The sequence below is a fragment of the Sciurus vulgaris genome (assembly GCF_902686455.1).
Source record: "Sciurus vulgaris genome assembly, chromosome: 16".
NCBI classification, from domain to species: Eukaryota; Metazoa; Chordata; class Mammalia; order Rodentia; family Sciuridae; genus Sciurus; species Sciurus vulgaris.
This window is the reverse complement of record NC_136477.1, coordinates 1,057,389-1,194,472: the sequence shown is the minus strand read 5'-3', so window position 1 is coordinate 1,194,472 and position 137,084 is coordinate 1,057,389. Positions and strand designations below refer to the sequence as shown.

The 137,084-nt window shown below is 60.6% G+C and overlaps 4 protein-coding genes across 10 annotated transcripts; all 4 read left to right on the top strand.

Annotated features, from left to right (window-relative positions):
- Window positions 1-66,234: 66,234 nt before the first annotated feature.
- On the top strand, window positions 66,235-97,534 carry TCF3 (transcription factor 3). Of its 5 annotated transcripts, none has more exons than XM_079114839.1 (19): window positions 66,235-66,498; window positions 68,351-68,505; window positions 71,707-71,779; window positions 83,843-83,916; window positions 84,128-84,206; window positions 85,837-85,904; window positions 86,900-87,032; window positions 88,136-88,185; window positions 89,257-89,359; window positions 89,424-89,584; window positions 89,667-89,799; window positions 90,063-90,121; window positions 90,199-90,277; window positions 91,117-91,190; window positions 91,354-91,509; window positions 91,584-91,707; window positions 93,365-93,500; window positions 93,636-93,871; window positions 97,261-97,534. In XM_079114839.1, exons 2-19 carry the CDS (start codon window positions 68,434-68,436, stop codon window positions 97,401-97,403), a joined length of 1,953 nt encoding a protein of 650 aa, XP_078970965.1. In that variant the 5' UTR covers window positions 66,235-66,498; window positions 68,351-68,433; the 3' UTR covers window positions 97,404-97,534. The 5 variants fall into 5 exon arrangements, with proteins under 5 accessions (XP_078970965.1, XP_078970962.1, XP_078970961.1 ...); XM_079114836.1 differs by lacking the exon at window positions 93,636-93,871 and adding an exon at window positions 96,768-96,991 and having other exon boundaries at window positions 66,376-66,498; XM_079114835.1 differs by lacking the exon at window positions 93,636-93,871 and adding an exon at window positions 96,765-96,991 and having other exon boundaries at window positions 66,376-66,498.
- Window positions 97,535-101,747: 4,213 nt separating this feature from the next.
- Window positions 101,748-105,703, top strand: UQCR11 (ubiquinol-cytochrome c reductase, complex III subunit XI). Its single transcript, XM_079114909.1, has 3 exons — window positions 101,748-101,912; window positions 104,802-104,950; window positions 105,449-105,703. Exons 1-2 carry the CDS (start codon window positions 101,863-101,865, stop codon window positions 104,920-104,922), a joined length of 171 nt encoding a protein of 56 aa, XP_078971035.1. The 5' UTR covers window positions 101,748-101,862; the 3' UTR covers window positions 104,923-104,950; window positions 105,449-105,703.
- A 3,077-nt stretch (window positions 105,704-108,780) lies between these two features.
- MBD3 (methyl-CpG binding domain protein 3) lies at window positions 108,781-117,224 on the top strand. 3 transcript variants are annotated; one of them, XM_079114876.1, is made up of 7 exons: window positions 108,781-109,043; window positions 113,410-113,569; window positions 113,770-113,907; window positions 114,906-114,996; window positions 115,377-115,554; window positions 116,206-116,403; window positions 116,619-117,224. In XM_079114876.1, the coding sequence occupies exons 1-6, from the start codon at window positions 108,934-108,936 to the stop codon at window positions 116,396-116,398; spliced, it is 870 nt and encodes a 289-aa protein (XP_078971002.1). In that variant the 5' UTR covers window positions 108,781-108,933; the 3' UTR covers window positions 116,399-116,403; window positions 116,619-117,224. The 3 variants fall into 3 exon arrangements, with proteins under 3 accessions (XP_078971002.1, XP_078971003.1, XP_078971004.1); XM_079114877.1 differs by having other exon boundaries at window positions 108,782-108,947; XM_079114878.1 differs by lacking the exon at window positions 108,781-109,043 and adding an exon at window positions 112,580-113,190.
- A 6,409-nt stretch (window positions 117,225-123,633) lies between these two features.
- Window positions 123,634-133,786, top strand: LOC306646279 (RNA-binding protein MEX3D-like). The gene is made up of 2 exons (XM_079114840.1): window positions 123,634-124,495; window positions 132,163-133,786. The coding sequence occupies exons 1-2, from the start codon at window positions 123,928-123,930 to the stop codon at window positions 133,533-133,535; spliced, it is 1,941 nt and encodes a 646-aa protein (XP_078970966.1). The 5' UTR covers window positions 123,634-123,927; the 3' UTR covers window positions 133,536-133,786.
- Window positions 133,787-137,084: the final 3,298 nt, after the last annotated feature.

Here is a 137,084-nt window from a genome sequence, read left to right as displayed (position 1 = left end):
GTGCACAGAGACTCTCTTTTGTACCAGACCAGAATCCTGTTGTTGGACTTTCAGATTATGTCCAGGCTTCTGCTGGAGATGTGCATGTGCTGGACACATCCTCTGTGTGGATACCCATAGCATCTATGTGCATATGCCAGTGAGATAAAGTCCTAGCCGTGCAGACACCGGGGCCATGGGAATTGGCTTACCTGTTTTTTTGGGGGTGTACTGGGGATGGAACTCAGGGCCCCATCCATGCTGGACAAGTGTTCTAATGCTAAGCTTATCCCCATACTTATATTTCTTTTCTTGGTATTGAGATGGCCTGGCTAAGTTGCTCGGGCTGGCCTTCAGCTTGCAATCCTCCTGCCTCAGCTCCTGGGCAGCGGGGCACACAGGCATGCCCTGGCTTCCTTTGCCATTTGCTGAGTGCCTGCTGCATGCTGGGCCTGGCTGGACAGACTGGAGACACAGTGGGCTTCATACATTGGTGCCTTCGCCAGGTACACATTGTGAATCTTGTTAGTTGTTGGCGTATTGGTTTCCTGAAGGATCCAGTTGAATTGATCCAGTCCCAAGTGTATAACGGTAACCGTGAGTGTGTGTGTGTTTGTGTGTGTGTGCTGATCTTGGGCAGTGAGGGGTTCTGGTGCCCCTCTCCTGCAACGCTGATGGAGATGGGGCAGGGGCACCTCAGCTCAGGTCCCTGGAGAGGTGGGCGGAGTGATAAGCAAACATGTCAATCATTCGATCCGTCGAACTGGGTTAATAAAGCTGCCAGATGGAGAGCTGGCTTCGGAAATCCATACACTCGGCCATGTCCAATGGGGACATTGTGCCAGGACCCAGCTGACACCCATCAGGGCCCGTGCTTAGATAGGGCAGGGGCAGGACGTGAGGGGACCTGTTGTCTGGGCCTCAGTTTCTGCGTCTGCCTAGGACGCTTCCTTCTGCACTGCCAGGCCCATGTGTGCCGGTGCTGGGCTGATACCCTGAGGCACAGCTAGGATGACTGCTCCTCCCGTTCCTTTGCCCTCTCCCAGGCCCTCGGGACCAAGTGATGCTCAAGATGGACGGGCGTCTGCCTTCCCAGAGCTGTCCCAGGAGGCCGGCATTCAGAAAGCAACTGCCTCTGCAGAATCAGCAGCACATTCTCCCAGGGTCGGCATCAGGGCTGGACCCGGGCTGGTGAATCCTGCAAGGCTCCCAAAGGGGGTGGGAGTTGCTGCAGATGGGAGCACAGGTATGCAAGGCACACTCACAGCATCTCACACTCAATGCACAGACATGCACACGCCCACACCCATGTATGCCCGCTCACTCACACACTCCCTCACAAACTCACTTATTTGCACACACGCATGTGCACATCAGCATGCTCATGTAACCAGTCACACCTGCACATCACATGCACATGCATGCTCACAAACAAACACATACACACAGGCCTGCACTCGTGCATATGCACTCACAACTCACATGCACAAACATGTGTGCATGCACTGAGTCACACACACAGGAGCCTACTCTCACACATGCACCTGCACTCTGACACACTCATCTGCACACGGATACACAGGATCACAGGCTCAGTTCCCTGACACACCCATACAGGCACTCTCTTTAGGGCTGTTGGTCAGTCATGCGCACATTAAAAACCCAAGCAGCCATTTTCAAAATAGCTCATCCTTTGATAAAACCCAGCTTTTTCATCTTGCACACAAACCTGCCAGCCTTCACCTCCTCCCCCTCCCCACTCAATAACCAGGTTAAAATAAAAATTGAATTCCAGCATCTGCTTTCAAAAATAACCCCGCACAATCCGGTCAATGCAGCTTTCCTAGCTGTCAGGAATTAGAAACGCAAAGGCTTCAGAAGGAGACCTGAGACACCAGGCACAGTGTGATGAAAAAAAAAAAAAGTAAGATAAATGCAGATATGAGGGGGTCTCAGGGAGACTGATGCGTGGGCCTGAGGCCGGGAGGCCTGAGCACCTGGACCTCAGCTGGGCCAGAAGGATGTGGCAGCAACTGGCTGTTTTGACCCTTTTTATTTCCTTCATGATAGCTGCAGAATTGCAAGGACATTTTCCTCCTCTGCAGGCCCCACCGATTTGGGCAGGGTGGGATTGAGATCGTTCATAGAAGTCTCTTGGCACTGGACTTGGTGTGGCCTGCACAGTGAAGCTAGAATGCATGCTAACTGTTAAAAATCATGCATTTACTTCACATTGTTCAATCTTGGTTTTCACCCTCAGAGAAGGAAGAGATAGTTATTTGGGGTTCCACCTGGGGAACCTCAGCATTTGATAAACAACCTTCATGCATAAAGTAAAGCCTCCTTTTTTGCCATTTGTTCATTTTAATAAAGCCAGTGCCTTGTTGGGGGCTTTGGGGCGTGAGTTTTTGTAAATTGGAAAATCTAGGGCACCACACACGCACACACCCTTCAAAATACCCAGTGGCCCTTCCGAGGTCTGTAGCCTTGGGTTGGGGCCTCTCTCAACCTCTGTGAAGTGGGGTGTTACCGAGCACGGAGATCTCGGCCTTTTAGTTACTCTGCGTTCTTATTTTTAAAAATGTTCCTTCTCGGAGGGTTGCGGGTTACAGGCAGGGAGTCCGTGGGTCCTGTAATGCTGCTTTTTTGGGGTGTGGTTGTCAGTCTGGTGTGGCAGGGAGGATGTGAAGTCCCGGCCACACTCTCTGGGTGCTACACTTCCTGGCACGGGCCCCATTCTACCCTGCCAATCCCCTGTGACTTCGGCCACCCCCTGAGCCCTTCTGGTCCTGGTTTTCCACCCACAGAATGGCGCCCAGCCCACCCAGGGAGCTGGTCAGGTGAGCCAGCAGATGGGCTGGGGGTCCTTGCTGCCTCCCCATCCCGCCCCGCTCTTTCAATCGCCTGCTCCGCAGGAAGCCGTGCGTCCCCGAGATAAGAAACGGGTCAATAAACTTTTTCCAAGATGGTCCAGCTCTCTCCATCCTCCTTGGCCCGCTCTCCGCCCGAGGCCCTCTCCCCGAGTTGGGAAAGGTCAGATGGGAGGCGGCATCGACCAGCGCCCCGCAGCCAGGCCCCCGGCCACGCCGCGGCCGCGCTGACCAACTGACCACGCGCGGCCCGGGCGCCGGGCGCGCCGCCGGCCAATGGAGTACGCTGAGCCACGGTTGCCGGGCAACCCGGCGGGAGGAGGGGCGGGGCCGGGCGGCGAAGGATGCGGGAGCGCAGCCGATCAATCCGGAGCCCGCACGCATGCGCAGCCCGGCGGCCGGGAGGGATGCTACAGCCGGCGCCCAGTGGCCATCGATCGCCTCGGCCCGAGGCGCTTAATAAGCTCGGAGAAGGGCTTCGGGGAGGGGCGCAGGCGCTCCCGCTCCCCGCCACCCCTTTCCATAATAATAATGGCAACAACAGCAACTGTAGCCAACTGGAACCCGGCAGCGCTTCCTTCCTGCGGACCGTTATGTGGAGGGCCCCTGACATCCCGAGGAGGGGGTCAGTTAGGGACGGCCTCATCCTGGAGGTGGGCGCGGGGGCCACGTCGCTGGGTTTGGAGTCCTGGAGCAGATGGGCTAAGCCCTCAACCTCACCTGCAGGCCCCTGTGTCGCGGGCTGTCCTGGGTCCTTCTCAGGTGGAGGCCCTGAGCCCCGAAGAAGGGACCCAGGCACGCAGGCGGACGGAGCAGGGCGCTCCTCCTGCTCCTCCTTCCCTGTGCCCCTCCTCTACCCGTCCTCCCCGCCCTCCTCTCCCTCTTTCTTCCCTCCGTCTGCTCTGTTCTTGATCCCCCCCGCCCCCGAATCAGATTCTTCACAACATTCAGCATCGGCTTGAGGTAGACCTGGTGCCTAGTGCTTCACACATTCGTTCGTTGATTCTTCCAAGTCTTGAGAACTGGAAATGCATCCCATTTTACACAGGAGGCACTGGGGAGAGGCCAGCGAGCCTGGGGGGAGAGGCCCTTCCTCCTTCCTCCCCACCCTCCTCTCTGCTCTTTGCCTTTTCCTCCCGACACATCTTACTAAATCTTTCCTTTCTCCACCTCCCCCTTTCCTTCTCCCTTGTTTGGCTTTAAAGCCAAGAGGTTTTTCCAGGAACGGCATAAAAAAGGAAGTCCTTAAGCCAGGCTCAGGGGCACATATCTGTTGTCCCAACTACTTGGGAGGCTGAGACAGGAGGTTCATCTGAGCCTAGGAATTTACCGCCAGTCTGGGTGACATAGTGAGACATAGTGGCAAGACCCTGTCTCAAAAATCAAACAAACAAACACTTAACACAGTTGATCGCGCTCATCCAGCCACATGGGTGGAGGCTGAGGCCGGGATGGTGGGGATGGGCTCCTGCCTTGGGGCTCCCTGAAGCCAGACCCCAGCATCCTCCAACCCTGGCCTACCAACTGCCTGGCTTTGAGCTGCTGACATACCTTTCTGAGCCACCACTGGCTCTTCATCTTGAAAAACAGGGTGGTAAGCCCTGTTGAGTGGGGTCTTGGGGAGGTGTGCACACAGTGGGTCCAGAGGAAGCCTCAGCTTCCCAGCACCTGATCCTCCTGCCCTTTCCTGCTTCCCAGGGTGGGTGTAGAGTTTGATTTCTGGAGCTGCCATAGCAGAGAACCACAGATAGGACCACACAAAGCCCAGAGATGTGTTCTCTGACAGTCCTGGAGGCCTGATGCTGGATGTGGAGATGCAGGCAGAGTCGGCTCCTTCTGAAAGCTCTAGCAGAGGGTTCTCCCTGCCTCCCCCAGCTTCTGCGAGGGCTCCCAGCCTCACACCTTGTCTCTACCTCCACCTTCACGTGACTTCTGCCCCCTCTGTCTTTCCAATTCTCTTCTGTTTACAAGGGAGCAGGTCACTGGATTTAGGGATGCAGTTCATCTTAACTAGATCACACCCACCAAGACTATTCATGTTCTGAGAGACCCGGTGGGCATGCCTTCTTTGGGGACATGAGTCACCCATTACGGCCCGGGGAGAGGAGAGAACACAAGGGTGGCCTTCTTTAGAATCTCAGAATGCTGCCTGCTGTAGCTAGCCCAGGAAAATGCCAACAGAGGTGTGAGGCCTTTAAAACCCACTGGGTAGAGGTTCCACCCAAAGGGGCCTGTGAGACCTTTAACTGTCATCCGCTCTGTGTGTTCCACATGATCACATGGGCACCGTCCCATATCATTAACATTTCTCCTCCTGCAGCTGCCTTTAATAATCACGCAGCATTCTACCCAAAGAAGAGACAACAGCTGTTTATCAATCCCCCTCACCTGGGCAGCAAGGCTAGTCCTGTTACATTTTGTTCTGGCACATTTGCAAGGATAACATGCCGAAGCAGGTTGGGACGAGAAGGTAGGTAGTGCAGACCCCACCCCTGCATGCCTACAACTGAAGAAAGGGAGTCAACCTTGCAGAAGCCCAGGCACACTAGTGACCAGGTGGGCGAAATTCACACAGTATGAGATCGGCCACTTCAAATGCCAGTTCAGTGGCAATTAGTGCACTCACAGCGTTGTGAGGCTGCTGCCTTGATCCAGGCCAGAATCCCCATCGCCCACAGCAGCCCCCGCCCCCCCACCCCGCACCCAAGAGCCACGTCCCGTCTCTGGACCCCCCTGCCCCAGGCTCTCCTGTCACTGGTCACACGCTGTGGCCTTGCGTGTTGGGTCTCATGAGCACAGGTCCTTGGGTCTGTTCACGCTGCAGAGGGTGTCAGAGCCACATGCTTTTCATAAAAATTACTTAAAGCATTGTGGTAAAGTATACCTAACACAAAGTTGATCATATTAAACACCTTTGTGTGTCTGTGGGCGCTGCTGGGAATTGAACCCAGGGCCTTGCACGTGCTAAGCAAGCGCTGTGCCACCCAGCCAAGCCCAGCCCTATCACTGGTTTTTACATGCTCAGCCCAGGCATGGAGCAGTCACAGGCTGAGCAGCTGTCCCACCGCCATCTGGAACTTTGTCATCTTCCCAAATTGAAGCTCTGCCCCATTCCACACTGACTTGCAGTGTCTCCCCAGCCCCAGCTCCCATCATGCTACTTCCTGTCTCTGAATCTGACGACTATAGAGACCTCCTGTGAGGGGGTCCTGCGGCCTGCATCCTTGACTCATTTTATTGACATAAACGTTCTCAAGATCCATCAGAACTTTACTCCTTTTCATGGTTGCATAATATTCTGTCCAATGAAAGGACCACACTGTGTATTCATTCATCTGTGGATGGACACTTGGGTTATTTCCACCTTTGGCTCTTGTGAACCCTGCTGCTGTGAACATGGGTACATCTCAATCCTTTTTTTTTGGGGGGGGGTGCTGAGAATTGAGCCCAGGGGTGCTTAACCACTGAACCACATCTCCAGCCCTTTTTGTCTTCATTTATTTATTATTTTATTTTTGAGACAGGATTTTGCTGATTTGTTTAGGGCCTCACTAAATTGCTGAGGCTGGCCTCAATTTTGTGATCCTTCTGCCTCAGCCTCCCAAATCTCTGAGATTACAGGTGTGTGCCACGATTCATCTCAGCGTCTGTTGACCTTGTTGATTTCTTCAGGCAATAAATAGGCCCTACATGGGGGAAGCACCCCATCCCCCTCACACAGTGATGAAGGGGGTGTCCAGAGAGCTGCAACTGGAGTGCCAGGGGTGGGGCAGGACTCACTGGCTCTGCAGCACAGGCCAAGTCGGCTCTGGACAGGTGAGTTTTCCTCTGAGCTTTGGGCTTCCAATTCATGAGCCAGGTGGTTGTGACAATTAGACAAGACTGTTCAGAGTTTCTGGAACTTAGGCATGACTCCAGGATTCCCAGGACACACAGCAAGCCAGGCTGACTCTCTGGGACGTGTGGGCAGCAGACGTGGGGTGCAGGGCAGAGGGAGGCTTGGGAGCCTGCCTAGGAGGACCCTGGGGGCGGGCATGGAGAAAGCAGGTGGGCAGGCTTCTTGCATGGGGAACTTGAGGAACTGCCTGGGCTAAAGCAGGCCAGAGCAGCAGTGTGGGTCTGCGCCTGAGCAGCATGCAGCTAGACCTGCAGTGGGACAGGTCATGGGGTGGGTGGAACACCAAGTTTGGATCAGCCATGGGGAGGCTCTGGGAGACTTAGGGCAGGGTAGGCAAGGTCAGCTTGTGTGATAGATGTGAAGGAACCCTGGGGAGCCAGCGGGGTTAGGGGAGAAGGGCAGCTGGGGAACCCTGAAGGTCACGACCTGGGGGTGTGGAAGAATGGCCCCAGGCCAGCTCTGGGGCAGGAGGCTAATCGACTCATGCCGCTGCCCTTCTCCAAGTGCTCCCTGGCGCGGTGCCCACTTCAGGAGTCGTAGAAAGTTCGTCCCCTGCCAGCCCCAGGCTCTGCCACCCCCGGGCCGCTTCCGATCGCCAGGCCTTTGCACACAGTTTCCTCCGCCTGGAAACCTCTCCCAGCCTGGAAGGATGGGCGGAAAGGCAGGAGGACAGGCAGAGGGGTCGCGGATGCCAACAGTTCCTGACAGGTGCCTGTTATAAATCTCAGGTAGGGCAACTGAGGCCCTAAGAGAGGCGAGGAAATGAACTCAAGTTCACACAGCGCCCCGTGGACCAGCCGGATTTTTGTCTTGATTCGGCTTCGACCAAAATAGCTGGAAGGTTTTTGAAGTCCCAGGGCCACACTGCACCCGGGAGGGCCAAGCAGAGAGCAGCTGGCATCCCGGGGCGCCCCGGGCGCCAGAGCCCGCCTGCGCACGCGCAGTGGGGACGCGCTTCCCCGGCCGGCGTGCGGGCGGGTGGAGGCGGGTGCGCGGGTCCCGCGCGGCCTGCGCGGAGCCGGTCCTCTCGCCCCGCCTCCCTCCAGCCCGCTGCGGCGGCCGCACCGATCAGCAGCCGGCGATCGATGGCGTATTGAGCACTTTTCAAGCTCCGGTGATTTTTGTGGATTCAGTGTAAACCGCAGCCTGCGCCCCCGCTCCCATCGACCCGGCGAGGCCCCCTCCCCACGATCCGGCGCTGACAGCTCCTGCTGCCGGCTCTGGGCCCTGGCACCTCGTGCAGGTGGCCCCCTCTCCTCCAGCAACCCGCGGAGGGAAGCGGGTGGGCAGGGGCGGCTGAGCGACTGAGAGGAGAGATGGGGGCTGGGCCCGGGATTGCAGAGCGCACCGACCTGCACGATGGAAGGGTGGGGGCTCCGGGGCTGGAGGGTCCCTCAGGAGGGAGGACAGGCTGGCCCCCCACTCCCCACCGACTCAGGGCTTGCTTCCTCCGGGGAATTCGGCTCTGCACCTGCCAGGCATCCGGCTGATCCCGGATCCCAGTCCAGGCTCCTGCTACTAGTGAGACCCTCTGATCTGCTCCAGGTCCACCTGCAGGACTAGGTGACCTCCCCCTGAGCCTACAGCCACCAGAACACTGGGAAGGGGCAGCGTGCACTCACCCTGTGTCCACCCACCCTAGGCTCTCATCGCCACTCACCCACCGACCCACAACCAGCCCCCATCAACCCGCCCACAACCCCGTCAATAAGCCGACGTTCATCAGCATACCCATTTATCCGATCATCTGTCCATCCCTCCATTCAGCCTTCCAGCCACCCACCAATCCATCCTGCCTTTCATTCATCCATCTGTCCATCCATGCCCTCATTGATCCATTCATTCATTTTCCTTTCCATCCATCCATTCATTTACCCATCCTTCTAGCCATCTCTCCCTCCATCAACTCATGTATCTATCCATTTTCACAAATATCTCACAACTATTCATTCACTTGTTCACTCGCCCACCTAGCCAGCAACCCATGCATTCATCAAATCGTCCATTCATCTACGCATGCACTTATCAATCTTCCCCGCACCTACCATTCCTCTTGCCATCCACCATCCACCTGTCCACACAGCTATGTCCCCACCTAATTGCACATTCATCTGCACATCCACCCATCCATCCATCTACCCATCCATCCACCCATCCACCATCCACCATCTTTATTTATCATCTCATTCATCCAATCATTCACCCATTTCTGTGGTCACTTCTGGGTCATCCTGATGCTGTGCTCTGGTGACAAAGGTGAGTCAGACCCGGTCGCTGACTTTGTGAGTTCCCAGATCAAAGACTTTCCCTTCCCATAAGTGACCAGATTTGGCCCAGACAGGGGCTGACATGAAGTGCCACCTCCTTGGAGGGAAGCTCCATCTTGCAGAAGAGCAAACCAAAGCCCACATGTCAGGGAGGCAGGGGCCAGGACACCTGGCCCTGCAGCCTGCTGTCGCTTCCATGGTGGGCTCAGCTAGACTCCTGTGGGCCACGGCATGAGCGTTTGCCTTGGGTGAGGCCTGCCCCTACTCCATCCCCCTGACTGCCTGTCCCCCCGGACTGCCTTCTGTCTCCTGCGGCTGGATCACACTCTCAGCCAAGAGTCACTGAGCACTTGTGCCTGGTGTTGGAAACGCAGCAGGGAAGCAGCGGCCCCACAGGGAGCTTATGTTCCAGTGGGGAGTCGGGAAAAGCAGCCCTGGACAAAGGGATGGAATCATTAGCTGCGAGGCGACTCCAAAGCGAGGTTGAGCCCCTGCTCCTGGCCCAGTCCTCCCGTGGGTACCGCAGGCCCCAGACCCAGGGCAGCCAGCAGGGGAGAAGCCGCCATGCCGCAGAGCGAGGAGGAGACAGAAGCTCTGAAATCCCCGTTCATAATTAATAAATGAAGAATATGGTTGTTAATCGATGGAGCTGTGAAGAGAATATCGATTCCAACCTTGCGCTATTTTTTTTGTGCCGCTTAGATTTTTACACCTCATTTAGAACAAGGCTTCCCCGGGGAACTCTTAGAACCAAAAGATATTTGCAAGACTCCATCCAGTGGGGTGGGGAGCGTCCGCGGCCGGCCAGCAAGGGGCTGGGAGCCGCCGCGGAGGGAGCCACCCCAGTGTTGTCCATAGTCCCAGCACATTGAATGTGCCATCGAGGACCCATTACTGCCAGCACTGGGGAAGGGCACAGGCAGCTCGCGGGAGGCCGGGGGAAGGTTGGGGCTGGAGCTGAACCCTGTTACTGGTTTTCATTTCATTAACGATGCCTGTCTGGGGGAAATCCTAGCAACGAAGGTCATCAGCCCCAACAGAAAGCGCCATCCCACTGCCCAGAACCCCCTCGGGGACCTCGGGCTTGCCACCGCAAGGTGCGTGTGTGGCACCTGCCCTGCCAACTGTGGCCACCGGCACAGGAAGGCCGCCCACAATGAGCCAAGCAGCGCCAGGGCCGGGAACCCTGGGGAACGGCCGAGGAGTGTGATGGAGAGGACGTGAGGCTGGAGGTCTCGTTTCTGAAAAACCAAACAGCAGGCGGTTCTCGTTTTCGATCCTCCATCACTTTGGTGGGGTAATTTTGGGCCCACTGAAAAGTGCCGCCCACACAGCCCCTGCCCATTCCCATCAGCTCCCTTGTCCACCCGCCACAAGCTGCACACAGTCCACCCTCCAGGCTGCGCATCCCGAGTGGGACGTGGCGTCACACCTTCTGGGGTCCCCGTGACCCTGCGCCTCCCGGGGGTCTTTTCTGTTTGGAATCTTCAAACCGTATCAGAGCCTTCCCTGTGGATCATCCCTTCCTTCCCTTCCCTTCCCTGGGGATTGGACCCAGGGCTCCACCCCAAGCCAGGTCCCCAGCGCTTTTTATTTATTTTTTATTTTGAGGCAGGGTCTCCCTGAGTTGCTGGAGGCCTTGCTAAATTGCTGAGGCTGGCTCTGAACTAGAGACCCTCCTGCCTCAGTCTTCTAAGTTGCTAGGATGACAGGTGTGGCCACCATACTGGCTCCCTCCTTTTAGATGGAAGTAAAATTCATGTGATTATAAAATCAAACTTTTTTAAAAAACTATTTTTGTGGTTGTAGATGGGCACAACACCTTGTTTTATTATTTATTTATTTTTGTGTGGCACTAGGATCAAACCCAGTGCCTCACACAGGCTAGCTAAGTGCTCCACCACTGGCCACAACCCCAGCCATAAAATCAAACATTTAAAGTGGAAAGTTTAATGGTCTTTGGTAGATTCACAGACTCAACAGCCATGACCTCTAGCTAGTTCCAGAACATTCCATCACCCAGAAGGAAGCCCAGCCCATAAGCAGCCCTCAGCCCTCCCAACCTTGTACCCACGGGCCCACGCCACCTCTGGATCCTGTCCTGGATGTCTCCTGCCTCACACTGGGGCCTGTGTGTCTGGTTCTCACTGAACACAGTGTCCCCTCCCTCCCGGGGTGGCTGCATGGTGCTCTGCACTGGCCATGCATGGACTAGAGGCCTGATTCCCTCATTTCTCAAAGGGGCTGGGCAAGGACTAGCCACCCAGCATCAGGGCCCTGTTTCTGCCTCCAGGCTACTGTGAGGTGCGGGTGTGGACAGGGTTCTGTGAGGTGCGGGTGTGGACAGGGTTCTGTGAGGTGCGGGTGTGGACAGGCTTCTGCGTGGGCTTCTGGGCTCCGTCCAGGAGTGGGACTGCAGGATTGGGAGGACACAGCGCTGACCTCCACACGCAGCCTCCCCCGTGCTGCCAGGGCTTGGCCCTAGCCCTGTGGTGTCACAGCTGGACCAGGGCAGGGCACACGCTGCCTCCCCAGGTCCAGCCCAGGTTCACAGCCAGCCTGGGACCGAGGGTGGACCGGCTGACCCACACGGCCACTTGAGAAGCAGCCCTGGCCGCCTGACCCTGGCCTCCGGGAGGGCAGCTGGTGCTGCACCCAGGCAGAGACGCCCGCGTCTGTCCCAGCGTGGGCCCACCCTGCCCTCGGGTTCCGCTGGCCTCCGAGCTGAGCACCTTGGCCCCTCCCAAGCCCTCGGGAGCTCCGCATCCTCACTGCTGCCCGGCCCCGGAGGCTTCTCCTGGAAGCAGCTGGTGGGCTGGTGCTCTCTGCCCTCCCTGCTGTGGATCCCGGGCCATCTTTTGCTTTCTCTTGCTCTTGGGCTGCACGTGGGTTGAGGCACCCCCCCGAAGGCAGCTGACAGAGCAGCCCAGGATCTCCAGCAGCTTCCGGGAGCCCAGGGTGTGCCGGGCGCACTGCCGAGAGTCCCTCCTCCCACCAGACCGGTCTGCCCCAAGGCCTGGCCCACCTTGCTTGCTGCCCCTGGGAGCCTGGTTCTGGCCCAGCGGAGCTCCGGCAGGTCGGGCCCATGGGGCGGGGCTTGGAGCAGCCTTCTGTCCGGGATGGGCCGGGGCTGCTGCCTGTGGGCTTCCCCATGTCCTGCGATGGAATCTCGGAGCTGGACTGTCCCCAAAGGCCCATGTGCTAAGGGCTTGGTCACCAGCCGGTGGCTGCTGGGAGTTGTGGCGTCCGTAAGAGGAGGAGCCTGGTGGGAGGCCTCAAGCCCCTGGGGGCCTGGATGGGAGCTGTGGGACCCCAGTCTCTTCCTCTCTCTCTTTCAGGTCCCCACCCAAGGGAAGTGTCCCCACAGGCCAAAGCTCCTGGACCTGGCTCACCTGAGGTTGGCGATTTGCTGTCTGACTGACGGGAACTTGTCCAGGCAACTAGGGGGACTCAGCTTCCTCATCCCACACCTGGGACGAGGGGCTGGCCCCCAGCAGGCCACACCTGTGCCCTGCAGTGTGGGCTTCGCCTGAGACTCACTTCTAACACAGCAAGGTGGTGGGACTTCACAGACACCAAGTTCCTACTGATGGACTCCTAGTGATTCCTGAGGGAGCACACCAGGTGGGCCTGGCCTCATCAGGCGAGGGGAAGCAACTGGGCTCTCCCTGCCCTCCTTCCATGTCTGAAGAAGCTGCCAAGGGATCTGTAGCTGCAGGGAGATGGATCCTGCCCCCACCCCATGAGAGAGAAGAGCTCCCCAGACTCCAGGAGCCAACAAGCCCTGCCGACACTCAGGCACACTCTGTGAGACCCTCAGCCGAGAACTCGGTCCAGCTGAGCCCCCAGTTCTGTTGCTGGACGTGGAACCCAGGGCCTCAGCACTGAGCACAGGCTCCACCCCGAGCCACAGTTGAACGTGGACCAGCAGAGACTCTAAGGTGACACCTGGGCGGGCTGGGGGCTCCACAGAGAGCACTTGCCCAGCTCCAGGGCCACGGCCCACGGCAGCATGGCAGAAAAATAATCAAGAACAGAGGGCAGCACTCAGACCGTGGCCACTTGTTACTCAGTGTGGGTGACAAGTACACATGGCCGGGTGATGTCCAGGTGCCTGGTGGGGTCAAGGGCTCCAGGAACTGGCTGGCGTGCAGCCACCAACTGACGTCCCCAGGGCCAGAGGGAGCTGTGTGGCCACCCAGGGGCACAGTGCACCCCAACACAGTGAGGAGCTGCAGAGGCCGGGAGGGCAGGGCACCTGGCGACCGAGGAGAGGTGACCGACTGGGCACTGCGATCACTTCCAGGCCAGGGAAGGCACCTCGGGGAGATCTCCTCGGAGGCGCGGAGGCTTCGGGCCGCGGGCGTTCTCTGGGGAGAGAAAGCTTGCAGGAAATGCACTCGTTCTGTTTTTAAAACGCGTATTTTTGGTTGCAGGTGACGCGATACCTTTATTTTACTTTTACACAGTGCTGAGGATGGAACCCAGGTCCGCGCCTGTGCTGGGCAGGCACCGAAGCTGGAGCGGCGGCCGCAGCCCCCTTTATTCTCAGGGTGACCAGCGGCGGCAGCAGCGGGAAGAGGCCTGTCCGGCGCGGGGCCAGCGGCGCCCACGCTGCCTGATCCCACCCTGCAGCGCCGCCGGCAGGAGCTGCCCGCTCCACGGTTCCCTAGGTGGTCCTGGCCCCAGCGGGACGTGCGTTCTGCCGCAATCAGGAAAGTTCCACTCCCTCTGTGAAAAGAGATCACACCTGATCTCAACCCAAAGGCCGAGAAGCGGCCTGGGGAAATTGTTTGGATGGAGATAAAGCTGCGTGGGTGGACCCGGAAACGGGCGCTGCCACCCGGGCTCTTCCCGCGCCTGGACGCGCCCCGGCTGGGCTCCCGCCCGTCCTTGGAGGCCGCTTCCTCCTCCCTCGTTTGGGAACTTTCCAGCCGCGCCCCCGCTGGGCCACCCCGCGCGTGTCCTCTGCGGACTGGCACCCTGACCGCCAGAGCGCGGGCTCCTCCTGGCCTCGCCGGCGTCTCCACGACCCAGGGTGGCGCCCTGCGGAGGCGGCCGCTGTGTCCGCGCGGGGATTCCCACTGACCCGGTGCAGGACCGCGTCCCCGGCGCCCGCCGGCCTTGCGTTGGTGTCTGTGGCTGGCCGGCCCCTGGGGGCACCTGGTTTCTTTCTGCCGCTCAGCTCGGTGCTCAGCGACTGTGGCGCAAGGTTCTGGCGCCGATCTGCCTCATCCCTTGAAGGCACAGGGGGTCACCGGCGGCCGAAAGGGACAGGATGGGCGGAGGCACACAGCGGCCCGGCTGGCCTGATCCCACCTGGCCAGGGCCCACCGCCCATATCCTCTCCGGTGGGCAAGGAACCCAGGCCAAGGGGGTGAGCGCCCGGGGATTTCCAACATGGACCACGTTCGCCACCCTGGAGTGGCTTCACTTTGGTGGCTTATTTCCTTCAAAACCCCGGGGTTTCCCTGGATGACGGGAGACTGTACTTTCGCCTCCTTTAATGGTGGACGGCTGAGGGACTCTATTTTTTCTTGCACCACACCCGGCAACCACCACATCTGCCTAGTTCCAGAGCTTCCACTCCTCTGGAAGGAAGCCTGCCCCAGGAGCTCCCACAGTCCACGCCCTCTCTGGACCCTGCTGACACTGGTCGCACCTTGCGGCCTGTGTTCTGGCTCTCCCTGAGCACCAGGTCCTCAGGTCCATCCACGCCACTGCCCTGGCCAGGGACACTCCAGGTGGATGGGCACGCTCTGTGTCCCTGCATCCATGGACGTGTTCTGGTTATTGGGATGGAGTGCAGTGGTCTGGGCGCACAGGACCTGCCCTCGCCCCCTCTCAAGGGCCTGGGTGTGGACTCTGGCACCATCTAAGGGCAAGGCCCCCGTGGTTGTCCCAAGGGCCCTGCTGCTTTGGGTCAGTTGTGGTGAACTGTTTTCCTGGAGGGTCATCCATGAGACCCTGGCTCCCAGGCCTCCTTGGTCTGCACCGTTTCTGGGCCTCCCTTCCACCTCTGTGTCCGTCTTGCTCCTTACTCTGGCTGGTTTGTCTACTTCAGAGTGTTTACTTTTATTTTTTTTAAAGAAGCAGTGGTGGGTTTTATTTATTAAATCAGCTGTTTTCCTCTTTTCTAAGCCATTAATTTTGGCATAACAGCATTCAGGTAGTAGCATGGGTATTTCTGGCAACCTTTAGCTAGGTTTATTGTGAGAATTGGGATCAGAGAACAAAGATTTTTTTAAAAAGTTTTCAGTTTGGTTGAAGAAATACATCGTCCCCAGGATGATGGCACCAACAGGGACTTTAAAACTGCAAGCATGCTTATCTCATTATGTGCGGTCGTAAAAAACGGTTCAGCCGTGCCACATGGAACGCAGCAACGAGACCCCCGACTTGTCCCTCCCCCCAGGAACCCAGGATACCAGGACCTTCAGTGGGCTGGGCCTGTGCAAGAGTGTGCGTCTAGGCTGGGCACAGTGGCCTGCCTGTCATGCCAGGGACCCAAGAGGCCGAGGCAGGAAGATGTAAGGTCCAGGCCAGCCTGGACAGCTTAGTGAGACCATCTCAAAACAAAATAAAAAAGGGATGGGTATAGCTGCCTGGTAAAGTGTCCCTGGGTTCAATCTGCAGTGCAAAACCAAGACGAGACAAAATTAGTGTTCATCTACTGATTGATGAGCAGAGGAATGGATGGAGGAAGGGAGGGATGTGTGGATGTGTAGAAGGATGGATGGAAATGTGGGTGGACAGACAGGCGGATGGATGGATGGATGGTGGATATGTGGATGGACACACAAGTAGATGGAAGGATGGATGGATGGATGGATGGATGGATGCTCTCTGACCTTATGATTTTCCTAAAACATTACACCTTGGTGTTCAGATGGGGCAAGTCCATTATACTTGCCTTGTTAATGGCTGCAGAGTGCTCCCCATCAGGATAGACTCTTGAGTAGTTTATAATCCCCTCTGGATAGATATTTAGCTAGCTCTGGTTCCTCACAACCACAGAACCCACAATGAGGGAATTCCCACAAGAGGAATAACTGATAGTATGATGAATTTGACCTCATGGAATAGAACCACACGGGAACCATGTGGCAGAATTCTTCTCATGTGATAACACCCAACAAGAGTGATGCACTTGCTACCCCCATGAAGCTTCGGGCATGAGATTGGCAGGTTTCACAGTGCGTAAATCCTACTTTGGCTTTTAAAAATGTTTGTACCGTAGCTTTCTGTTACTATAACAAATACCTGAGATGATCAGTTTATAAACAGGAAAGGTTGATTTTGACCCATGGTTTCGGAGGTCTCAGTCTGTGACCAAGCTCACCTTGCTTTGGGCCTGTGGTGGCTACCATGCTGTTCAGCTCGTGGCCAGGAATGAAGAGGGATCATGCGTGCACTTCCTGTGCACACCCCTGGGCCTGAGCCCTCCAGCCAGGCCCACCTTCCGAGGGCTCCACCTCCCCTGCAGCCCAGGGGACCAGGCTCTGAACATGTGGGCCTTGGGGACCTTCCAAACCCAGACCAGGGCAGTGGTAAAGTCCACCTCACCGTGTCCACGTGTGCTGCTCAGGGGCCTGGGGCAGTCGCAGGGCCGAGTGGCTGTCCCCACCACCCTCTTCAGAATGTCCTTGTCTCCACAGGCCAAAACTCTGCCCAGTCGACTGTCCGCACCAGCCTGCTCCCAGCATGCTGCTTCCTGCTGGGGCCAGGGTAGGCGACCACTCAGTCCTGTCCATGCTGGGAAGGGGGCTCCCAGGACGCTTCCTTGGGGACATCCCAGGTGCTACTTTGAGGTCTGTAAAGGACAGGAAGAGACAGAGTCAGAGAGAGAGGAAACTTAAGGGGAGGCCCAGGAAGACCTGCGCAGGGCACCTGAGGCCAGCGAGGAAGGGGTGGTAGAGGGAAGGACGTCGCATGGGGAGAGAGTGCAGAGGCGAGGCAGAGGGGGACAGAGGCACCAGACTCACCCATCTGGACCCAGGGCCAACCTGTCCTCGCTGGCTTCACCCACTGAAGGGAAACCCCAGCTGCAACCCCCTCCGCTCTCTGGCCAGGACCAGCAGTCTGGGGCACCTTCCCTCCAGATGTCACCGTCACCAGGACCTGTCAGGCCCCTGCTCTTCAGTCAGACTGACGCTGTCCTGCCTCTGCTTCTGGGGGGGCCTTGCTGCCTTGCTGGGCTGCCCTGGGTGCATCTCCACCTCTCTGATCAACCAAAAGGTGTCCTGGAGCACCCTCCTACCCCAGAGCCTGGGGCTGCCGCCGGGCTCCCTGACCTGCCGCCCGGGCTGCCATGGGCCTGGGCAAAGCCATGGTGTCCTGTCAAACAGCCGTGTCCCTGCCATGTGGTGACAGTGCGTCTGGAGCCCAGGCACTGCTGTGGCCGTGAGGACCTGGGTCAGGCCACTCCTGTCCCCTGCCCCACACTGGACCCAAGGAGGTTCCCAGACGGTGGAGATGAAGACCACCGGCCACTCTGAGCCCGCGAAGCCCTGGGGCTGGGAGCTGGCCCGGCACCAGCCCCACCTGCCAAGGTGCCGGAGATGCTGTTCGCAGCCTCAGAAAGGTGCTGCAGGACAGGAGCCACCAGACCTGGCCTGACCGTGTGCCCAGGCCTGGCGTGGCCGCCCCAGGTGGAAGGTCTCCACAGGCAGCAGGACCACTGGACCCTTGGGGACGGCTCCAGCTGTCATGGGCGCAGACGAGCTCAGACTCGCGAGCTGGCTGGGCCCTGTTGTCACGGGCCGAGGCCACCTGGAGCTCAGCTGGAGCTCTGGCCCCGCTCATCACTCCTGCACCGGCAGAGGGAAGCAGCCCTGCACGGACCGGCAGCCACGTCCTGATGCAGAGGCAGGCAGGACCCCCCGGGGGTGACAGCGCGTGGCCCACCCAGGAGAGAGCCCGCGACCCGGCCCGAGGAGGCCTGGGGCCTCCCTCGGGACAGGGGTTCTCCTCGTCCAGCCAGCCCGCGTCCTGGGCACCGCACCCAGCCCCCATGGAGCCTGAGGCCTGCCGTCCTCTCCACAAGTGCGTAAAAGTCCTCAGGCTCTGTCCCGAGACCCCGATGGTAAACCCGCAGGTCCCCTGGACGCTGGCTGGCTGGCAGGCAAATGGCATCCACGGGGAGGCCGTCCCCGCGCCCCTCCCCCACCCCCTGGCCTCCACCAGCCTCTTCCCCGATCGATTTTATGAAGGCAGCTCGGGGTTCGTCAATGCTTCCGCCACTGCTTTATATGCCCCTGTTTAAAAATTCTTAATTAAGCAGGTTTTTTCTGTTTACACTTGAACTAATTACACGTTTAAAACCAACAATAAAACATTAGGCCCAGGCTATTAAGTCTGCGGTGCGGGCCTGCGGCGCGGCCCGACGGGGCAATTCAGGAACTGGGCCCTTCCACGGGAGATAGGATCGCCAGGCGGCAGGCGGGTGCCTGGCTTCGCTCAAGAGGGTCCTGGGCCTTATCCATCTTCCTGGAGGGTGGGGTGGGGGACAGCAGGCAGCCGGATGGGCCCCGCTTCCGCCACCGGGGCAGCGGATGGAGCTATTGATCGACCCGCCCATGCCGCGGCCCATCTTCTGGGGCATCCTCAGCAGGCCGGGACTGTGCCAGGGAGGGCGCAGGGTGGACTGGAGGGAGCTGAGGGCGGGAGGATGGAGGCCCAGTCGCCGGGCACCAGGCAGCGGCCCCCCGCCAGTGCCTTTCCGGCAGGTTGGTGGCCCCGCTCCAGGAAGCATTTGGGGGGCAAGGCTGGGTGCTGCCAGCGCTCTGAGCAGGATGGGGCCCTGGGCGTCCAGAGCAACACAGGGTGGCCGAGGCTCCTGCTCTGTGGTCCAGCCCATGCCAGCGCCATTCCCACTGTCCAGGCCCCTCTGCCGGTCACTTACAGCCACCCCAAGCACTCCAGCGAGCCATCAGCAATGGCCTGCCTGTGGGCGACTTGGTCTGGAGCAACATCTGCCCACATGCACCTTAGCTGACCCCAGGCCCAGCTCCACGGCCACCCAGGAGGGCTCCCAAGCCTGATTCAGCCTCCCATGCACTGGGGGACCTTCGGGACATCCAGGGCAAGTCACTGAGTGAGTGTGAGCAAGCCGGGTCTCTGTGGAGACTGCCAGCAGGGTCCGAGAGCCCCTTGCACTGTTCCAGGCCTCTGCCTGCCAGCCGGGTGGCCCAGGGTGCTCCGCCTGTACCCCCCTCAACACCAGCCCCGCGTCCCTCCCCAGCCAGAGAGACCCCCTTGGCCCATGATCAGTCCCTCCAGCATCCTGAGTCCTTGCCCCAGGGACCCTGGAATATGTCCCCCCACAGCACCGCAGGGAATATCTGTGTCCAGCACTCTGTCCCCCAACCCTGGGGTTCCCTGAGAGCCAAATCCAAGTCCACTTTTAGAGTCGACTTCGGTTGGTCAGCACCCTCATCCTGTGGGGAAGTCTCCAAGCCATGTCTTGTTCTGTGCCCCACCCAAGTAAGTCACACGGCACCTTCCAGGGACCGTCTCCGCCTCGCCGGATGGTCCACGGGGAGGACCTGACGTGCCCTCCTAGGCTCGGACAACTTGAGTGAGCCCAGCACCGGTACACAATTGGCATCCAATAAGCGCAGCAGACAGCAGCTGCCCGCGTCTTCTCTCTGTGCCCAGGACCAGCTTCCTGCACAGCTTCTCTTCACTCTAACTTCTTGAAACAGATAATCATTGGAACAGCCACTTGTTCCGTTTGGTACGTCAGCCTCTGAAAGCTGAGCTTCCATCACAACCGTCTCCAGCGTCCAGTACACAGACCCAGCAGGGCGACCCTCAGAGCTGGCCGCAGGAGGAGGGCACGGGACCCCTGGCTCCCAGGTGTGGAACAAGCACGGTTCCAGGGGCCCGCGTGTGCACCGGGGTGGTGGTGCCAGCCTGTGTCCCCACCTCCCAGCGCTGCCCAGGAGCAGGAGGGCACGCTCCAGGCCAGCCACGCCACTTGGCGAGCCCGTCTCAAAAGAAAACAGGAGAAGGCTCAGTGGTGGGGCCCGGACTCCACCCCCGGTGCCACAGCAAAGCCAAGCGGGCTCACCATGAAGCAAGCTTCTGGCCTCGCAGGAGGCCCTGCCTCCACGGGCCCAGCCTGCAGTTCCATGTCATTCCAAGTAAGGGAAGAGTCAGACTCACACCAGGAGCTGGATCTGAGCCTCCCTGCCCGTCCCGCTGGCAGAGCGTCGCACAGTACTGCCGGGGTGCTTCCTAGGCTGCCGGGGCTGCCGGAACACTGCGCACAGCACAGCTCCTGCCCATTCCACCTTCCTTTGATGGAGTCAGGGCCTTTTGCGTACTGGACTGCTGAGCGTGCCAGCTGGCTTCCTGCCCCATGCACACAGGTGCCCTCAGGCCTGGCACCTAGCACTTGGCCTGGGTCCGGTTGGACCCGCAGGTGGTACTCTGGAGCTCTGCTCATGGGCACAGTGAGAGCCCAGGCAGACGGCACGGGGACACGGGCAGAGGCGCTGTCTGCACCACCCTATGCACAGGCTGCTCCCTTGTCCCATCGGACTTCACCGACACCAAGAAGGAAGCTGGCGGGGGCACCCAGGCCACAGCCTGGGCTGCACACCCGAAGCTGGCCCCCCAGAAGGCTGGTACACAGCAGGTGCTCAGTAAATGCTTGCTTAGTCGGTTGCTTAGAAGTTGGAGGCTCAGCAGGAACAGTCTCCAGCTCCCAGCAGAGTCAGGGTTGAGGGAGGTTGAACAGCAGGGCCTCAGGGGCTCAGAACAGTGACCCCCCCAAAAGCCGTCCACCACAATTCTGGTCCTGGACCTGTGAACATCACTTTATATGGCCAAGGAGACTCTGCAGGTGGGATCAGAGGAGGCCCTGAGCTGGGGTCACTCTGGTCACCGCAGGGTTCTCATGAGAGGAGGCAGGAAGTCCAGAGTCAAAGAGTCTGGAAGAGGCTGTGCTGCTGGTTCTGGAGCTGGCGGAGGGGATGCAGACTCTCCCTGGGCCTTGGAGGTCAGCCTGCTGCCCCTGGGTTTGGCCCAGGGGGCCTGGGTCAGATTCGAACTCCAGACCCATGGGCAGATAAACCACAGGCTATGGTCATCTGTAACAGCAGCTGCAGGAACATGCAAACCCACCCCCAAACTGGGGGAGGGACCCTCTGGCCTTCTTCAAATTGACCTTTTGAATGAAGGTTCTGCCACTTCCTACAGAGAAGAGGGACCCTGGTCTGACCCTGCCTGTCCATTTGTCATGTGGCAAAACCGAGGCACGACAGGGCAGAGGTATAATGGTCTGGAGGAGCCGGGCCAGGCCCCTCACCACAGCCCTGTGTCTGCCCGGCCCCTTCTCCAGGGTGGACATTCACCCCCAGCGGACGCAGGTGGAGGCCAGGCTGCAGAGGAGTGGGCGGCTGCTCCAGGGCGTGCGGCAGGCCTGTCCTCAGCAGCTGGGTCCGGGCAGGCCTGCCACGCAGCCAGATGGCCTCCAACAAGGTGGCTCAGTGGTGGGGCCAGGCTGCGTCCCCAGTGCCACAAGGCCCAAGCCCCCGGTTGCCCCCTTTGGCCACAGGCCCTGGGACAGCGCCCTTGCGGTGGACCCGCCAGTCCCCTGGCCCCTCCGCACCTTGCTCTTCAGAGGTCCTGGGCTGTTTCCTGCCGCGGCAGCCACGTCTGGGTCGGCAGGTCCTGCACTTCCCTTTCTTCAAGTCTCCTTAGTTAACACCCTCTCTGTAGGTGTGAGCCTAGGAGGCTGGTGGTAGCAATCGGAGCCGGTCACCTGCAGACTTGCTGGGGATGCCCAGGGGCGGGGTCGTGCCTGGAGGTTGGGCACATGTGAATCCTGGGGGTTCTGCTGGGCTGGGAAGGCACCACGGGGTGTCGAGGGGTCCCCACCCACAGGCTAAAGTCCCCTCAGGACCTGCCTGGCAATAGGGCACAGCAGCAGTGGACTTTGCTCCAAGCAGTGGACTTTGCTCCAAGCGCAAGGTCCACAGTCTGCTCCTCACATGACTGGCCGGCCGGAGGCTCTGCAGACTCTCAGCCCCCATTGCTGCCTGCAGGGGTCCCGAACCCTGCTTCCTCCTCATGGGCACAGGTAAGGGGCCCAGGAGAGTGGACGCCTGCTGAGGACAAGTCTTCCTGAGGGACAGGGCAGTTGGCCCGTCTGCCGCGTGGTGTGGACACCCCTGCCTGGGTCATTGAGACCAAACCTCAGGGCACCTCCCCCAGGGCTGCCAGCTGAGATTCCCTGGGTCCTCCGGTCACTGAGGCCAATTCCTGGGGGCCCTGGGAGATGTCCACTTTGGAGAGGCCCCCCCTGGGTCTGGCATGACTCTCAGGCCTGAGCCACAGAGAGGACAGGTGTCAGGTCACAGTGCTATCCCCTCCAGTGTGGCAAGGGATCTGTGCAGGACAGCAGGCAGCCTGACAGGAGGGCGCAGAGTATGTCCCAATTACCCAGGAAGATCAAGAGCAAGTTGTGGCCTCCAGCCAGGGCCAGCTGAGGACGGATCACAGAGGCTCCTGGGGGCCCTGGGGGCCTGGGCCTGGGGTTGGGGAAATTCTGGGCTGGGGCAGCTGCCCCCGGACTCCTGCTGGGCGTCTTCCTGAGCGGGCGCACTTCTGGGAAGGACGAGGAACCCCCCAGGGGCCAGGCTTCTGAGAGCAGCTCCACCTCTTCTCAGCCTTCCCGACCTGGACCTGCGGGCCGCCACACGTGGAGCCTCCCCACCCGGGCTCTGCCGCCACCCTGGGGGTGCGCGAGGATGGAGTGGGCCTGGCCGGGAGGAGGGTCTCCCCAGTCAGGAGGTCCAAACTCAGCATGGAGGGCATGCCGGTCCTGTGGCCAGTGCAGAGCCGGGGAAACCAAGGCCAGGTGTGGAGAGCTACTGCCCCCGCAGCCACGTGGGGCACATGTCTGTGCCTGCCTCCCTCCGGCCCTGGCAGGGACTCAGAAGGAGGCTCGCCAGCCCTCCCGCCGGAGCCAAGGGTCCCACCAGGAGGACAGCATCACACAGGGTCGCCCAGGCCAGTGGCCCCAGGGGAAATTGAGGCTCCAAGAAGTCCAATGGTCTGGCAGGCAGGGACTCCAATGCAGGTCCAGCGGCCTCTGGGAGTCCAGAGGTCCAGGCTTGGCCTCCCCCACCGTCCGTTTCCAAACACCTCTGAGGAATCTTTCTCAAGCTCCTGAGAGCAAAGCCAAGGGACCAGGACACGGGGGTCCAGATCCACTCCTCCTGGTCAGGCCTTGGCCTCCTCCCTGTGCCTGGCCCTGGTCACACCCAGCAGGCAACTGTGCTCTGCACCACGGCCCAGTAGGGAGCCAGAGGCCCAGAGCTAGAGGAGTCATCTGGGTCCAGTGAAGGCCTGGCGGCTCCCTGCCCCTCCGCACCTGCCCTGCGCTGAGCCCCCAGCCAATGTCTCTGTCCAGTTCTGTCCCAACCCAACCTGGCACCCAGAGTGGCCCTCGCAGGGGAATTTGCACCGGCAGCCCCTGCCTTAGAGCCCCTCAGAAGCTCTCTGGTGTGGCCACTGGAAGTGCCCACACACAGGAGGGTGCACTAGGCCAGCGGGGGCGGGGCAACCAGAGCCTGCCTGGCGTCTGGCCAGCCTGCCACACAAACTGCCGTCCAAGCTGCACCAGGACCAGAGGAGGGGGTCCTTTCTGACTTTCCATTTCCCCACCTGCCCCTCGGTCTGGGGTGCAGCTCAGTGGTAGAGCCCTTGCCTGTCGTGTGTGAGGCCCTGGGTTGGATCCCCAGCACCGTAAAAAAGTTAAATAAAAAACGAGATGAAATCACCTCTGGGCACTAATGTGGCCATGTGCACCCCTGTGCCCATTCCTGGTTCCCTCCAGCCTCCATCCTGGGGTCCCGGGGGCATCAGAAGGGTCTGGTCCAAAGGCACCTGCCCCATTGCCACCCTGGCTGCAGGAAGCCCTGAGGGCCCATCTCCTCAGTGAAATCCCTGCCCTGGCCAGCACCCCCCTGGCCTCTGCCCCCTCTCCTGGCCCTGCCCTCCCAGTGCCTGCCAAGCCTGCCTCTGTGCTGCTGCCTCAGGGCCTTTGCACAGCGGCCCCGCGGCCTTCTTGTCTCTGCCTCCTCCAGCCTCCGTGTGACACCGGAGCAGAGTCCACTTTACAGATGAGGAACCTGAGGCCCTGCGAGGGGCTGGCTGTGCAAAGACCCCTCCATTGGGCCGCCTTCCTCTGTCAGGCTGTAGGAGGAGAAGCTGGGAGCCATCATCAGCCAGCATCCTGATGAACGAGCCCAAAAGTTCCTCACAGGGCCATGGCATGGCGGGCGGCTCACCGTCAGTGTCAGCGGAGCGGCTGCGGACACCCAGGTCAAGCCGTGTGGGCAGCACACTCGTTACACCCAGTCGGGAGCCAGGGGAGTTTGGGGTCCTGCACCGCTGTGAGCACACCGCAGTTCCCGGCCACTCCAGGCCGGGAGGCCCCAGATCTGGGGTGACGTCCCCAGTGCATGGTCAGTGTTGGTCACCCACCACCCAGCCAGCGTCCCCGGCCCTGACAGCTCCAACAGTCCCCCAGTGCAGGAAGGGCCAGGGCCAGATGGGAGGTGGCTGTGTGTGGCACACACCAAAACCCCAGTCAGCCGGTTGCGTGCCACATGCACCCTGCACAGGGGACACACTGCTGGCATCACACGTGTCTCTGCAAACCAGGCCCCGCTCCATGAAGGGGACACCTGAAGCGTGAGCACAGACGGGCACACAGCAGGCACTCAATCAATGCTCGCTGGGTCCTTGCTCCTGCTGACACAGAGTAAGTGGCCTTTCCTGAGGACAGGAGGGGCAGCTCCACCCCATGCTGGACACTCTCAGTGGCTCCTGGGCCTTCCCTGGGGCCCAGGATGCTTCAGCCTAAGCTGGCCCCACCGGTTGCACAGCCTGGCTCTGCTCCCTCTGTGCCGTGCTGGGCGCTGAACGCAGGGCAGGGTACCAGTGGGCCTCTCCAGGGTGCTTCTGGTCCTGGGGCAGGGCCTCCCTGCGCTACCCGGCTGGCCTGGAACCACGCCTGGCACCAGCCCCCAGCACTCTGGCCCCCCGTCCAAGTCCAGCTCAGTTCCCTGGGGCTTCGGGCCCCCAGGGAGGAGCCGGCACAGAGGGGCATCTATCTGGCTGAGAGGACAGTCCAGCAGCAGTAGGTCTCTCCGTTCCATCACCACTGTGACCAGGGCTGCTGGGCAAACTCACACTGCTGAGACTCAGTTTCCCCACCTTTCAAATAGTCCGGCAGAGGCTGGGCTGGAGCCAGGACCGGGACTGCTGGCCGACCTCCCCAGGCCTCGGGAAGCACCTGTCCAGTGGCCTAGCTGAAGCGCCACCCAGGTCAGTCCCAGCTGGGGCCCCTCTGCAGACCAGAGGTCTGACCCTGACTCCACATGTGCCCACTGTTGGCCTCTGGCAGCTGGCCAGACCTCTCTGAACCACAGTCTTCTCTTCTGTATTATGGGGACGATGACGGCAGGGATGCCAACCCCCAGGGCCCCTCTGAAGACATTGGCGGTCACTACTGTGATGCTCACGGCTTCATGGACACTGCCCCCAAGAACGGGGAGCTTGTGGAGGCTCTGGGGGGAAGGGGCGGGAACAAGCCCAGCCCCACTGGGCAGGGGCGAGGGAGGGGCAGCAAGGCTCGTGCGGGAGGCCCTGCCCTCCTTCCAGCTGGATTGGAGGCCAGCGAGCTCCTGGCTTGAGATGTGTCTAAGCCGCAGAATCCACAGAAGGACGGGGAGACCTGCGAGGGCTTCACTTTTTTTCTGTAGCTCAGACTTTCCTGCCCCGTGTCTCTGTCTGGGGTCCCCAAAAGCAGAGGCCAGGAGGCTTGGTGAGGGTGGGCGAGGGAGGGGCATGAGCTGGTCACTGAGCTGTGGGTCCCGGCATCATCCCCTTGGGGACCTCCCAGGGCCCCCTGGGAAGGCTGCAGAGCCTCCTTCCCCCTTCAGGGAGGGAGGCCCCCCACCTCCAGTGCCATCAGAAAGACGGGCACAGAGGTGGCACCGTGGAGCGGCCCTAGAACTTGAGGGGCCGGCACAGTGCCCGCTGCAGAGGGGCAGGGGCCGCCTCGTCCTCCCTCTGGGACATGCTGAGGTGCAGCTGGAGAGGCAGCAGATGCACAGCTAATCAAGGAGCCACCAGGACGACCTTAGGAGCCATGGCTCAGAGGGAAACCAAGCAGGGTCCAGGGACAGAGAGGTGACAGCCCGGGCTCAGGAATCAGCAGGAGACAGGCCAGACTTCAGGGACCTGAGCCGAGGAACAGCGGAGGGCAGGCGTCCAGCAGGAGGGCACCTGGGGCAAAGGCCTCAGGGTGTGCGCAGCAGGCAGGGTCAGGAGCGAGAGGGTCCAGAGGGTGAGGGCAGCGGTCAGCGGCAGCCAGAGGAGTCTGGACTTCCCCTGCAGGGCACTGGGGAGCCACAAGCAGCTCTGGCGCTGTGGTCTGGGTCGTGTTCTTAAAGGTGCCCGTGGACAAACCCACCAGGCAGCAAAGCAGGGAAGGCGTCCATGGAGGGCATAGAGCAGCCTCCGTGCAGGTGGCCTGGCTGCCTGGGCCTCCAGGAGCCAGGCGGAGGGAAGGGGCAGGTCCCCTCCAGCCTCCTCTCCGCCCTGCCCGCAGAGCATGAGTGAGACCCGACCCCGGGGACATTCCTGAGGCCCCAGGCCCGAGTCAAGCCCATCCCTGCGCCTGGCCCCACCACACGGGCCTCCCTCTCAGCCGACATCTTCATTACAGAACCGAGTTGTTTAAATAAATGAATTAATATTGACGAACCATCAGCGACCTAATAAATGATTAGTTAAGGCGCACATACATCACGCCGTGGGGAGGCCCGGAGCCCTTAATTACTGCTGCAGAGGGGCCAGTGGGCCACGGCCACTGCCCTGCACCCCTCGGTCTGCACCCCTTCCTGGCCACCGGCACCCTGGGCCTGGGCCTCCCCTCTCTCTGCCCTGCCAGCTTAGCCCCAACCCACCATCCTGTGGTCCTCCTGGCCTCCCCTTGTTCCCTCGACCCTCCTCTTGGAGCGGCCACCACGATGGCTGGCACTTGGCTCAGTGGCTGGCCCAGCCTGCGTGAGGCCTAGGTTCATCTCAGCACCTTCCCCACGAGGAAGGACTTGGTTTTCATCCCTCCCTGACTCTGCAGCCTTCTCTGGCTCCCAGGGCACTTTAGAGAAATTACCCGACTTTTCCCAGGGCCCAGCAGGCCCCGGGTGGCCCAGTCTGGCAGCTTGGTGCCTCCTCCCTCCTTCCCAGGTGCTGCTTCCTGTGCAGGGCCTCCCTGCTTCCCCTGCTAGGAACACCTCTCCTCTCTGGTCACGATTCAAGGGCCATCTCCTCCAGGAAGCCCATCGTGACCCCAGGCCTGCTGGGGTCTTCAGGAGCCTGGTTGCAGGGCCTGGCATGGTCACCCTGGTCCTGCACCGAGGTGGCTGTCCCTCAGTGTGCGGGAAGATAAAGAAAAGCTGCCTCGGGCCCAGGACTCTGCCGCCTGCGGGCCTGCCTGGCTGCCGGAGGAGGCCACCTGGGCAGGCACCTGCCCTGCTTGTCCTTGGCGACCCCCGTGATGGACTGGGTGAGGCCGAGCCCCGGATGCCCCCGGCCTCACGCCCTGCAGAGACGCCTCCCACTTCTGCTTCCCACCCCCCTGGTCCCCTGTGGGGACCACGGCAGCCCTGTGGCATATGCACGCCGGGCAGCAGGAGGGGCGCCAGAGGCCTCTGGCCCTCCTCCTCCTGTTTGCCAGAGGGGTGGGATGTCAGGGCTCCCCACTCCTTCCCAGCCCCTCCACCCCAAGGCCCTACAGTGGGTGACACTGTCCAGAGAGGGCAGCAGACCGGACAGGGCCACACAGTCCAGCACCTGCAGAATCCATCCTGGGGCCGCAGGGAGGGGGTCTGTGAGTGTCCCACATCTCTGTGGCTCTGAGGCATGGCACTCCCACAGGGCTGGGGAGGGCACCAGTCATGGCTGAGGCCAAGATGGCCCAGGCAGGGGACACAGAAGAGATGGAGGGGGCTGGGGAGAGACCCCCGGGGAGTCAGAGAGGGAGAGAGGCAGGGGCTGGGAGAGACAGACGCAGGGCAGTGGAGAGGGACAGTGGGCGGCTTGCGCCACCAACCCGGGGCCCCAGGACTGTGGGAGGACAGTGCCCCCTCTGCTGGCCTCCCAAGCCTGGGCCTCAACCACAGATGGTCCCAGGCCGTCTATCCCATTTGCAGCTGCCCTCCTCAACTCCCCATTTATTACGCTCCTGCTGTGTGCAGGGTCTTTCCAGCCTCCTGGGGGTGGGCCTAGACATGGACAAGCAACCCCCAAAGAAGGACTGATCAGCCTGGGGATGCTGTGGGGTGGGGGTGCCCCCGAGAAGTGGCCAAAGGTGGCCCTAGGTGGTTGTGGCCCAAACCAGCCTGCACCCGGCTTCCACCTGGGACCTGGAGGTTGAGTCTCCGCCTCCAGCTCCCGCAGAAGCTCTGCAGCCCCGGGAGGCCTCAGGTCCCTCCCGAGTCCGCGCCAGCCTTCCCTCATCCAGAGCCCTGGAAACAGTGCCCGCGCCTCCCCTAGGAGGTGCCCGGGTCTGACCCTGATGGCTCTGGAAAGCCCCAGACCAGCCTCTCCCAGCCTGAGCCTCAGCCCCCAGTGTCCTGGGTTAGTGTGTTGCTGCCCTGTGGGGCTGCCGAGCAGAGGCAGGGAGGCTGGAGCGTACAGCCGGCACTTAATAGACGTTATGAATGATTATGGGCTAGAGATCTGTGGGAAGAGGGGCTGGCAGGGTATCAGGAGCCAGAGGGAGCCCTGTCTGAGCCGTTCGATTTGCTCCTGGAGACGTGACGGTCAAACACCGTCATTCAGTGGATAGTTGGGGAGCATTGGTTTCTGGGCCCCGGGGTGGGCCCTGGGGTGGGTGTGGCAGGTGGGGATCAGCTCTACTGCACCCTGTGTGGACAGGTGAGGATGCATGGGGGCCAGGACTGGGCATACCAGGGTGCCTAATGAATGTCAGCAGCTGCACGGGCCCATATGCAGTGCCAGGCCTGGGGGCGCTGGAGGGGGGACTAGTCCTGTGGCTGCCAGGGCACCTCGCCAGTGGCAGTGACCTCTGAAACCTGTGGTGGAGGTGCCTGCCGCCGCATGGCCCTGTGGCCACCTCCGTCCCCTCAGGGTGACCCCACTAGGAGACTGCCGAGAACTGGCGCAGCCTGCCTGGCCTGGCTCAGCCTGCTGCTTCTGTGAGCTCGGGCCTCGGTTTCCCCATCTGTATAGTGGATGAAGTCCCCCTACACCAAGGATTCTGGGAAGGTCACAGGACCTGTGGGAAAGGGCTTCGCCGTCCAGGAGGTGCAGAGCAGGAGTCTGCGCCCGGCAGGCTCCACACAACCACGCGCTCCGCAGACACGCCACGCAGAGCCTCATTGTCCAAGCCCACAAGATGGCCCGGATTTGCTCAGGGAGCCTGGGCCAGGGCTGCCCCCAGGAGGTGCCCCAGGCGGCCTGCCCTGCATTTACAAGAAACTGGTGCTGGTTTCCCCAGCCACTGTTCCCAGCCCCATAATCTAATCGTGTTTCCAAGGTTACGATCAATAACCCCGCAGCATCACCAAAATGAGGTTCTTAAAGGGGCAGTAGCCTGCCCAGTCTCCTGCAGGCTCCCAGGGCCCAGGACAGACGTCCAGCTGCTGGTCTTCCACCTGCTAGCTGGGTACCTCTGGGCCACAGGCTGACCTCTCTGCGTTGTGGGTGCCCCTCATGGAAAATGCAGGGTGTGCATCCCCCATTGCCCAGATGGAGAAACTGAGGCTCTGAAAAGAGAGACAGCCTGTCTCTCTATCAGTCTGCTCTGCAGATGGCCTTCCCGTGCTGCTCCTAGCACCCGCATTGTCCCCTTGTAGACTGCCTCCCTACGCCACCCGGGCTACCTGTCCCAGGATCTATACAAATGCATTTAGTAATCAATATCCTCCCCAGGTTGGTCATTGACTGGCAGGGCCTCTGGTGGCCCCAGCATGGCCAGGCTGCCCTTCATGGGCTCTTGGCCTGCACTTGGAAAAGGAGGAGGCCAGCAACCTCTTTGAGGCCCTGTCTCCTGCATGCTAGGTGCTCTCCTGCTGCTCTGCCTCAGAGGGACCAACCCAAAGCAGAGACCGAGGATGCTCCTCTCCTGACTATAGCCATTACGGTGCAATCTGCAAAGATAGAGGCAGAGGACTACTAGGGGGATGCAATGAAGGAGACAGCCAGACCCAGGAATGGAGGACGACTGGAGGACCCTCTGGAGTCACCTAGAAGCAGGGCTGGAGGACTGCTGGAGGATCCTCTGGAGTCATCTAGAAGCAGGGTTGGAGGACTGCTAGAGGACTCTCTGGAGTCATCTAGAAGCAGGGTTGGAGGACTGCTGGAGGACTCTTTGGAGTCACCTAGAAGCAGGGATGGAGGACTGCTGGGGACACAATGGAGTCAACTAGAAGCAGGGATGGGGGACTGCTGGAGGACTCTCTGGAGTCACCTAGAAGCAGGAATGGAGGACTGCTGGAGGACCCTCTGGAGTCACCTAGAAGCAGGGATGGAGGACTGCTGGGGACACAAAGGAATCAACTAGAAGCAGGGATGGGGGACTGCTGGAGGACTCTTTGGAGTCACCTAGAAGCAGGGATGGAGGACTTCTGGGGACACAATGGAGTCATCTAGAAGCAGGGATGGAGGACTGCTGGAGGACCCTCTGGAGTCATCTAGAAGCAGGAATGGAGGACTGCTGGAGGACCCTCTGGAGTCACCTAGAAGCAGGGATGGAGGACTGCTGGGGACACAAAGGAGTCAACTAGAAGCAGGGATGGAGGACTGCTGGAGGACCCTCTGGAGTCATCTAGAAGCAGGATGGAGGACTGCTGGAGGACTCTCTGGAGTCATCTAGAAGCAGGGATGGAGGACTGCTGGGGATGCTCTGGAGTCATCTAGAAGCAGGAATGGAGGACTGCTGGAGGACCCTCTGGAGTCACCTAGAAGCAGAGATGGAGGACGGCTGGGGATACAATGGAGTCAACGAGAAGCAGGGATGGAGGACCGCTGGAGGACTCTCTGGAGTCATCTAGAAGCAGGGGTGGAGGACTTCTGGAGGACTCTCTGGAGTCACCTAGAAGCAGGGATGGAGGACTGCTGGAGGATCCTCTGGAGTCATCTAGAAGCAGGAATGGAGGACTGCTGGAGGACTCTCTGGAGTCATCTAGAAGCAGGGATGGAGGACTGCTGGGGATGCTCTGGAGTCATCTAGAAGCAGGATGGAGGACTGCTGGAGGACCCTCTGGAGTCATCTAGAAGCAGGATGGAGGACTGCTGGAGGACTCTCTGGAGTCATCTAGAAGCAGGATGGAGGACTGCTGGAGGACTCTCTGGAGTCACCTAGAAGCAGGATGGAGGACTGCTGGAGGACTCTCTGGAGTCATCTAGAAGCAGGAATGGAGGACTGCTGGAGGACCCTCTGGAGTCACCTAGAAGCAGAGATGGAGGACGGCTGGGGATACAATGGAGTCAATGAGAAGCAGGGATGGAGGACCGCTGGAGGACTCTCTGGAGTCATCTAGAAGCAGGGGTGGAGGACTTCTGGAGGACTCTCTGGAGTCACCTAGAAGCAGGGATGGAGGACTGCTGGGGACACAATAGAGTCAACGAGAAGCAGGGATGGAGGACTGCTGGGGACCCTCTGGAGTCATCTAGAAGCAGGGATGGAGGACTGCTGGAGGACCCTCTGGAGTCATCTAGAAGCAGGGATGAAGGACTTCTGGAGGACTCTCTGGATTCATCTAGATGCAGGGATGGAGAACCTTTGCAGCTGAAGTCCAGTGCCAGCTCCTCCCTGGGTCGGGCGAATAGTCTGCCGCCCTTGCTTTCCCCTCTATATGGGGATGAGGGCAGACCCTCCTCCCCAGCCAGCTGGGTCCTTGTCCACACTTGGAGTGGCCCTGCCTGGTCTTAAAGTCTCAAGGTCAGTAAGATTATGGCCCAGTGAATGGTCACTCTGTCACCCTGGGCTCACCTGGCCTCTGACTCTTCTGAACTACTCAGGGACGGCTCACCCTCTGGTGAAAGAGCCCTGTCTGCTGGAAGTTCCCTCCCAGAAACCCAGGCCTGACCCCACTTCCTCATCACCTTCCGGGTCCAGGGTCAGGGCTGCAGGGGTGAGAGGAGATCGATGGAGAGGCTGACCCCATGGCCACTGTTGCCAAGGAGATGGTCCATGGGGGCTGGGGAAGGCCAGGACCAAAGGAGGAGGGGGAGAGGGAGGAAGATCTGACAGCAAGTCCCAGTCCTCACTTCGAAAGCCATGCTGACTGCCACCAGGCTGGGGCCTGGGAACCAGCATCCACGCACCCCCGGAGGTCCCACCTGGAGCGGCCATGACAGGTGTCTGCCTGTAGACTTGGCTGGAAGTCCAGGGGCAGCAGCCACCGGCAGCCGTCCAGGAGGCTGGGACTGGAGCTGGGCTGTGGAGCTGGCACTCTCTCTCCATAGCAGCTTGTGGCCCATTGGCCCCCAGTGGACCGAGAAGGTCCTGGAAAGGGAGCCAAAGGCTCAGGGTCCTGCAGAGTGGGGGGAAGTTCCCAGGCGGAGAGAAGGGGTCTGGAGGAGGGAGGCAGCCCCTCATCTGGCTCTGAGTGGAGAGGAGGGGGCGGGGTGTTAGAGCGTCCCCCTGACAGGATCTGCCATGGCAGGGACTGGCCCTCTGGCTGGGTTGTCAGGGTCTGGTGAGGGTGTCCTCAACTTACAGGAGCTGCTGGGCACACCCTCAGTCAGTCAGGCACCCCAGCTGTTCCTGAGGGACCAGACCTTGGGAAGCAGTGAACCCCAACACAGCCCTGCCTTTGAAGAGCACCAAGCCACAAGAAAACATCTGAGACCTGAGCTGGGAGCTGCGCTTGTGGGCAGAGGTGACCTGCACCTGGGCCCTGCCCGGGTGCACGACGGGGGCGGGCTTGGGGCCGGGGGTGAGGCAGGAGCGTGTCTCCGAGGGCCATGCTGTGGCTGAGCAAGCCCATGTGGACACACATCTGTGTGAGTGTTCCCAGCCATGCACTGGGGCCTGGCAGAGTGGGCACATGCAGGCACGCCTTGCCCCTGGAGCCTAAGTCAGCATGCCAGCACATGGCACCAGGATGTCCAGGACACAAGCACGCACCGGCACCCCAGGTCACACATGGAAACACGTGCGGGCAATGTGCCAACACCCCATGCACTCGCAGACATTATGCACTCGCAAACACGCACACACTCCTCAATGAGCCTGAACGTGCAAGTGTGTGTGAATGTGTGCAAATGTGGCTGATTTGCATGGACGCCCGGAGCAGGAAAAGGAGCTGACAGTACAAGGGGCTGCACGCGTGAGCTCACCAGCACATGCATGTGAGCACACACGCCTGAGTGCTCACGCCTGCTGGAATGCTCAGGAGCATGGTGGACTTGCTGGTGGACAGCACATGTGCGTGCTGAATGGGCGTGAGCATCGTGTGCAAAGCACCACAGCACGTGTGCGCGCACCTAAGCGCCCGCCAGGTGCACAGGTGCGAGCGGCCCGACATGCAAGCGTGTCCCACAGGCGCGTGTACACCACAGGCCGCCACTGGCGCTTCAGGTTTCTGGGCGCCGCGCGCCCCCTGTTGGACACTGACCCCACTGCAGGCGCATCCCTGCAACCGTGGCGCTGGGTCCTCCTGCAATGGAAGATTAGTGTGGCGTCACCGAGTGGGTGAGAGTGGACAGGTCTGGGTCAAGACCAGGACTCAAGGGGTCACGGGAGGGCATCCCGGGTAGGACCTCGGTTTTCTTTCTCAAACTCCAGCCCTCTCCATCCCGCCTCCCACTGGCAGCCAGTTCGCATCCCCCCCACCAGGGGTGAGGCCGAGGCTTTCCTGAGCCCCGCTTCCCCACACCCCAGGAAAGCAGCGGATTCACCGCCAGGAGCCAGCGGGTAGTGGCCTGGGCTCCAGTGCACCCCTCCAGCGGAGCCCCAGCACGCCCCACCCCAATCCTGGCGCATTAGGAGGGCAGAGATCTAGGGAACCAGTGTGACCCTAAGAAGCTGACCTCCGTGCTTTGCCTCATTTTTTCAGGCACCACAAGTGGCCCATAAACTGATTCAAGTCCCACTGGAGCAAGATAGAGTGAACAAACACAGCAGCCCCGCAAGGTCTGGGAGGGCCTCCTGGAGCCTGGAGCAACCAGGAGTAAGGCCAGGTCTGCAAGCATGTGCAAAGGTCCAGGGGCAACCCCTTGGAGGCAGGCATTGAAAGGCCCCCTATGAGGCCCAGCTAGTTTGGAGGTTGGGCTGCTGAGGGCCCAGTTTTTATCCCCATGGCAGGAGGCGGGGAGGATGACTGAGTTGGGGGTCTATGTGTGGGATAAAATCCTAGAGTTTTAACACAGAACAATGTGGAACTCTCAGGACAGAGCCCCCTGGAAGAAGATCCCAGAATTCCACTTCCCCTGGCTGATGCCAAGGTGGAGGCCCCAAACTCAAGGGTGTCAGGGACACCATCACCCCCAGGACCCCTAGGGTCACTGTGACTGCCAGGGCAGGGTGGCTCCAGGGACAAAGACCTTGTACCCCAGGATGATCCCCCAGGCCAGGTGAAGAAGGCCTGCTCCCCCTCCTCCTCTCCCCCATCCTCTGTAGTTTCTGAGCTTCTGCGCCTTTAAAATAAGGCAGCAAAATTAGCAGCTCTGCTACCATTAATATGCAAAAATGCAAATCAGGAGGTGATTAAGCTGCAGCCTCCAGGATGTTGCTAGGAAGGACTCCATTGTCAGAGGTTTGGGGATTGAAGAGTTGGGGGGGATGAAGATCCAGTGCTCCGCAGGTCCCACCCAGCCAGTCACCCCCCTTCTCCAGGGCTGGGCACTGGGTCCTTCAGGGGGACATGGGCCCAGGCAACCGCTGAGACCTGGGCGGGGTGGGTGGGACCAGGAACTTGCAAACTTGCAGAAGTGGCCCCCGTCTCAGGGCCTTTGCACTGTCCACACCTCCAACCAGGATCGTTCCTGGCCTCCCTGTCCCTCTCTGGCCACTGTCCTGATCAGTGGCAGCTTTGGATGTCAGGAGGTGACCTCTTCATGGCTGCTCCTTCTCCAATGGCCAGGAGTTCCAGGAGACACACCCTCTTCCCCTGGAGCACCCCCACCATGTTCTGCAGTCCGGACCCCAAACCCCAGTAGGTGGGGAACAGGCTCACGAGGAGGCTCCTGGGAGTACCTCCCAGCCACTCCCTGCGAGGCAGAGGCACAGTGGGGCCCTGAGGCAGGGACTGCACAGCTGGTGGGCAGAGGAGGCCAGCATGGGAGGGGAGGGAGGGAGATGGACGCAAGTAGAGAGGGGCCAAGAGACGGGAAGAGACCGAGGAGGTGGGAGAGAGGTGGGAGACAGACGGGGGGCAGCGCCCAGCCCCTCCCTGGAGGCTCCGTCTGGCCCCCTGCCAGCCGCCAGCTGCCATCTCCCCTCAGCTCCTTCCCTCCTGGGGATGGTGGGGTGGGGGTGGGGAGCCCCAGCTGCCACTGCCACACAGGCTGGCCCTCTGGCCGCCCACCAGCTGCCCGGGGACCCTGTGGTGCTCTGGGTCCAGGAAATACCTTTGCAAGTCCTTCCGCGGGTCCTTCCGTGGGACCTCAGCCTCTCCTCTGGGCCTCAGTTTCCTGGCCTGTGAAGTGGGGACCCTCACCCTCTGCCTGTTCACCCACTGAGGGCCAGGCTGGACATGAACCTGCGGAGCCAGCAGGCAGAAACGTGGCTCTGGGTGTGGCTAGGCGCAGGGTACCACAAACTGGCACGTGAAGGACAGGGCTTGCCAGTGCCGAGGGGCGAGGAGCCCCAAGGACAGAGGGACAGGAGAGCAGGCCACGAGAACAGCCTTCCAGGGCCTGGACAATGCCCACCTGCCTCTCCGGGGATCCTTCCTCTCCCCACGGCCGGCCCTGACATCAATTCTACCTCCCTGAGTGGGTCACCCACAGGGCCCAGGTCACTGGCAGCACCAGCACAGACATACCAGATTTTGCTGCCTGGGTGTGACTGGCTTGCTCCCTGCTCCCCACACTCACCCAGGGCCCTGCCTGGCACAGGCAGGCACCCACACAGAGCCACACGCCAGCCCTTTTTACTTAATGTTGAGACAGGGTCTCACCAAGTTGCCCAGGCCGGCCCTGGCTGGCGGCCCGCCTGCCTCCACCCTGGTCTGGGGGCTGGGGTGCAAGCCGCTTGCTGTTCTCTGTGCACGTTCTGCAGGTACAGGCACAGGGCAGCCTGGACCAGGTGCCCTGCCCTGCCTTGGGTCCGGCTGGGGCTGGGAAGGCCCTGCCCACCCAGACGGCGGACTCCAAGAAGGCAGGCCTGGGTAGCCGGAGCCAAGGACCCGGGGGGGGGGCGGGGGGCCCTCTGAGGCCAGGCCTCTTCACCAGCTTCCTGCAAGCAGGGAGACAGGGACCAAGAGGCAGAGGGCGACTCCCTGGGTCCCATGACCAGCTCCTTTGGGCAGCACTAGGGGCTGTCCCTGCCTTTTAGAAGGGGCAGCCCCTCCTCGCTCCCCCAGCACCTGCCAGGGGCCTGAGGCCAAGCTTCAGGGCTCCATGCCTCAGTGGCCAGGAGCCCCCTCCTCCCTGGGTCACCCTCCTCCCTGGGTCCCCCTCCCCCCTGGGTCACCCTCCCCCCTGGATCCACCCTCCTCCCTGGGGCCCCTCCTCCCTGGGTCACCCTCCTCCCTGGGTCCCCCTACCACCTGGGTCCCCCTCCCCCCAGGTCCCCTCCTCCCTGCTTCCCCTCCTCCCTGAGTTTGCCTCCTCTCTGGTCCCCCCTCCCCACTGGGTCCCCTCCTCCCTGGTGCCCCTCCTCCCTGCTCCCCCTCCTCCCTGGGTCACCCTCCTCCCTGGGCCACGTCACTTTTGCTGTTCTGGCTTCTTCCTCTATATGTAAGAAAAGAATCAGAAAGGGTAGTGTAGAAATGGAAATGCTGGCGGCCCTGATCTGACCACTGTGCACTGGTATCGGTATCAGATGACCACACCGTACCCCATAAACGTGTGCGATTACATGTTGATTTAAAAAAACACAAAACAAGGCGAAAAAGAAAGAGAAAAGGAGAAGAAATGACGGCCACACGCAGTGGCCACTCCAGTCATCCCAGCGACTCCGGAGGCGGAGGCAGGAGGAGCACAGGGTCCAGGCTGGCCTGAGCAACTCATCGAGATCCGTCACATGATAAAACATAACGAGGGCTGGGTGTGGGACTCTGGCTAAGTGCCCCCGGGTTCAGCCCCCAGTGCCATAAAAAGAAGACAGGAAACAACAGTTCGTGACTGCATCACGTTGGCGTGACGTCTGGATCCCTCCTCAGGTGCCCTCTGGCAGTGCTGGGGACAGGACGGGACAGGCTTCACGCACGCTGGGTGGGCACTAACCACTGGGCGGCCCCAGCCCTCCTGGATTTAAAGGAAGTCAAGACCACTCTCTGAAGCCCCTGCTCGTCCCAGGCCTGCCCTTGGCAGGTGGGAACCGGGAAGTGACCCCAGGGGCTTCTCCTGGTCCTCAGCGCTTACTCAGGATGGGCCTGGTGGGGCCTCCCCGAGGCCAGGGAAGCGTGCCAACCGGAGAATCCGACTTTACTTCTACATTTATCTATCTGCTCACTCACTGGGGACGGATCGCCCCGCCTTGCCCGTGCGTGCCGGGCCACTGCTCTACCGACCAGCTGCGCCCCCAGCCCCAAACGTTAATTCAGAGCACACTGAAACACGGGAGGCGGTAAAGTCTGACAGAGGGTCTCAGCGAATCCCGCTTCTCAGGGAAAAACATCACGTAGGAATCGAAAGTCGCCCGTAGCCGCCGAGCCCTGGGCCACTTCCGTCTGCACTGCTTCAGTGTCTGCTTTTTTCCTTTACAAAGCTTTCCCCCGAATGGTGTGGCCGCCACCTAGCCCCTAGTCCTGCAGCTGCACCCGCTGCTCCCAGGCTCGGCTGCCCGCGGGACGCTGTTCTATCTGGTCCTCCCAGGAGCTCGCACACACCTTTTATTTCATTTTATTTTTTTGTCTTTACTTTTTTTTTTGCAGGACCGGGGATAGAACTTGGGGTCTCACTCGTGCTACACAAGCACTCTACCACCGAGCTGAGCCCCCAGCCTTTTTTATTTTACTCTGAGAGAAAGTCTAGCTAAGTGGCTCAGGCTGGCCTGGAATTTCGGCCCTTTGGCCTCAGCCTCAGTCTCTGTGATAACAGGTGTGGCCACTGTATCAGCAAGGTGTCATCTGCTTTGTTGTGATTGGCACTCCCCACTGACTCCCCCACACTGCCTTTGCCAATCTTTGATGATTTTGACAACTATAAAGACAAAAAGTGCCTTTCTGTTGCACATTCCTTTGTATTCCTTTCACTATGAGTGACTTTAGATTTCTTTTTCTGTTTCTTTTTCTGCTTATCTAGCAGCCATTTCTATTACTTTTTGTGGCAGGAGAGATTCAGCCCAGGGGTACTCTGCCACTGAGCTATCCCCAGACCTTCTTTACCTTCTTTGAGACAGGATCTCACTAAGTTGCCCGGGCTGATCTGGAACTTGTGATTCTCCTGCCTCAACTTCCCATGTAGCTGGGATGACAGGTATGTGCCGCCACACCCAGCTTCTATTACTTCTTGTATGAATTAATTGTTCATTCCTTTGCCCAGTGCTCTGGTTTTTTTTTCTTATTGAATTGCAGGAACTCTTTGTATATGAAGGACACAAATTCTTTGTTTGTTACGATGTTGCAAATATTTTCCTCCAGCTATCACATGTCACCTAGCTTCATATTCAAGCCTGTTACAATCCAGTACTGTCTAATGTTTATGTAGTCATATTCAAAGGTTGTTCTTTCATCCTTTTGAGCTTTGTGCCTTTTCTAGCACCAAGAGGACAGGAAGTGGTGGTGCTCCCCACTCCCTGCCTTTGCAGAGACTCTTGATCCCAGGAGTCTGGGAACTGGGCTGAGTCCAGGTACTCCCCACCCACCTGGTGCTGGGAGGACAGACCAGGTGGGGCCTCTCTGGGACACCAGGGGAGCTGTTGCTTTGGAAACTCCCAGCCACACAAGGACAAGTAGAGGTCAGGCCTGAGATCCTCAGAGCTGGCCAGTACCCCCAAATGGGGAAGCAGGCCCACCTCCTTCCTAAGCCTCTTGAACACTTACTTTTGCAACTTCTTTCTTTTTCTCCACACCCCCTGGGGTAGCCCAGGCAAGAGGAATCACGCGTGGCCCATGCAGCCTCTTGGGACCTCAGTTTCCTCCTCTGTGATGTGGGCCCAACCACGACCCCTACTCAGTGGGCTGCGGGAGGGTCTGGGGCAGCGTGGAGCATGAGGACTTCCTGGTGGAGCAGGCTCACCCCAGGCACCCCTTTTCTATAAGCCAGTCATCAACACCCACCTGGGGCCTGGCAGGGGAGTGGTCCCAGGCACAAAGCCTGCCTGGCTTCGTCGCCGGGTTGTGTGGCTTTGGCCACATGGCCTCATGCCCGTGCCTCAGTTTACCCTGCCTGAGGCCTAGGACAGTCCCGACACCAGCAGGCCCAGCCCGGCTCACATAGCCAGCATATGGTGGAGCCGGATCGGAAGCAGACCCAGGGGCGGCGCCCACACTCAGCGCGAGCCAGGAAATCCGAGCGTCTATCCACCATGTGCAAAGGACAAGTCTCGGAGCCCCTTCACCCGGGGCCTCTGCTCTGGTACCAGAGACCCCAAACCCCACAGGGCACAATTGAGAGGTGTTGAAGTGGGGGCGGGGACCAGGGAGGCTTCAGGGAGGTGGTGGCACTTGAGCTGAGGCCCAGAGGACTAGGAAAGGGTACCCAGGAGCAAGGAGGGGAAGGCTGGCTGCAGGAGGCCAAGGCTGGCCTCTGGCGGAACTCGGGGCAGGGAAGGGCGAGCTGGCAGGCGCCAGTGTCACAGGACCCCCCTGCACCGCCCGCCTCCACAGACCCCGCCGGGAGGGCCGCGATTCCGCTTCACCGCCTGGCTCCCCTGCCAGCCCCACCTCACAGCCCTGGACTCTTGCAGCCCCGAGTCCCCTGCCTTGATCCAGCCCAAGGCCTGTGGTTCCTGAGTCCCGCTGCCTCCAGGGAGGCTCCAATCTGTACAACGGGCTTCTCCTTGTCTTCTGGCCCCACTGCCAGGACCCCGGACGCTCCTGCACCCCAGGGAGACCTGTTCCCTACTGGCTCCCTAATGAAGCCCACGCCCTCAGCATGGGGAGGCCCTGAGGACTTCTGAAACCTGGCCATAGCCGGGAGGGCGCCCGCTAAGGAGCTGGGAGGTCAGAGGAGCTGAGGCGGGAGCCTGGCCCATCCCTTGGCCAGGGGCTCTTGAGGCTCAGCCTCTGAGCAGTGGGGGAGAAGGAGGCTCCCCTTCCAGCCCAGAGCGGGTGGGGCAGTCCCCCTCTCGCCACCATGTGCCATCAGCAGGGCCGCCTGGTGTGGGCTCGTGGGAGGGACCTGTGGGCTTCCCTGTTCCTGCCCCCTAGGGGTAAATGGGCCAGAGGGTGCCTGGTGGGAGCTGAGGCAGGGGTGCCCCATTTGCACAGGCCGCCCGGAATGTGGTGCGACAGGACCCAGGGGCCCTGAGTCAAGAGCCAAGGGCACCTGGCCAGGAGAGGGTGGGGCACCGTGGTAGGTGTGACAGCCTCGGTGGCAGGGTGTGGGGACCTCTGGGGGACAGCGGGCTGGGCTACATCCAGGACCACGCTGAACCTGGGTGGGGCTCTTCACCTTGAGGGGCTCAGCGGGGTTGGGGTTTAGTCCGAAGTCAGGGACAAGTCCAGGATCAGACAAGAGCTGGGCTCAGCTTGGGGCCAGGCCCAGTCAGGGCTGGGGCTCAGCAGGACCCTCCACCTCGCTGGCTCCACCCACGCAGCCTGGACAAGGACTCTTGCCGGCCCCTCTCTGCGCACTAGCCCCAGCCGCTGCTCCTCAGTCCCCCTGAGCCTCTGCTTTCTCTCCCTTTCCCTTCCCATGGGGCAGCCACGGGGTCTTGGCACAGGACCAAGCAGGCAACCCCGTCCTCTGCCCCACCCGAGGCTCCAGAGGTGTCCTGTGAAGACGCCTCTGCTTCCTGCAGGGCCCAGGTCCTGCCCTCGTGCCCCAGCCCCATGTCCAGCCCCACCTAGGCCCCCGCCTCTGCCCCTGCGCCCTGCTGTCTGGGGGCACCCTCTGCTCTCTCCTGACCCACATGCTGTGCCACAGCCCAGGAGTCTCGGCCTGGCCCACGCCAGTGGGGCTGCAGTGCCACGAGATGTGCGCAGCCTGCCGGGGCCCCTGCAGCAGGGGCTGTCAGCTTCAGCCACCTGCCTGGCCTGCCTGGCCCGCTGCACCCGGAACAGGTCTGTGTGGAGGGCGCAGGGCGGAGGGCAGTGGTCAGATTCCCATGGCACCCTCCCTCCTGGCGGCACCGTGGCTGGGAGTGCCAGGGAGCAGGAGCGGCTGCTGGAGTGGGGAGCAGGCCTGGGGTACCTCATGCCCCCCGCCTTCAGCTCCCATCTGCTTTTGTGTTTTTGAGGGGACACTGGGAAGGGAGCCAGGGGCCTCACACACCCTAGACAGGTGCTCCACCACTGACCTACACCTGTCCACCTTATGCTGAAGGTGACCAGTCTCCTCCCTCCGCTGGCCCACCACCCTGTGTCCCAGGAGGCTCCTGTCCAGACCTGACCAACGGGCCTGGGGAAACTGCTCCCATAAGCCAGTGGGGAGAATGAGTCCCAGCCCAGTGACCAAAGCCCAGGCCGGGCGGGGCAATCTCGGTGGGCCTGGACTTGGTCTTGGGATTGGCCCCTCCACAGGACTCTGAGTGGAGCAAGAAGCCCCCCACCTTGGGGTGGGCCCCAGCCCTGCGAGCCCCGGCTCCTGAGTGACCAAGTGGGGTTGCTGTGAGCCGGGTGCTGGCGGCCCTCCTCCCTGCGGCAGGGATGTTGAACGGGTGGTGAAGCTCGAGGGGGTCTGGGCTGTTCAGCCACAGGGAGCTCAGAGAGACCTGCTTTGGAGATAAAGGGAAAAGCAAGTCACACCCGGACCCCACCCCTGCCAGCACCCAGCCAGTATACCTGCCCTCCAGAAGCTTCCACCACCCTGCAGCTGTTGTCTCCCCTGCTCTTCCTGGGGGGAGTTCATCCCTGACTTTCCCCCAGAACTGGGCCGAGGTGAGGTGTCGGGCCTCAGGCCTTGTGCCCAGTAGGTGTGGCTGGAGTGGTGGGGCCAGGGGCAGGTGGAGAGGCTTTCCTGAGGGAGCCGAGAACAAAGGCCGCAGTCACGCAGTCAGGCGGGTGGGGCAAGTGGGCTGTGGGCTGCCCTCGAGGGGCCCTGTCCCAGTGCCAGGACCCTGCAGGATGCACCCTGGCCTAGGGCTGGGCAGAGGTGGCAACCAAGTGAGGCCCCCCACGGCTGTTCCGCCCTGTGACTCAGCCCCAAGACGGCCTCCTGGGAAAGACAATGGTGGCTTGTGGGTTCTGGGACAGCGTCCTAGCAGGTGTGAGCCCCAGGCTGCTAGGGCCCAGCCGGCCCAGTGGGCGCTCTCTGAGCCTGTCTCCTCATCTGTGTAGTGAAATGGTCACCTGGACAGGAGGACGTGGTAGCCAACACGAGGGAGAGTTGCACTTGGGACGACTGGGGGAGGGGTCGCTGATCACTCTCCTCGCCTTAGACAGGGACTGGACAGTCACTGGTGTCCCAATACCCAGCACTGGTGGGTCTGGCACACTGCACTCAGGGATGGGATGGTTTCTCCCTGGCCCTGGATGAAAATGAAGGGCTGCTCTAGGAACGCTGGCCCCAACTCTGTGGTCCATCCCCAAGCATGGGTGGGGTGATGGGTTAACCCCCAATGAGAGGCTGGGGGTCCCCAGAGGTCACAGTTCCAGCCTTCAAGAAACCCCCAGTGCCAGGACTGGCCAGATGCCATCGGACCCGTGGTGCAAGGGCTGGCCACAGGACAGGCGGGGGGCTGAGGGGCAGGGCGAGTCGGATCTGCTGGGTGCAGCTTCCCTCCAGTCAGTCCTTCAGGGCTGCAGGCAAGAGCTGTTGGCATCTTCCGTGTGCATGTCTGCAGCCTCCGTTCCAGATGCGGAAACTGAGTCCCAGAAGGTATCAAGAACCTGACTGAGGTCTCAGTGCAGGGGAATATGCCTAGGAGTGCACCCCCGACCCATCCTCCTCTCCGCAGATCACATATGCGCGGCTCTGGACTGGAAGGGGTCAGACTGAGGAGGAGCCCAGCTAGCATGTAGCTTTATTAGACACCCCTGTGCCTCAGCCTCCGCCACCACCCACTTTTCGTTTTTCCTTTCAGCTGCACTCCCTGCAGCACTGAACTGTGAACTGGGGGCTACAGACCATGTAGGAAGAGGGTTCCGGGCGCTTTATAAAGCCAAGTGAAGGGAGTGTGATTTCTCTCTGGGGTCCCAGGAGTCTTAGAAGATTGAGTTCCCATTCATTATTGTTGTGTGATTCTGCAGGGCCCATGGTCCTCAAAGGCTGAAGAGCCGTTGGCATGAGGGGAACATTTGACCAAAGAACTGAGCTGAGGATAACAAAGCCACATGCAGACTTGGTTCTATTCAAACTCAAGTACAAAATCCATTTTACAAATGAAGAAATGGGGACACAGGTAGGCGAAAGCACAGCACGGGTTTCACTTGGAGCTCTCTGATTCGGAAACAATGCAAGGCTTGATTTCTCCGCCAGTAAAATGGACACGTTACCTCCTAGCCTTGCATGCCCACTCTCAACATACAGCACACGGATCCACTCCTAGAAACTCAGATACAACCAAGCTGACGCGTGCATGCGGGCGGCCACACCAACCTTAAAATAAAATCTCAATATCCACCCCCACCGCTTCTCGCTGCCCCCTCGCTCGGAAGGTCCCGCCTCCACCGTGGGGCGGGAACGGACTGAAGCGGGTCTACTTCACGAATGGCTGGAAGTCCGCCAAGCAGGATTTTACGGCCTCCTATTGGTACTGGAGCTCTAATTTCTTTCAATCTCACGGGACTTCCGCTGCGTCACTACATACGCTCACCTCGTGTGCACCTCCGCATAGGAAGATAGTTCCAGGCTGTCCCCTGTGCCTTGGCCGACAGATCTCCCCCGGGAGCACTCACTCCCACACACCAGGATCAGCGGAACTTCAGGGTTCTCCTGAGGAAGCTTGGGAGGTCGAGGCGCGGGGTCGAGGCCGCGCGGCCGTGGCGGAGGGTTCCGCGGCATGCCGTCGGGCGGGGCGCGGGGGGCGGGATCCTGCGGAGGCGGGGCTGGCACGGGGCGGGGCCGACGCGGGCGGCGCGGGGCGGGGGGCGGAACATGTCTCCCGCCGCAGGAAGATGAGGCAGCGGCTGCCGCCGCGGGCGTAGCGGGCCGGAGCGGAGCCGGACCCGACGCGGGCGGCGCGCACCGCGGGCACCGCACGCCGCTGCCCCAGCGCCCCGGCCCGCCTCGCGGGGCGGGCAACCCGGCGGGGGAGGGGCCGCCCACGCGCGCCGCCGCCGCCCACGCGCGACCCTCGGGGGCCCGGCCGCGACGGCCCCCTTTGTCCGGGGGGGGCCGTTCATGCCGTCGCCCCCCGCGCGCCGCGTGTCCGGCCGCGCCGACCAGGTAAACGCTGGGGGACCCGGGGAGGGGCGCAGGGCCACGGGGCCGCGCTGGGACCCCCGGCGCTTTGTGCGAAGTTGGACCGCGGGCTTCGCGGGGGGCGCGAGGTGCTGGGCGCGGGCGCCGTGGGGTGCGCGCCCTCCGGGCGGCCGGGAGTGGCCGGGCGGCCGGGCGGCATTGTTCTCCAACTTTGCGCGCCGGAGGGGGCGACGGACGTGGAGGGGCCCGCGCCGTCCTCCGCCGCCCGCACTTGGGAACTTTTGCGCAGCCCCCGTCCGGCGCGCGGGGGCGCCAGCGGGGTCGCCCAACTTGCGGCGGGGCCCCGGGCCCTGCGCGGTGGTCCCAGGGCACCCCCTCCTCAGGGAGGGGCCCGGCCGGGACTGGAGTTTGGAGGGGAGCGAGGGAGGGAGGAGAGTCCTTTTGTCTGCGCGGGGAAGGTGCCGCCGCGCGCACGCAGCTCAGGGCGAAGGGCCGGGGCCGGGCGCGAACATCTGCTCCGCGTTAATGCGGGGCGAGGCAGCGGTCGGGGTCGGGAGCACGGCGGTGGCGCGGCGAGCTTCAAAGGGCTCCCGGGCCGCACCGGCCTGCCCGGGAAAGGGGGGCTCCGGCCTCCTCCCCTCCGCTCGAAAATACGTATCAGGTTGCTTCCTTCCCCCCGACTGGTTTCGGACATCCAGGTCTGTTGCCAGGCCCCCAAAGTCCTCTGACACCCCAGAAATCTTTCTATTTTAAAGCTCGTTTCAGCCCTCCCCAAGTTGGCCTGAAAATGGGTTTCAGCTACCCCACAAAAAAGTGCGGTTTCGTACAACTCAGAGTCAGTTTCACACGCCCTCCAAAAAGGAAAAAAAAAGCCGCGGGGGAGGGGGTGCGCTGGGGCGTCCGTTTCACACCCAGTGTCTGAGTTGGCAAACAAGAGGGGGGTTCCTCCGCTTCTCAGGTCGGGTCTCCCTCGACCTCGGAACCCCTTCCCCTCCCCCGTCTCCGCGGTTTCTCCTTGGCCGCCCCCGCCCGGGGAACCCTGGAAAAAGTTCTTTGGGAGGGAGGTCCTGCACTGCCCCCTTTCCGGGGGTGGGAGGGGACCTGGCAGGTGGATCCCCCATCCCCCATCCCAGGATGGAGTCCCCGGGGACCTTGCGGGGAATCCCAGGTCTTGAGGACCCTCACCCCAGGGGGGGGAGGTAAGGGATGTTTTCTGAGTTGCTTAAAAATAATTCCCGGATACATCGTGACAATAAAGCTTCGTGTGATTTTTTTTTTTTTTCTTTTATCTGAATTCGGTTGAGGTTTGGTGGGAGGGGCGGGCAGGCGGAGGTTAAGGGTGGCGGGAAGTTTTGGGTCACCTGTGTCAGGCCTCCTGATCTCTCTTCTCCCAATTAAATCGAGAAGCGGAGGCGGGCTTCGTGGCTTTGTGACTTGGGATTTGTTTCGCTTTGTGTTTAGGGGTGACCAAGCCTTCAGCATGCTATGGACAGGTGCTGGGGGAGGGGTCCACCAAATTTCTTTTGGGGCGGGTCCTGGGCCGCACCCTCCCCCTAGGGGCGGGGCTGGCGGGGCAGCTGGAGGTGGTTGGAAATGAGAGACCCTGGGCTCCTCTGCATTTAAAGCATGCAACCCGATTCCCTGTGTTCTCGGGGTTGATGAAATTTACATTTATAACCTCCCTAATCTTTCAGTCTCCCTATGGGGCTCTGGGGAGGGGTCTGCAGAGGACCCGAACCCCAGGATCCCAGCTTCCCTGCCCCCACCCCCAGGGTCAGGAAGGGACTCAGCTTTCTGTCTCCACCTGTCACTTGGGCTGTGGTCACTGAAAACCCTTCTCTCCCTTTCCCTGTTCGTCCTTGTGTGTCAGTCTGTCCCTACAGCCCACTGTGGCAGGGCCATCCTCTAGGCTGGAGGGCTTTCCTGGTTCTTGTGCCTGCCCTGCTGCTGGAGAATGAGCCAGTCGCAGAGGATGGCCCCTGTGGGCACGACAAGGAGCTCAGTGACCTTCTGGACTTCAGCATGGTGAGCCAGGCTCCTCTCCCACCCACCTCTTCCCCTGGGAGTGGGCTGTGACTTTTAAGGGGAAGACATGTCCTGCCCGAGTACCCCTCTAGAAGTACTGGGCCTCTGGCTTGTTTGGGAGTTTACCCCAGTGGGACTGGGCTCGGGTACCCTTGGGGCAAGCCAGCACCCCGTGGCACTGTGTGCAATACCAGGGTTCTGTTCAGGTGGGGAATGGATATCGCCTGCCACCTTACAGATGGAGAAACAGGTCCAGAGAGAGGGGGGACGCCAGAGTCCCCAGCTCCTCCATGGGGACTGAGGCCCCAGTCTGGCTGGGTGAGCTTTCAGCGACCTTGATCTGTAAAGCCAGGGAGCAGGGTCGTGCACTTCCTTGTGGAGCAGGAAATGAGAGGCGGTCCCTGGTGCTGAGGACCCTCAGGGAAGGGTGGCACTTCAAGCTTGCACAGGGGTCCCTGTCCCGCATGTGCTAAGGACACAGCTGGTACATACTCCATGGCCTGCGAGCTCCATGTAAGCAGAGGGCACTGCCAGCCTGAGTTGGTCCAGCTGCAGGGGAGAAGGCCAGCCCATAGGGAGGGCAGGGCAGTCCATGAGCTTCCTGAGAGGTCTGCTTGATTCTTGAGTGCCCATTCTCCAGCTGTGCAGGTGGAGGCTCAGAGTGTGCTGGCGTCCAAAGGTTTCTTAGCTCAGGTCCAGTGAGGCTAGAGCCCAGAGTCCCCTTGGGTGGTGATGGAAAGGCCTAGGGCCCTCATTTTGGGTGTCAAGGGGGTGGTCAGCATTTCCCCCCCAAAAATCTGAGAACCATGTTTTGTTCTCCCAACTTGCATGTGGACGGTTCCTTAGAGTCCAGCCTTCATCCCCCAGGAGCGCTGTTCTGGTCTGAAACAGTGGGGAGGGTGATTTCAGTCTGAACCAGTCCCTCCCTACACAAGGCCAGGCCATTGAGGTTGGTCAAGAACAGAAGTCTCCAAACTGAAATGGCACCAGCCACTTTGGAGACAACCGCCAGACTGGGCGACTGGCTCCGGAAGGGCCATGCCAGTATTTTTAAGCACCATCTGATTTTTACCTCCTCAGTCGGGTAACCAGAGGTTCAGTTTGCTTGTTTTGTGTTAAACTGACAGGTCACAGGCTATTGGGCTGGAACAGACAGTGTAGTGGGGTGCCAGACTGCAGCCCTGCAGGACGGGCTGTTCCTCTCCCCTGAGCCACAGGACCGCGGGTCTCCCCAGCCCAGGTCAAAACGAGCAGCCCTTTGCACAGATGAGGAAACAGCCTGAGGGGTCGGGGACTGACCCCTCTGAGTACCCCACCTGGACCTTCACCAGAGGTGGCTTTTGACACTCTTGGTGTTACCGGGAGGGCCTGTATGGCAGGTCAGGGGGCAGAGGCAGTGCCCTGTTACTGCCCAGGTCCCTTCCTAACGTGGTCCTTGTGCCACGTGTCCCAGGGATGTGAGGTGAGCTTGTTTCTTTGAACAAGGACTTTCAGGCTGAGACGAACAGACCTTGAGGGGAGTCCTCCTTGAGCTAGGTTCCCATGAGGTGGGAAAGGCAGTGGCAGAATAAGTAGGAAGAGGAAAGCGGCGCCCTCAGGGTCCCCTGGATCTGAACCTGGACTTAAACTTCCGTGGTCAGAAGAGCGAGCGAGAGGCATTAAGGACCTGGGAGCCTGGACTCGTGCCGCCCCCTGTGTGGGTCCAGGATGGCCCTGAAACCTGGGGGTGCTTCCAGGGTGAACAGTGGGGGACTGTCCCACTGCCAGTAAGCAGCATCCCCAGTGGTGTAGGCAGCGCCCTCTGCAGTGCACAGAGCCCGCATGTGGTGCCAACATCCCCCTGGGCCAAGCCCTGAGCCCTCCTCACAGCAGGCAGCTGGCTGCAGGGTGCGGGTGGCTCTGGGTTCATCATGAGGCCTGTGGAACCCGGGAGACCTGGGCCGGTGACCCCCCGTTCTGCATCTGTAGGCCCCTGCATCCTGGGAGGTGAAACAGGCGGAATCAAGCCTGCTTCCCCAGGGCCTGGGCGCGACCTGCCTGAAGCAGGCCTCAGGCACCCCATGGGAGAGCGGGGCCCTGGGGAGGCTGGGCCAGTTTCCACTGGTGCATGAGCACCACTGAGTCTGCAGAGGAGGGGAGAACCCCTTTGAGGACCCCTGCAGCCTGGACACCCCTCCCCGGGAGCCTGGACAAAGGCAGCGTGGGCTAAGCTCTCCTGTAAAGTGAGGTAGTGAGACTGAACCTGGCTTCCTGGGACCCTGAACCCTGGCAGGGGTGCTGTGCAGGCACCTCCTGGCTGGCCAGGGAGGGTTTGGGGATTGGGGTTGGCATTTCCCAGAAGTCCCCTTGGGACAGGGCAGTTAAATTTTTTCTGTGACAAAGGTGATTGTTGATGTTCAGTCTTCCTGGTTGAAGCTGCTAAGCCGTCTAGTTCTTAGGGACTGAGCATCCTGAGTACTTGCAGAGGGTGACCATCCCACACTCTGGTGTCTAGAGGATCCATCATGGTGTTGCCCCTCTGAGCCTATGTCTCCCCTCTAACAGGCCCACCCCTTCCCCTGAGAGGGTGACATGGGAGCACAGACCCCACATGGGGGATGCTTCACCTGTTTGCCTCCTTGGTATGGTTCCTGAACGTGTGTCTGGCCTGTTGGGGGGCCTCAGCCCACGGCGCTGCTGCTTGGACCTCTGGGTTCCAGCTCGAAGTGGGTTCTTGTTCCTCTACCTGTCGGATGTGAACACCTGTCTCACTTTTCTAAGCAGGGATAGAAAGAAAACTTTGTATCGCTCAGAACTGATATGTTGTATCCACTGCTTAAGCTAGTCGGGGCTGAGGAGGGGCCGCTGAACCCAGGACCTGGGTGGTGCCGGCCAAGTGCTCCACCGAGCCTCACCCTCAGCTCTGGGGTCCCAGTGTCCGGGGTGCCCTTGCCGGGTTGGGTGGGGCCTAGCAACTGGCTGTTTCTCTGCTTCTTGCCCTGGGCAGTAGGTTTCTGGGTTGAAACCTTGTAGTAGCCTTGGGGACTACGGGCTTCAGAGCCCGTGGGTCTTGGAAGGGTGAGACATGCCCGAGCAGAACTTGGTCCCACTGTGCCTGAGCTGTCTTTGCAAGTCCCTGGGAGGAAACCAGAACTGTGGGTGGAATTTGCTGGCCACCCTGATTCACTGCTCTCTCTTTCTCTCTCTCTGTCCTTGCAGATGTTCCCACTGCCTGTGGCCAATGGGAAGGGCCGGCCTGCCTCTCTGACGGGAGCCCAGTTCACAAGTTCAGGTAGGACCCAGGTTTCCTCTGTGGCACGCGTACCTGGAGAAGTGAATGGGGGAGGGTCTGCTGTGGGCAGCAGGTCTCCTGGGGGGCACTGGGGCTGGGCCCACACTTGCGGGCACAGGGCTGTGAACTCAGGAGCACCCTGAGAATCGCTGCTCTCACTCTAACCATCTGACCAGGGCCTGGTCGGAGGCCAGTGGTCCACCCCATGGACAGCCTAGCATCCCCTCGTCCCATCCGGGGTGGAATGGAATGGGGTTTGCTCTTAGGACCAGGGCTGGGTTCACCCAGGGTGGTCAAGGCTGTGTCATGCATTCCGTCCTCAAATCCCACCACCTCCTGAGCTTGCCAGCCAGAGCCGCCCCGGAATCCACCCGTCTTCGTTCAGGGAGGTGCTTCTCACACTGTCCAGCCCGAGGGTCTGGCACCTCCTGAGCACTTGAGCATTCACATCTAAGAACCCCAGGCAGGCCTGTGCGCCTGGTCACCCTGACAAGCTCTTTGCCTGCAGTGGGCAAGGTGGACAGGAGAGGAGGCGTGACCAGGTTGGGCTGGGGAGATGTGTACTGGTATCAGTCACAGCTCTGCCACTCGGAGCCTGTTTGCTCTCTGACGGGCCCAGGCCCTCCCAGGGTGGGTGGGAGCACAGGCACCCTGCCTTGCTCTCCTCCCATGTCCAGGGAGATGGGCAGGAGCTGAGGGGCAGTCAGGAACCCCTTGCAAGGGGTGCTTCCACCTGAGGCCACGTGTGGGCCCTGAGGCAGGACCTGTGGCAGAGGGGAACCAGCAGGGCCAGGGCAGTTGTGTAGGTCTTGCCTGTGAGGGTGGCGGGCGGGGGTGCTGAGTGCCTCGGGCAGGTGTGGGGGACTTGCACGTGTGTCCTTAGTGCGCTCAGGCTTCAGCACTGTGGCGTCTCGTGGTCACTTTGTTTTCTTGGTTTGGTTTGGTTTTTGCCCAGAGGTTGAACTGGGGGCACTCAACCACTGAGCCATATCCCCAGTTCTTTTTTAAATTTATTATTTTGAGGCAGGTTCTCTTGTGGTTGCATAGGGTCTTGCTAAGTTGCCCAGGCTGGCCTTGAACTTGTGATCCTCCTACATCAGCCTCCTGAGTTTCTGGAATACAGGGGTGTGCCACTGTGCCTGGCTGCTTGGTGGATCTGCCTGTCCGCCTTGGGTCTTGGAGTCCTTTCTGGTCTCTGGGACGGGTGGGAATTTCTGCCTGGTGTTTTGGGGTGACCTCAGCTTGGTCTGGGGTGGGGGTGGAGGCTGGTGCCACTGCACTGCTGCTTTCTGGCTTCCTCCCATCTGGGGAAATGGTCCAAGGCTTCCCTGGTGCTCCCTGAGGCTTGGAGATCCAATGGACTTCCATTGCCCCGGAAGCAGCCCCCAGGAACCAGAGGGGCCTGAGGTTCCTGGTTGGGGCAGAAGGTCAGGCCCAGGGGCTGCCGCACAGCACCTGTCCCCTTCACCCACCCTCTTTCTGCCCCAGGCTCACAGCCGTGCCTGGCATGTCGATGAAGTGAGACACATCTTATTCTCTGTCCACTGACCCTCCCAGTTCTTCTGCAGACCCTCTGGCCAAGGCCAGCAACCAGGAGTGGCCGGACCTTTGTGGGTTCCTGGGCTCCAGAACTTTCTTCAGGGACACCTCTCCTTGGACATCTGGTCTGTCTAGAACAAGAGCCCTGTGTCCTGTCCTCTGGCCCTGCCCTGTTGACTTCTTGTCTTGTCCCCTCCTGTATCAGGACTGGGTTTTGGGGCTTGATGAGGCCAGCAGGTGCTACCTGTCCCAGGATCTATACAAATGCATTTAGTAATCAATATCCTCCCAGGTTGGTCATTGACTGGCAGGGCCTCTGGTGGCCCCAGCATGGCCAGGCTGCCCTTCATGGGCTCTTGGCCTGCACTTGGAAAGGAGGAGGCCAGCAACCTCTTTGAGGCCCTGTCTCCTGCATGCTAGGTGCTCTCCTGCTGCTCTGCCTCAGAGGGACCAACCCAAAGCAGAGACCGAGGATGCTCCTCTCCTGACTATAGCCATACGGTGCAATCTGCAAAGATAGAGGCAGAGGACTACTAGGGGGATGCAATGAAGGAGACAGCCAGACCCAGGAATGGAGGACGACTGGAGGACCCTCTGGAGTCACCTAGAGCAGGGCTGGAGGACTGCTGGAGGATCCTCTGGAGTCATCTAGAAGCAGGGGTGGAGGACTGCTAGAGGACTCTCTGGAGTCATCTAGAAGCAGGGTTGGAGGACTGCTGGAGGACTCTTTGGAGTCACCTAGAAGCAGGGATGGAGGACTGCTGGGGACATAATGGAGTCAACTAGAAGCAGGGATGGGGACTGCTGGAGGACTCTCTGGAGTCACCTAGAAGCAGGAATGGAGGACTGCTGGAGGACCCTCTGGAGTCACCTAGAAGCAGGGATGGAGGACTGCTGGGGACACAAAGGAGTCAACTAGAAGCAGGGGGGGGACTGCTGGAGGACTCTTTGGAGTCACCTAGAAGCAGGGATGGGGGACTGCTGGGGACACAATGGAGTCATCTAGAAGCAGGGATGGAGGACTGCTGGGGACCCTCTGGAGTCATCTAGAAGCAGGAATGGAGGACTGCTGGAGGACCCTCTGGAGTCACCTAGAAGCAGGGATGGAGGACTGCTGGGGACACAAAGGAGTCAACTAGAAGCAGGGATGGAGGACTGCTGGAGGACCCTCTGGAGTCATCTAGAAGCAGGATGGAGGACTGCTGGAGGACTCTCTGGAGTCATCTAGAAGCAGGGATGGAGGACTGCTGGGGATGCTCTGGAGTCATCTAGAAGCAGGAATGGAGGACTGCTGGAGGACCCTCTGGAGTCACCTAGAAGCAGAGATGGAGGACGGCTGGGGATACAATGGAGTCAACGAGAAGCAGGGATGGAGGACCGCTGGAGGACTCTCTGGAGTCATCTAGAAGCAGGGGTGGAGGACTTCTGGAGGACTCTCTGGAGTCACCTAGAAGCAGGGATGGAGGACTGCTGGAGGATCCTCTGGAGTCATCTAGAAGCAGGAATGGAGGACTGCTGGAGGACTCTCTGGAGTCATCTAGAAGCAGGGATGGAGGACTGCTGGGGATGCTCTGGAGTCATCTAGAAGCAGGATGGAGGACTGCTGGAGGACCCTCTGGAGTCATCTAGAAGCAGGATGGAGGACTGCTGGAGGACTCTCTGGAGTCATCTAGAAGCAGGATGGAGGACTGCTGGAGGACTCTCTGGAGTCACCTAGAAGCAGGATGGAGGACTGCTGGAGGACTCTCTGGAGTCATCTAGAAGCAGGAATGGAGGACTGCTGGAGGACCCTCTGGAGTCACCTAGAAGCAGAGATGGAGGACGGCTGGGGATACAATGGAGTCAATGAGAAGCAGGGATGGAGGACCGCTGGAGGACTCTCTGGAGTCATCTAGAAGCAGGGGTGGAGGACTTCTGGAGGACTCTCTGGAGTCACCTAGAAGCAGGGATGGAGGACTGCTGGGGACACAATAGAGTCAACGAGAAGCAGGGATGGAGGACTGCTGGGGACCCTCTGGAGTCATCTAGAAGCAGGGATGGAGGACTGCTGGAGGACCCTCTGGAGTCATCTAGAAGCAGGGATGAAGGACTTCTGGAGGACTCTCTGGATTCATCTAGATGCAGGGATGGAGAACCTTTGCAGCTGAAAGTCCAGTGCAGCTCCTCCTGGGTCGGGGCGAATAGTCTGCCGCCCTTGCTTTCCCCTCTAATGGGGATGAGGGGGCAGACCCTCCTCCCCAGCCAGCTGGGTCCTTGTCCACACTTGGAGGGGCCCTTGCCTGGTCTTAAAAGTCTCAAGGTCAGTAAGATTATGGCCCAGTGAATGGTCACTCTGTCACCCTGGGCTCACCTGGCCCTGACTCTTCTGAACTACTCAGGGACGGCTCACCCTCTGGTGAAAGAGCCCTGTCTGCTGGAAGTTCCCTCCCAGAAACCCAGGCCTGACCCCACTTCTCATCACTTCCGGGTCCAGGGTCGGCTGCAGGGGTGGAGAGGAGATCGATGGAGAGGCTGACCCCATGGCCACTGTTGCCAAGGAGATGGTCCATGGGGGCTGGGGAAGGCCAGGACCAAAGGATGAGGGGGGAGAGGGAGGAAGATCTGACAGCAAGTCCCAGTCCTCACTTCGAAAGCCATGCTGACTGCCACCAGGCTGGGCCTGGGAACCAGGCATCCACGCAACCCCCGGAGGTCCCACCTGGAGCGGCCATTGACAGGTGTCTGCCTGTAGACTTGGCTGGAAGTCCAGGGGCAGCAAGCCAACCTGGCAGCCGTCCAGGAGGCTGGGACTGGAGCTGGCTGTGGAGCTGGCACTCTCTCTCCATAGCAGCTTGTGGCCCATTGGCCCCAGTGGACCGAGAAGGTCCTGGAAAGGGAGCCAAGGCTCAGGGTCCTGCAGAGTGGGGGGAAGTTCCCAGGCGGAGGGGGGAGAAGGGGTCTGGAGGAGGGAGGCAGCCCCTCATCTGGCTCCTGAGTGGAGAGGAGGGGGCGGGGTGGTTAGAGCGTCCCCTGACAGGATCTGCCAGGCAGGGACTGGCCCTCTGGCTGGGTTGTCAGGGTCTGGTGAGGGTGTCCTCAATCTTAAAGGAGCTGCTGGGCACACCCTCAGTCAGTCAGGCACCCCGAGCTGTTCCTGAGGGACCAGACCTTGGGAAGCACAGTGAACCCCAACACAGCCCTGCCTTTGAAGAGCACCACGCCACAAGAAAACATCTGAGACCTGAGCTGGGAGCTGCGCTTGTGGGCAGAGGGGACCTGCACCTGGGGCCCTGCCCGGGTGCACGACGGGGGCGGGCTTGGGGCCGGGGGTGAGGCAGGAGCGTGTCTCCGAGGGCCATGCTTTGGCTGAGCAAGCCCATGTGGACACACATCTGTGGTGAGTGTTCCCAGCCATGCACTGGGCCTGGCAGAGTGGGGCAAATGCAGGCACGCCTTGCCCCTGGAGCCTAAGTCAAGCATTGCCAGCACATGGCACCAGGATGTCCAGGACACAAGCACGCACAGGCACCCCAGGTCACACATGGAAACACGTGCGGGCAATGTGCCAAACACCCCATGCACTCGCAGACATTATGCACTCGCAAACACCGCACAACCACTCCTCAATGAGCCTGAACGTGCAAGTGTGTGTGAATGTGTGCAAATGTGGGCTGATTTGCATGGACGCCCGGAGCAGGAAAAGGAGCTGACAGTACAAGGGGCCTGCACGCGTGAGCTCACCAGCACATGCATGTGAGCACACACTCCTTGAGTGCTCACGCCTGCTGGGAATGCTCAGGAGCATGGTGGACTTGCTGGTGGACAGCACATGTGCGTGCTGAATGGGCGTGAGCATCGTTGGTGCAAAGCAACCACAGCACGTAAGTGCTGCGCACCTAAGCGCCCGCCAGGTGCACAGGTCTGCGGAGCGGCCCGACCATGCAAGCGTGTCCCACAGGCGCGTGTTACACCAACAGGCCGCCACTGGCGCTTTCAGGGTTTTCTTGGGCGCCGCGCGCAACCCCTGTTGGACAACTGACCCCAACTGCAAGGCGCATCCCCTGCAACCGTGGCGCTGGGTCCTCCTGAAATGGAAGGATTAGTGTGGCGTCACCGAGTGGGTGATGAGTGGACAGTGTCTGGGTCAAGACCAGGACTCAAGGGGTCACGGGAGGGCATCCCGGGTAGGACCTCGGTTTTCTTTCTCAAACTCCAGCCCTCTCATCCCGCCTCCCACTGGCAGCCAGTTCGCATCCCCCCCACCAGGGTGAGGCCGAGGCTTTCCTGAGCCCCGCTTCCCCACACCCCAGGAAAGCAGCGGATTCACCGCCAGGAGCCAGCGGGTAGTGGCCTGGGCTCCAGTGCACCCTCCAGCGGAGCCCCAGCACGCCCCACCCCAATCCTGGCGCATTAGAGGGCAGAGATCTAGGAACCAGTGTGACCCTAAGAAGCGGACCTCCGTGCTTTGCCTCATTTTTTTCAGGCACCACAAGTGGCCCATAATAACTGATTCAAGTCCACACTGGAGAGCAAGATAGAGTGAAACAAACACAGCAGCCCCGCAGGTACTGGGAGGGCCTCCTGAGCCTGGAGCAACCAGGAGTAAGGCCAGGTTGCAAGCATGTGCAAAGTGTCCAGGGGCAACCCTTGGAGGCAGGCATTGAAAGGCCCCCTATGAGGCCCAGCTAGTTTGGAGGTTGGGCTGCTGAGGGCCCCAGTTTTTATCCCATGGCAGGAGGCGGGGAGGATGACTGAGTTGGGGGTCTATGTGTGGATAAAATCCTAGAGTTTTAACACAGAACAATGTGGAACTCTCAGGACAGAGCCCCCCTGGAAGAAGATCCCAGAATTCCACTTCCCCTGGCTGATGCCAAGGTGGAGGCCCCCAAACTCAAGTGTGTCAGGGACACCATCACCCCAGGACCCCTAGGGTCACTGTGACTGCCAGGGCAGGGTGGCTCCAGGGACAAAGACCTTGTACCCCAGGATGATCCCCCAGGCCAGGTGAAGAAGGCCTGCTCCCCCTCCTCCTCTCCCCCATCCTCTGTAGTTTCTGAGCTTCTGCGCCTTTAAAATAAGGCAGCAAATTAGCAGCTCTGCTACCATTAATATGCAAAAATGCAAATCAGGAGGTGATTAAGCTGCAGCCTCCGGATGTTGCTAGGAAGGACTCCATTGTCAGAGGTTTGGGGATTGAAGAGTTGGGGGGATGAAGATCCGTGCTCCGCAGGTCCCACCCAGCCAGTCACCCCCCTTCTCCAGGGCTGGGCACTGGGTCCTTCAGGGGGACATGGGCCCAGGCAACCGCTGAGACCTGGGCGGGGTGGGTGGGACCAGGAACTTGCAAACTTGCAGAAGTGGCCCCCGTCTCAGGGCCTTTGCACTGTCCACACCTCCAACCAGGATCGTTCCTGGCCTCCCTGTCCCTCTCTGGCCACTGTCCTGATCAGTGGCAGCTTTGGATGTCAGGAGGTGACCTCTTCATGGCTGCTCCTTCTCCAATGGCCAGGAGTTCCAGGAGACACACCCTCTTCCCCCTGGAGCACCCCCACCATGTTCTGCAGTCCGGACCCCAAACCCCAGTAGGTGGGGAACAGGCCACGAGGAGGCTCCTGGGAGTACCTCCCAGCCACTCCCTGCGAGGCAGAGGCACAGTGGGGCCCTGAGGCAGGGACTGCACAGCTGGTGGGCAGAGGAGGCCAGCATGGGAGGGGAGGGAGGGAGATGGACGCAAGTAGAGAGGGGCCAAGAGACGGGAAGAGACCGAGGAGGTGGGAGAGAGGTGGGAGACAGACGGGGGGCAGCGCCCAGCCCCTCCCTGGAGGCTCCGTCTGGCCCCCTGCCAGCCGCCAGCTGCCATCTCCCCTCAGCTCCTTCCCTCCTGGGGATGGTGGGGTGGGGGTGGGGAGCCCCAGCTGCCACTGCCACACAGGCTGGCCCTCTGGCCGCCCACCAGCTGCCCGGGGACCCTGTGGTGCTCTGGGTCCAGGAAATACCTTTGCAAGTCCTTCCGCGGGTCCTTCCGTGGGACCTCAGCCTCTCCTCTGGGCCTCAGTTTCCTGGCCTGTGAAGTGGGGACCCTCACCCTCTGCCTGTTCACCCACTGAGGGCCAGGCTGGACATGAACCTGCGGAGCCAGCAGGCAGAAACGTGGCTCTGGGTGTGGCTAGGCGCAGGGTACCACAAACTGGCACGTGAAGGACAGGGCTTGCCAGTGCCGAGGGGCGAGGAGCCCCAAGGACAGAGGGACAGGAGAGCAGGCCACGAGAACAGCCTTCCAGGGCCTGGACAATGCCCACCTGCCTCTCCGGGGATCCTTCCTCTCCCCACGGCCGGCCCTGACATCAATTCTACCTCCCTGAGTGGGTCACCCACAGGGCCCAGGTCACTGGCAGCACCAGCACAGACATACCAGATTTTGCTGCCTGGGTGTGACTGGCTTGCTCCCTGCTCCCCCACACTCACCCAGGGCCCTGCCTGGCACAGGCAGGCACCCACACAGAGCCACACGCCAGCCCTTTTTACTTAATGTTGAGACAGGGTCTCACCAAGTTGCCCAGGCCGGCCCTGGCTGGCGGCCCGCCTGCCTCCACCCTGGTCTGGGGGCTGGGGTGCAAGCCGCTTGCTGTTCTCTGTGCACGTTCTGCAGGTACAGGCACAGGGCAGCCTGGACCAGGTGCCCTGCCCTGCCTTGGGTCCGGCTGGGGCTGGGAAGGCCCTGCCCACCCAGACGGCGGACTCCAAGAAGGCAGGCCTGGGTAGCCGGAGCCAAGGACCCGGGGGGGGGCGGGGGGCCCTCTGAGGCCAGGCCTCTTCACCAGCTTCCTGCAAGCAGGGAGACAGGGACCAAGAGGCAGAGGGCGACTCCCTGGGTCCCATGACCAGCTCCTTTGGGCAGCACTAGGGGCTGTCCCTGCCTTTTAGAAGGGGCAGCCCCTCCTCGCTCCCCCAGCACCTGCCAGGGGCCTGAGGCCAAGCTTCAGGGCTCCATGCCTCAGTGGCCAGGAGCCCCCTCCTCCCTGGGTCACCCTCCTCCCTGGGTCCCCCCCCCCCTGGGTCCCCCTCCCCCCTGGATCCACCCTCCTCCCTGGGGCCCCTCCTCCCTGGGTCACCCTCCTCCCTGGGTCCCCCTACCACCTGGGTCCCCCTCCCCCCAGGTCCCCTCCTCCCTGCTTCCCCTCCTCCCTGAGTTTGCCTCCTCTCTGGTCCCCCCTCCCCACTGGGTCCCCTCCTCCCTGGTGCCCCTCCTCCCTGCTCCCCCTCCTCCCTGGGTCACCCTCCTCCCTGGGCCACGTCACTTTTGCTGTTCTGGCTTCTTCCTCTATATGTAAGAAAAGAATCAGAAAGGGTAGTGTAGAAATGGAAATGCTGGCGGCCCTGATCTGACCACTGTGCACTGGTATCGGTATCAGATGACCACACCGTACCCCATAAACGTGTGCGATTACATGTTGATTTAAAAAAACACAAAACAAGGCGAAAAAGAAAGAGAAAAGGAGAAGAAATGACGGCCACACGCAGTGGCCACTCCAGTCATCCCAGCGACTCCGGAGGCGGAGGCAGGAGGAGCACAGGGTCCAGGCTGGCCTGAGCAACTCATCGAGATCCGTCACATGATAAAACATAACGAGGGCTGGGTGTGGGACTCTGGCTAAGTGCCCCCGGGTTCAGCCCCCAGTGCCATAAAAAGAAGACAGGAAACACAGTTCGTGACTGCATCACGTTGGCGTGACGTCTGGATCCCTCCTCAGGTGCCCTCTGGCAGTGCTGGGGACAGGACGGGACAGGCTTCACGCACGCTGGGTGGGCACTAACCACTGGGCGGCCCCAGCCCTCCTGGATTTAAAGGAAGTCAAGACCACTCTCTGAAGCCCCTGCTCGTCCCAGGCCTGACCTTGGCAGGTGGGAACCGGGAAGTGACCCCAGGGGCTTCTCCTGGTCCTCAGCGCTTACTCAGGATGGGCCTGGTGGGGCCTCCCCGAGGCCAGGGAAGCGTGCCAACCGGAGAATCCGACTTTACTTCTACATTTATCTATCTGCTCACTCACTGGGGACGGATCGCCCCCGCCTTGCCCGTGCGTGCCGGGCCACTGCTCTACCGACCAGCTGCGCCCCCAGCCCCAAACGTTAATTCAGAGCACCACTGAAACACGGGAGGCGGTAAAGTCTGACAGAGGGTCTCAGCGAATCCCGCTTCTCAGGGAAAAAACATCACGTAGGAATCGAAAGTCGCCCGTAGCCGCCGAGCCCTGGGCCACTTCCGTCTGCACTGCTTCAGTGTCTGCTTTTTTCCTTTACAAAGCTTTCCCCCGAATGGTGTGGCCGCCACCTAGCCCCTAGTCCTGCAGCTGCACCCGCTGCTCCCAGGCTCGGCTGCCCGCGGGACGCTGTTCTATCTGGTCCTCCCAGGAGCTCGCACACACCTTTTATTTCATTTTATTTTTTTGTCTTTACTTTTTTTTTTTGCAGGACCGGGGATAGAACTTGGGGTCTCACTCGTGCTACACAAGCACTCTACCACCGAGCTGAGCCCCCAGCCTTTTTTATTTTACTCTGAGAGAAAGTCTAGCTAAGTGGCTCAGGCTGGCCTGGAATTTCGGCCCTTTGGCCTCAGCCTCAGTCTCTGTGATAACAGGTGTGGCCACTGTATCAGCAAGGTGTCATCTGCTTTGTTGTGATTGGCACTCCCCACTGACTCCCCCACACTGCCTTTGCCAATCTTTGATGATTTTGACAACTATAAGACAAAAAGTGCCTTTCTGTTGCACATTCCTTTGTATTCCTTTCACTATGAGTGACTTTAGATTTCTTTTTCTGTTTCTTTTTCTGCTTATCTAGCAGCCATTTCTATTACTTTTTGTGGCAGGAGAGATTCAGCCCAGGGGTACTCTGCCACTGAGCTATCCCCAGACCTTCTTTACCTTCTTTGAGACAGGATCTCACTAAGTTGCCCGGGCTGATCTGGAACTTGTGATTCTCCTGCCTCAACTTCCCATGTAGCTGGGATGACAGGTATGTGCCGCCACACCCAGCTTCTATTACTTCTTGTATGAATTAATTGTTCATTCCTTTGCCCAGTGCTCTGGTTTTTTTTTCTTATTGAATTGCAGGAACTCTTTGTATATGAAGGACACAAATTCTTTGTTTGTTACGATGTTGCAAATATTTTCCTCCAGCTATCACATGTCACCTAGCTTCATATTCAAGCCTGTTACAATCCAGTACTGTCTAATGTTTATGTAGTCATATTCAAAGGTTGTTCTTTCATCCTTTTGAGCTTTGTGCCTTTTCTAGCACCAAAGAGGACAGGAAGTGGTGGTGCTCCCCACTCCCTGCCTTTGCAGAGACTCTTGATCCCAGGAGTCTGGGGAACTGGGCTGAGTCCAGGTACTCCCCACCCACCTGGTGCTGGGAGGACAGACCAGGTGGGGCCTCTCTGGGACACCAGGGGAGCTGTTGCTTTGGAAACTCCCAGCCACACAAGGACAAGTAGAGGTCAGGCCTGAGATCCTCAGAGCTGGCCAGTACCCCCAAATGGGGAAGCAGGCCCACCTCCTTCCTAAGCCTCTTGAACACTTACTTTTGCAACTTCTTTCTTTTTCTCCACACCCCCTGGGGTAGCCCCAGGCAAGAGGAATCACGCGTGGCCCATGCAGCCTCTTGGGACCTCAGTTTCCTCCTCTGTGATGTGGGCCCAACCACGACCCCTACTCAGTGGGCTGCGGGAGGGTCTGGGGCAGCGTGGAGCATGAGGACTTCCTGGTGGAGCAGGCTCACCCCAGGCACCCCTTTTCTATAAGCCAGTCATCAACACCCACCTGGGGCCTGGCAGGGGAGTGGTCCCAGGCACAAAGCCTGCCTGGCTTCGTCGCCGGGTTGTGTGGCTTTGGCCACATGGCCTCATGCCCGTGCCTCAGTTTACCCTGCCTGAGGCCTAGGACAGTCCCGACACCAGCAGGCCCAGCCCGGCTCACATAGCCAGCATATGGTGGAGCCGGATCGGAAGCAGACCCAGGGGCGGCGCCCACACTCAGCGCGAGCCAGGAAATCCGAGCGTCTATCCCCATGTGCAAAGGACAAGTCTCGGAGCCCCTTCACCCGGGGCCTCTGCTCTGGTACCAGAGACCCCAAACCCCACAGGGCACAATTGAGAGGTGTTGAAGTGGGGGCGGGGACCAGGGAGGCTTCAGGGAGGTCGTGGCACTTGAGCTGAGGCCCAGAGGACTAGGAAAGGGTACCCAGGAGCAAGGAGGGGAAGGCTGGCTGCAGGAGGCCAAGGCTGGCCTCTGGCGGAACTCGGGGCAGGGAAGGGCGAGCTGGCAGGCGCCAGTGTCACAGGACCCCCCTGCACCGCCCGCCTCCACAGACCCCGCGAGGGCCGGGAGGGCCGCGATTCCGCTTCACCGCCTGGCTCCCCTGCCAGCCCCACCTCACAGCCCTGGACTCTTGCAGCCCCGAGTCCCCTGCCTTGATCCAGCCCAAGGCCTGTGGTTCCTGAGTCCCGCTGCCTCCAGGGAGGCTCCAATCTGTACAACGGGCTTCTCCTTGTCTTCTGGCCCCACTGCCAGGACCCCGGACGCTCCTGCACCCCAGGGAGACCTGTTCCCTACTGGCTCCCTAATGAAGCCCACGCCCTCAGCATGGGGAGGCCCTGAGGACTTCTGAAACCTGGCCATAGCCGGGAGGGCGCCCGCTAAGGAGCTGGGAGGTCAGAGGAGCTGAGGCGGGAGCCTGGCCCATCCCTTGGCCAGGGGCTCTTGAGGCTCAGCCTCTGAGCAGTGGGGGAGAAGGAGGCTCCCCTTCCAGCCCAGAGCGGGTGGGGCAGTCCCCCTCTCGCCACCATGTGCCATCAGCAGGGCCGCCTGGTGTGGGCTCGTGGGAGGGACCTGTGGGCTTCCCTGTTCCTGCCCCCTAGGGGTAAATGGGCCAGAGGGTGCCTGGTGGGAGCTGAGGCAGGGGTGCCCCATTTGCACAGGCCGCCCGGAATGTGGTGCGACAGGACCCAGGGGCCCTGAGTCAAGAGCCAAGGGCACCTGGCCAGGAGAGGGTGGGGCACCGTGGTAGGTGTGACAGCCTCGGTGGCAGGGTGTGGGGACCTCTGGGGGACAGCGGGCTGGGCTACATCCAGGACCACGCTGAACCTGGGTGGGGCTCTTCACCTTGAGGGGCTCAGCGGGGTTGGGGTTTAGTCCGAAGTCAGGGACAAGTCCAGGATCAGACAAGAGCTGGGCTCAGCTTGGGGCCAGGCCCAGTCAGGGCTGGGGCTCAGCAGGACCCTCCACCTCGCTGGCTCCACCCACGCAGCCTGGACAAGGACTCTTGCCGGCCCCTCTCTGCGCACTAGCCCCAGCCGCTGCTCCTCAGTCCCCCTGAGCCTCTGCTTTCTCTCCCTTTCCCTTCCCATGGGGCAGCCACGGGGTCTTGGCACAGGACCAAGCAGGCAACCCCGTCCTCTGCCCCACCCGAGGCTCCAGAGGTGTCCTGTGAAGACGCCTCTGCTTCCTGCAGGGCCCAGGTCCTGCCCTCGTGCCCCAGCCCCATGTCCAGCCCCACCTAGGCCCCCGCCTCTGCCCCTGCGCCCTGCTGTCTGGGGGCACCCTCTGCTCTCTCCTGACCCACATGCTGTGCCACAGCCCAGGAGTCTCGGCCTGGCCCACGCCAGTGGGGCTGCAGTGCCACGAGATGTGCGCAGCCTGCCGGGGCCCCTGCAGCAGGGGCTGTCAGCTTCAGCCACCTGCCTGGCCTGCCTGGCCCGCTGCAACCCGGAACAGGTCTGTGTGGAGGGCGCAGGGCGGAGGGCAGTGGTCAGATTCCCATGGCACCCTCCCTCCTGGCGGCACCGTGGCTGGGAGTGCCAGGGAGCAGGAGCGGCTGCTGGAGTGGGGAGCAGGCCTGGGGTACCTCATGCCCCCCGCCTTCAGCTCCCATCTGCTTTTGTGTTTTTGAGGGGACACTGGGAAGGGAGCCAGGGGCCTCACACACCCTAGACAGGTGCTCCACCACTGACCTACACCTGTCCACCTTATGCTGAAGGTGACCAGTCTCCTCCCTCCGCTGGCCCACCACCCTGTGTCCCAGGAGGCTCCTGTCCAGACCTGACCAACGGGCCTGGGGAAACTGCTCCCATAAGCCAGTGGGGAGAATGAGTCCCAGCCCAGTGACCAAAGCCCAGGCCGGGCGGGGCAATCTCGGTGGGCCTGGACTTGGTCTTGGGATTGGCCCCTCCACAGGACTCTGAGTGGAGCAAGAAGCCCCCCACCTTGGGGTGGGCCCCAGCCCTGCGAGCCCCGGCTCCTGAGTGACCAAGTGGGGTTGCTGTGAGCCGGGTGCTGGCGGCCCTCCTCCCTGCGGCAGGGATGTTGAACGGGTGGTGAAGCTCGAGGGGGTCTGGGCTGTTCAGCCACAGGGAGCTCAGAGAGACCTGCTTTGGAGATAAAGGGAAAAGCAAGTCACACCCGGACCCCACCCCTGCCAGCACCCAGCCAGTATACCTGCCCTCCAGAAGCTTCCACCACCCTGCAGCTGTTGTCTCCCTGCTCTTCCTGGGGGGAGTTCATCCCTGACTTTCCCCCAGAACTGGGCCGAGGTGAGGTGTCGGGCCTCAGGCCTTGTGCCCAGTAGGTGTGGCTGGAGTGGTGGGGCCAGGGGCAGGTGGAGAGGCTTTCCTGAGGGAGCCGAGAACAAGGCCGCAGTCACGCAGTCAGGCGGGTGGGGCAAGTGGGCTGTGGGCTGCCCTCGAGGGCCCTGTCCCAGTGCCAGGACCCTGCAGGATGCACCCTGGCCTAGGGCTGGGCAGAGGTGGCAACCAAGTGAGGCCCCCCACGGCTGTTCCGCCCTGTGACTCAGCCCCAAGACGGCCTCCTGGGAAAGACAATGGTGGCTTGTGGGTTCTGGGACAGCGTCCTAGCAGGTGTGAGCCCCAGGCTGCTAGGGCCCAGCCGGCCCAGTGGGCACTCTCTGAGCCTGTCTCCTCATCTGTGTAGTGAAATGGTCACCTGGACAGGAGGACGTGGTAGCCAACACGAGGGAGAGTTGCACTTGGGACGACTGGGGGAGGGGTCGCTGATCACTCTCCTCGCCTTAGACAGGGACTGGACAGTCACTGGTGTCCCAATACCCAGCACTGGTGGGTCTGGCACACTGCACTCAGGGATGGGATGGTTTCTCCCTGGCCCTGGATGAAAATGAAGGGCTGCTCTAGGAACGCTGGCCCCAACTCTGTGGTCCATCCCCAAGCATGGTGGGGTGATGGGTTAACCCCCAATGAGAGGCTGGGGGTCCCCAGAGGTCACAGTTCCAGCCTTCAAGAAACCCCCAGTGCCAGGACTGGCCAGATGCCATCGGACCCGTGGTGCAAGGGCTGGCCACAGGACAGGCGGGGGGCTGAGGGGCAGGGCGAGTCGGATCTGCTGGGTGCAGCTTCCCTCCAGTCAGTCCTTCAGGGCTGCAGGCAAGAGCTGTTGGCATCTTCCGTGTGCATGTCTGCAGCCTCCGTTCCAGATGCGGAAACTGAGTCCCAGAAGGTATCAAGAACCTGACTGAGGTCTCAGTGCAGGGGAATATGCCTAGGAGTGCACCCCCGACCCATCCTCCTCTCCGCAGATCACATATGCGCGGCTCTGGACTGGAAGGGGTCAGACTGAGGAGGAGCCCAGCTAGCATGTAGCTTTATTAGACACCCCTGTGCCTCAGCCTCCGCCACCACCCACTTTTCGTTTTTCCTTTCAGCTGCACTCCCTGCAGCACTGAACTGTGAACTGGGGGCTACAGACCATGTAGGAAGAGGGTTCCGGGCGCTTTATAAAGCCAAGTGAAGGGAGTGTGATTTCTCTCTGGGGTCCCAGGAGTCTTAGAAGATTGAGTTCCCATTCATTATTGTTGTGTGATTCTGCAGGGCCCATGGTCCTCAAAGGCTGAAGAGCCGTTGGCATGAGGGGAACATTTGACCAAAGAACTGAGCTGAGGATAACAAAGCCACATGCAGACTTGGTTCTATTCAAACTCAAGTACAAAATCCATTTTACAAATGAAGAAATGGGGACACAGGTAGGCGAAAGCACAGCACGGGTTTCACTTGGAGCTCTCTGATTCGGAAACAATGCAAGGCTTGATTTCTCCGCCAGTAAAATGGACACGTTACCTCCTAGCCTTGCATGCCCACTCTCAACATACAGCACACGGATCCACTCCTAGAAACTCAGATACAACCAAGCTGACGCGTGCATGCGGGCGGCCACACCAACCTTAAAATAAAATCTCAATATCCACCCCCACCGCTTCTCGCTGCCCCCTCGCTCGGAAGGTCCCGCCTCCACCGTGGGGCGGGAACGGACTGAAGCGGGTCTACTTCACGAATGGCTGGAAGTCCCGCCAAGCAGGATTTTACGGCCTCCTATTGGTTACTGGAGCTCTAATTTCTTTCAATCTCACGGGACTTCCGCTTGCGTCACTACATACGCTCACCTCGTGTGCACCTCCGCATAGGAAGATAGTTCCAGGCTGTCCCCTGTGCCTTGGCCGACAGATCTCCCCCGGGAGCACTCACTCCCACACACCAGGATCAGCGGAACTTCAGGGTTCTCCTGAGGAAGCTTGGGAGGTCGAGGCGCGGGGTCGAGGCCGCGCGGCCGTGGCGGAGGGTTCCGCGGCATGCCGTCGGGCGGGGCGCGGGGGGCGGGATCCTGCGGAGGCGGGGCTGGCACGGGGCGGGGCCGACGCGGGCGGCGCGGGGCGGGGGGCGGAACATGTCTCCCGCCGCAGGAAGATGAGGCAGCGGCTGCCGCCGCGGGCGTAGCGGGCCGGAGCGGAGCCGGACCCGACGCGGGCGGCGCGCACCGCGGGCACCGCACGCCGCTGCCCCAGCGCCCCGGCCCGCCTCGCGGGGCGGGCAACCCGGCGGGGGAGGGGCCGCCCACGCGCGCCGCCGCCGCCCACGCGCGACCCTCGGGGGCCCGGCCGCGACGCCCCTTTGTCCGGGGGGGGCCGTTCATGCCGTCGCCCCCCGCGCGCCGCGTGTCCGGCCGCGCCGACCAGGTAAACGCTGGGGGACCCGGGGAGGGGCGCAGGGCCACGGGGCCGCGCTGGGACCCCCGGCGCTTTGTGCGAAGTTGACCGCGGGCTTCGCGGGGGGCGTGAGGTGCTGGGCGCGGGCGCCGTGGGGTGCGCGCCCCTCCGGGCGGCCGGGAGTGGCCGGGCGGCCGGGCGGCATTGTTCTCCAACTTTGCGCGCCGGAGGGGGCGACGGACGTGGAGGGGCCCGCGCCGTCCTCCGCCGCCCGCACTTGGGAAACTTTGCGCAGCCCCGTCCGGCGCGCGGGGGGCGCCAGCGGGGTCGCCCAACTTTGCGGCGGGGCCCCGGGCCCTGCGCGGTGGTCCCAGGGCACCCCCTCCTCAGGGAGGGGCCCCGGCCGGGACTGGAGTTTGGAGGGGAGCGAGGGAGGGAGGAGAGTCCTTTTGTCTGCGCGGGGAAGGTGCCGCCGCGCGCACGCAGCTCAGGGCGAAGGGCCGGGGCCGGGCGCGAACATCTGCTCCGCGTTAATGCGGGGCGAGGCAGCGGTCGGGGTCGGGAGCACGGCGGTGGCGCGGCGAGCTTCAAAGGGCTCCCGGGCCGCACCGGCTGCCCGGGAAAGGGGGGCTCCGGCCTCCTCCCCTCCGCTCGAAAATACGTATCAGGTTGCTTCCTTCCCCCCGACTGGTTTCGGACATCCAGGTCTGTTGCCAGGCCCCCAAAGTCCTCTGACACCCCAGAAATCTTTCTATTTTAAAGCTCGTTTCAGCCCTCCCCAAGTTGGCCTGAAAATGGGTTTCAGCTACCCCACAAAAAAGTGCGGTTTCGTACAACTCAGAGTCAGTTTCACACGCCCTCCAAAAAGGAAAAAAAAAGCCGCGGGGGAGGGGGTGCGCTGGGGCGTCCGTTTCACACCCAGTGTCTGAGTTGGCAAACAAAGAGGGGGGTTCCTCCGCTTCTCAGGTCGGGTCTCCCTCGACCTCGGAACCCCTTCCCCTCCCCCGTCTCCGCGGTTTCTCCTTGGCCGCCCCCGCCCGGGGAACCCTGGAAAAAGTTCTTTGGGAGGGAGGTCCTGCACTGCCCCCTTTCCGGGGGTGGGAGGGGACCTGGCAGGTGGATCCCCCATCCCCCATCCCAGGATGGAGTCCCCGGGGACCTTGCGGGGAATCCCAGGTCTTGAGGACCCCTCCCCCCAGGGGTGGGAGGTAAGGGATGTTTTCTGAGTTGCTTAAAAATAATTCCCGGATACATCGTGACAATAAAGCTTCGTCGGATTTTTTTTTTTTTTCTTTTTATCTGAATTCGGTTGAGTTTGGGGGGGAGGGGCGGGCAGAGCGGAGGTTAAGGGTGGCGGGAAGTTTTGGGTCCCTGTGTCAGGCCTCCTGATCTCTCTTCTCCCAATTAAATCGAGAAGCGGAGGCGGGCTTCGTGGCTTTGTGACTTGGGGATTTGTTTCGCTTTGTGTTTAGGGGTGACCAAGCCTTCAGCATGCTATGACAGGTGCTGGGGAGGGGTCCACCAAATTTCTTTTGGGGCGGGTCCTGGGCCGCCCCTCCCCCTAGGGGCGGGGCTGGCGGGGCAGCCTGGAGGTGGTTGGAAATGAGAGACCCTGGGCTCCTCTGCATTTAAAGCATGCAACCCGATTCCCTGGTGTTCTCGGGGTTGATGAAATTTACATTTATAACCTCCCTAATCTTTCAGTCTCCCTATGGGGCTCTGGGGAGGGGTCTGCAGAGGACCCGAACCCCAGGATCCCAGCTTCCCTGCCCCCACCCCCCAGGGTCAGGAAGGGACTCAGCTTTCTGTCTCCCACCTGTCCACTTGGGCTGTGGTCACTGAAAACCCTTCTCTCCCTTCCCTGTTCGTCCTTGTGTGTCAGTCTGTCCCTACAGCCACTGTGCAGGGCCATCTCTAGGCTGGAGGGCTTTCCCTGGTTCTTGTGCCTGCCACTGCTGCTGGAGAATGAGCCAGTCGCAGAGGATGGCCCCTGTGGGCACCGACAAGGAGCTCAGTGACCTTCTGGACTTCAGCATGGTGAGCCAGGCTCCTCTCCCACCCACCTCTTCCCCTGGGAGTGGGCTGACTTTTAAGGGGAAGACATGTCTGCCCAGAGTACCCCTCTAGAAGTACTGGGCCTCTGGCTTGTTTGGGAGTTTACCCCAGTGGGACTGGGCTCGGGTACCCTTGGGGCAAGCCAGCACCCCGTGGCACTGTGTGCAATACCAGGGTTCTGTTCAGGTGGGGAATGGATATCGCCTGCCACCTTACAGATGGAGAAACAGGTCCAGAGAGAGGGAGGGACTGCCAGAGTCCCCAGCTCCTCCATGGGGACTGAGGCCCCAGTCTGGCTGGGTGAGCTTTCAGCGACCTTGATCTGTAAAGCCAGGGAGCAGGGTCGTGCACTTCCTTGTGGAGCAGGAAATGAGAGGCGGTCCCTGGTGCTGAGGACCCTCAGGGAAGGGGTGGCACTTCAAGCTTGCACAGGGGTCCCTGTCCCGCATGTGCTGAGGACACAGCTGGTACATACTCCATGGCCTGCGAGCTCCATGTAAGCAGAGGGCACTGCCAGCCTGAGTTGGTCCAGCTGCAGGGGAGAAGGCCAGCCCATAGGGAGGGCAGGGCAGTCCATGAGCTTCCTGAGAGGTCTGCTTGATTCTTGAGTGCCCATTCTCCAGCTGTGCAGGTGGAGGCTCAGAGTGTGCTGGCGTCCAAAGGTTTCTTAGCTCAGGTCCAGTGAGGCTAGAGCCCAGAGTCCCCTTGGGTGGTGATGGAAAGGCCTAGGGCCCTCATTTTGGGTGTCAAGGGGGTGGTCAGCATTTCCCCCCCAAAAATCTGAGAACCATGTTTTGTTCTCCCAACTTGCATGTGGACGGTTCCTTAGAGTCCAGCCTTCATCCCCCAGGAGCGCTGTTCTGGTCTGAAACAGTGGGGAGGGTGATTTCAGTCTGAACCAGTCCCTCCCTACACAAGGCCAGGCCATTGAGGTTGGTCAAGAACAGAAGTCTCCAAACTGAAATGGCACCAGCCACTTTGGAGACAACCGCCAGACTGGGCGACTGGCTCCGGAAGGGCCATGCCAGTATTTTTAAGCACCATCTGATTTTTACCTCCTCAGTCGGGTAACCAGAGGTTCAGTTTGCTTGTTTTGTGTTAAACTGACAGGTCACAGGCTATTGGGCTGGAACAGACAGTGTAGTGGGGTGCCAGACTGCAGCCCTGCAGGACGGGCTGTTCCTCTCCCCTGAGCCACAGGACCGCGGGTCTCCCCAGCCCAGGTCAAAACGAGCAGCCCTTTGCACAGATGAGGAAACAGCCTGAGGGGTCGGGGACTGACCCCTCTGAGTACCCCACCTGGACCTTCACCAGAGGTGGCTTTTGACACTCTTGGTGTTACCGGGAGGGCCTGTATGGCAGGTCAGGGGGCAGAGGCAGTGCCCTGTTACTGCCCAGGTCCCTTCCTAACGTGGTCCTTGTGCCACGTGTCCCAGGGATGTGAGGTGAGCTTGTTTCTTTGAACAAGGACTTTCAGGCTGAGACGAACAGACCTTGAGGGGAGTCCTCCTTGAGCTAGGTTCCCATGAGGTGGGAAAGGCAGTGGCAGAATAAGTAGGAAGAGGAAAGCGGCGCCCTCAGGGTCCCCTGGATCTGAACCTGGACTTAAACTTCCGTGGTCAGAAGAGCGAGCGAGAGGCATTAAGGACCTGGGAGCCTGGACTCGTGCCGCCCCCTGTGTGGGTCCAGGATGGCCCTGAAACCTGGGGGTGCTTCCAGGGTGAACAGTGGGGGACTGTCCCACTGCCAGTAAGCAGCATCCCCAGTGGTGTAGGCAGCGCCCTCTGCAGTGCACAGAGCCCGCATGTGGTGCCAACATCCCCCTGGGCCAAGCCCTGAGCCCTCCTCACAGCAGGCAGCTGGCTGCAGGGTGCGGGTGGCTCTGGGTTCATCATGAGGCCTGTGGAACCCGGGAGACCTGGGCCGGTGACCCCCCGTTCTGCATCTGTAGGCCCCTGCATCCTGGGAGGTGAAACAGGCGGAATCAAGCCTGCTTCCCCAGGGCCTGGGCGCGACCTGCCTGAAGCAGGCCTCAGGCACCCCATGGGAGAGCGGGGCCCTGGGGAGGCTGGGCCAGTTTCCACTGGTGCATGAGCACCACTGAGTCTGCAGAGGAGGGGAGAACCCCTTTGAGGACCCCTGCAGCCTGGACACCCCTCCCGGGAGCCTGGACAAAGGCAGCGTGGGCTAAGCTCTCCTGTAAAGTGAGGTAGTGAGACTGAACCTGGCTTCCTGGGACCCTGAACCCTGGCAGGGGTGCTGTGCAGGCACCTCCTGGCTGGCCAGGGAGGGTTTGGGGATTGGGGTTGGCATTTCCCAGAAGTCCCCTTGGGACAGGGCAGTTAAATTTTTTCTGTGACAAAGGTGATTGTTGATGTTCAGTCTTCCTGGTTGAAGCTGCTAAGCCGTCTAGTTCTTAGGGACTGAGCATCCTGAGTACTTGCAGAGGGTGACCATCCCACACTCTGGTGTCTAGAGGATCCATCATGGTGTTGCCCCTCTGAGCCTATGTCTCCCCTCTAACAGGCCCACCCCTTCCCCTGAGAGGGTGACATGGGAGCACAGACCCCACATGGGGGATGCTTCACCTGTTTGCCTCCTTGGTATGGTTCCTGAACGTGTGTCTGGCCTGTTGGGGGGCCTCAGCCCACGGCGCTGCTGCTTGGACCTCTGGGTTCCAGCTCGAAGTGGGTTCTTGTTCCTCTACCTGTCGGATGTGAACACCTGTCTCACTTTTCTAAGCAGGGATAGAAAGAAAACTTTGTATCGCTCAGAACTGATATGTTGTATCCACTGCTTAAGCTAGTCGGGGCTGAGGAGGGGCCGCTGAACCCAGGACCTGGGTGGTGCCGGCCAAGTGCTCCACCGAGCCTCACCCTCAGCTCTGGGGTCCCAGTGTCCGGGGTGCCCTTGCCGGGTTGGGTGGGGCCTAGCAACTGGCTGTTTCTCTGCCTCTTCTTGCCCTGGGCAGTAGGTTTCTGGGTTGAAACCTTGTAGTAGCCTTGGGGACTACGGGCTTCAGAGCCCGTGGGTCTTGGAAGGGTGAGACATGCCCGAGCAGAACTTGGTCCCACTGTGCCTGAGCTGTCTTTGCAAGTCCCTGGGAGGAAACCAGAACTGTGGGTGGAATTTGCTGGCCACCCTGATTCACTGCTCTCTCTTTCTCTCTCTCTGTCCTTGCAGATGTTCCCACTGCCTGTGGCCAATGGGAAGGGCCGGCCTGCCTCTCTGACGGGAGCCCAGTTCACAAGTTCAGGTAGGACCCAGGTTTCCTCTGTGGCACGCGTACCTGGAGAAGTGAATGGGGGAGGGTCTGCTGTGGGCAGCAGGTCTCCTGGGGGGCACTGGGGCTGGGCCCACACTTGCGGGCACAGGGCTGTGAACTCAGGAGCACCCTGAGAATCGCTGCTCTCACTCTAACCATCTGACCAGGGCCTGGTCGGAGGCCAGTGGTCCACCCCATGGACAGCCTAGCATCCCCTCGTCCCATCCGGGGTGGAATGGAATGGGGTTTGCTCTTAGGACCAGGGCTGGGTTCACCCAGGGTGGTCAAGGCTGTGTCATGCATTCCGTCCTCAAATCCCACCACCTCCTGAGCTTGCCAGCCAGAGCCGCCCCGGAATCCACCCGTCTTCGTTCAGGGAGGTGCTTCTCACACTGTCCAGCCCGAGGGTCTGGCACCTCCTGAGCACTTGAGCATTCACATCTAAGAACCCCAGGCAGGCCTGTGCGCCTGGTCACCCTGACAAGCTCTTTGCCTGCAGTGGGCAAGGTGGACAGGAGAGGAGGCGTGACCAGGTTGGGCTGGGGAGATGTGTACTGGTATCAGTCACAGCTCTGCCACTCGGAGCCTGTTTGCTCTCTGACGGGCCCAGGCCCTCCCAGGGTGGGTGGGAGCACAGGCACCCTGCCTTGCTCTCCTCCCATGTCCAGGGAGATGGGCAGGAGCTGAGGGGCAGTCAGGAACCCCTTGGTGTGAGCAGAGGGGTGCTTCCACCTGAGGCCACGTGTGGGCCCTGAGGCAGGACCTGTGGCAGAGGGGAACCAGCAGGGCCAGGGCAGTTGTGTAGGTCTTGCCTGTGAGGGTGGCGGGCGGGGGTGCTGAGTGCCTCGGGCAGGTGTGGGGGACTTGCACGTGTGTCCTTAGTGCGCTCAGGCTTCAGCACTGTGGCGTCTCGTGGTCACTTTGTTTTCTTGGTTTGGTTTGGTTTTTGCCCAGAGGTTGAACTGGGGGCACTCAACCACTGAGCCATATCCCCAGTTCTTTTTTAAATTTATTATTTTGAGGCAGGTTCTCTTGTGGTTGCATAGGGTCTTGCTAAGTTGCCCAGGCTGGCCTTGAACTTGTGATCCTCCTACATCAGCCTCCTGAGTTTCTGGAATACAGGGGTGTGCCACTGTGCCTGGCTGCTTGGTGGATCTGCCTGTCCGCCTTGGGTCTTGGAGTCCTTTCTGGTCTCTGGGACGGGTGGGAATTTCTGCCTGGTGTTTTGGGGTGACCTCAGCTTGGTCTGGGGTGGGGGTGGAGGCTGGTGCCACTGCACTGCTGCTTTCTGGCTTCCTCCCATCTGGGGAAATGGTCCAAGGCTTCCCTGGTGCTCCCTGAGGCTTGGAGATCCAATGGACTTCCATTGCCCCGGAAGCAGCCCCCAGGAACCAGAGGGGCCTGAGGTTCCTGGTTGGGGCAGAAGGTCAGGCCCAGGGGCTGCCGCACAGCACCTGTCCCCCTTCACCCACCCTCTTTCTGCCCCAGGCTCACAGCCGTGCCTGGCATGTCGATGAAGTGAGACACATCTTATTCTCTGTCCACTGACCCTCCCAGTTCTTCTGCAGACCCTCTGGCCAAGGCCAGCAACCAGGAGTGGCCGGACCTTTGTGGGTTCCTGGGCTCCAGAACTTTCTTCAGGGACACCTCTCCTTGGACATCTGGTCTGTCTAGAACAAGAGCCCTGTGTCCTGTCCTCTGGCCCTGCCCTGTTGACTTCTTGTCTTGTCCCCTCCTGTATCAGGACTGGGTTTTGGGGCTTGATGAGGCCAGCAGGTTTTTTCTTGTCCTGAAGGGATGTGGTGTGGTCAGTCCCCCTCCTAGGCATGTGGTTCCAGCAGTGGACTCCAGCCAGAGCCCCAGAGGGAGCAGGGGACTGAGAGGCCTGAGGTGCCCCCTCCTACCACCATGCATGCAGCCTTGCCAGGGAGTCTGGTGACTTTGCTTTTGTGAGCCTGGGTTTCCTCATGGATGGCAGGGTCATCTGTCCTGTTTGCAGAGGGTTCTGGGGGCCGATCACACTGAGTCATGCTGGTCTTGCATGTCCTCCTGACCCTGCCTCAGGCTCAAGGGGAGGAGGACCAAGTGCCACAGGAGCTCACATCCCTGCCTGTTGCTCTGTGTGAGCCAAGGACCTGGGAAGGGGCAGTGTGGTAGTCCCCAGCAGGGTGGCTGGCTGGCAACTCATTGCAGAGGCCCCCAGGCTGTGCCAGTCCTGGTTTGGTAGACTTCCCAACTCACTGGAGCCTCTATTTTGGGCTGGGTTGTTTTACATCTAGTTAACTGTTTTATAGGCATTGACAGACCTTTACTCTATTCATTCAGTAGCACGCAGTGCTGCGACTCGAATTCTGTGCTCCCACGTGCTAGACATGTGATGCTGGGCCGCTGAACCACAGCCCCAGCCCTCTAGCTAAACTCTGAGATCGCTGTGGACCTACAGGAAGGTGCAAGGATGGGGTCCTGTGTGCCCTCTCCCGGCCCCTGCAGGGGCCCTGCCAGTGTCTGCGGTGCCACCTTTCACACGGGAGGCTGGCGTGGGGCTCCGCTGCTCCGGCTCCGAGCGTGTGGATTCTGAGTGGTCCTGTTCACGTGCGCTCTAAGGACTCTGGTTGTGCCATGCTGCCTTGCAGTCCCCCAGTCTGGCCCCTCTGCTGTGGGGTGTGGGCCAACTTTGGCGGCATCAGCACTTGGCTCCTCGCGAGCTGCCTGACCAGCCTGTAGCCACTGCGTCAGAACTGCCAGAGCCTGTTGTGCTGTCCCACTGGTAAGGTGGCTGAGGCTGAGTCCTCCCTCCAGTGCCCCCGCCTGATGCTGTGGCTGGGGTGCCCGCTGGGCTCCTGCTGCCCCACCTGGGCCCCGTCTCTTGCTGCTTCAGGACTGCTCGCCCTCAGCTGTGGCGGCTTTGTGGCCTGTTCTTTTACTTTGCTGTCTTGAGGATGGCGCCCACGGCCTGGTGTGTGTGAAGCTGTGTCCCCAGCCCCAACCATGGCCGTCTCTGAAGCTTTGTAGGTTGGGGACGGTGCACATGGTCCTCTGTAGCCCTCGCCTTGGTCTTGTGCGTTCTGGAGAGACTCGCTTCTGGGCATTTCAGCATGTTCATTTGGGGGTCCTTCCTTCGTTTTTCCCCTTGGTGGCCACCTGACATCTCTATTCACATTTTCCCTTGGTCTGGTTCTCCAGGTAGGTGGTCCCACTCTCCTCCACCTCAGACTCAAGTGTTGATGCCACATGCCCTTTGACCTCGACTGGTATTTCTAGATCCTTGTGGCAGGGGTAGCTGTGGGGACACCAGCTGACATCAGCTCTCAGTAGGCTTGATGCTGGCTACCAATTGCAGATGGGCTGTTTTGTCCTTTTTTTTCTCTTTTTTGGTGTTACTGGATATTGAACCCAGTGGCTCTACCACTGAGCTACATCCCCAGCCTTTATTATCTTGAGACAGGATCTTGCTAAGTTGCTGAGGCTGGCCTCCAACTTGTGATCCTCTTGCCTCAGCTTCCTGAGATGCTGAGGTGACAGGCGTGCCACTGTGTTTAGGGCTGTGTGTTTATCATACGAGGGCCTGTCCTGGTCCCGTTGGAAGCTCCTTCGTGAGTTTGAAGTTCAGCTGTGTGCACTTTTGGTGGTCCTCTGCATCCTGATGTTTCCAGGAGCTGTTTTTCTCGAGCCAGATTCTCCTCAAGACTTGGGCACCCTTTGACCAGCGGTGGGTACAGCAGCCTCATGGCCTGTGCTGCCTTTGCTAGGTGATGTTGACCAGTGATCTCCTTCCATGCCTTGGCTGTGGACTGTCCTTTCAGCAAGCTGCCACAAATAGGAGCCACCTGGTGCCTGCAGGGGACACCGACACCTGACCCTTTCCTGGGCACGTCTTTCCGTCTGTTGCCTCTGGAGCTGGTGGCCACACCTGTCATCCCCACAGCTTGGGCGGCCAAGGCAGGAGCGTGGCAAGTTTGAGGCCAGCCTGGCGTCCTAGTGAGACCCTGTCGTCCTGAGAAGGAATGAGGCTGGGATGGCTCAGCAGAGGAGAGCTGCATCACCTGCATGAGGCCCTGGGCGCCGTCCTCAGCTTGGAGGAAGAGGGAGCATCCTCTCAGTCCCAGTGTGGGTCCTGGTGACACTGGTCGCCCCGTCCGCTCCCTGGGGCTGGCTCTAGGTGCCGTCCTTGCACGCCGTGCCTCCACTCAGCTGCCTCCTGCTCCGCCCGCTGCTTTAGCTCCTGGGAGGTCAGCCTGCGCCCTCAACTGCTGTGTTGTCCTGCTTCGACCACTCTTCGTCCTCCGTGCGTTTGACTTTCCCTTTGCTCTGGCTGTGGTGACGGTCTGCGCCTCTGGACATGTGCCACATGGAGCGGGCTTCCCGTCCTCGTGGCTGTGCGCGGCATGGGGTTTTGTAGTCGAGTCTTCGTCTGGCTGTCTTCCCAAGTTCTCTCAAGGCCTCACGTGTTTGCTTCTGTCCTGTCCTGTTCGGTAGCGGGCAGCTGAAGGTCAGGAACTGTCCCCAGGACCACGTTGCCACGTCCCGTTTGTCTCAGTAACACACAGCATGTCATGGTAGATGTGAACAATTCAAAACTGTTCCTCCTTGAGTCGAGTCATCTCGCAGAGCTCTGGGCTCTCAGTTGGGATTGGGTTGCTCTCTAGGTGTCCGCTCTGCCATGACCCCCTGTGGATGTCGGGAGGTGGGTGCTCCCTGCCCGCTGGCACCTGCGCGTCTCCCTGGCCCTGAGGGCAGCAGGGTGTGGAACCATGGGGTTCACAGCAGCCCGCTCCTCTGCTCGCAGACTTCACTCCTTCCTCCGGTGTTGGTGCTGTGGGTGGAGCCCAGGGCCTTGTGCACACTGACCCTCTGCTGCCCCACTGAGGCCGCCTGGGCCCCGAGCGTGGCATTCCACTTGTTGACGGTCAGGGTTGGCGGGCAGTGCCAGTCCCCCCACTGCTGCGGGTGCGTCCGTGCCTGGGTTTGGACGCTGGGCCTTCGGGTCCGTCGTGCAGCCCGGGCCGGTACAGTTCAGGTGATCCTCGTGTCAGCCTCCGAGGTGCTGCCTGATGGGCGGCCCCTCCCACCTGCGCGTGGCCGTGCCTGTCTTTGTGCCCCGATGCCCTCCCCAGCGTGGCTGTGGGTGCTGACTGCAGGCGCAGAGGGGGCATGGGGCCAGGCCTGTGGCCAGCCCTCCCCTGTCTGGCCTCGCATCCGCCTTTCTGCTTCCTCCTCCTGCCGGCCTGTCAGTGTTTCCTTGAGCTCATCTTGGCAGTTTTTGCCAACACTCTGCCAGTGGGGTCCCCCTCGGTTCTCCTGCTCTGGGCTTCTGAAGCGCCTCCCCTGCTGCAGGAGGGCAGAAAGCCGTTGGTGAGTGGCTACTTGCTGAACCCCCTGCATCTCCTGGCCGTTGTGGCTGTGCCTCACTGGAGACTGTCACTGCCCATCTGGCCACCACCACGCACTGCCGGTTTTCACTCCAATGAGACGGGCCACCAGTGGTCCCAGGGGTCGCAGGAGCGAGCCGTGTGGCCTCCCAACCTGTGCCGCCTTCCCGCGCAGGGCTTTCCCCACCCAGGCCTGGCTCCCTGGTGCCACCTGCTGCTCTGGGTCCCACCCGCTGCTCTGGGTCCCACCCGGTCTGCAGTTGTGTTTCACGAAGTTTTTCCTAGCAAGGGACCTTGGTGACTTAGGTCTTCGTGTGTGAGCAGCATTTGGTTGAGACCGCTGAATTGCCCTGCTGAAATGTTGCTGCAGGTCCTCGGGTGTGTCGGTTTGGAGGGGTGTTTTGAGGAGCAAGGTCTTGCTGTGCTGCTCTGGAGTCCCTGGACACAAGCCGTCCTGCTCTGGCTCCAGGCAGCATGGCCTGCTCTTCCTCTCTGTTCCGCAGAGCCTGCCGTCTGGTTCCTGGAGGACTCAGCTGGCGCTGTGAAGTGCTGTGCACCCTGGGCTAAGTGGTCCCCAGTGCAGCTTTGTCCATTCGTCCCTGCCTGTCTCTGCCCTTCTTTCTCAAGAGAGGCCCCAGGTTGGCCTCTGAGCTCTCAGATGGCAGACCCTCCCATCCCCCTGCTGGACACCCATGCTGAGGGCGACTTCGTGTTGTCATTGAGGCCTCCAAGCTGCCTTTTGCAGCAGTGAGGGACAGGTTGGCCTTTGCAGCAGGGAGCCCTGTTTTTCTCTGACTTATTACTTGTGAACTTGTTAGACCCCCCCACACACACATTCTTGGGGCCCCTGGGCTGGGAGCTGTTGCTCCAGGGAGTTCAGGAGTGGTTGGGTCGAGGGGCGCCTTGGTGCGGTGGACTTGGCTGCCTGTTCTGTCCAGCAGCTGCTCCAGGACCCTGTCTGCCACCCCAGGGCTCCTTCCTGCCCACCCACCGTTCAAGTCAGCCTTTTCGCTGCTTAACGAAAGGGCCCAACCAGAACAACTTCAGAGGAGGAAAAGTTTATTTGAGGGCTCACGGTTTCAGAGGTCTCAGTCCATATTTCAGCTCCATTCCTGGGGCTCCAGATGAGGCTGAATATCGTGGCAGAAGAACGTGGCAGAGTGAAGCAGCTCACGTGATGATCAGAAATCACAGTGTCCACTCGCCAGATGTAAATGTGTACCCAGAGCCATGCCCCAATTCCCACCTTCTCCAACCATGTCCCACCTGCCTCCAGTTTCCACGCAATCCCATCCGTGATGAATTCACATAACCCAATCATTTCTTCTCTGAATCTTCTTGCATTGTCTCACGTGAGCTTTTGGGGAATACTTCACATCTCAACCATAACGTTCTGTTCCTGACTTCCAAAAGCTCACACTCATCTGACAATGCAAAATACGTTGGCTCTGTTTCCAAGAGTCCCCATATCTCAGCAGTGGCGAGATTACTCAGAGTTCAAGTCCAAAGTCTTCTCTGAGGCTCAAGGCAATCTCACACCATGTGCTCCTGTAAAAGTAAATGCAGTTTACTAGTATCCAGTATATGATACAGAGTAAACATTTCCATCCACAGAAATAGAGGCATAGAAATAACAGGTAGGACCAGAGCAGAACTGAAATCCAGCTGGGCAAGCAGGTGCTGTAGCTCCAGCACCGGGGCACACGGCATGATGTCCTCTCCAGGGGACTTGTATAGCTCCACCTCTGTGGCCTTGTTGGTTGCAGCTCAAGTGGCCTTTCTGTTGGCTTGTCTCTGCTCAGTTCCTGCAACTTTCCTAGAACACTGACCCATGTTACTGGCCTTTCTTAACCTTGGGGGTCTGCACTACAGCTTTGGATTCCTCCTCATATCTCCACACCTCACTTTCTCAGGAGCTGGCCGCAGGGACTCCCACCCTGCTGCACTCTGCCTGGCCTCCCAGGCCTTCCTTTGAAGTCTTTGGTGGAAGCCTCCATGGCCTACTGACTCCAGCATCCTGCAGTCCTGCAGAACCAGCACCATGTGGTTGATGCCAGGGTCTGCTGCCATCTCCAGCAGTAGCCAAGCCTCCAGGGACCCTGGCTGCTGCAGCCTCTGAGTGCCTGGGTGGTGACCATGTGGAAAAAACTTGCCAGGCCCCTTGTGCAGGAAGGTCTCTTCTCAAGAGGATTCTCACCTTTTCTCCCTGGAGCTTGAGATGACGTGGCCTTGCCAGCTCCTGAGAGGCCCTCAGCCATCCTTCTCATTGTCTGGGTGAAATCTCGAACGTTCCCTTAGTTGTGATAATGTCTTTAATAGCTTCAACTTCCTTAGTCCCAGTTTTACTCCGACTTTTCTTTTTTTCTTTCTTTTTTTTTTTTTTTGCAGTACCGGGAATCGAATTCAGGGCCTTGTGCTTGCAAGGCCAGCACTCTACCAGCTGAGCTCTCTCTCCAGACCTTATTCCCACTTTTCAAGTCCAAGTTTTTCAAATCTTTCTGCTCTGCTTTCTGCTCCTGATTATCACAGTAAACTGCATTTACTTTTCAGGACATGGGCAAACTGCAGACAACTTCTCAGCTGGAACACGACATGAATGGCCTCTACTCCAACTTCCAATAGTGTCCCATTTTTCCTCTGAACCCTCTTGAGCCCTGTCTTCACTGTCTATGATTCTGTTGGCATTCTGAGCTCCCACCAGAATCGGCCATTAAGCTCCGCTTACAACCCCCTAAAGCATTTCCAGCTTGCACTGCTAAGCGTCTCAAAAATCCTCCCAATCAATTCTAAAAAGCTCAAAAAAACTTCTGTGCAACATTGTCAGACAGCAAGGACCCCACTCTTGGTACTAATTTCTGTTTTAGTCAGCTTTTTTCCTGCTGTGACTAAAAGACCTGACCAGACAACTGTGGAGAAGGAAAAGTTTTTTTGAGGGCTCATAGTTTCAGAGGATCAGTCTACAGGCAGTTGACTTTATTCCTTAGGGCTCAAGGTGAGGCAGAACATCGTGGCGGGAGAGTGTAGTGAAGGGAAGCAGCTCACATGATGACTAGGAAGCAGAGACTCCACTTCCAGATACACACGTGTACCCATCACCACGCTCCCAGTGCCCCACCTCCTCCAGCCTTCAGCTACCACTTAATCTCGTCAGGTGGCCGATTCAGTGATTGGATTAAGGCTTTTGTCGCCCAGTCACTTCTCCGAACCTTGTCAGTTGTCTCTCACGTGAGCTTTTGGGGGACTCCCCTCATCCAAACCATGACACGCGCTCTCCTCAGCTACAGTCTCTCACTTGCTCAGGGGAAGGCCAAGGATCCTGCTTTCCTGGCCCTCAAATATTGGGGCAGGTATCTAGGGGTTTTCTGGGGTGCCCTACACCCGAGCAGCCCACTGCCTGCCCTGGGCCTGGGAACCTGCCAGTCTGGCATGTGGCCGAGGCTGCACGTTATCACTCCCACTTCTGATCCCTCAGAAAGCTGGGAGCAAGTCTGCAAGAGCCTGGGCCCCTGCCGGCCTTGGCGGCTAATAAGCCTCAGGTTCCACAGACCCGGAAGACTCCCAGCAATGCTGATGCCGAAGGGGCAAGATCCAGTGAGTCTGGGTGGCAGGCTTTTTTGGGGGGTGGGGATTGAACCAGAGGCTAAGCAACATCACATCCCCAGCCTTTATTTATTATTTAAAGACGAGGGCCTTGCTGTGGTGCCGAGGCTGGCTGTGAACCCGCATTCGCCTGCCGCGGCTCTCGAGCTGGTGGGATGACAGGTGAGGCCACCACATCAGTGTCATCCTGGCCTGGTAGCACTGCCCTAAGCCTTTTAATTTTTCTTTTGGATGTTGATGGACCTTTGTTTATTTATTTACACCCGGTGCTGAGGATGGAACCAGTGCCTCGCACGTGCCCGCCAGCGCTCACCACTGAGCCCCAGCCCAGCCCAGCCCTAAGCTTCGAGCTTGCATAGGATCTAAAATGTGCCCCCTGAAAATCATTAGCAGGCTTCCCCTGGTTCAGGGTGGGCGCCCCAGCTCACCCAGAGAAGGCAGCTCCCTGCACTCAGACCCTCCTGACCTCACTCCTCCAGAAGTCCCCAGGAGGCCAGAAATGGGTCATTGAAGGGGACAGGCCAGACTGGCAGCTGATGGGCCCACGTCCTAAGATCGAGTGGTAGGCACAGTGGCACACACCTGTAATCCCAGCAACTTGGGAGGCTGAGGCAGGAGGGTGGCAAGTTCAAGGCCAGCCTCAGCCACTTGGTGAGACCCTGTCTCTGTAACATAAAAAGGGCTGAGGGTGTAGCACTGTGGCAGAGTGCTTGCCCACCTGTGCAAGGCCCTGGCTATGCTTTCTGGAACCACAGAAAGGGGGAGACCCCATCGAGTGTAAATGCTGTGTTCGGTGGCTACACTATATTTTTTAGGAACAACGGCACGGAAACCTGCAGGCTAGTACAGACGGAGTGTCTGTTTCTGGTGTCTTCCGGCACAGCACCTGCCTCAGTGGGATGAGTGTGTGCTAGTCCTCGGGCCATGCCTCTGCTGCAGCAGTTGCTAGCCACACAGCCCTCTTAAGATTACACAGAACAGCCAGGTGCACTGGAGCACACCTGTTTTCCTGGCCACCCAGGAGGCTGAGGCAGGAGGATCCCCATTCAAGGTCACTCACTGCAACTTAGTGACACCCTCTCTCAGAAAGGTCAAAGTGGGGATGTGCTCTGTGTGGGTCATTTGCCTAGCATGCTTGAAGCCTTGGGTTCCATCCAGAATACTGAAAGATTATTGCTTGTGATTGGACCTTGTTTCTGACCCCGCTGAACGCGTGTGAAGCTGAAGCTGTTAGTTGCTCAGGTGGCTGCTGCATGGGACAGCGCAGGAGGGAAGGGTCAGCTGCGCCTGCTACTCAGAGTGGATTGGACAAGTGCGAGATGGGTACTTGGGGGCCCAGCTCTGGACTAGGCAGTGGTGGGGATGCAGAAGCCTGGGGTTGGGAGGGGCAGGCAGGTCAGCCTCCGGAGGGGAAAAGGAAGTGGATGGGGGACGAAGAGCAGAGCTAGGCAGGGCGTGGGCAGCCAGCTTGTGTTCTGGAATTGGGGATTACTATGTCAGGATGAGTCTGGCCTTCACCCAAGGCCCGGCCACTCAGGCCCCTTCCCTGGCACTTGCCCTTGGCACTTCACTGCCAGCCTTAGAGGAAGATCTGAACTCGCCAGCAGTGCCCTGTTCTGTTGGGGTCCCCTGAGCACACCACGGAGGACTGTGCTGTGCATATTCCCGACGTGTCCCTGGAATGCATAATTAATCGGGGGTGTTAATAACTATTAATGTGGGTGGGGGAGGGGTTCCCTGTTGTTTTGGCATTTCTAGAAGGGCATTGGACGGGGGCCAGTCTGTGCATTCCAGGAAGTGTGGAGCAGAGCCCGTCACCCCTGCTGGGGGCTGGGCTGGCCTGCGTGGGGACCCCAGGAAAGCCCCCACTGTCGCCAGGCCCTGAGTGGGAGCTGTAAGTGCAGGTCCAGCCCTCACCCAGGCTCAACCCCGCTGCAGTTTTGGGAAGGAATCTGACCCTTCTCTTGCTCCAGGGGTCCCGGAACCCTCAGGGAGGGTGGCTTGTTTCCATGGAGTGGTGGCCAGCGGGGAGGGGCAGTGGGCAGGTGAGTGTGCAATGTCACCAAGAACCCTTGACCCAAGCTCCCTCAGCCAGCCCACTGCTCCTTCCCAGGAGCCCAGGTAGGCCAGGACCCGGGAGACCCCCCAAGCCTGGTGATGAACACTGTTAGCGCTGGCCCTGCCTGGCCCCCCGCCCTAGTAGTGCCCCAGCCGCAGCCCCCTCTCCATCTGATCTAATGAGATGTGAATATTCATTAGTTTGGCTGATTAAGATGCGTAATCATGTAAATTAGACAGCAGTTAAGCAGGAGCTCTCCAGTGGGACGGTAGCAGAGGCAGGGAGGTGGAGGGCTGGTCTGCAGGCAGTTCCTGCTGCAGCCCCTCCGCCTGGCTCTGGAGTTGGCCAGGAGCATCCCGGTCCTGCCGCAGCCAGGTGGGGGTCCTGGGCCACTCTCTGTGTCCCCCACGAGGGGGAAGGAGCCGGCAGCCTGTGGCCAGTCCAGGGCTGTTGTCTGCAGTGTGGGGGAGATAAGGCCCCACCCTGCCTCGCCCCACCCCTGGGACAAGGTTCTTGGGGTTCAGTGGGTTAACTCCTGCCGTGCCGCAGGCCACTTCAGCCATGTAGTGCCTCTGGACTCCATCCAAGGCCGTGGCCTGGGCCTGGTGGGTAGGCCGTGCTGCCATTGCTTCTCAGCCTTCCCACCGGGCTGCAGCCAGTGGAAAGGCTCCACCTCCCAGGATCAGAGCTCACGTTCGTTCCTGCCCTGGTGAGCCTTTGTCCCATCCCGCGTGACATGGACGCCTCTTTGTGGGCAGTTAGGACTGACGGAGAGTTCTGGGCTGGGTAGGAAACTCACCATAGGAGTGGAGGCCCGGCCCAGGGTGGGGCTGGGGCGTTGGTGGGTGGGCAGGAGTTTGCCCCGAGACACAGCTGGCGGGTGTCCGCCGAGCCCCCAGGATTCCAGGGCGTCAGCTGTGAGGCTCCAGGAGGCCTCTGGGTCTGGGCGGGCCTCTCCAGAGGCAGTGGGCACTGAAGGCCAGAGCTGGCAGGTCTGAGGTGACTCGACTCCCTCTTGCCCCGCAGGCCTCGAGGACCGGCCCAGCTCGGGTTCCTGGGGCACTGGTGACCAGAACAATTCCTCCTTCGACCCCAGCCGGGTGAGGATCCTCTGTGACCCAAGACATGGGTCTCCCTGCCCAGGGGCGAGGGGCGGGTGAGGAGACAGGCTGGGTGGGAGGGACGTCCGTCAACTCCCTTACGCTGGGGCTGGGCTCCAGGGTGCAGGTTGGCGTCCCAGGGCTGGCCTGTGGCATGCCCAGTGTCCACTGTGCAGTGGGCCTGGGCCCTCATTCCAGCCCATCCCCCTAGGCCTACAGTGAGGGTGCCCACTTCAGTGAGGCCCACAGCAGCCTTTCTTCGTCCACATTCCTGGGACCTGGACTTGGAGGTGAGTGGGCATTCATTCTCGGGCATGGCCAGGGCGCTGGAGCCAGTCTGGGTGGACTGCCTGCACTCTCAGGCATGGCTTCGAGGCAGGGGTGCACCCTGGACCCGCCTCCTGCAGGCTGCTGTGGGCCAGGGGCCTGTGGTGGCTGGCCAGGTGTCCACTGGCAACTCAGGAAGGTGGACTGGCCCTAGCAGCCAGAGGGAACCCAATATAAGTGTCCAAGGTCTGTGGTCAGCCAGGGCTGACCAAGCCTTCGTCACCGGGGGTCCTTAGGCTGCAGCTGGCAGGCTGTCCCGTGGTGGGGAGCCGTCTGGTGACAGGTCAAGGCCTTGGGAGTGTCCCCATCCTCCAGTGGTGACTGCTGTCATGAGCTTTGTGGCCCCTTGGCCTCATGGGCTGAGGGTACCTTAAGGGCAGTCCTCTCCTGCTAGTGTTGATGGACAAGCAGGAAGCCAAGTGGTGAGGGGGTGCAGCAGGGCACCCCACGCCTTGTCCTACCCAAGGGCTGCGAGACCCAGCCTGCTGCATGACCCAGGGTGGCTCCACACCTGTGGGGATGCCGGGTTCCCGTCCTGCTGTTCCTTCTCTCAGCCTCCTCAGCTTCCTGCTGGCCCCGGGGTGAGCAGGGCCGGCGGTAGTTCCCAAGCGACTGTAGTTCCCAGCTGTGTCCTCGCCTGGGCCTGCCTCCCCTGCCCACATGCCTTCTGGGGGTTGTGCACTCGCAGGAGCCAGCAGCCAGTGGGGTAGGCTTGGGCACGCCAGCTACTGGGTCGCAGGTTCCTGGCACCTCTGAGCACCCGCTCCAACCCCACTGCCCCGGGTCACCGGGTGAAGTGGGAGGGGCAGCGCTGACTCCAGCAGCCTCTTTCTACAAGTCTGGTGGACCTTCTTTTAAAGCTGAGGGGTTTGGGCTTTCTCCTAGTTTGAGAGTAGTCCGCATCAGTGGACCAAGCACTCTGCTTGCCCAGGGGAAGCATCTTCTCTGTCTCGCCCCTGCCTCTCCCCTCTAGTCAGGCAGGTTCTGTGCCCAGTTTAAGCCCAAGGGGGACTTAGGTGGCTCAGGTGCTGAGTACTCTGGGGATGGTGCTGAGTACTCTGGGGATACTGCTTCAGGCCAGGCTGGATCTAGGCATCTGTGCACTGCAGGAGTCTGACTGCTGGGCTTTGCTCTCAGACAGTCCCCAGGCAGCCCTGGGCCTTGCATGCCTCCTCTTCCCAAGGGTGCCTGCAGCTAAGTGTGGCTTATGTGCTGGTTTACAAAGTGACCGTGGGCATTGGGCCGCCCTGTGGGCAGACTACAGGCTGTTTGTGGGAGCCTCAGGCCTGGATGCTGGGCCTCGTGGGCGTTATGTGCACGTAGCACAGGCCCCTGTGGTGGACCTGCCACGGCACCCTCAGAAATTGGCACCACAGCCTTGAAACGAAGGGCCCCAAGCCAGGCGCAGGGCGGGCTGGAGCCCAGCGCTGTCCCTCACTGGTCGCCAGAGCTCAGGTCTCACTGGCCCCCCTTGGCCCTGGCTCCTGCCCCTGCACCCAGCTCCAGGGACAGTGGACCCAGCCCGCACTGTCGCAGGCAGTGTGCGCGTGCTGTCTGCTGGGAGTCTGCCCAGTGACCCTCCTTCCCCTCCAGGCAAGGGCGGTGAGCGGGGCACCTGTGCCACCTTCGGGAGAGAGACTGGCGTTGGCAGCTTGACTCAGGTGAGGGCCGCAGGGCGGCCGGCAGCGGGGCCAGGGGGCAGGCGGAGGGTGCCAGTGTTCAGAGCCTGTGCCTGGCCTGTGCCCTCCCACACCCTTGTTTTGATTTTCCATTTTGAACAGATTGCTCAGAAGTGCTCTGTTGCTGGACCTTGTGGGGCTGCTGGTTAGGGTGGGCATCACAAGGGTGGCCACGGCCACTTGCCCTCTGGCTCCCCCACCAAGCCAGGCCTATACCGTGCATAGGTGCACCACCCAGGGGGTTGCCCCAGCCCAGGTGAAGATCTCACCACACAGTTCCCATCTGTGAGGCCCACATGGCCCAATGGCCAGTGGTTCCAGCCTGGCCTTCTGTCCGTGGGTCCCCTCAGAGCCCCGTCCCCACACCCCCAAGGATCTCTGCCTTGTTCCCACCAGACTCCCCAGTCCCAAGTGCAGTCTGGCCTGTCTGAGTTGGCTCCCCCAAGCTGCTGGACACTAGCCATGGGTGGGGGCCACACTTGCAGGCCTGCTAGGCCCCACGGGGCCCTGAGTGGCAGGGCAGCCTGCAGTGCCACTCGGGAGCAGAGCCTGGCAGAGCCCCGGGCCAGTGAGGGGAGGCTGCCCACCCCAGCAGGCCCTGCAGAGGAAGCTCAGGAGCCTGCTCGGGTGCCCTGATATTCCAGGGGCAGAAGCCCATCTTGAGCCAGCGTGTGCAGAGTGAAACTTGGGGTAGAAAGCACAGGACAGTAGGAAGGACCTAGGCCCAGCGGCACCCACCCAAGCAGCCAGAGCGGTCGGCCGCCAGGTGCCGGCCAGGCTGCCTTGCCATCCCTAATGCCTTAGGTTGGAGAGTAGCGCCTGCGTCACCAAAGTATGGTCTCAGTCCAGCAGAAGAGGCCCCCACCCCGAGGGCCAGGGTCACCCCAGACATGTCTGGGTTCGACCTTTTTCAGTTGGTGGGTGTTTACTGGAGTTGGCCTGGACAGTGACCCTGTGCCTCCTGCTGTCCCCTGCAGGCTGGCTTCCTGCCTGGCGAACTGGCCCTCAGCAGCCCCGGGCCACTTTCCCCTTCTGGCATCAAGGGCAGCTCCCAGTATTACTCCTCGTACCCCAGCAACCCTCGGCGGAGAGCTGCAGACGGTGGCCTGGGTAAGTAGAACGGTTTGACTTCCTCTTAGCCAGGGCGCTGGCAGTCAGTGGCCAGGGGATGCCAGGTCCTGGCTGGTCGCTAGGCACATGGGGGTGGGGTGCGCAGGCATGAGCTGACCCAGAGCGGGCCCTTCCAACTCCGTCACAGTGCCCAAAATCCACAGGCACCGAGCTATCTCTCCCCAGAGACCTAGGCCGGGTTTCTGTGAGCCTCCAAACTGCTGGTCGCTATGGACCAGTTGCTGTGTGCTTCTCTTGAGGTGCCCCTTGTTGAGTTCTCTTTGTGTGTGTGGTGCAAGAGATGGAGCCCAGGACCTCTTGTGTGCTCACCCTGAGAAACCCAGCCCTGCCTGGGCGCTGTGGCTTACCTCTGCCTCGGCCCTTCCCGGTTGGTGGGTGTGCGCGGCCTGGGGCCCTATCAGCCAGCCAGACCAGGAGCTCTTGGGGGCCAGCGAGGACCTGGGTCCCTTGTGAGCTGCACAGGTGGCCGGGCACAGCTGCAGGGTACACAGAGGTGGCTCTGGCCTTCGCTGCCCTGCATGTACCCTGAAGGGTGGAGAAAGTGCCTGGAATGTCAGGTGCAGACTGCAAAGTCTGTGGGGTGGGTGAGTCTGCAGGCACGTGCCCGTGGATCAGTAGGCCACTGTGGTGTCCAGAAGGAGCAGGCCTGGCCCTTCAGAGCCAGCTCCACTCAGTGTCTGCTGACGCCGCTTCCCAGACTCCTGCCCACCGTGGGTTTTTTGCATCTTCAAGCTCACGTAGGTGGACTTGAGGTTTCAGTCTTCTTTTTGGCAGTGCTGAGACTTGAACCCAGGGTAGCATGCCACTGAGCTGCACCCCAGCCTTGCTGCTTTGTGTTGCGACAGAGCTTCAGCCAGACTGTTCTCGAATCTGCCATCCTTCTGCCGTAGCCTCCTAAGTTGCTGGGGTGACAGGCATGGCCACCATGCCCAGCCAAGATGTTTGATGTCACCGAATGGGTGAAGAGCTCTTCTCAGGGTGCAGGGCAGGAGCTGCTCCCATAACCGGTCCCCACCAGTGACCGGTGTCCAAGGGCTGGGTACAGTCACTGAGGGGCATCCCTTGTTTCTCTCTCTCAACAGATGCACAGCCCAAGAAGGTCCGGAAGGTTCCGCCTGGTCTTCCTTCCTCGGTGAGTGGTGCCGTGGCGGGAACCCCACTTGAGCGCCTTTCCTGGCCCCAGGGCTTAGGTGGCCCTCCCTGTCAGGGGCCACAGGGCTTGTGAGGGTACCGAGCTGTGCGTGCCTCTGCCGCCCCGAGCACGTGTGGCCAGCGCTGGGTGGGCTCCCAGCCTAGAGCTACCCTAAGGCCCAGCCCTGACACAGGCCCTCCCAGGAACGGCAGTCTCAGGGTCTCCCTTCCAGCCTGGGTCTCGCCTGCCCTAGGAGGAGGCCCCTGGGGCACGCGGGGGTCCAGGAGCCAGGCAGGCAGGCCCTCCTGGGGCCCTGTCCAGGGCCTGTCCCCCACCTGCCCTGCGTCCCCATCCTGCTGCCCGGTGGTTGGCTGATGGCCAGACACAGCAGATGGCGGGGCCGTCAGCACCCGCGCTGCCGTGCTCCTGTGGCGCGTGCAGCTGGGAGGAGGGTGCTGTGCTGGACTCCCCTGCTGGCACCGCCGCTGCTGCCGGGAGCCCTGGCCACGGGCAGGCACACATGCCTTGTGTGGCCGCGTCCCCGTCCTGGTCAGCGTGAATCGGGGTGGGCGCCTGCTCCCCTGCCACAGGGCCCGCCTTCCTCATCAGGCCTCACACCCACTTCCTACGACATGGGGGTGGGGACCAGCTCTGGGGACACAAGGAGGAAGGTGGCAGGCATGCAGGTGATGAGACTGTGGCCCTGGAACCCTGCTTCAGTCACACCACACTATCCTGGTGTCCACTCCCCTGCTGGGCCTGGCTTCCAGGAGCGCCGGGTGGTCAGCGTCACAGTTGGTGCTGGTGGTGGGCCCCCTTACCATAGCTGCCCCTGGGTGGCCATGCCACATGCTCCTCTGGGACCTGGCGGGTCGGGCGTGGGGCTGGAGGAGCCTGGCAGGTGAGGAGGAGAGCGAGGGCCTGGCCAGGGTCAACAGGAGCAGGCGTCTGCAGCCAGCCACAGGGCACCCTCACCCGCGGACCCAGGCAGACCTGGGCGGGCAGGCGGGTGGTTCCGGCCTGTGGGGAGCGATGCTGGGGTGACTGGCTCCTCCGTCCTTGCGCCTGCAGGTGTACCCGCCCAGCTCAGGGGACGACTTTGGCAGGGACACAGCCGCCTACCCCTCTGCCAAGACCCCCAGCAGCACCTACCCCAGCCCCTTCTACATGGCAGGTGTGTGGGGCTCGCCCTGGGTGGGCTGGGTCCTCCACCCCGCCTCACCCCCTGCTCCCCACAGATAGCAGCCTGCACCCCGCGACGGAGCTCTGGAGCAGCCCTGGCCAGGCAGGCTTCGGGCCCATGCTGGGGGGCGGCTCTTCCGCCTTGCCCCTCACACCGGGCAGCGGAGGTCCCGTGAGCAGCAGCACCTTCAGTGGCCTGCACCAGCATGAGCGCCTGGTAGGCCTGGGTGGGCAGGTGGGCAGATCAGCCAGCCAGCCGGCCTGGACAGCACCACCTGACCCTCTCTGCTATCCACCAGGGCTACCAGCTGCATGGAGCGGAGGTCAATGGCGGGCTTCCGGCCGTGTCCACCTTCTCCTCGGCCCCCGGAGCTCCTTACAGCAGCGTCTCCAGCCACACCCCGCCTGTCAGTGGGGCTGAGGGCCTCCTCGGTATGCCCTCCCAGGACAGTGTGTGGACCAGCCGGCCGGCAGGCTCGGCACAGGCGGGCACCACGGGATCGGAGCCGGTTCCCCAGTCGTCGCTTCTGTTGGGGTCACCCCCACAGGAAGCTGGGAAGGTCCTGGGGCGTGCATTTCCTGCTGTAGCCCCGCTGTAGTCCCCAGGGCTCACCCTCAACCCAGCAGGTGTCGTGGGGACTCGTCACATGGGACATCTGACCTCAAGGCTGGTCCTCACCTCTTTCCACCCACAGGCTCCCGTGGGACCACAGCTGGCAGCTCTGGGGACGCCCTTGGGAAGGCTCTGGCCTCGGTGAGGCGTGGGCCTGGGGAGGCGGGCTGGGGACACCGCACGGCCAGCCTCTGACCACCTGCCCCTCTGCTGCACAGATCTACTCTCCAGATCACTCCAGCAGCAACTTCTCACCCAGCCCCTCGACCCCTGTGGGCTCCCCTCAGGGCCTGCCGGGTATGTGAGGGGCCTGGGCCACATGGGTGGTGTGGGGGTCAGCTCACCCTAGGGGTCCTGCAGCCTCACAGGGTGGGGGCTGGCGGGGGCACAGCTTGTAGTGAGTCGTGCTCTGGGCAAACCAGGAGGGCTCCCTCCAGGTGGCCCACAGGTGTCCTCAAGCCATGGCCCATGACCAGGCAGTAAGAGTCAGCGTCCAGGTCAGGTCTGCACGTGGGCGAGGTCCCCAGAGGTGACACCTGGCAGTTCACAGTGCAGGAACAGGGAGCCTGCGGAGGTTCTGCGCCTGCTGCCATTCCCTCCTGACGGAGGCTGAGGGGCGCCTGCTCTGTGCCCGTGCCACGTCGCGCCAGCCAGGGGGCAGGCCCCTGTCCTTGCTCCGTCATGCCTGGCATCAGCTGAGCACAGAAGGAAGTGGGAGCCAGAAGCTTTTGTTGGCCTGGCCAGTGGTGCTGACAGTAACCCCATCCTCAGCTCTGCCCTGTGGGGAAGCTCAGGAAGCCAGGCTTTCCCTGGGCCTGTCCAGTCTCTCCTGGAGCTAACCACTTCCCACACTGCTGCTGGAACCCAGAGCATGTGGGCAGGATGGGGAGGAGCCACTCTCCAAGGCACCGATTGCTCTTGGAAGCTGGGTGGACGTGGCTGACCTGCTGACGGGGGTCCCCGGGCTGTGAGGCCAGACGCTAGGGCCCGGTGGGGCCAAGAGCAGCTTTGCTGGTGTAGGACATCCCTGAAGTGGCCACCCCAAGCCTTGGAGGACGCCCAGCCGCCTGGGAACACCCTCCCGCAACGGCTCACCTGTCCTGGGTCTGCCTGTTCACACACCTCCGCCTCTCCAGGGACGTCACAGTGGCCCCGAGCAGGGGCCCCCGGTGCCTTATCGCCCAGCTATGATGGGGGTCTCCCTGGCCTGGTGAGTTTTTCTGCTGCCACTGGGGTGGGCTGGTGTCTGTCACGTCACCCATGGCAGCAGGCTTGCAGTGTGACAGACATGCCTGGCCAAGCCCGGCACCGGGTTGAGCCCACGAGGAGGGGCATGTCCTAGCCAGGCCCCTCACCCACCCTGTGCCCCACAGAGCAAGATGGAAGACCACCTGGACGAGGCCATCCATGTGCTTCGCAGCCATGCTGTGGGCACAGCAGGCGACGTGCACGGGCTGCTGCCTGGCCCCGGAGTGCTGGCCTCCAGCTTTGTGGGCCCCTTGCCGCTTGGCGGTCGGCACACCGGCCTGGTGAGCCTTGGACAGGGTGGTGGGGGGTGGGGCCGGGGCCAGCCACCCTGATGTGACCCCTGCCCCAATTGCAGGTTGGGAGTGGCCACCCTGAGGACGGCCTTCCGGGCAGCGCCAGCCTCTTGCACAACCACACTGCCCTGCCCAGCCAGCCTGGCACTCTGCCTGACCTTTCGCGGCCACCTGACTCCTATAGCGGTGAGTCCCAGCCACTAAGCCGCTTGTCCATCCCATGCCACTCTGCAACGCGCTGCATGGCCCTGGTTTCCCAGGGACCATGCTGCCCAAGGGGCCACACACACTCCATACCATGTGCAGGGTGCAAGTGGGCAGAGGGCTTGAGCCAGTGCCCTAGCAGGGCAGGGTGGGGTTCGCTGCTCCTGAGGTGGACTCCTGCGAGCCCTGGGCAGCTGGGGCGTCTGGGATGCAGGCCGCTGGTGGGCATCATGGGGGAAGCAGGACTGGCACTGTTGTAGGCACTGAGGGTGAGACTGGTGGAACAGACCGGGTGGGCCTGCACCCCAAGGCTGGGGCCAGGTTGTGAGAGGAGGCTGGTGCTCAGGCAGTGCTGACTGGGCTGCTGGAGCCCAGGGAGGGAGGACCTGGACAGCGGTGCAGGACTGGACCTGCTTGGGACTCAGGGGGGCCCTCTGGTGGCCATGTCTGTATGTGCGTATCCATCAGACTTGGGTATCCTGGCCCAGAGAGGTGGAGGCTAGGGACGACACCCCGAGAACCACCCAGGGTGTGCCTACAGTACCGAGCAAGCCTGGCCTTAGTCCACCTCTCCAGGACTCCGTCCTGTCCCTCCCTCAGGATCTGGCCATTTTTCCCAGCTACCATTTAGAATGCAGTGTCTTAGTGAGAGTCCAGGGTGGAGGCCCGAGACCAGGCACTGTGCTCCCCTGTTCTTGGACATCACAGCTGTGGCTTCCTGCGGACAGGGTCTTTACCTGGTTGCACACATGCCCTCCTGCCAGCCATGCGCTCAGGCGCCTCCTGGCATGCCTGTCAGGGCTTCTGGGGCAAACATGCACCCACCCCTTCAAGTTGGTGCCAGGGTTTTCCAGAGTGGTTGTGCCAGCCTCCATCTCCAGCCTCGGGGGCAAAGGGTGTTTCTCGATGGTGAAGGAGACTCCGTGTGTGGAGCTCCCACCTGGGCCACGCCGTCTCCTCTTGACGTGTGCTCGCGTGGACCGGAGCACTCTGTGCCCTTCAGAGAGCAGCCCTTCACGGCTCGTTCAGGTCACGCGGGCCGTGTGCCCATCGCCCTGCTGTCCTGACGTGCCCCGCTGATTCCCAGCTGGGTGCCGCGTGCCTGCCTGTCTCCTGCTGCCTGGGCGGCAAGGCAGGGAGGTGTGCACAGGCCAGGTCTCCAGTGTGGAGTGGCTGGTTTCCGCAGCGCCGGGTGGAGCCCGGGTGCACTGCCTGTCCTGGGTGCTGAGGCTGGCCTCCAGCCGCCCTGCCCGGCGGCGGCTGCTGTGGGAGTCACTCCTCTGGTATTCGCGTTGGCATCGCGGGTGTTTCCAGTGGCCTGTGTGCCAGGGCGCAAGGGCTGTGAAGTGCTGGTTCTTCGTGGAGCTTGGTGTCCTCCAGGAGCAGGGAGCGGCTCCTTCTGTGGGCTCTGGCTGTGAGCCTGCCGGCTAGCGCTCCGCGCGGAGCGGCCCTTTGTCTGGAATCGGAACCTGTGTGGTGGGCATGGTGGCCCAGTCCTAGGCGTTTCCGTTCGTTTTGCCTTTTTTTTTTTCCTTGCAATCCAAGACCTGCCCGTCCTAGGAGAGTCACGGGGGCTGGTCAGGTACCTTGGAGGCCACTGCTGTCCAGGCCACACCGCCTGATGCCAGGCCTGTTGCAGGACTCGGGCGAGCGGGAGCTGCGGTGGCCGCTGGCGAGATCAAGCGGGAGGAGAAGGAGGACGAGGAGAACGCCTCGGTGGCGGACAACTCCGAGGAGGAGAGGAAGGAGCTGAAGGGCTCCCGCGCTCGGACCAGGTGCCCGCCGCCCGCCCTCGCCACCCCGCGGCCGCAGCGCACGCACTCCACAGCGCACCACGCACCCCTGAGGGCCCGGCCGTGCCCGCCCCTCCTCACTGTCTCCCTCTGGCCCCTGGCCCCCTCCCCCCATAGCCCAGACGAGGACGAGGACGACCTTCTCCCCCCAGAGCAGAAGGCCGAGCGGGAGAAGGAGCGTCGGGTGGCCAATAATGCCCGCGAGCGGCTGCGGGTCCGGGACATCAATGAGGCCTTTAAGGAGCTGGGGCGCATGTGCCAGCTGCACCTCAGCAGTGAGAAGCCCCAGACCAAACTGCTCATCCTGCACCAGGCCGTGTCGGTCATCCTCCACCTGGAGCAGCAAGTGCGAGGTCAGTGGGGCGCGGCCCCCGCTCGCTCCCCCTTCCCGGAGCCGACCCTCCCCTTGCAGCCATGTCCTGGTCCACCCTTGCTTCCTGGAGCCGCCCCTGCAGCCCGCCCCTGCCCCCTGCCAGGACCTTTCCTCCTCCTGAACCCAGTGACCAGTCCTGGGTGGGAGGAGTGGACTCTTGGACACACAGTCCTGCAGACCTGGGTATGCCTAGGGCTGTCCTAAAATCCCAGAAGCCACTGTCCCCTTGGCCCCACCTCGGGAAGCCTAGAGCCTAGCTCCCAGGGCTGGCATGCCCTGGAGCCCAGAGGCCAGGTGGGCACCTAGACCACTTTGGGCCCTTGGACTTGAGCAAATGCCCAGGAGAGCCCCTGAGCCCGACCCCCTCTGACTGAGGTTCCCCGTCTGCAGGTGGGATTGTCCCGCCTGTTCCCAGGGCCGGGTGAAGGTGGAAGGCAGAGGCCCCATCCTGGCCCCAGTGGCCCAGTGCCCCGCTCCTGCTGGCAGCCGCCTCCCTAACCTCCTGCTCCTGCCTGGCCCTGTTAACCCTTTCTCTCCTGCAGCACTGTCGCTTGGACCGGAGCTAGTCCCGGCCCGGCTGCTGTCCCCTCAGCTCTGAGGTTTCCGCATCTCCCCAGCAGTGGCGCCGTCCCACCCCACGAGCCCCCGCCCGCCTCTCTGCTCTCTGCCTCTCGCTCTCCCTGTCCGCCCCGGCCTTGCATCCTCTGCTCCCCATGGTGGCCCCTCCTCACCTCGCACTTGCTGCCCGACGCCAGGATGGCCGAGGCTGGAGCCTTGGGGCCTTTCCTCTCCCAAAGCCCACCAGGCCTTGAGGGAAGGAAGGGACCTGGGCTCGCCAGCCTCTGGTTCAGTTTGGTCTGCGCGCTTGTCCTGGGCCCCAGGGCGCTGCCTCCCAAGGGGTCCACCCAGGCCCTAGGAGGCAGGGAGGGCAGGAAGTGGGGGAGGGCAACCCTCCCCCCGGAGCAGGACAGGGCTCCAGAGGAGGCCTGGTCAGGTTCAGGCACCTTGCTTGTGATCGCACCAGGCCAGGCCTCCATCTGTGAGTCAGAGCTGCAGAGTTCATGGGTGATTGGCACCCACTCTACCAAGAAGGACACCAAAGTGTGGGGAGTGCGGTCACAGGTGCAGAGCCACCCAGCTAGGGGAGCCTGGGCCGGCGCTGCTCCAGGCTGTGGCCTGGAGGGGCTCAGTGCTGAGCCTGTGCCCTCTGACTCGGGGACTGGGAGCCACTGCTCCACCTAGAGGAGGTCCTTTGTGGGGCTCAGAGCTGAGGCCCCTCCAGGCCCAGCGTGGGGCAGCCAGGGCAGCCAGGGCAGCCCAGAACACATGCCTTTCGCCAGAAACGCTTTGGAGCTTGGGGATCTCGGTGTGAGCTGGTCGACTCCTCATGGCCCTGACTCTCCTGGGTTTGCGGAGAGCCTCCTGCCCAGGGCAGGCCGGGCCAGGCTAGTGCACTGTCATCCAGCAGGCAGCTGCTCTGATGGGGAAGGTCGTCGTCGTGGGAGGGGCAGCGCAAGAGGGACAGGGGCTGGCCTGGGCTGGTGGAGTAAGCCAGGGACCTAGAGGACCAGTTCCCAGGGTCTTCAGCTGGGAAGTCAGGGCCTCCCGTCACCAGTGGTTGGGACAGTCTGGCCTGGGTCCTCCGTGTGACCGCACACACAGCCTGGACCCTAGCTGGGTCTGAGGGGCACGGCCACAAGCCTTGGTGGTCACGTTTGTGCACACAGATGAGCACGCCTCTGTGGGTGTGAACACTGTCCACCACCTCACCCACCAGCTGTCCCCACACAGCACCCTCACGCTCACCTGCACCCTCACACTCAGCTACACCCACACGCTCACCTACACCCTCACACTCAGCAGCACCCTCACGCTCACCTGCACCCTCACACTCAGCTACACCCTCACACTCGGCTACACCCTCACACTCACCTGCACCCTCACACTCAGCTACACCCTCACACTCAGCTACACCCACACGCTCACCTGCACCCTCACACTCAGCTACACCCTCACACTCACCTACACCCTCACACTCAGCTACACCTTCACACTCAGCTACACCCACACCAGCACCCTCACACTCAGCTACACCCTCACACTCAGCTACACCCTCACCAGCACCCTCACACTCAGCTACACCCACACGCTCACCTACACCCTCACACTCAGCAGCACCCTCACGCTCACCTACACCCTCACACTCAGCTACACCCTCACCAGCACCCTCACACTCAGCTACACCCTCACACTCAGCTACACCCTCACCAGCACCCTCACACTCAGCTACACCCTCACACTCAGCTACACCCTCACCAGCACCCTCACACTCAGCTACACCCTCACACTCGGCTACACCCTCACACTCACCTGCACCCTCACACTCAGCTACACCCACACGCTCACCTACACCCTCACACTCATCAGCACCCTCACGCTCACCTACACCCTCACACTCAGCTACACCCTCACCTACACCCTCACACTCAGCTACACCCACACCAGCACCCTCACACTCAGCTACACCCTCACACTCAGCTACACCCTCACACTCAGCTACACCCTCACCAGCACCCTCACACTCAGCTACACCCTCACACTCAGCTACACCCTCACCAGCACCCTCACACTCAGCTACACCCTCACACTCAGCTACACCCTCACCAGCACCCTCACACTCGGCTACACCCACACCCTCACGGCTGTGCACCACTGGCCATCACCTGCCCCTGTGCCCACACCAGGAGTCAGCTGCACCACACCAGCACTGGCCTGTCAGACACAACACAAGAGCCAGCTGAACCCTCTGCACACTGGCCCTGCCCCACCTGCCTGGGCTTGGCACTAACAGAGGCCCTGGTGCTGTGACCCAGCAGTACAGAAGAGGTGCTGTCCTTGGAGGAGAAGGACCTGAGGGACCGGGAGAGGCGCATGGCCAATAACGCTCGGGAGCGGGTGCGTGTGCGGGACATTAACGAGGCCTTCCGGGAGCTGGGGCGCATGTGCCAGATGCACCTCAAGTCGGACAAGGCGCAGACCAAGCTGCTCATCCTGCAGCAGGCCGTGCAGGTCATCCTGGGCCTGGAGCAGCAGGTGCGAGGTAGGCTCCCAGGGTGGACCCTCCCATCCCCGTGCAGACGGTCCTCAGCAGCCCTGAGCCTGCTGCTCCGCAGTGCTCTGGGGGTTCTCCTGTAGCTGCCTTAGGACCCCTGACGTCCCCTGGCACCCTGGATTCCTGCTCTCAACAGCCCCCTGGCCCTGACAGCTCTCTCAAGCGAGGAGACAGGCGTGCGGGGCCCCCGCCCCACCCTGCGGCTCCTTGCAGGCCCTCTGGGGACCCTCTTCCCACAAAACTCTCCCCTCCCCCAGAACGGAACCTGAACCCCAAAGCAGCCTGCCTGAAGCGGCGAGAGGAGGAGAAGGTGTCAGGCGTGGTTGGAGACCCCCAGATGGTGCTCTCAGGCTCCCACCCTGGCTTGAGCGAGGCCCACAACCCCACCGGGCACATGTAAGGATGGCCCTGCTGGACGAGGGACCAGCTTACTCCCCACGCTGGGTTTGGGTAATGGAGCAGCCTCACCACCCTTCAACCAAGAGCGACCTGCTGCATCCCATCTGGCCACCTCTCCTGCAGATCCTGGAATCCATGCGGCCCCACTGACTGGGCTGGGCTGGGGGGTGAGCAAACCCAGAAAGCAAGCAACAAATACACACTTTGTCAGAAAAGAAGATAATGCCTTAACAATATAAAACATGGAAGAACTGAAACTTCACTCAGTCGAGGGTGATGCTGTGCAAAACTGGCTTGTTCTTCAAAAGCCACCAGCAAATCGTGCCTAAGCATAATATTTTTTTTAAGGAAAATAAAAAGCGTTAGTTATGAGATTTTTTTAATGTAGAAGAAAATTAGCAAGGAGGATGCCTTCCGTGTCTTTTTTTTTTTTTAAGCTCTCTTTTGCATATGTTTTGTAAGCAACAAGGTTTTTTTTTTTTTGTATAAAAGTCTTGTGTCCCTGTTTCTAGAAGTGAGCAGTGCCTTTCATGACCACCCAGACGACTAAAGTCGCATCAGGACCAGCGTCGCCCTGCAGCCCACACCCACTCCAGCAGCGCTCTGCAGCGCAGGGCACTTTCCACGTCCCTCTTAGAACCGGCCAGCCTGGGTTCTTCCCAGGCAGCCCTTGGGAAGGGACAGGAAGCCAAGGTGCTTCCACAATGTCCTGGGTACCTGCCCCACCACAGTGCTCAGCCCAAGGCCCTCCAGGCTGCTCTCCCAGGGGCTCTTTTGGGACTAGTGACATCTTGCGTGGGGGCCACAGCTTATTCTCTGGACTAGGAGAGGGGCTGCTGCCAGGGAGTGTACAACAGGACACACCCTCCCCACTCTGGCACTTCACCACCTTACAAATGACCACCCAGGTGTGGACAGAGGGCCAGAGCTTAACCAGGAGTGTGCCAGGGCTGCAGCAGCTGCCCTTAATCCAAGGCTGTATGGCGAGGTGCAGGAGGGTCCCTGGGGCCAAGAAAGGCCACTGAGGGGTTCACCTGCATCCTGGTCTCTTAGCCAGGCTCACCATGTCCATTCTTAGTCTAATGTCAGGAGGGGGAACCAGTCGGTCCTGCCTGGCTCAGGACTGTCCTGGGTCTAAAACAGCATCTCATGCCACAGGACCCCCATAGTTCAGACCTGGGGTAGCCTGCCTTACTACCCTCCCCCGCACAACCCTTCTGGCCCCCCAAGTTGTCTGCTTCTCCCTATCAGCATCCTGGGTACCCCCCCTCGGTTGCCCCTGAGACCCCGTGCTCTCCCCTGGGGTAGCAGGGCTGCTTGGAGTTCCCCAAACTGGGCCCCATGGAAGGTCGGGAAAGCAAGGAAGATCCAGTGGCCTGACTTCACTGGGATCCGCCCTATTCACCAAGGTGACTTGCCAGACTGTGGGCCACCTCTTGGGAAGCCAGCCTGTTTCATTCTTGTCATCTAGTCCTACCCATAGGTCCAGTGGGCAGTGGCTGAGGAGTCTGCACCCCAAGGCACTGAGGACTGAGCTGTGTATCATGTAATTTATGAGCTGAGATGAGCTCAACATGAGAGGAAGCCTCTCAATGGGAGGGGAGGGCCTCTGCTACAGATCAGCCTCAGGACAACTGGAGTTTGCGTTTTGGGGGGTTTTGTGTGTTTTTCTGTACCAGGTATTGAACCCAGGTGCCATCAACCACTGAGTCACATCCCTTTCCCCTTGTTTTTAGACAGGGTCTTGCTAAGTTGCTGAGGCTGGTTTTGAACTCGCTTCCTCCTGCCTCAGCCTCCCAAGCTGCTGGGGTGGTAGGTGTGCACCACCAGAAAAACAGCTTAACTGCCTGGCAGAAAAACAGCTTAACTTTTTTTTAAGTATTTTTTTTTAGTTGCAGATGGACACAATATTCTGTCTTATTTTTATCTGCTGCTGAGGATCGAACCCAGTGCCTCATAAGTGCTAGGCAAGTGCTCTACCACTGAACTACCACTCCAGCCCCCTTAACAAAAATTTTTTGGGAAAAAATTTATAGCGAGGCATGGCATTATCCCTGGCATCCCAGCTACTCGGGAGACTGAGGCAGGAAGGTCCCAAGTTTGAGGTCAGCCTGGGCAACTTAGCAAGACCCTGTTTCAAACTTGAAAAGTTAACAAAACATGCTGGGGATGCAGTTCAGTGGCAGAGCATTTGCCCTGGGCCCCATACCACCAAAACAATTTTCTTGTTTTTAACATGTTGACTCTGCCCGCTGGATTATTTGGGATTTTTAAAGAATCCTCTTGGAATTAGATTTTGAGCCTGTCCTGTTCATAACACCTCTGATGTTTCCCATCCTGTCTGTCCAGCGTGATGTGCTGACAGGAGAAAGGGTCAGGAGGGTGGCCTTGAACCTTTGGTGCCCCTGATGTCCACTCCAGGGGACAGCAGTTTGTCCAGTGATCCAGCTTGTATGCCACTGGTCCTCCCCCTAGGAACAGCTGCATCCAAAGCTCTGCAGGGGAAGTGGGAACCTGCACTTCAAAGGAGATCTGGACGGGGCTGACTCCCCGGGTGCTGGCTCTGCAGAGGGGCTGAGCTGATAACGGGGCTGCACAGCTCGCTGCCTGGTGTGGCTGTAGCCCGCTTCTCAGGGGAGCCCTGCTCCGCCGCTGAGAGGGTGGGCATGCTCCAGGCATGGTAGCACATGCCTTCGATCCCAGCTACCCAGGAGGCTGTGGCAGGATTGTAAATTCGAGATCAGCGACTTTTAACAAGACCCCCTCTCATAATAACAGGCTGGGATGTGGCTCAACGAGAGTGCTTGACTAGCACGTGTGAGTCTAGGTTCAATCACCAGTACAGGAGCCAAAGGTGGGCTTTGCCATTTCCTCTCTGAAATCTCCCATGGCTTCCTATTGCCAACGACATCGACTCTAAGCTCCAGAGAGGGGCGTTTACAACTTCTTGAGAACCAGACCAAACGATGGGCAAGGCTGCTCAAGGAGGTGGGCCCTGTGGTGTCTCCTCGACCTTCCACTGCTCTCTGGAGCTCATGCTGTCTGTGCAAGTCACTGCTGAACTTGACTCGGCCCCGTGGAAGGGGTGACCCCCAGGGGCCAATCATTAGGAACCACGCTGCCCTCTAAGAGGGACTAGGTGGCGCCAGTAGCAGCAGGGTGGCTGAAAGAGTCCGCCCTCCGCCGCGCTGGGACCGGTTTGCGGGAGAGCATTCCGGGTTGCAGATGAAACACTAGGATGGCGGCGTGTCCCCTGGTGGGACATAGGGCTGGATTGTTCTCCCCGTGGGCACTGCAGGGTGCTGAGGACTCACTCCATGCCGGGACACCAAACGTGGCCCGGGGTCCTCTGGGGTCACTATCGTTTAGCAGGGGCAGGTGGAGCGAGGAGGCCTTCAAGAACTGCTGCCCCCCGCCAGCAGGCCTCCCTTAACAGGCCTCATGTCGGCGTCTGCACCCGACTCTTTAATTTCCACCAGCGGACACGGTCTTATCCAAGTGCTTCCTAAACCCAACACCCCAGGGCAAGTGGTAAGATCTAGCAACACTGTCCACATTAAGGCGGCGCCTACGCTCCGGTGGCCTGGGACAGCGGCAGGAGAGAACCTGCAGCCGCTGGAGAGCCGCAGGACCCCGACCGCCAAAGCAGAGCAAGCACACCCACGGCGTCGGTGCCAAACCACCAGGCCCGCTTGCGACGCGGGCCCCAGAGGCGAGGAGCCCGGGTGCTCCGCCGGCCTTTCTAGCCGTTCTGTCCAGGTGCTGGGCGTGCGGATGGCGTGCGGAGAAGGCTCCGGGAGCCGCAGCGTCCGGGCTGCTCTCCTCTTTTGGCGGGGTGCGTGCCCGAGGTGGGGCTGCAAGCTGGGGGTTCTCGAGCCCTCTGGCCGGGCGGGGTCTGGGAGGTCACTGGAGGCAGGGACGCAACGCCAGGAGCTGACGAGGAGCACCTGCCGGTCTCGGCTGGGAGGCCCCGAGACGCCAAGCAAGGAGCCAGGCCTCCCTCCGCCGGAAGGAGGGGTCGCCAGCGCTCACAAACCAAAACCTGCGAGGACTCCCGCCGGGGCCTCCAGGCAACAACCGAGGCCGGGCCAGGCCGGCTGGGGTCAGGGAGGCAGGGCGCGTGGCCCGCGTCCCGGCGAACGGGGCCCCAGGGCCGCCCTTCCCAGTGCGGTCCCGGGCGAGCCTCTTCCCGTCGGGCCGTGTCCGGCGCCGCGCGTAACCGGCAGGCGCTCGGGGGCGCCCCGGGGCAGCGGGCGGCGGCGGGCCGGGGTCCGACCGCGCGCGCGAACTCGCCGCCCGGCCGCGGGGCCCCGCAGCCCCGCCCACCACGGTCGCGGCGCGGACGCCGTGACGCTCCCGGAAGTGCCGCCGTGGCTTCCGGCCTGCGCGCGCAGGCCCGCAAGGTCCTCGCGCGTGCGCGCCGGGGGACACGGTGACCCTGAGCGCGCGGACCCGCGGCGATGCTGACCCGGTTCCTGGGCCCGCGCTACCTGCAGCTGGCCAAGAACTGGTGAGGACGCCGCCCCGCGCCGCCGAGGCCCGGGGCCCTCCGCGCGGGCGGCCGGGCGGAGACCCAGGCCCGCGCGGGCCTCACCTTCCCTCTCCGCCCGGGCCCCGCGTGCCCGCCGGGACCAAGACGCGCGGGCGCCGGGCCTGGGCCCGTCCGCGGCTCCCCGACGCGGGCCGCCGCCCCGGGGCCTGAAACAGCCCGTCAGCCTCTGCCTTGGCCTTGTTTTATCAAGATGGTGTTATTCTCTTCGGCGCCGCGTGGACCCGGGGCCTCGCTCTTGCTGGGCAAGTCGCTCCACCGCTGAGCCACACGCACCCCAGCCCTTTTTGTTTTTCATTCTGGGACAGGGTCTCGCCAAGTTTCCCGGGCTGGCCGTGGACCTGCTTCCTCCTGCCCTTTAAATGGCTTATTTGCGGGGGGAGGGCAGGGTATTGCACTCAGGGGCACTGGACCACTGAGCCACATCCCAGCCCTGTTTTGTAGTTTATTTAGAAACAGGGTCTCACTGAGTTGCTTAGCACCTCGCTTTTTCCTGAGGCTGGCTTTGAACTCAAGATCCTTCTACCTCAGCCTCCTGTACAGTGAGATTACAGGCATGGCCACCGCGGCCGGCCTTTAAGTGCTTTGTAATGATGCATGAAACCCATTATTGCACTAGCCCTAATCCCATGTGGGAGGTGGGCACAGATTGGGGTGACTCCCATGGGAGCCAGGATGGGGTGATGGTTTGGCCAGCAGTCTCAGCTGCCCGGCTGGGTTGTTAAGCAAGGGTTCTTTCCTCGCAGGGTATAGGGGCCTTTAACAGCTGGACAGCTCGGACTGCTGCGTGTCGGAAGGCCATCCTGGCATTAGGCCTTCCATCTCCCTGTACAGCTGTCCTGTTCCTTCCTGTGCTTGGTCAGAGTGGTGACCATGCCTCCTTCATGCTCTTGTTCACTCCGTATGCATTTATTGAGTACCTCCTGTGTGCCAGAGTTGCAGCCGTAAACCCTCATGGGCTGATGTTCTGTTAAGTTGGCAAGGAAAAGTAAAGAATTGAGATCTAAGCCAGGTGTGTGTAGTGACTTGGGAGACTGAGGCAGAAAGATCACAGGTTTGGGGTCAGCCTCAGCAGCTTAGCAAGACCCTGTCTCAAAATTAAAAAAAAAATAAGGGCTGGGGATGTAGTTCTATGGTAGAGCACCCCTGAGTTTAATCCACAGTGCAATAAAGAAATAAGATCTGTGGTGTAGGGCAGATCTGAAATTTCAAGGTGGAGAGAAGAAGGCTGCTGCCTGTCTCACTGGCCTCTGGCTTTGTGAGGCCAAGAAGCAGGTTTCCACTGCAGGGGTTCTGGTCACTTTTGAGTCTCACCAAGCCCTGATGTGGTGATCTGGGAAAGGGGAGGGGGGCTTGTGGGGTGGCCAGCCTGGCTATTTTCTTTGTGTCCTTCCTCCACGCCTACTGGAGGTCAGGTTGATGGGTTCCTTCTGCATTGTGCAGGTCCACATGGTCCTGGGGTAAGTGGAGCCAGTCAACCCAGCAAAAAAAAAGGCTGCTCTGGTGATTATTAACAGCCCCACTGTTCAGTGGCCCCTGCTGTGTTCTGATGGCTGCAGCAATCTGTGACTCCATGGAGCTGCGAGCAACTGCCAGCCTGAGGGGGTCCCCCGGTGGGGGAGCTGTGCATCCATCTCACTCAGGGAGAACCCCCTCCAAGACCCAGGCCTGACGTCCACTGTGTCAGATCACAGCTTCCTCTGCTAGCAGCGGGGCAGGCCCACCATACCCAGGTTGGCAGCTTCATGCAGTGTTGAACATCACGCATTTTCTGCAGGTCAGGCACTCAGGCACAGCTGAGCCAAACCCTTGGCCCATCTGATGGTCTGGCGGAGTCCCTTTTCCAGACTTCCCCTGCAGCCGCTGGCAGGATTCAGGTCCTGTGGCTCCTGGGAGGTAACTGGTGACGGGGCAGCCAGCCTCGCCCAAAGCCAGTGGGAGGGCGAGCCTGGGGAGGGCGCTCATGGCAAAACTGCAGCGTTTTTATGTCTGAAATGTCCGAGCTCTGAGCTCTGCGTCTGTTCGTTGGGAGCGCATCCTTAGCCTGTTCTGGGAGGGCAGGAGCATGTGTGTGGGCACAGGACATGGTGCCAGCCCTTGGGGAGCCCTCAAGGCAGGTGCCACCCTTTCTCTGAACCTCCCTGGCTGTATGTCCTCAGCGAAGCGAGTCCCCCTCTGATGTTTGGTCTCCTTCCCTGCAAAACAGTAACTGAAATCAATGGGTCTCCCTCAGTCCTGCTAAGATGCGGCCAGTGAGGGAGGGAGATGCCCAGACGAAGGTGCCCCACTTCAGAACACCTATGCCATGGCAGCCATGGGCTTGATGCTCTGGATGAAGGCGCCCCACTGCAGAACAACTGTGCCATGGCGGCTGCGGGCTTGATTCAGCAGCAGAATTCTTCAGACAAGCCTTCAGCGTGTTGTCTGAAGTGCTGTGTGATCGTGTCATGCTGTACCTGTGCTCAGTACAGAGTCTTGTCACCCCTAAGCGTGCACAGTCAGGATCTGTCCGGGTGGGGTGCTGGGGTCTGCTTGTGCTCAGCACTTACTGGTGTGCGTGAAGCCCTGGGTGCCATCCCAGCAGCGCACAGACCCACAAGCCTTCAGGATAATCTGAAAGCTGACTGAGTGGCCTTGCCCGCTGCCAAAGCTCCCTGTGGCTGGCAGAGCAGCGGGTCGGGTGCTGCTGAGGCTTCAGGCTGTCTTCCTCCTTTCCACCCTGTGGGGCCCTTAGCTCCTGGTAGGGGCTGGCCCATGTGGGTGCTGGACAGACTGGGGGTGGTCAGAGGTGCCCAAGGCTGGTCCCAGGGGAGAGTCCCAAGCAGGGCCTGACTGCCACTCTCCTCACAGGATCCCCACAGCCAGCATGTGGGGCGCTGTGGGTGCTGTGGGGCTGGTGTGGGCCACTGACTGGCGGCTGGTTCTGGACTGGGTGCCTTACATCAACGGCAAGTTTAAGAAGGAAGATTAGTTAGGCTGAACCTCTGTGGACCCCTCCGGTAAGTCTTGCAGGGTCCAGACCGTTGGCCTCGTGGCAGTGGGTGGGGGTCACATGGCTGCTGGAGGGTGGAGAGGGGCCCTGGAGAGCCCTGCAGGAGGGCAGAGCTGGGGCACTCCCCTGCGGGCCGTGGCTAAGGAGTTTGGGGGTGGTGGGGAGCACCTCAGAACTCGGCAGCACCATCACTCTGGAGCTGGGTAGTGCTTGCCCAGTCCCCAGCGGGGTAAGAGGCCCCGTTTTACAGATGGGGAAGTTAAGGCTGGCCTTCTGGAGAGCTGTTCATTTCCACTCTGCCACTGCTGTGCTGACCACTTTGATTTGTTGTGGCCTGTTCATATGTGACAGTCCTGTGTGGACAGCACTCTCACATCACAGATGGGGACCTGGGGGCCAAGGTTATGCAGCCAACATGAATGTGAGCCATAGAGCCCAGAACTGCCTGCCATTTCAGTGTGGCTGGGGTCCCTGGCCACTCACCTTGCCTTGTCCCCACCCCCAGGTGTCTGTCCGGAACAGCCCACGCCCAGAGGATGAATGCAAGGACTCGCCACAGGGCTGAAGAGTTGTCATCTGGATGCTCAGAGCGTCAGCCTCGCTCTGCTGCCTGCTCTGCCTGGGTCTGGGTTGTGCTGTGACTTGGTTCCCCAGCTGCAGTCCCTGAGGCCTGCCTGACCCATAATTTTCACCTCCATAATTTTGCAAATCTAGGAGGGTTGTCTAATGGCTGGAAGAAATAGTTTCAGTACTTAAAATATTTCAAATGTTCAATGGGTGGTAACTGTGCAGTGTGATCATCTATTGCTGCCCTGGCAGGTAACCTCACAACTTCAGTGGCTAAAACAACAAACATTCAGTCTCCTCGACGGGGGTTTGGGAGCAGTGTGTCTGGCCCAGGGTGTTGCAACAGCATGGTCAGGACATGGAACAGGCTACACTTTGGAAGCTCAGCTGGGGCTACAGGAGCCACGTGCTGGCTGTATCCTCTGTGGCTGTGGGTGGGTGGCCAGGGCTCCTCGCAGGTGGGCCTCTCCAGGGTGCTGTGGAGGCTTCCTCACCACAAGGCTGCTGGCTCCCCAGGGAGGGTCAGGAGGAAGCCAGTCCTCTTACAACCTGGCCTCAGAAGTCTTTGCCACTGTTTCCTCCATATCGTAAGTCCAGCCTTCCCCTGCCCTGTTTGCCAGTACTGGAGATTGAACCTAGGGGAGCCTCACCATTGAGCTATATCCCAGACATTTTATTTTTTTAATTTTGATACACATTCTAAGTTGCTTAGGTCCTGCCTCACTAAGTTGCTGAGGCTGGCCTTGAACTTGCAGTTCTCCTGCCTCAGCCTGCTGAGCCACTGGGATTACAGTTGGGTGCAGTTTTGGTTTTGGGTTGTTTTGTTTTGTAGTACTGGAGATAGAACCTAGAGCCTCATGCATGCTGAGCTAGTGCTCTGCCACTGAGCTACTCTTAGCCTCTGGGCTGTTGTGACTAAAGGACCCAACCAGAACCTCTGTAAGGAAGGAAAGCTTTATTTGAGGGCTCATGGTTTCAGAGGTCTTAGTCCATAGAAGGTCAGCTCCATTCCTCAAGGCTTGAGGTGAGGAATAACATCATGACAGAAGTGTGTGGTGGAGGGAAGCAGCTCACATGGTGGTCAGGAAGAAGAAAGAGGCTCCATTCTCTAGATATAAGATGCATACCCTGTAGTGAGACCCCCAAAGAGCCACACCCCATGCCTCCAACTACAACTCAGTTAATCCCATCAGGGATTAATTTACTGATTATAATGCAATCATTTCTCATACAAACCATAGCAGCCACATCCCCAGCCCTTTTTGAGACCGTCTTGTGAGTTGACCAGGCTGGTCTCAAACTTGGGATTCTGCTGTCTTGGCCTCCCTAGTCACTGAGATGAGAGGCGTGTACCACCACACCCAGGAATGTGCCCTGTGTCTAGTTCTTGCTGAGCAGTGTCCTGGGGTCTGTCCACAGGGCATCAGCTCCACATGGCTGAGTGCTGCTCCCGGGGTGGGTGGACAGGGGCTGTCCCTGCCCCCCAGCTGTGGGAGACTTGCGGACCAGCACATCTGAGCCTCTGCCTTCAGCGTCTAGGTGTGCCTGGGAGTGAGCTGCCAGGTTTCACACTCCTCCCAGCCAAGCACAGGGTTCTGATGGCTCTGCTTTCTCACCAGCTGGTTGGTTTCATGTGTTCCAGCATAGGTTCCAGTCCACCCTCTACTCACCTGACCCAGCCCTGGAGGGGCAGCTTGACAGAAGTGTCCCCCGCACACTACAAGGTTCATCCTACCCGCCTCACCAGGTGCTGTGCTGGGTCTGCAAGAGCCTAGCTCAGAGTTCATGGCAAAGACACATCTCCACACTAGCACTGGCCCTCTCCAGCTCACCACACTTGCCATGACACTGGGCCTCTGGGTCTTGTGGCACCAACCAGCTGCAGATAATCTCAGGAGACAGCTGGTCCCAAAGAACCCCCCACGTTCCCAGGGGTGGGAAGAAAAACCATCTGCCCCAGGGCAAGGGTTGCTGTGGGTAGAGGAGACTGTGGTGCCAGTCCCACACTACCACACACAGCTGTCCAGTTACAGCTTTTTCAGTACTTGCATGGACAGCAGAATGATGCCCCACAAATGGTCCCAACCCCAGGACTTGTGGACATGGCACCTTCCATGGCAAAGGGGACTTTGCAAAAGGGGTTAAGGACCTGGAGATGGGAGATTGACCTGGGTTATTCGTGAATAAAATTTATAGGAGGCCACTGGTTTAGACTGCACTCCTGCACACCCTAGGCCCAGCAGTTCAGTCTAAAGCGGTCACTAACGCTAATGATTCAGGGCCACAAAGCCAAAACTAAACTGATCTTCCAAGAGGTCAGGAGAGAGAACAGCCAAAACTTCAAGCAAGGCGATATTACTAGCTGGCATGTCAAGTCTGAAATGACCAGTTTTCTTGTTTAAGCTTTCGTCAGCCCTTTCCCGCCTACAGCGCCAACCTCTGCTCAACCCTGGGATCACTTGTTTTACAGAAATGAGGTGTTGCCCAATTCTAGAATCTCATGAAGCCATTAAGATCTTTAAGCTAAGTGTGTTGTAAATTCATCTTTTGAGCTTTGGGTGGGCCCAACAACACCATCTGGCTCCTTAAAACCAAGGGACCTTCTCCAGGTGACTGCAGATTAGCTGCAGAGGAGGACAGGCAGTTCATTTTCAGACACCTGCCCCTGGACGGGCGTGCTGTGCAAGGCTGCAATGAGGGACCCAGCCACAGCTACACATTTCATTTCCTATCCCTCTGGTTGGGGTGGAGAAGGGGTGACAGGAGACGATTCTACGGGAAGGTCCTGGAGGTCTGGGCGAGATGACTGGACCAGGCGGAGGGGAGAGCGGGCGCTCAGAGGCGTATGGGGTCGGGGGACCCCGGGGTGTACTCAGTGGTACAGTCCGTGGGTCAGATCCCCAGCACCGCGAAAAAGTGTCGGCGGGACTTGGGGTCCACCACCCGGGACGTGGATGCTCGTGAAGAAGCTGGAGGAAGGCCAGGCGGGAGATGCTCCGAGAAAGGGGACAACCATGCCACCGCAGCATCTCAGCCGGCCGCGCTACCGAAACGGCCGCGGCGCTCAGAACTCGGAACCGGAGTCCGACGAGCGCTCGCGCGCACCAGGCCCCGCCCCCGGCCGTGCGCCGATCGGCCTCGCCGCCACGGGGCGGGGCCTGCGCCGCGGCTGCGCAGTCGGGCCCCGCGCGCAGGCGGGTGGGCGGAGCGGCCCCCCGAGCGGGGGCTGGCGAGCGCGGGGAGGGGGCCGAGAGGGCGGCAAAGCCGGCGCGCGCCCGGCTGGGGGCGGAGGGCGGGGGCCTGCGGGCCGGAACAGCCGCGGCAAGTGCCGGCGAAGGAAGCAGCTGAGGCGGCGGCGAGCGGGGGTCGCGGCGGCGGCGGCGGCGGCGGCGGGCCCGGAGGCGGGCCGAGGAGCCGGGCGCGATGGAGCGGAAGAGGTGGGAGTGCCCGGCGCTCCCGCAGGGCTGGGAGAGGGAAGAAGTGCCCAGAAGGTCGGGGCTGTCGGCCGGCCACAGGGATGTCTTTTACTATAGGTGAATGAGCGCGCCGGCCGCGCAGGGCCCCAACGGGCGCCTCCCAGCGGTCTCTGCGGCGGCCTAGGCGCCCCTGCCCCGGGCCGCGGCCTGGGCCGCGCGCGTGCGTCATGCGTGCGAGCGTGCGTCGAGCGTGTGTGCCCGCCCGCCTGGCGCACGGTGGCCTAGTGCGCGTGCGTGCCCGCGGGTGCGCGGCCCAGTGCGCCTGCGCTGTCTGGCGCGAGACCGCATGGCCCTGTGGCAGCCAGCGACTGAGGCCTTTGTGCTGGCTGCCGCGGGGAACGTGCGAGCTAGGCGAGGGGCGCCCGGCAGCGGCCAGACGCGCTGGGAGGCAGGCGGGGGTGGGGGCTGGGCTCTTCCTCTGGCCCTCGTGGGTGTTCCCCGGGCAGTGCGGAGCCCGAGGCGGGTGGTCAAGTCGGGGTTTCGGGGAGCAGTGCCCGTTGCGGGGGGCTGGAACTAACCTGCTTGAACATGCAAAATCCTGGGCCCATCTCAAGTCCTAGGAGTGAGTTCCCTAGAGTGTCTGGGACCCTCTTTTGGGGGGACCCCCACCTTTGGGAATGTTTAAGGCCACTGCCCCTCACGGGACGTGTACCTCCAGGCATGCTACTTCGGACCCCTTTCAAGACTAGTGTTGATGCTTCTGGTGGTCAGTGTTTTGAGAGCCCTCTCCCCTAATTTGGAAGGAGGAGCTGGTCTTGGCTTTGGAAAGGCAGCGGGGACGGACCCCTTTGGTGAAACAAAAGAATTTGTCACCTGCTGTTTTTAATCTCCCTGATTTTGAAAGATATCTTTTTTCTTTCTTTTTGGTACTGGGGCTCCCACATGCTTGGCAAACTCTCTTATCACTGAGTTACATCCCCAGGCTGGAAGATGCCTTTAATTCTTCATCACTTTTAATTGCTCTTTTCTCGTGCTTCAGTGTGTTGGGGTGCCTGCCACCTGCAGAGTGCCAGCTGGGGTGCTGGGGGTGCACTGAGACTGCTTGGGTGAGCAGGTGTGGAGCCAGGAGAGCCAGCACCTACTCAGCTGAGCACTGTGGTTGTCTGTGGTTCTTTGCTGTCTGCTCTTTGGCCTATAGAGTAAGGGGTGGCTTGCGTTTGGAAGTTTGGTGACAGGATCAGGACAAGCTCAGGTTCTGAGTTCAAAAATGTGTAGGGACAGCAAAGGGGAGGTGCGACTTGCAGCCCTTGAATGTGTAGACGTTGGGTAATGGAGCTACAAGCAGTCCTCCTGAGGACACTGTTTTCCATTGATGCCCTTGTCTGCCTGTGACTTTGCTCCCTTCTGAGCTCTAGAAAGCTGACATTCCTGGGGTTCTGGTTTGAGGGCCCATGAGGAGGCCTCAGGCCAGGGTCCTCCGAGCCATTTCCAAGAACACTGGTACTCTGGTCTGTGTCTGCCTCTGTGGTCCTTTGCTCAGTGCTCAGTTAACACCTGTGCAGCACATGCTGGGCTCTGGGCCTGGCTGCTTAGCTGGCATGGACAGTGGGTCCACCCCTCCTGGTGTCAGGGCACCAGCCACCATCCCATGTGCTGAGCTGCAGGGATCTACGGGGTACTGGGGAAGCCCTGCAGGGCCCCTCTGAGGAAAGGACAGGGGAGCAGGAGGCACCTGGGCAAAGGCCCCTTGGAGACTGAGGGCTGGCTGCAGCTCTGGAGCTGAACCAAGGTCAGGCTGGCCAGTGTCCTGAGACTGATCACATCACACCTTTCACATTCCCATCTACTCTGGAGCTTCTCAGAGCTCAGCCGAGGGGTCCCCTCTGAGGCCCCAGCCCCAGATATAGGGGTCTTGCTGTAGGAAGTGAAGCTGAATGGTCCACAGCTGCCCTCCAAGGTACAGGTCTGTGTTCCTTGCCCTGGACTTCAGTCTTGGTGTTGGCCTGTCTGCTCCCTCCAGGCCTGGCACAGGAGAGCTCATGCTTCTGTGCTCATTTTTATTCCCTGTGTCTGGTTTTATTAAATGTGTTCATTTTTCTTTCAATAAAATACTAGGGATATCTTTCTGTGTCAATACAGATCTCCAAAAATGTAATGCAATTCATATTCCCTAAGTTATTCCTATGACCTGTACAGTGTATGGTTTTAGTACATTCAGAGTTGGGCAGCTGCCATGCTGTCTACCTCCAGCTCCTCAGCACCTTGTGAGAAGCCCGGTGCCTGTTCTTCACTCCCTAGTCTCCTAGCTCCTGGCCACTACGAGGCTGTCTTGTGTTCATTTTTTAAAAGCAGCTTTACTGAGATATGGTTCAGGGGCTGCACCTTTTGCCCACTGTGTGTTAATGGTGTTCTAGTTTGTTCACGTTTCAGGTGTGTGTAACTACAACCAGACTCAGTTCTAGAATTTTCATCACTCCCAAAGGAAACCCCTGATCATCATAACTCCTGCTGCGCTGTGTCCCACCAAACCAAGCCCTTTAAGCAACCACTGAGTTTTAAGTTCTGTGTCTCTAATTTCCTGTTCCTGGCCTCTCGGGCACCTGGAGGGAAAGATCTGTGGGCAGGTGTTTCCTGGTTTTGCTTCCTTCTTCCCTGTGGCTGAATCTGGAAACAGAATCAGGGCCTCAGCTTCTGTGTACAGCCTGGGCATGTGCACTCAGTTTTTACATCAGCCCAGAGCGTAATTGCAGACATGAATCTCTGGAGTCCTCTGTGCCCCAGTGCCCTCCCTGGTGCCTGTCCCGGAGCTTGTGTCCAAGCCCCACCAGGTCCTTGTGCACCATCGCATTCCCCAGTGAGTGCACAGTGCACCTTCCCAGGATCTGGGCCGGGGCGGCTGTGCCAAGGGGCCGCTGAGTCTCCATGTGTGATTGCAGAGTTGGGTCTCCTCCTGGCTGGAATGGACCATGAGCCATCCTGTTTTTCTCACATTTGCCCAGGGCCAGGTCAGAATCCTGTCCTTAGAGGTTTCCAGGAGAGAAGGGTGCAGTTGAGCCATCATTAATATCAGCTGCTCCCCCGCACGCTGCAAGAGCACACATGTACACACACAGGAGATTCAACCCTGGGCCCTGCACCACTGAGCTACATCCCCAGGCCCATTTTTATTTAATTAGTTAATTATTATTATTATTATTTTTTTTTTTTTAAACAAGATCTCAAAAAGTTGCTGAGACTGGCCTCAAACTTTTTCTCCTCCTGAAGAAAGGTTTTCTCCTCCTCCTCTTAGGGCTGGGGATGGAACCCAGGGCCTGATGCATACTTCACCCCTGAGCCACATCCCAGCCCTCAGACGGTTATTAAAGTGACTGTGCTGAGTTTGTACAAGTGATGTGTTTAACTGTGTGGCCTAGTGAGCACCACACAAGTGCTGCTGACGTTAGTGAGTTTGGGGTACCACGCACCCTCTCATCCGTGCCCCTCCGGTGCAGTTCATCGGCGTTGCTCACGACGTTGTGTGGCCACTCGCATTATGTAGCAACGCTGCCCTCACCCGAAGGAAGCCTGCCTCCTCAGCAGTCCCCGCCCTTGGCACCCGTGCAGGCGTCACCTCCTGACTCCCCTCTTCTGGACATTCCTTGTCACTGGAGTTAAACACTGTGGCCTTGTATGTCTGGTTCCCGCTGAGTACAGGGTCCTCTGACCATCCACGCTGCAGGTGTGTCCATTCATCCATTCGTGGACACCTGGCTGTCCTGCCTTTGGGCATTTACTCATGCTGCTGTGAGCATTCATGAACAGACCTCTATGTGAACACTTTTCACGCTGGGTCTGGGAGTGGAGTGGCCAGGTCATCTGAGGAGCAGCCAGGCTGTCCTTCCTTTCTCTCCGTGTTACACCCCCCTGCTGGGTGTGCCGCCCTGCACCAGGTGTTGTGTAGTATGGCCTCAGGTGGCATGCAAAGCACGCAGATCGTGGTGCATGCCTGTGATTCCAGCCACTCGGGAGGCTGAGGCAGGAGGATCCTGCAAGTTCGAAGCAGCCTCAGCAACTTGGAACCTGTCTCAAAATTAAGGGTTGGGGGCATAGCTCAGTGGAAGAGCGCTGCCAGGGTTCAGTCCCCAGTGCTGCAGAATGACAACAAAATAGGTGGACAACCCTAAAGATGGGTGTTCCTGGAGAGAGCTGGACGCCTGGCAAGCCCATTCAGGGTCCAGGGTTCTGGCCCCAGTCCTGACAGGAGACCCTGAACAGCCTCCCCCAGGTAACCACCCCGAAGGAACCGGCTCCTAGGGCTGTCCCTCAACCTGCTCTCCTTGGGTCCTTTCCCAACAATGCCATCTAGTTCTGGCCTTGTGAAGCACACTGCAGTAGGTCTTGGTGGCTTCCGCTTTGGGGTTGGGAGGGTCTCCAGGGAGTTTCCCGGCGGTCTGGCTGGGTCTAGAGGGCCCAGAGGCCCGTGCCGACCCGCCTCTGCCCGCAGCCCCAGTGGGAAGAAGTTCCGCAGCAAGCCACAGTTGGCACGCTACCTGGGGGGTTCCATGGATCTGAGCACCTTTGACTTCCGCACCGGCAAGATGCTGATGAGCAAGATGAATAAGAGCCGCCAGCGCGTGCGCTATGACTCCTCCAACCAAGTCAAGGTGAGCGTTGGGAGGGGCGGCGCTATCCCGCAGGTGCATGGTTGGGGAGCGTGCTGCTGGGAGCAGACAGCCATATGTGGCCCCTGGAGTTAGGGCCGCCCACCCAGCTGGCCCACGCAGGGCATGGGCCTGGTACCTCCACTGCGGGCAGCGCATGGACCCCAGCTGTGGTGCCCGGCTGGAGTGCCTTGTCCTTGCAGGGCAAGCCTGACCTGAACACAGCGCTACCAGTGCGGCAGACAGCATCCATCTTTAAGCAGCCGGTGACCAAGATCACCAACCACCCCAGCAACAAGGTGAAGAGCGACCCCCAGAAGGCTGCGGACCAGCCGCGGCAGGTGAGCCCCGGAGGCTTTCTTCTCAGCCCCCTTCCCACTTTTAAAAGGAGGCTTCCTGGGAGAGTGGCACTGCCTCCCGGGAGCCTTGCTCTGCAGGACCCAGGTTCTGTGGGAACAGGATGTGGGCACCCAGCAGGCAGAGCCCCGGCCCCCTGCCTAGGCTTCCTACCTGTGGCCTTCCCTTGTGGTCCTCTGTTCTTAAGTAGGTGGCTCAGTTTGTGAGTACATGTTGTAAACACGCTGGTTGGTGGGGCTGGGGTGTGGGTCAGTGGCAGAGCTGGCTCAGCATGCTCTAGGACCTGGCTTCCATTTGCAGCACTGCAAAAGAAAAAAATGCTACATAAACGGCTTTCAAATGTGCTTTAAAAAAAAAAAAAAAAAAAAAACAGAACCGAGCTGGGCGTGGTAGTGCATGTCTATAATCCCAGTGACTGAGACTGGGGAGGCCAAGGCAGGAGGGTCTCAAGTGCAAGGCCAGCCTCAGCAATTTAGTGAGGCCCTAAGCAACTTAGGGAGGGAAGGCCCAGAGGCCTGTGCCTACTCAAAATTTTAAAAATAAAAAGGGCTGGGCATGTGGCTCACTGGCTAGCACCCTGGGTTCTGTCCCTCGTCCAAAGAAAACAGGACCGAGCTGGGTGCCTTGGCACATGTCTGCAATCCCAGCCTCTGGGGAGGCTGAGAGAGGAGGGTGCTATTTCAAGGCAGTTTAGCAAGACCCTATCTGAAAACAAAAAACGTAACAGAGGTTGGAGATGTAACTCCGTGGTCAAGTGCCTCTGAGGTCGACCCCTGGAAAAGCAACAACAAAAAAGAAGACCATTTCTATTTTAAATACTCACTCATAAACACCCATTGGATGCGGGTGGCAGATGCCTGGAGCAGGGAGGGGAGAGACGGCCCAGCGTCGTGAGGAGCCGCCTGGCTTGGTGGCCCTGGCGCAGGGGAAGTGTGTACCCCTGTGGCCTGGCTGACTCGTGCTGTCCTGTCTGCCTGGCCAGCTCTTCTGGGAGAAGAAGCTGAGTGGCCTGAGCGCCTTCGACATCGCAGAGGAGCTCGTCAGAACCATGGACCTGCCCAAAGGCCTGCAAGGTGAGCAGCGCCCCAGCCCCGCCCCTCACGAGGCCCTGGAGACATGCAGGCAGACCGGGGGTACGTGGGTGCCTTCAGGTGGCAAGAGCTTGCCGAGGGCTGGGTGTGGCCAGTGGCAGCGCCCTTGACTGCCATGCACAAGACCCTGGGTCCAGCCCCCGCTCCACAAGCAAGACTGAAAGATGTGTGAGGATGTCTGATTGGCTTCTGTGCTTGGACACTGCTGACAGGCCACTCGGCAGAGTGCTAGGCTTGTGCTGTTCCTGTTGTGCAATCACGGCGCACCCGTGTGGAAGTCTGGGGGGAAAGCCACAGCTCAGGAAAAGGCAGCAGCCCTAAGACCCCGGCCCTGCCCGGGCTCTTGCTGCTCTGCCTGCTAGGGGTGGGTCCTGGCTGCACCGATGAGACCCTGCTGTCGGCCATCGCCAGCGCCCTGCACACCAGCACCATGCCCATCACAGGGCAGCTCTCAGCCGCCGTGGAGAAGAACCCTGGCGTGTGGCTGAACACCACGCAGCCCCTGTGCAAAGCGTTCATGGTGACCGACGAGGACATCAGGTAGCTGATGGCCCTTGTTCCCTACCTCCCTCTGCACTTGCATCTCAGGAGCCAGTGCCCCCAGCACCTGTGCACTTCCAGTCTCCCCAAAGCTTAGACACTTCTGCCAACACTGCCACTGCAGGGCACGGGGTGTTGGTGTCCTTGGGGCAGGCCAGGCCAGGCCAGGCAGGGGTGCCCAGTACGGGGAGGGAGCTGACTTGGCTCCTGTGCAGGAGCTGGCTGCTGGCTGCACGGCCGCAGTGTCAGAAGCAAAGCTGGGCAAAGACAGGGCAGTTGCTGGGAAGCGGACCCTGCCTGAGCCCAGCCCGGGGGCCAGCGGCGATGGCTTTACACTTGGGAGTCCTCTTTTCTTTCCAAACCCTGTGGAGTGACTGCAGAGGGAACGCAAAGCCTTGGGCAGTGAGGAGGAGACCACAGGGGGCGGGGGGGGGGGGGCAGCACTGTCGATGGTGCTGGTGCTCACGCTGGTCAGACGGGCTGCAGGCTGCAGGCCAGTGGTGGCAGACTGGCAAGACCATGACAGGACCAGGCCAGCAGAGGGGGTAGGAACCCCAGCTCCTTGTGGGCAGGGCACCCTTTGCACAGCCTGGAGGGCAAGAGGCGGGCGGTGGGTGCCACAGCCTTCCCTGGCCAGCGTCGCGTCCCCAGGAAGCAGGAGGAGCTGGTGCAGCAGGTGCGGAAGCGGCTGGAGGAGGCACTGATGGCCGACATGCTGGCCCACGTGGAGGAGCTGGCCCGTGAGGGCGAGGCACCCCTGGACAAGGCCTGCCTGGACGAGGAGGATGAGGACGAGGACGAGGACGAGGAGCCCGAGCCGGACCAGGAGCTGGAGCACGTCTAGAGCAGGTGCTGGGCTGACCTCCACTGCAGCCCAGGGTCTGGGACCCACGGCCATATGCTGGCTGACAGGTGGGGCGCAGGAAGAGCGCCCCTGTCCTGGTGTGTAGGTGGCGGCTGGGACAGGGCAGCTTTCCAGAAGCCCTGGTACCATGCTGGGAGGGCGCCTCACGAGAGCTATTCGCATCACCTTGCTGACCACGTCCCCTCCCCGTCCTTTGCAGACGCCCTGCCTGAGAGCCCTGTGCTGCATGGCCACCTACAGACTTGGCCCTGGGCCACACTGGGGACCAGGCTCAGCAAGCAGGCCCATTCTGGGAGGAGGGCAGCCATCCCCACCTGGGCCTCGAGGGGGCGGCTGGAGGACGGCCCTGCCTGGGGGACCCCTCCACGCCGGCTTTTCTTTTCGGGCCTGGGTCCCAGAAGTGCAGCCCACACTGGGCCCTGCCTGGGGGAGGCCCCCGGTGTGAACTCAGAACTGGGGTGCCCCAGCCTGGAGGCCAGCTCATCCCCATGGCTCTGTCTGAGTGCCTCCACGCGGGAACGTTGCCAGCAGGCTGCCCGCACTCGGTGCCCCGGAGCTGGTCACGTGAGGTTTCTCAGCTGCCATGTCTCCAGGAGCTGGGAGATGTTCCCAGTGTCACTCCCCGTCAGTGCTGCGTGAGGAGCGCTGCTCTGGGCTAGCAGGTCAGCCCTCAGGACAGTATCGGGACAGCCCTGCGCTGCCACCCAGCCGGGCAGAGCTGCAACCCCAGGGAAGATGTCCAGGAGCCAGCAGCCACCTAGGAGGGTACTTCCTCAATAAATCGATGATACAAATGGGGCTGGAACTTGGCTGTTTGACCCTTGGTTTGGACACCAGCAGAGGTGACAAGTGGCTGCTTCTTTCTGACACCTGACTGCCTGCAGCTCTGCCCTGCCTTGGTGCAGGTGCTTAGCAGGACCCCTGGGCCACACCCAGGTTCCTCTGCCTTACGGGGTAGAGCTGCCCTCCGTGGGTGTGCCCTGAGCCACGGGGCAGGCTGTGGCCCTCCAGGGTGGCATCTCCTGGGGCCCCCACGACACAGCCTCTGGGATGCAGTACGCACACTGGCAAAGGGAAGGACTGCGACTTGGACCCCCCACCCTCCCCGTGACCCGAGGCATCCAGGCCCAGTGGGGCCCCGCTGCTGCCTCCATCAGCCTTAAGCTCACAGCACGTTTGTCCCGTTGGCTGCCCTGGGGCTCAGCCAGCACCATCCCTAGCAGTTGAGGGCTGAGCCTGGCATGATGGCGGATGAAAGGACCCCTTCATTGGTGGGGTCACCTGCCAAAGTCACTGTCAGACCCACATTGTCCCCTTGTCCTCAGGGCCACTGACCTGGAGTGCCAGACTGATGCTGTCACCTCTCAAAGCACAAATCCTTGGCACGGGAAAACTGCTCACTCCCCGGGGCTGTGGGGGGAGCTCCTGCCGGGTCCAACTCATCTTCCTGGCACTGGGCTCTTGTGAGGCTGGCTTAGGGGCCGTGCTGTGGCCCTCAGGCCAGGGGTCCTGCCTGGCGGGGTCACAGACCTGCAGTGGGCCCTGTACCTGAATAAAGATGCTTCCAAGAACGTGGCACGGAGCCTTGTGTCGATTCTCAGGATCCAGGGCTTCTCTGTGCCCGTGGGGTGGGAGCCCATCCAGGCAGGGCCAGGTGACCCAGGGGTCAGGGTCCCTGGACTAGCACCTGGCAGTGGATGATGAAAGGGTGGCAGTGGGGCTGGGGCAAGGCTCCCCACCCTGCCAACACCCTGAACCCAGGGATAACAGTGAAATAAAAAGCAGGAAGTTGCCAGAAAGATGGGTACCTGCTGGACGTTCTTCTAAACCCCTTCAGGGGCTTCTGGAGCCCCAGGCCCGCCATGGTCCAGTGCACTTGGTCATGGTCGTGTTCCACTGCCCAGTGAGGTCAGACCCACCCCCCTCACACCAGAAGGAATGGAAAAGGAGGATGTGCTCCAGGAGGTCCCCTGGGCCGCAGCGGCCCAGGATCTCGCACACCCTGACCCTGGGCTCCCACTCGCCCCAGACCCTCAGCAGCCCGCCTTAATCCCCAACTGCCTGGCCCAGCGAGGTGGGGATGCCCTGGACCTGAGCCTCCAGAGTATCTGCCCAGCTCCATGGCACCCAAGACCCCTGCTGATCCCGGGCTCTGTCCCCATCCCACAGGGGGGCAGGGTCTTGGCGAACGAGACTGTCCTCCTTTTGCCCAACCCTTAAGGGGACTTCTGTCTCTGCCTGGCCTTCCGCCCCCAAGAGGCCCAGTTGGTCACTGACCTCAGAGGTGTTTGCAGCCATGAGACAGGGCCAGGTTCCACACATGGTTGTGAAGGTGGAATGACCCCCGATTCCACACCAGGACCCTCCTCCATCAGTCCATCCAACACAGAGCTGTCACCTCCTTCCCAGGCTCGGGTCCCTCTGAACTCTCCTCTCTCCCCAGGGCCCCAGTGGGCCCAGGTGATGCAGTCCAGTGTTATAGAGGCCAGCCTGCATCCAAAAGTGGGCTCTCGGAGTGGACATGGGGCCTGAGTGTGAGGCCAGTCAGGCACCTGTTACGTTCCCTCGCAGGCCTTGGGAGGGAGCCGGAGTGGGCAGAGGCCCCACACCCCAGTGGCTGCTGCAGGATGGGGGGTGAGGGCCTGGGCCCAGGACCTGTGCGGGGTGGCATGCCCTCCGAGTGCCCGCGCCAGTCCGGCCCTGGCCTGCACTGTGAGACAGCGGCCAGGGCCTCAGGTGCTCACACTGCCCCAGGAGGCAGCAGTGTCTTCTGTGTCCCCTGGCCCTGTGCCCACACCCTCGCCTTGGGGGCTGAGGGCACCTCGAGGTCCGGTGGGGGAGGGTGGTGGCCCCAGCCTCGCTGGCTGCATGGGAAGCAGGTGCTGTGCTCCCCATCTCCCCTCCCCTTGTCCACTCCTCTCCTGGAGATGAAGCCCAGCCCTGACAGCGCCGGCGGATGCACAAGTCTTGACTGTCCTAAAATCTGCATAGCTGTCCACTTCTAAAAGGGAGAATTTTGATAGATGTCAATTATATATTTGAATTAAAACACACACACATTCCAAGACTCAGGGGACCTGAAGCCTGTCTCCAGATCCCAGCCTTAGTCTCTCTGGGGCCAGTCTGGAGAGTGCATGTGGGGCCAGAGGGCCAGCATGGAACAACAGGCAGGCCACGGGCACCCACAGAGGCCACATGGGAGCTGGGAAGGGGCTCGGTGCAGGGCCTCCTGAGAGAACCTTTTGTTTTACCACTGAGCTGCATCCCAACCCTTTTTTATTTTGAAACAGGGTCTCCCTCCATTGCCCAGGCTGACCTTGAACCTGCCATCCTCCTGCTTCAGCCTCCTAAGTCACTAGGATGACAGGTGTGGCCGACACATCTGGCTTTGGCTGGGAATCTTGAGAAGGAAAAAAAAAAAGACAAAAATAAATTTAGGCTGAGTGCAAGGAACCTGCCCCAGGAGTGAGCACAGAGCTTATCTATGTGCCCATCTAGAAGAGGCAAAGCTCAACCACCTGGGGCCAGGTCTGGGGCCTGACAGGACAGGGCCTACCTGGATCCCCAAACCCACAAGATGACAAAAAAAATGTCTGTAGCCAAAGAAAATAAATCCATGAGCCTCTCTTCCCTGAGCATCTTCTCAGAGTCAGCCTCCAGATGTCTGATCACCACAGAACCATTCCTGAGGCTGTAGGCTGGGGTCAGGGCTTCCAGTTCACATCCGGGAGGCCAGCGTTTCTGGGACACAACTTGTATGTATGCAGCGCCTGCTGCTTTACCACCTATCTTCCTTCCTTATTAAGATCTTGCCCTAATGCTTTTCTTTGTGGGGGGCGGTACCAGGGATTGAACTCAGGGGCACTCAACCACTGAGCCACATCCCCAGCCCTATATTGTATTTCATTTAGAGACAGGGTCTGAGTTACTCAGTGCCGCACTTTTGCTGAGGCTGAGGCTGGCTTTGAACTTGAGATCCTCCTGTCTCAGCCTCCCAAGCCACTGAGATTACAGGCATGCACTACCAAGCCTGGCTCTTGTCCTACTTTTTTTTTTTTTTTTTTTTGGGGGGGTGGGGGGTGGCACTGGGGATCGAACCCAGGGCCTTGTGCATGTGTGGCAAGCACTCTACCAACTGAGCTATATCCCCAGCCCCTTCCCCTAATACTTTTAAAATTGTAAATAATAACCCGGTGTGGTGGCACACACCTGTAATTCCAGCAGTTCAGGAGGCTGAAGCAGGAGGATCACAAGTTGGAAACCAGCCTCAGCAGTTTAGCAAGGAATTAAGCAACTGAAGTATTGGCTCAGAAGTAAACTGCCCCTGGGCTTAATCCCCACTACCAGAGAACAAAAACAAACTAGACTAAATAATACACATATATAGGATTCTTCCCTTTTAAATCAAAGATCACTGAAGTCTTCATATGAAAACAAGACTTGACAGCCTTTTCTTTTTTTGGGGGGAGGGGTAGGTACAGAGGATTGAACACGACCACTGTGCCACGTCTCCAGACAGGGTCTCACTAAGTTGCTCAGGCTGTCCTTGAACTTGTGGCTCTCCTGCCTCAGTCTCCCAGATCGCACTCCACTGTGCCCAGCGCCCCACAACCTTCTTGCTCCCCAACCCGTCCCTGGCACATCCTGCCTCTGGATTCATCTCTTCTGGACATCTCTGGTCACACAGTGTCCTTGTGTCTGGCTCTGAGCACGAGGTCCCAGGTCCATCAGCACTGCACCTGTGTCACCTTACTCCAGACCCTGGTCAGGAGCTCCGAGTGTGGATGGGGCCTGCGGTTGATCTGGTCCCCTGCTCCTGCACACCTGGGTGCTTTCCTCCTCTCGGCCGCTGTGAACCTGTGAGTGTAAGTACTTGCTCGAGGCTGGGTGCCCGTTAGACGTGGGACTTCTGGATGTGCTACTGTCTTCCAATGCCCCGGCCCTTCTATTCTTCATTTTGAGGCAGGGCCTTGCTAAGTTGACAAGGTTGGCTGGAACTTGCCACACTCTGTCAGTCTCCCGAGTCCCTGGGGTTGCAGACACGCACCACTGTGCCCGGCACACTACTCTTCTTTACCTGTTTTTTCCTGGAATTTTTACTTTTGCAGTGCTAGGGACTAAACCCAGGGCCTTGCCCGTGCTGGGCAAGCACTCCACCACTGAGGTGCAACCCCAGCTCCCACTTAAATATGCAGAAAGAGGCCAGCCAAGCCCGTGGCACAAGACTGTCACGTCAGCCACTTGGGAGGTTGAGGCAGGAGGATCAGAAGTTCAGTACCAGCCACAGTGACTTAGGGAGAACTCTGTCTAAAAAAAAAAGAGCCCCCCAGGCTCAATCCCCAATACCACACATACTGTAGGGGTGGGACCACCCCGCCCCCCACCCACACCCACAGCAGCCTCCTGTCCCCACCTTGATTCCACCCCATGTCCACCCAGGCCCCATGGGGTGGGGGCTTGATGCTCTCTTCATCCACAAACATTTCCACTTCAATCAAAGGATGCTTCCTAAAACTTTTTAAAATATTTTTTAATATGGAAGGTTTTAAACATACATCAAACAGACCCTGGGAAGTTCCACATGCCAACACCCAGCTTCATCAAGATGACCAGGAGCCAGGTGCGCTGGCCACACCTGTCATCACAGCTGCTTGGAAGGCTGAGGCAGGATGATGGCAAGTTCAAGGCCAGACTGGACAACTTAGTAAGACCCTGTCTCAAAATTATTTAAAAAAAAAAAAAGGGGGGGGGGGGTGGCTCAGTAGTAGAGCACTTCACTAGCATGTGTGAGGCCCTGGGTTCCATCCCAACACCAGAATAAAAAAGAAAAAGGAAAGATTAATTGGGTCTGTCTTGAACCTTGAACTTTTTTAAGCTTTTATTTCTAGCACTGGAGATTAAACCTGGAAGGCTCTGCCACTGAACTACACCTCTGGCCCTTATTTTTATTTCACAACAGGGTTTCACTAAGTTGCCTCTAGTGAGCCCAATTCTAGGTGGTCCTGGAACTTGCCATCCTCCTGCCTCAGCCTCCCGGCCACGTGTGCGGGAGGACCTGGCTCTCTGATACTGTCTTTAACTCCAGGGCCTCTCTTGTTCTCTCTTTGCTGCAGGGTGGCAGGGGTAGACCTGGTCAGGCACCGTGTCTCCAGGGCCTCTCCAGAGCCCAGCTTCCTCCTCCATAGGCACCCCCATGCCTCCTCTTGGATGCCACCCCAACTCCTCAGAGGGAGGGAGGTGGAGCAACTGGCAGGAGAAGAGGAGGTAGGGAAGGGAAGGCCTCCGTAAGGTATCTGAACGTAATCGTCAATTCCAAGTCAAGAGAGGAACGGAGGCTGTATGCGGGCAGGGGTCAGGAACGACGTTTCACAGCGGCGAGGAAGGCTCTGGGCAGAGGAACCCACCTAGGCTGGTGCCAGGACGTTCATCGCGACTCTGACCCGCACCTGTGTAGGCAGAAGTGACAAGTGATGATGGACAAGTCAGCGTGTATGGCTGCAGCTGCGAGAGGAGATGGAAAGATCCGGGACCAGCCCAGGCAAGGCGAGCAGGGGAGACAGGAGGGGGACAGGCTGCCCCGCCCACCCAGACTCAGTTGGCCCGAGGCTGCGCCCTCAGCCAGAATGGGTCTATCCCAGCCGGTCCACCTGGAGAAATCTCACGGAAGCCCAGCAGGTCCACAGGTTGCTGAAGGCTGGGCCCCTGGCACTGGGCGGCTTTGCAGGTGGACACGCCAGGCTGCTCTCAGAACCCCGAGGCAGGGCCACATCCCCTGCGCAGGGCACCTCAAAAGAGAGTGGGCCCGTGGGCTCGGGATTGTGGGAGCCTCCCCACCCCCGGAGCACCACCCAGGCGGAGGTTTGGGGCTTGGGGTGCACAGCCACTCCCAGCCGGTGCTGACCTTTCCAGTGGGGGCGAGTAGGAGGGCGCCTGCCTCGGAGCACGGCACCGTCTCGAGGAGCCCCAGTTCCGGGGGCGCCACGTGGAGCGGGGTCCCTGGCAGGAGGAGGGAGGGCTGGCGCGGGGCGCAGGGAAGCCGGGGCCACCGGAGCGGGGGACTTCAGCTCGCGGCGCCCGCACATGCGGACGCCCAGGTCCGCGCCCACGGCGGGGGCGGGGCTGCCACGTGACCGCCGGCCCGGCCCGCGCGTGCGCGTTGCGGCCGCCCATTGTTGGTCGCGGTGACGTCGGAGGGCGGGGCGGGGTGGGGCGGGGCGCGCGGCCGGGAGGCGGGCGGCGGGCGGCGGGAGGGCAGGAGCGTCCCGCGCCGCCGCCGCCGCCTCGGCCGCCAGGAGCCGCCGCAGCCCGCCGAGCAGCAGAGAGTCGCGGCCGCCCCCGGCCCGGCCCGAGCAGCCCCGCGCCGCCGCCCCCGCCCGGCCGCCCCCGCCCCGCCGCTGGATGCCGGCGGCCGGCGGCCGAGCTCGCAGAGGCGGAGGGCGGCGCGGGCGGCGGCGCGGGCGGCCGGCGGCCGAGCGGCAGGAGCGCGGGCCCGAGCGCTAGCGCCCGCCATGCCCGGCTCCACCGGCCAGCCGGACGGCGGCGGGGGCGGCGGGCCGGGGGCTGCGACCGGCGGGGACCCCAGCCCGCGCCCCCCGCCCCCGGGCGCCGAGGAGGCCGCGCCCCGGCCGCCGCCCGAGCCCGACGACGCGGCCGCCGCGCTGCGCCTGGCGCTGGACCAGCTGTCCGCTTTGGGGCTGGGGGCCGCCGGCGGCCCGGAGGAAGAGGGGCCGGCGGCGGGCGGCGGGGACGGCGCGGCGGGCGGCGTGGACGGCGGGGAGGCCGAGCCTGCGCCCCCCGACGGGCCGGAGGCCGGCGCGTCCCTGGCTGTGGCGCCCGTCGTGGCCCCTGGCGCGCTGCCGCTGCTGGAGCCCGACGTGAGCCCTCCTCCGCCGCCGCCCCGGCCGTCGCCGCCTGACCTGTTCGCCGGCTTCGCGCCCCATCCCTCGGCTCTGGGCCCCCCGACGCTGCTGGCCGAGCAGATGAGCGTGATCGGCAGCCGCAAGAAGAGCGTGAACATGACCGAGTGCGTGCCGGTGCCCAGCTCGGAGCATGTCGCCGAGATCGTGGGTCGCCAGGGTGAGTGGCCGCCGTCGGGGGCACCGCCTGCCCCAGGAGGGGTTCTCCACGGCCCAACCCGTGGCTGAGCACTGGACACGCCCCGCGTGGGCTCCGGCCTGGGTGGCCGCCTTGAGCCTTTGTCCAGCCGCCGGCCGTGGGAGAAAGTTGGGCGCATCCCGCGCTCCTCCCATCGCTCTCAGGCCCTCCGCCGCCTTTGTCTGGGCGACTGCAGCGAGTACAGGCTTATGCCAGCAGCCGATGTCCAGCACCCCCCCGCCGCCTGCAGGGACACCCCAAGACAGGGATGGGAGTATGGCCCGGGCTGGGCGGTGGGCGCTTTACCCCCGCCACAGGCATGGGGCGGGGCCGGCTCAGATTTGGAGGTGGTTCAGGGAGGGCCTGCAGGGTCAAGGAGGGAAATCTGGCAACATGGAGAGGGGGCCTCCCAGCGCCCCCAATCTAAGGACCCGTTCAGGGTGGGTTGCTAAGGGATGTGAGAGATGCCTTGACCGTCTCTGTGCCCCTCGTCAGGGATCCCGGATTGTGGAAGGGGCAGCTGCAGAGCTGTTTCTGGGGCACCTCCACAGCCCTCCTCCACAGGCCGGCACTGGGCAGGCCCAGGGTGTGGGGGTCCCGGCAGCAGCATTGTCAGAGCGTCCCTGTTGCCCGCCCCATTGTTCTCTTTGTTAGAGAGCCAGGCTGGATTTGCAGGGTGACATCAGGCTGGCCGATGCTCATTGGCCCTCTAGCTGTGGGGCGGGCAGGCGGGTGGTGGGCAGTGCCCAGCCCCAGCACACACCCACCGCCCGTTATCATCCTGTCCTCCTCCCCCACCACCTCACTGGCCTCAACTTTCTCCTTCCTTCCCACCTGCCCCTCCCTGCTTCTAGCTCCCTGCTGCACGCCTGTGATCAGCCAGGTTCTAGAACTCAGGGTGGGGCTAGGTGGGGCTGGAGGTGGGGCTGCCAGACACTCAGGCTGGAGGGCAGCCTCTGGACTCTCAGTAAAGGGAGCCAAAGAAGGATGTGGGGGATTTGAACCACAAGGTAACCTGTTACCCTGGATGCAGGCAGGGGACCACAGGATGCCCCCCCTCAGCACCGCCTTCTCCTAGTTCCAGGTGGGAGGAGCAGTCGCCCAGCAAGCACCCTTGTCTTTCCATCATTCATTTGTTCACCTTGTGTGGGAACATACTGAGGGTCAGGCATTGTGCTGCGCTAGGACCATCATGAGGCAGTGGGATGGGTGGCTCGCTGAGCCCTCTGTCCCGACAGCAGGATCCTGGGCAGGACTGCTGTTTTCACACCCCCTTGCTGCCTTCCCACACAGGCCCCTGGGCCAGCTCCTTTGTACTGTGTCTAAAAGCTGGTGGGAACAGACCTGCAGCTCAGGCCTGGGGTCTTCTGCGCAGTTCACCAGGCAAGTCCTGCGGGAAAGGGGGGTGTGTTCTGTGTGAAAGCAGGTGTCCTGACACCTAAAGGTCCTTAGAGGTCTGCAGCCACTCCGGGTGGGGTCAGCAGAGCACATCTGGCCCCAGGACCTCAGGCTGAGCATGCTTTAGAGGCAGGGTCATGGGGAACCCCCCTGGGAGCACCAGGTTTGGCCCCGATCTCCTGGTTGTACACTTGGCAGCCCTTGTCTCGTGCCAGGCTGGCATCTTGCATGCAGCAGACAGCAAGGCAACCCTGGGATACCGGGGACCCTGAGCACTCAGCCTGCATGCTGCAGTGTTCCCCTGGCCCTGAGTGGACAACAGCCCCTCCTTCTGAGCTGGAGAAGATAGCACTGCCCATGGGGTTGTTTTGAGGATTCTCAAACAAGATGCTACTTCCAGTCCCAGCTCATCAGGACACACAGTAGCCTCCCCATAAGTGGGCACAGGGCACCAGGGAAGGAACCCTGAGCACCAGGCCAGGATGCCAGCTTCAACAACCCGCCCCTCCCGAGCTTCAGAACCCACCTGTGGCTCCCGGCTCCCCCCACATCAGTTGTCAAGTGTGTCCAGTCCTTTGTATCTTAGCCCTGCCTACGCTGTCTCTCTGCTCTGTACCCCATCCTCCACCCTGGGACTCCTGTCACACCCCAGGTTTATGCTGCCCTCCCGTGGAGGGCAGGAGAGGGACACCTGTCTGGCCTCCCCCAAGACCTGGTGTGGTCCTCTCCTTGAGCCTGTTTCCTTAGTCCTTGAATGGTTCCAGGGCCTCCGGGGGCACAGTACGGTCGTTACACTCCGTGAGTCCTGGGCAGAAGCAGCTCTCTTTTTCTTCGTCAGCTCCATCTTTTCCATGGGGGCAGGGCATGCTGCAGACTGAACCCAGGGCCCCACTACCACTGAGCTGGGCCTCAGCCCGTTTTATTTTTTTCTTTGATACAGGGTCTCACTAACTTGCTGAGGCCTTCCTTGAATTTGTGATGATCCTCCTGCTTCAGGGTCTGGAGAGCTGGATCACGGGCATGGCCGCCACATCTGGCATGCCTATATCTTTATTGAGCTAGCCTCTGCTGGCCTCCACTGGTCCTGCCTTGTCTGTGGGTCCTAGAGAAGGTCCTTGCTGCTTCTCAGGTCTAGATAGGGAGGGAACTGCTGGTCATAGGTGGAGAGGGGCAGGCCAGAGTGAGGGTCTGCAGGGGGTGGATAAGAAGAACTTGAGCCTTCTTGTGGGGAGACAGAGTAGAGATGCCCAGTGGGTCAGCGAAGGCCACCCAGAGGCCACTGCACGCTACCTGAGGGTTCCATCTGAGACTCTCCCAGCTACCTTCTCCTGCCCTGCCCCTACACATCTGTGCCATGCAGCCGCCTCCCGCTGCAGGTTTCCCAGGCAGGACCCTGGCCTGGCTGTGGAAGGGTGCTCAGTGCCAGGGCGTGCTGGAGGGAACGGTGCAGGAGGCAGGACGTGGATAGAAGCCACCAGGATTCCTTTTCTCTCTGCCGTCCTCCCAGGCAGAGAACAGTGGCCTCAGACTACCTGCTCAGCCCAGGGGGCCCAGGTCCTCACTCCTCCCCGTACCTGTGCCTGCCCTAGCCCTGGGCGCCCGGCAGTCCCCCACCCGATACCTCTGTGCTTTTCTGGTGTCTAGGGATGGTGCTGTGATGTTGGGGGGACTCTGCCTTGTGCCTGTGGGACCCTGCAGATCCCCAGTGTCACACCTGCTGTACTGAGCATGCCCAGTGTGGGACCAGTCGAGCCATGCCCACTGGTCTAGGCTCTGTGTGGGGCCGGTGTCCAAACATAGAGAGGATGGTGGGCGTTACTGGGGCAGGTCAGGGCTTGGGCCAGCCTCTGGCGTGGTCACCAGAGTTGGAATCGGGCGGGGCCCAGGAATCTGCACTTCATCCTTAACTGACTCTGGTAGCTCCTAGGACCCCCGGCCTGGGGCTCGCCCCTGCCACCATCCTCTCTTGTCCCACTGTGCCAGAGGGCAGAGATACAGCTCCCTCTCCTCGCCCGCCTCTGCCACTGCACAGGGGCTTGTGGGTGGGAGTTGGGGCAGATGACATCCAGTTGCACTGGGCTTGGGGTCTCCCCTTGAGACCTCTTGGCCATCAGGCTTCCACCCTGCCCTCTGGGACGGGGCAGGATGGGGCAGGCGAGGGGAAGCTGCTGGCTCCCGCCACACGCCCCTTCACCTGGGCCTCTCGCCCGTCCCTCCACACCCTGTCCCCCTCCTCATCGCAGTCAGCCCAGTTGGGCTGTGGCTGTCCGGTGCCCTCCTGCTGTGAGGGTGGGGGGTTGTGGTAGAAGGACCCGAACCAGAGTCCATCCCAGGGAGCCCCGCCCTGATGAATCCCGTGCCCTTGCTCTGCACCCTGATTTCCTCCCCTCTCTGCTTGGAGTGCGCAGCTGGGGCCCAGCAGGTCGCAGTCCTCCTTCCAGGGACTGAAAGCCCCTCCCAGCCAGGTGTGCTTCTGCTGCCCAGGAAGGGTTCCTAGACCACCACCCTGGCCGTGCAGTGCCAGCCATGGAGCACAGGAGACCCCGTGTGCACAGGGGTCCAGACCCCAGCCGGGCGGGCTTCCTAGAGGAGTGGAGAGGGCAAGGTGGGCCTGAGGAGCAGGGCTCTTGACGCGTGGGTGTGTAGGTGGCAAGAGGTGACCGGGAAATTGCTGGGGAGTGAGTGGCCACGCCCCCATGGGCAGTATGGGTGGAGTCGCACGCTAGGTAGAGGTTTGGGGTACCAGTGAGGCAAGTTGGCCAGGGACTCAGTGCTGGAGACTCAGGAGGACTTGTGTGTAGCACGAGTGGCCTGTGCTCAGGAGGTAACCAGAAAGTTAGCCGCCCTTCCTTGGGGTGTGTGGCCTCCTTGCTGGAAGCCCTGGGTGGAGAGGCCGCTGTCCTCAGATTGGTCTGCCCCTGCCACCTTCCAGTGGCCCCCACTAAACACTTGGGGCCACTGACCCTGCCCTGCTGTCCCATCTTCTGACCCATGTGCTGTCTGGGTGGCTTCTTCCTGGTCAAACCTTATGGTCCTGCTGATTTTCTATGTCCAATTCCTGGGGACATTAGCAACACTGTTACCCTCTGCCCCCTGCTGATCCTGAAACAGTGTGCATGTGTGGCCTCTGCCTCCCAGAAAGAGGCTGTGGGGAGGCAGCAGATGCCTGACCCGGCCTGGGTTTGCTGGTGCGGATGGCCAGGCCTGGGCAGGCCACAGTGGTCTTTACATGCCCAGGGCTGCCCAGACAGTAGTGACTGCCATGGTCAAAGATTCTTGTCTCCTGCAGGTTGGACCCCCAGTTCTCCAGCACTGACAAAGGCACCTGGCTATATCCCCTCAGAGACCCACCTGGGCCTCTCAAGGGGTCCTGAGTCCTGGCCCAGGAGCCACTCCCCTTGACACTCTGCCCACACTTACACTCTGACACTCTGTCCCACACTTATACTCTGACACTCTGTCCCCACACTTACACTCTGACACTCTGTCCCACACTTATACTCTGACACTCTGTCCCCACACTTACACTCTGACACTCTGTCCCCACACTTACACTCTGACACTCTGTCCCACACTTATACTCTGACACTCTGTCCCCACACTTACACTCTGACACTCTGTCCCCACGCTTATACTCTGACACTCTGTCCCCACGCTTATACTCTGACACTCTGTCCCACACTTACACTCTGACACTCTGTCCCACACTTACACTCTGAGACTCTGTCCCCACACTTATACTCTGACACTCTGTCCCCACGCTTATACTCTGACACTCTGTCCCCACGCTTACACTCTGAGACTCTGTCCCCACGCTTATACTCTGACACTCTGTCCCCACGCTTATACTCTGACACTCTGTCCCCACGCTTATACTCTGACACTCTGTCCCCACGCTTATACTCTGACACTCTGTCCCCACGCTTACACTCTGACACTCTGTCCCCACACTTACACTCTGACACTCTGTCCCCACGCTTACACTCTGACACTCTGTCCCCACGCTTACACTCTGACACTCTGTCCCCACACTTACACTCTGACACTCTGTCCCCACGCTTATACTCTGACACTCTGTCCCCACGCTTATACTCTGACACTCTGTCCCCACACTTACACTCTGACACTCTGTCCCCACGCTTATACTCTGACACTCTGTCCCCACGCTTATACTCTGACACTCTGTCCCCACGCTTATACTCTGACACTCTGTCCCCACACTTACACTCTGACACTCTGTCCCACACTTACACTCTGACACTCTGTCCCCACACTTATACTCTGACACTCTGTCCCCACGCTTATACTCTGACACTGTCCCACACTTACACTCTGACACTCTGTCCCCACACTTACACTCTGAGACTCTGTCCCACACTTACACTCTGAGACTCTGTCCCCACACTTATACTCTGACACTCTGTCCCCACTTACACTCTGACACTCTGTCCCCACACTTACACTCTGAGACTCTGTCCCCACACTTACACTCTGACACTCTGTCCCCACACTTACACTCTGACACTCTGTCCCACACTTACACTCTGAGACTCTGTCCCCACACTTATACTCTGACACTCTGTCCCCACACTTACACTCTGACACTCTGTCCCACACTTACACTCTGAGACTCTGTCCCCACACTTATACTCTGACACTCTGTCCCCACACTTACACTCTGACACTCTGTCCCACACTTACACTCTGAGACTCTGTCCCCACACTTATACTCTGACACTCTGTCCCCACGCTTATACTCTGACACTCTGTCCCCACACTTACACTCTGACACTCTGTCCCCACACTTACACTCTGACACTCTGTCCCACACTTACACTCTGACACTCTGTCCCACACTTACACTCTGACACTCTGTCCCCACACTTACACTCTGACACTCTGTCCCACACTTACACTCTGACACTCTGTCCCACACTTACACTCTGACACTCTGTCCCCACACTTATACTCTGACACTCTGTCCCACACTTACACTCTGAGATTCTGTCCCCACGCTTACACTCTGACACTCTGTCCCACACTTACACTCTGACACTCTGTCCCCACACTTACACTCTGACACTCTGTCCCCACACTTATACTCTGACACTCTGTCCCACACTTACACTCTGAGACTCTGTCCCCACACTTACACTCTGACACTCTGTCCCCACACTTACACTCTGACACTCTGTCCCACACTTACACTCTGACACTCTGTCCCACACTTACACTCTGAGACTCTGTCCCCACACTTACACTCTGACACTCTGTCCCCACACTTACACTCTGACACTCTGTCCCACACTTATACTCTGACACTCTGTCCCACACTTACACTCTGACACTCTGTCCCACACTTACACTCTGAGACTCTGTCCCACACTTACACTCTGACACTCTGCCCCACACTGTGGACAAGGAGTTGGTGTCAAGGATCCGTGTCATTTCCTGGTGCTGACATAACTAAGTGACTTGAAATGCCTGGGCCAAAAGCCCTGGATCAAGGTGGGCAGGCTGCACTGCCTCCTGAGGCTCCAGCGGGCAGCCTTCCTGCCTCTCCAGGGTCCAGTGTGTTGTGTCATGCTGGCCGCCACCGCCTTGTAGAACCATCACCCCCTCTCTGCCTTCACTGGCTCTTCTGAGGACACCAGTCGTGTTGGATTAGGGCCTCCCCTGCTCCGTCCAGGATGGCCTGTTTAACCAGTTACATCTACGGAGACCCAGCTTCCAAATTCAGGCCGTAGTATGTCCCTGCTGCTGTAACAAAACGCCTCAGACTGGGCAACCTGAATGACAGAAAGGGATGCTTAAGGCTCTGGAAGCTGGGAAGTCCAAGAGCAAGACACCCACAGACACGGGGCTCCCGAGGGCCAGGACTTCGCAGGCACGCCTTCTGAGTGTCCTCACAGCTGAGGTCCAGGGCAGCTCCCTAGTGCCCCCTTCATGAGACCCCATCCTATTCAGGAGGGTACCCCCATTCCCCCTAAAGGCCCCACCTCAGTGCTGTCCCACTAGATGTTATCTTCCAACCTGTAATTTGGGGGAGACATGGATTCAGACCACAACAGTCCCAGGCTCCTGGTGCAGATGAATTTTGAGCAGACAACCCTTCCAGTCCAGGGGAAACTGAGGCTCTGGGTGGGAGGGACAGGGGCATCAGGGAGGGGCTCTTGAGTTGCACGCGTTTCCCACCAGAGGCTGCCGCGGGCAGATGGCCCTCGGTCATTGGATCTCCCGTCCCCTTGCAGGGTGCAAGATCAAGGCGCTGCGTGCCAAGACGAACACGTACATCAAAACGCCAGTGCGCGGGGAGGAGCCGGTCTTCATCGTGACGGGCCGCAAGGAGGACGTGGAGATGGCTAAGCGGGAGATCTTGTCAGCAGCCGAGCACTTCTCCATGATCCGTGCCACTCGGAGCAAGGCGGGTGGGCTGCCCGGCGCCGCCCCCGGTCCACCCAACCTGCCCGGACAGACCACCATCCAGGTGCGAGTGCCCTACCGCGTGGTGGGGCTGGTGGTGGGGCCCAAGGGCGCCACGATCAAGCGCATCCAGCAGCGAACACACACGTACATCGTGACGCCGGGACGCGACAAGGAGCCGGTGTTCGCCGTGACCGGCATGCCTGAGAATGTGGACCGCGCTCGCGAGGAGATCGAGGCGCACATCACGCTGCGCACCGGCGCCTTCACGGACGCCGGCCCCGACAGCGACTTCCACGCCAACGGCACAGATGTCTGCCTGGACCTGCTGGGGGCCGCCGCCAGCCTCTGGGCCAAGGCCCCCCACCCCGGGCGGAGGCCCCCCGCGGCCGCAAGTGGCCTCCGCGGGGACAGTGCCCTGGGCGCCCCCAGCACCCCTGAGGCCTTCTACGCGGGCAACCGTGGAGGGCCGCCGGTGCCCGACGCGGGCCCCGCCAGCCCCTATGGCGGCTCTGGAAATGGGGGCTTCACTTTCGGCGCGGACGGCGCTGGAGCCCCCACAGGGACGGCCACCCCCGAGGACTGTGACTTTGGTTTTGACTTCCTGGCCCTGGACCTGACTGTGCCCGCGGCGGCCACCATCTGGGCCCCCTTCGAGCGGGCCGCGCCCCTGCCAGCCTTCAGTGGCTGCGCGGCGGTCAACGGGGCCCCAGCGCCCGCCTCCACGGGTGCGCGGCGCAGCAGTGCGGCGGGCACCCCGCGCCATTCGCCCACGCTGCCCGAGCCTGGAGGCCTGGGCCTGGAGCTCCCGCTGACGCGGCGCGGCGCCCCCGACCCGGTGGGCGCCCTACCCTGGCGGCCCCCGCAGACCTCCCTGCCACCCTTCTCCAGCAGCGCCAGCTTCTCCGCGGCCACCTCACTGCCCAGCAGTGCCTCGGCCTCCTCCGCCCTGGACTCCAGCGCCACGGACAGCAACCGCAAACCTTCCGCCTCTGCGGCCGCTGGGGCCCCAGGCCCACCCGCCGCCGCCCCAGCGCGGGAGTGCGTGGTGTGCGCTGAGGGCGAGGCCATGGCCGCCCTGGTGCCCTGCGGCCACAACCTCTTCTGCATGGACTGCGCGGTTCGAATCTGCGGCAAGAGCGAGCCCGAGTGCCCCGCGTGCCGCACACCGGCCACCCAGGCCATTCATATCTTTTCCTAGTGCGCGCTCCACCGTCGCCGGGGCCTCCCCGGGCCCGCGGCCGCTGCCGGCGGCGCTGGGGGCCTGACGGCGGGCCGGCCGGGCGGGGCGGGCGGGGGCGCGGCCGGGCGCGAGGGGCCAGCCTGATGCGAGACTGCTTTAACTCCTGTGCCAGGCGTGGAGACGGCCAGCCGGCGGCCCAGCGGCAGCACCGCGCTTCTTGACAAATGACAGTATTGAGTGGACAGGTTAAAATAAAACGGAGAGAAAAGTCTGCTTGCACTTTTTATTTAAGACACCCCCAGGGGGTCCCCACGAAACTGGTTCACAGCGGCGGCCCGCGCCTCGCCTGTCCGGGGTTTGACGGTGCGGCCGCGGGCGGGCGGAGGGCGGCGGGGCGTCTCGCCCAGAGGTTTCTTTTTTTAATTATGAATCCCTGCTGTGGTTCTTGTTGTCATTTTTTAAATTTTTAAAAGTTTTTTTTTAACTTTTACTTTTTACCTCTTGTGTATATGTAGGGAATTTATAGGGAAATATGTACTTTATGGAATAAATTTTAAGAACTAAAAATATATTTTATTTTAAATGAAGTAATGGACCTTTAATCTTACACAGCTAAATTACTGATTATATATTTGCTGAGCTGATTTAAAGGTTAAAAACATTGTATCAAGAGTTTTATTTTTTGACTTCAAAGCCTTCTTAATAAAGTCTTTTTACTACACGTGAGCCCTGCTGTCCGTGTGTGGTGTGGGCGGGTGGCCTTGGCCTGGCTCCTCCCCCGCTCTGGTTCCAGCCTCTCTCTGCCGGCGCTGCGGTGGTCCTGCCGTGGTCCAGCCGCAGGCATGGGTTTGTGAGGGGCAGCTGCGCTACCAGGGGCCAGCAGAGGCAGGCTGTCCCCTCCTGGGCCAGGCCTACGTGGAGCCCACCTCCACGGGTGGGGTTTGCCAGTCTTTGTGCCCATTGGAAACAGGGCGGAAGGTCGCCTCCTAGACTGGCCGCAGTGCCTCCGGGTCTGCAGAAGACACCGGTGGAGCCCCAGTGGTGAGCCCTGGTTCTCGTCGACTCACCCAGGGGGCAGCCCACAGGCCGCAGGACAACTCTCCAGGGTGCCGTTGAGCCCAGGAGGGGAGGAAGGAGTGGCCACCAGGCCGGGGTGCTCCAACCGGGGGTGTTCCATGGACGGTGAATACCACCCTTGTTGACTCATGACAATGTGCTGCCCCAGGGAACAGGCAGAAGGCCAGAGTGAGTATCATGGGGGACGGCCCCCCAGGAGATCTAGGAGTGTGGAAGGCCTGGAGGGCTTCCAGGAGGAGATAAGGGGCCTCAAGGACCCGGGAGCTCTGAACCTTGGATGGAAGCCGCCGGAGATGAGCCTCGTCTGTCAGGACCCCTGACCTGCCCACGCCCCACCCCCAAGACAGGGATGACTCTTAAGACGGTCTCCTGGTTGTGGGATCTGGGGTGCTTCAGTGCCACCCAGGAAAGCTGTGCCCGGACCTCCTGGTGTGGTCTGTGCAGACGTAATTGGGATCTGGAGACGAGTCGCCCTGAATCAGGGTGGGCCTCCAAAGACAGGCGTCCTGTGTGAAGGCAGCTGGGGGCGACTCGCCCCCGCGGCCGGGAAGCCCCGAGTCCAGCCCCGCACACACTGGGGTCTAGGAGTGTGGGCCTCCAGACAGCAGGATGCTCCTCTTGCTTGATCCCCCCCAGCTGCTGGCTTTTGTCCCGGCAGCCTGGGACACTTGGGTACAGCAGGCAGTACTTAACCAGGGCTGACCCACAAGTCCACGAGGAGCCCAAGCGACCTGGGGGAGGTCAGGCCTGGGCCAGACGGCAGAGGGGGCCCTGGAGGAGGAGGAACAGGAGGAGGCCAGAGTACTGCTGACCCTGGGCAGCTTGGACAGGAAAAGACTGTCCCTCCCCAGGGCCCAAGGGGCCGAGGGAAGGAGGATCTGGGGAGTCCTGTGGGAGGAAGTGGGGGCCTGGAGCCCACGCGCGGGCCCTGAGGGACAAGACAAGTGACTTGGCCCAGCGGCAAGGAGTCGGGCATGCTGGGGCTGTGCTTCAGCCAGTGCTGGTCAGCAACTCTGGGGGCAGAGGCAGGAGGACCCTAGGTTCTAGGCCAGCCTGGGAGACCCCGTCTCAGAATAAAATTTGGAAAAGGCCTGGGGGTGGCGTTCAGTGGTAAAGTGCCTGGTTAAATCCCCAGCAGCCAGACCAAAACAGCCTGGGAGGAAGGGAGGTAGGAGCACGGTGCCAGGGTCCTGGGCCACGGGGCTCGGGCACTGCCCAGGAAGAGTGGCATGTGGACAGAGTTGAGGTAGCTGGACGACCAGCCAGTGAAGGAGCCCAGGGCATGCATGGGGGTGGTCTGGGGACCCCTGACTGGGGCAGCTAGGCCGGTACTGAGGATTTACGCTTCTGAGGCCCTGGGGAGAGCCAGGTGGATCCTTGAAGGTGCTTTGAGTCTGGAGGGCCAGTGAGCTGTCCACCACTGAGCCAGAGCAGGCAGAGCAGCGCGACCCGAGAGGCCAGGCCCGTGAGCCAGCGCCCGGACCCGCGGGCTCCTTTTCTTCTTCCTTTTCCATTCGGCTATTTCGCCTCAAGGTTCAGCTCGGGAAGCTGAAGGTTGGGGTTCTTCCCAGCCGCCCAGAGCAAACTCTCAGGGCCTTGGCCACTTAGGGTGGAGGTAGCCAGGGCTGCTGGGGAGCCCTGTTCCGGGCCTCCTCGGGCAAAGCTGTGGTTCTCCCGCCTGGACCCGCACAGTGGCCCCAGGCGGGAACAAGGCCTGCCCTGCTGGTGCTCCTGGGAGGAGTTGGGCTCCAGAGGGGGATCCCTGCCTCCCGCCGCAGCCCCTCTGCCCCCACCTCGCCCCTGGCTTTTCTTTTTGCCTCTGTCTCCACATCTACAAAGTGGGGCTTGGCTTAGTCAGGCGTGGCGTCCAGCAGGTGAGTGGGGCCTCCCACGCTCACATCCTGGGTGAGTAGGCAGGCAGTGGACAGGCGTGGTGCATGGATGGAAGGAGAGGCAGGGAGGTGTGCATGGGTGGGCAGGTGCTAGGGACCAGAAGCGGAGGAGGGAGACATGCAGTGTGCCTGGAGGTGCTGCTGGGCAGAGGGGCGGCTGGGGGGCTGTCGGAGACCAGGCTGCGGAGCCCCAAGGTGGATCACAGGAGCAGGCCGCAACCAGGGGACAGACAGGAGAAAGGGCGTGCCCTGGGCATCCTCTGCAGCCCACCTGCCACGTACAGACCCCTGAGGGGACGCTCGGGTCCGAATCTAGCTTAGTCCCCTGGACAGTCCCTGATTTGAAAGCAGGACCCCTAGTGTGGAAGGGGCAGAGTGGGGTTTAGGCAACTGACCCACTGCGACCTCATCCGTGGACCAGCCCGTTTGTTGGGTCAGCAATCTGGAGTTCTGGGTGGTGCCTGCTGGCAAGTGGGGCACAGCCTGCGCCCGGTTCACTTCCAAGAGTTCTTGTGAGGAATTCTGGTCACAGGCACCAAAAGTTGGCCTGACCCTTGGGAATCCGCATTTGCCTAGTCCACCTGCCCTGGAAAATCTC

What these genes read in the sequence shown, in the direction of transcription:
- TCF3 (XM_079114839.1), top strand. Translation starts at nt 68,434, where the DNA reads ATGAGCCAGTCGCAGAGGATGGCCCCTGTGGGCACCGACAAGGAGCTC. An exon ending in AGCTGCAGACGGTGGCCTGG is followed by an intron (nt 87,033 to 88,135) that starts GTAAGTAGAACG and finishes CTCTCTCAACAG; the next exon opens with ATGCACAGCCCAAGAAGGTC. An exon ending in TTGGGAAGGCTCTGGCCTCG is followed by an intron (nt 90,122 to 90,198) that starts GTGAGGCGTGGG and finishes TCTGCTGCACAG; the next exon opens with ATCTACTCTCCAGATCACTC.
- UQCR11 (XM_079114909.1), top strand. Translation starts at nt 101,863, where the DNA reads ATGCTGACCCGGTTCCTGGGCCCGCGCTACCTGCAGCTGGCCAAGAAC. An exon ending in CTGCAGCTGGCCAAGAACTG is followed by an intron (nt 101,913 to 104,801) that starts GTGAGGACGCCG and finishes CTCTCCTCACAG; the next exon opens with GATCCCCACAGCCAGCATGT.
- MBD3 (XM_079114876.1), top strand. Translation starts at nt 108,934, where the DNA reads ATGGAGCGGAAGAGGTGGGAGTGCCCGGCGCTCCCGCAGGGCTGGGAG. An exon ending in CTGCGGACCAGCCGCGGCAG is followed by an intron (nt 113,908 to 114,905) that starts GTGAGCCCCGGA and finishes CTGCCTGGCCAG; the next exon opens with CTCTTCTGGGAGAAGAAGCT. An exon ending in CCTGCCCAAAGGCCTGCAAG is followed by an intron (nt 114,997 to 115,376) that starts GTGAGCAGCGCC and finishes TCTGCCTGCTAG; the next exon opens with GGGTGGGTCCTGGCTGCACC.
- LOC306646279 (XM_079114840.1), top strand. Translation starts at nt 123,928, where the DNA reads ATGCCCGGCTCCACCGGCCAGCCGGACGGCGGCGGGGGCGGCGGGCCG. An exon ending in CGAGATCGTGGGTCGCCAGG is followed by an intron (nt 124,496 to 132,162) that starts GTGAGTGGCCGC and finishes GTCCCCTTGCAG; the next exon opens with GGTGCAAGATCAAGGCGCTG.